This window comes from Armigeres subalbatus, chromosome 2 (assembly GCF_024139115.2).
Source record: "Armigeres subalbatus isolate Guangzhou_Male chromosome 2, GZ_Asu_2, whole genome shotgun sequence".
NCBI lineage: Eukaryota > Metazoa > Arthropoda > Insecta > Diptera > Culicidae > Armigeres > Armigeres subalbatus.
In genome coordinates this window covers 261,486,603-261,630,781 of record NC_085140.1, presented here as the reverse complement: position 1 = coordinate 261,630,781, position 144,179 = coordinate 261,486,603, and the positions used below count along the sequence as shown (strand labels likewise).

Sequence of the window (144,179 nt, the reverse complement as noted above, 5' to 3'; positions counted from 1 at the left end):
TGGGAAAACGGGTAGTTTCGCGAGCGGAGTCTTGGGCACTAAGGCTGCAGCCTTACGACTATAGTATCAACAGAGTTTCTGGAAACGACAACGTGGCTGATACACTTTCTCGGTTGGTGCGACAAACGCAAGATCCGATTCCCTTCGAAGAAGACGATGACGAAAGCCATTTCCTTTATTCTTTGGATGTGGGAAATATGGAAATATCTTGGAGTGATATTGAACTATGTTCCGAAAAAGATAATGAACTTGTCCGTGAAGCTATACAAAATAACGTATGGCCAGACGCATTACGAAAATATGAAGCACAGAAAAAGAATTTGCAATATCTTGGTTGCACCATATTCAAGGATAATCGAGTCGTATTACCGTTGACACTTCGGCTGAAGGCAATGAAAGCTGCTTATAGTGGACACGCTAGAGAGGTTGCGATGAAACGCATAATGTGGTAGACCTGTGCGCCGAAGTATTTGTGAACGGCGGCGGCGTAAGGCCATTTTAAAACCGGCGGCGGCGGCGTCGGCGGCGCCACGCCGTGAGCAATGTTCGGCGGCGGCGGCGGCGGCGTGAACCGGCGTGAACAATTTTGAGCTGAGAAAAAAAATCAGACAGCAAGGCATATTATGCTTTTTATGAATTTTAGGGTTTTTTGTGCAATTGCTAGCTAACGTCAGACTGATGGTGTGAACCTAATAGCTGTAGCTTGTATCTCCACAGTAAAAGTTTACATTACATCATCAACTAGGACATTTCCGCATCACACCACATAAGTTTATTGGAAAGTACTTCGTATAGAAATCCATAAATTCGTTTAGAAATTGCTTAAGATATTCCTCAGACAATCGAAAAAGGAATTCTAAGAATTAATTTAGAATTTCCCTAATGAATTCCTTTAGAACTTTCTCCAAAAATTCCCTTGACAATTTATTTGGGTATTTTTTCGGAAGTTCTTTCTGAAATTTCTCCAAAAGTTCCTTCAGAAATTTCCTTGAATATCGTTTTTGGAATTGCTTCGGAAATTCCTTCATGGAGTTTGGGAGTTTCTTCTTTAGGAATTCCTTTGGAAATTGCTTTAAGAGTTCCTTAGAAAATACCCATGGAAAATCCTCCAAGAACTTCTATAGGAATACCCACGGACACTGTTTTAAGAATACATTCGGAAATCTCTTCAGGAGAAAACCTTCGGAATTTGAAGCAGGATTTTTTTGAAATTCCTTCACGAATTTCTTTTAGGAATATCAAATAAAAATTCTTCCAGTAATTCCTCAAATAATTTCTTCGGAAACTCTACGAAGATGTTTTTGGTATTCTTTCGAAATTTCGATTTCTTTCTCCAGGAATTCTTTCCCAATTTCCGCATATTCCTTCGAAAATTCCTTAAGCAACTCTACCAGAAATTCCTGTGGACCTTTGAAATTTTTTTAAAATTCCTTTAAGAATTCTTTCGGGAATCTGTTCAGAAATTCTTTTAGGAAATCTTCGGAAATTTTGTTTGTATACTCCTTTTTTTTAAACCGTTGTTTAAGTGTTTTTTTCTAATTGAAAATAAGTTTAACATTCAAATACCTTTGGAAATTTCTTCGAAAATTTCTTTAGAAATTCATACAAATTAAAATTATTACCGGAATTATTTCTGCAGAAATGTTGTATGGTTTACTGAAGAAATTTCCTAAGGACTTCCTGGAGGAATCTTCTTTCGAAAATTTCTACATTTTTTCGTAAATACCTTAAATAATTCCCTAGGAAATACATTCAGGAATTAATTTGGTAAGTCACCAAGAAACTCATTCTAGTATCTAGTATACCATCAAAAATTCCGTCAAGAATTCAATAGAGAATTTCTCCAGGAATTCCTTTAAAAAACCTCTACAAATGAAACCAGGTTTTTCTTTGAAATTTCCTCCTGGAATTGCTTCAAAACTTCTTAGAACATTAAAAAAAATCTTAATGAATTCTTCTGGAAATTGCTTCAAATTTTTTTCTAAATTATTTCTGACAATTCCATTGGGAATTCCTTCAGAAATTCTGTTTTCAAATACTTTTAAAAAATTCTTCCTATGTTGATGGGTAATTTTCCCCACAGTTGCAATAGATTTGACGCGCCCTTCGTCAAAAAAGCCATCCCTCGGGAAGCTCAAAAAGAATTGCGAACCTATTTATTGGTCTGCTGGATTACAAAAGGAGGAAACTGGAAAGTAGATTCTCTCTATAAACCGCGGACTTCGCGTAAGTGTCTCTGCTTACGGGTTCGCTACCTCCGTGTTTTGCCCTATATAAGCAGTGCATTGAAAGCAGAATGGTAATTAAATTCGACTATAATTAATTATTAAAACTACTGGGCGGAGCCGTATGTAGACCAAGACTCAAGACAGGATAGTGGATAGGATAGGGTAACTTCGTGCACACATAGGGGAACTGTTCCGATCTCCGTCTCACTGAACATATATCCATCTCATCGCTAAACAAAGAAATACGGCACCAAATTCGTCACTTCTTTTTGTCAACATGCGTGCTCACTGCTGAAAAAAATCACAAAAATAATAAACAAACCAAATTCCTTTCCATTGCTTTGTTTTTGATGGGATAGAAATAGGAGCTATGAGATGAAGTGGCGAACCGTTCCCCTACATACTTTTAAAAAATTCAATAAAATTCGTTCTGAAATTATTTTATTAATTGCACTGAAATTTTTTCAGGTATCCATAAGTATCCAGGTATTCCAATCCCTCGGAGCTTCATCTAGTAATAGACTTCGCCATTTCTTTCCAAAATTCTAGGACGTATTTTTAAATATCTTCGTACGAATTCCTAGAGCAATTCCCAAAGAAACTCCTAAAGGATATATCGACATTCTTAAATTTCCTAAAGAATTTCTTTGGGCATTCCTCCAAGAATTCCTCCGGAATTTCCTCCAGGGGTTCCTTCAGATAATCCTTCAGAAATTCCTACGGAAATAAAATCAAGAAATTTCTCACGATTCTACGAATTATCTTTAGGTATTCCTTCAGAACTTCCTCCAGGATTTTCTTCGGAAATTATTTCAAGGAAATCAAGAAACTTCTCTGCACAGAAAGAAAAATCGTTATTGAAAATAAAAAAACCGTTGGTTAAAATAAAAAGTTGCGTTGGTTCTTTTTCGTAGAGAGTAGCGAATGTTCAAAATAAAAGTCCTTAAACTTTTATTTCAATTAAGAGCTTAATAGTCACCGTTTCTCCAGAATTAAAAGTTTGTACTTTTAAAGAGGGAATTTTTCGAATAAAAATAATTCATTCATACATAAATTTTGAAAAGGTTGTAGGCCTAAAGCGAAAGTATTTCCACTTTCTTTTTCGCCAAGTCGGAAAAGAAAATCGAAAAAAAAAACTTTTTTGGGACCTACGATCTTTCCAAAATTGATGTTTGTATTAGTCTGGCAATCTTACAGAAACAGTAAATATTTATTACACAACACTTCATTTTTATATTTTTTTTTTCATTTTATTCATTTCTCACGGAATTGCCTTGTGGCTGGTGTAGATCGCCTGACCCGAGGCCTTACCCATCAATTCTGCTGATCCGAAGGCACATGCTGCCAACAGCTTGGGCGAGTTCACCAAAAAACTGTCCCTCGGGGTAAATAGTGTCATCTTTGCTGTGATTCCAAATGGCGTAATCTGATCGCAAATAATAAGTTATTAGGCGATTCATTTGGGCGTATAATTTATACTCACCTATATAAATCTATATAAATATTGTTCCGCCAAACAGAAAGGAACTCAATGAAGATGTGTCTGAACTTAATTTACAAGGCCATCATTGACACAGTCGACATCGCCAATGCTGAGATTCTCATAGCTCCACATCATATCTGGGGGAGCTGCAATGGCTGAAATAAAATGCATCACAAGTTTGACGAATCAACTTTGGGAGCGTTTAATAGCAGCTGCAATGTTACTCACCTCATAATCACTGTAATTATGTATATAATTCAACGATAAGCGGGCTGGAATTCATTTTTACTTTCTATGTGAATCAAAAACTAAATATAAAATTGTTCACAAGAGTGCGGGTAAAAGTATGTCAACAAAAATATTTCATTTTCTTTTTCTTCCGATTTCGAATAACCTGTCACGGTGAACGGTGTTTTTTCCACATTGAATGTTTTGAAAATAAAAGTTTAAAAACTTTTTAGTTCATAAGACAAATTTCGAAATTTGGATTCTGACCCGATGAAAAATATGTTTGAATTAAACAGATAACTTTCGATTCCAAAGTTTTAACTTTTATTTTAAAGAAAAAATATCACTTCTTAAAACGAGAGTGCAATATATTTGATAAAATAATGTTTGTTCTTTCTGTGTGGGAATTGCTTATCAAAATAAATTTAAACTTTTTTCAAGAATAATTCTGGAAATTTAACTCACGTGCCCCATCGTGCTCCAGCTCCAGAAGCCAATTTACCATTTTGCATTCATATATCACAATGCTAACATAATGGTACGCCAGGAAATTTAAAAAAATCCTACCAGACTGGAAATCCAAATCCAACATTCATTGTAGCCGCGTATACAAGCACTACCCCAATTAAGATATACCTTTAAAAAGATGATGAACCACCCAATGCGACCAAAATGAGTTTTTTTTTCGCATGAAGTTACATATGAGATTAGAAGTTCATCGCTACGCTCGATGATTTGTAGGTCTGTAGCCAAGAAGTTCTTGGATGACCTAACATTAACACGCCAATGCGGGTAAAAGTGACAAAGATAAAAGCAAACAAATGTGATAAAATATAATAGCAAGTATAATAGCTATTTAATTAATGCCTGATAGGTTGCCTTGGCTCGGCAGATGCAAATGCACCGCACACGGTGATTTTTGTGTTTGGTCAATCATCGGCGTGAAATACGAAATTCGGCGGCGTGGAGCCAACCGGCGTATGGCGCGCCGCCGACACCTCGACCGGCGTCGGCGTACGTTAATAAGTGTCGGCGGCGGCGGCGCACAGGTCTATAATGTGGTAATTTTTGTGGTGCCCCCCCTGACCTTTCGGAGACCAGTAGGACAAAATATCAATTAAATATTTGTAATTCAATCCAATGGTATTCCCGTCTACCGTAACACTGCTTCCCAGGCGGGCCCTGTCGCGCTCGGTTCCGCCCACAAGCATGTACTTTGTCTTTGACGCATTCACCACCAGCCCAACTTTTGTTGCTTCACGTTTCAGGCGGGTGTACAGTTCTGCCACCTTTGCAAATGTTCGGCCGACAATGTCCATGTCATCCGCCTGTTGAAAATCGTACCCCGGCTGTGACACCCGGCTCTCCGCATGACACCTTCTAGCGCAATGTTGAACAACAGCTTGAGCTTGAGCTTGAGCTTGATTGACTGCTCGTAGTTGCTACTCCATTATGACCAGATCAGCTGTTCTTGCACAGGGACCCAACAGATGTTTGCTTGGGACTAGCACACATCTTCAATGTACAAGTACTGGTGATCTCATTTGTTAGGTCATACTGGCGCCTGCCACGTCAGAATGCAAGTCAATGTAGGGAAGGGAGAGGAAATGATGATGCAATCACTCGCCCGCTGCAAGCCGAATATACCTCTGCACTTGCCACGAGTTCATGCGGAATTTGTTGGAATTTCTGGGTTAGGTTGGAGAGGCAGAGGTCCGTCTTGGTTAACGAACTGCCAATGTGATAGATAGGAGAAGGTAACTGATGGAATTTCTAATTGGATTGTAGGAAACGAGCTCTATAGTTCATTTCCAATTCTAGCAGATTACTGTTAGAATACTCAAGTTGAAGGTAAAGGAATAAAAATGGAAACGGTATGAAAGTCCATTTCCAGTTCTAGCGATTGCTAGAACATGAGAAATATAGAGGAAGATACAAAGTAGGAGAATGGAACGGACCTGGGATTGAACCCACGACCTCCTGCGTATGAGGCAGAAGCAGTAGCCATATGACTACCAAGCCCGCTTCCCTTCTAGCGCAATGTCGAACAACAGGCACGAAAGTCCATCACCTTGTCTTAGTCCCCGGCGCGATTCGAACGAACTGGAGTGTTCGCCCGAAATCTTCACACAGTTTTGCACACCATCCACCGTTGCTTTGATCAGTCTGGTAAGCTTCCCAGGGAAGCTGTTCTCGTCCATAATTTTCCATAGCTCTACGCGGTCTATACTGTCGTATGCCGCCTTGAAATCAATGAACAGATGGTGCGATTGTTATCTAACTCGATTTACGGTGACCCCACACTTATGGGACGCACACAAACTGGGACATATTTTATATATTTTAATATAGGTGTCATGGTACTTGAGAACCACTGATACGTAACATGCTTCAAGTCAATAAATCATATACTCAAATTACTTATTTCGATCAATGCACTCCAAAATGCAAGCTATGAAATTGCAACCATATGCGGCGCCCGAGCCACAGTTATAGAATTCTCTTTCTTACCTCTTTCGTTCTAACGTAGGGTCTAGCCCAACACATTACGGGTAAGACCACCGGCCACCAAAATTGTAAGATGAGCACTTTTTACAAGTGTCACTCCAGTTGTCTCTTTTCTACCAAATACAGCATGTAGATTGTGTAAGCTATTTAAGACGTGATCGAGAATACATGAATTCAATTATCGACCAGCAACTAACTGTGTCTCTTCAGTCCCTACTGGTGACTATTTTCATAGCTCACCATAGTAGGGATACTGAACTAAAAGAAAAGTCCTTCTCCATGATTATTACATGACTCGCGGAACAAACCTGCAACATGGCGAACCGTTCAGGTAAAGTCAAGTTACGCGTTTTTTTAAATCGTCAACGGTGAAGTAAACTCGCGCAGTGATTAGTGTAAACTGAAAAATGAAGACCATTCATAGTGTGTTCCTGAAAAATGGCATTGCGATCAATGCATCAAATATTATTGGATTTAGACGAAGCGATCGCTAACAAGCGAACAATCAGTTTTCAAGCAAAACGCAATATAACTAGGTGAATCGACCTACTAGAAAAAGAACGTTTAGTGCGAATAGTGAATCGTAACAAACTAAATGTGACGGTGAAACCATCAATAGAAGCAAACAAATTCGAACCAATTGTCACAGCATCAACAGTGAGAAACAGAGAATTACATACGCATGTGCTAAATTTTATGCCCACGATAACAGGAAGATTATTAGTGACAAACAGTCAGGGCATAATGACACACGTGGAAGCCCAAGAAAAGGGACTAGGTGGACAAATATTCGGTATGGCATACTGAATTTCGTGCTGCAAAAGTGAAACAATTGAGGAAGTGCAGTCAAAATGGGGAACGAAAAATCATCACCGAAAGTGAATAATCATGGTGATCATGATTTAACAATTATAAATAATCAAGAAGTGCATACCGAACTGCACTTAAGCCACGATGTTAAACTTAGTATAATCATCGGTTTAGTGGCAGTGCAACTACTCCTGACAATGTATAAGTTGCTAGTGAAACGTGAGAGGAAAAGAGCTAACAAACTTTCGGCCAAATCACTGGCCAATCTCAACGAAGTTATTACACAGTGAGTCTGATGAAGCGGAATCTGAGACAGCAGCAGCCACATCGACTGTATCCACTCCACGAAGACGACGGAAGCTGCCGTAGGATGCGATTCTAAAAACAACCCAATGGCAACAGTTTTATCTTCATTTGGTGAGTCAAACGAATAAATGTTCTCTTAATATATGGAAATCGAAAATGAATTAGATAAACTTATTGAAAGCCTGATAAAAATTAAAACCAATTTTTCTAAAAATCCTTACCGTCGATACCTACATAAAACACTTATAACCAAACAAAACTGTGCACCATGGTCCACCGGAAATAAGGAGGAATGGTCCTCCGGAAATTTAGGGGGTTTGGTGTCAGGCCAAGCCAGCCTTTAAAAAATCATAAGCAACGAACAATCAACAAGAGAGTACGGACCGGAACCATCGGCGAAGACCACTGCGACGAAAAGGGACTAGCGATTGGAAACTCGGTTCGTGGAACTGCAAATCTCTCAACTTCATCGGGAGCACACGCATACTCGCCGATGTGCTCAAGGACCGTGGATTCGGCATCGTAGCGCTGCAGGAGGTTTGTTGGAAGGGATCAATGGTGCGAACGTTTAGAGGTAATCATACCATCTACCAGAGCTGCGGCAACACACACGAGCTGGGAACAGCTTTCATAGTGATGGGCGACATGCAAAGGCGCGTGATCGGGTGGTGGCCGATCAATGAGAGAATGTGCAGGTTGAGGATCAAAGGCCGGTTCTTCAACTTCAGCATAATCAACGTCCATAGCCCACACTCCGGAAGCACTGATGATGATAAGGACGCATTCTACGCGCAGCTGGAACGTGAGTACGACAGCTGCCCAAGCCACGACGTCAAAATCATCATAGGAGATTTGAACGCTCAGGTTGGCCAAGAGGAGGAGTTTAGACCGACTATTGGAAAGTTCAGCGCTCACCGGCTGACGAACGAAAACGGCCTACGACTAATTGATTTCGCCGCCTCCAAGAATATGGCCATTCGCAGCACCTATTTCCAACACAGCCTCCCGTATCGGTACACCTGGAGATCGCCACTGCAGACAGAATCACAAATCGACCACGTTCTGATTGATGGACGGCACTTCTCCGACATTATCGACGTCAGGACACATCGTGGCGCTAACATCGACTCTGACTACTATCAGGTGATGGTTAAACTGCGCCCAAAACTATCCGTCATCAACAATGTTTGGTACCGACGACCGCCGCGGTACGACCTAGAGCGACTGAAGCAACCTGATGTCGCCACTGCATACGCGCAGCATCTCGAGGCAGCGTTGCCGGAAGAGGGTGAGCTCGATGGGGCCCCTCTTGAGGACTGCTGGAATACAGTCAAAGCAGCCATTAACGACGCAGCGGAGAACAACGTCGGGTATATGGGTCGAAGTCGACGGAACGATTGGTTCGACGAAGAGTGCAGACAGATTCTGGAGGAGAAGGACGCAGCGCGGGCGGTCGCGCTGCAGCAAGGTACCCGGCAGAACGTGGAACGTTATAGACGGAAGCGGAGACAGCAGGCCCGCCTCTTTCAGGAGAAGAAACGCCGCCTGGAAGAAGCGGAGTGCGAGGAGATGGAACAGCTGTGCCGTTCTCAAGACACGCAAGTTCTATCAGAAGCTCAACGCATCCCGCAAAGGCTTCGTGCCGCGAGCCGAAATGTGCCGGGATAAGGATGGGAGCATCTTGACGGACGAACGTGTGGTGATCGAAAGGTGGAAGCAGCACTACGAGGAACATCTGAATGGCGCTGAGAGTACAGGCAATGAAAGTCAAGGCAGCGGAGGAGATGACTACGTCAGTTCAGCGGACGATGGAAGCCAACCAGCCCCCACCTTGAGGGAAGTTAAGGATGCCATTCAACAGCTAAAGACCAATAAAGCAGCTGGTAAGGATGGTATCGGAGCTGAGCTCATCAAGATGGGCCCGGAAAAGCTGGTCACTTGCCTGCACAAACTGATAGTCAGAATCTGGGAAAACGAACAGCTACCGGAGGAGTGGAAGAAAGGGGTTATATGCCCAATCTACAAGAAAGGCGACAAACTGGAGTGTGAGAACTTTCGAGCGATCACCATCCTTAATGCCGCCTACAAAGTGATATCCCAGATCATCTTCCGTCGTCTGTCACCATTAGTGAACGAGTTCGTGGGAAGTTATCAAGCCGGCTTCGTTGACGGGCGCTCGACAACGGACCAGATCTTTACTGTACGGCAAATCCTTCAAAAATGCCGTGAATACCAGGTCCCAACGCACCATCTGTTCGTTGATTTCAAGGCGGCATACGACAGTATAGACCGCGTAGAGCTATGGAAAATTATGGACGAGAACAGCTTCCCTGGAAAGCTTACCAGACTGATCAAAGCAACGGTGGATGGTGTGCAAAACTGTGTGAAGATCTCAGGCGAACACTCCAGTTCGTTCGAATCGCGCCGGGGACTAAGACAAGGTGATGGACTTTCGTGCCTGTTGTTCAACATTGCGCTAGAAGGTGTCATGCGGAGAGCCGGGTGTAACAGCCGGGGTACGATTTTCAACAGATCCAGTCAATTTATTTGCTTCGCGGATGACATGGACATTGTCGGCCGAACATTTGCAAAGGTGGCAGAACTGTACACCCGCCTGAAACGTGAAGCAACAAAAGTTGGACTGGTGGTGAATGCGTCAAAGACAAAGTACATGCTTGTGGGCGGAACCGAGCGCGACAGGGCCCGCCTGGGAAGCAGTGTTACGATAGACGGGGATACCTTCGAGGTGGTCGAGGAATTCGTCTACCTCGGATCCTTGCTAACGGCTGACAACAACGTTAGTCGTGAAATACGAAGGCGCATCATCTGTGGCTCCAGGGGGGCTCCAGAAGAAACTGCGGTCGAAAAAGATTCGCCACCGCACCAAATGTGTCATGTACAAGACGTTAATAAGACCGGTAGTCCTCTACGGACATGAAACATGGACAATGCTCGAGGAGGACTTGCAAGCGCTCGGAGTATTCGAGAGACGGGTGCTTAGGACCATCTTTGGCGGTGTACAAGAAGACGGTGTGTGGCGGCGAAGAATGAACCATGAGCTCGCCCACCTCTACGGCGAACCCAGTATCCAGAAGGTAGCTAAAGCCGGAAGGGTACGATGGGCAGGGCATGTTGCAAGAATGCCGGACAACAACCCTGCAAAGATGGTGTTCGCTTCCGATCCGGCAGGTACGAGACGACGTGGAGCGCAGCGAGCGAGATGGGCAGACCAGGTGCAGAACGACTTGGCGAGCGTGGGGCGCATTCGAGGATGGAGAGATGCGGCCTCGAACCGTGTATTGTGGCGTCAAATTGTTGATTCAGTGTTATCTGTATAGATGTAGACTAAATAAATGAAATGAAATGAACCAAACAAAATATTGTGCGCGACATATATAAAATTATTACCGAATTAATATTGAAATACGAAACTAAAATTAATCCTTCTAAATTTAATTATTATGTTAAAACAAGTAGAAACATATCGCTAGAAATACTTCACGTGATAGATTTGAAATTACATAATTCTAAAAGGGGTCCAACGCTTAAAAATATTGCACAGTCAATAATATTTTGCATTCGATTAAAAAGACAATTTCAAAATTCAAGTTCTAAAATGGCTAGTGTAATAGAAATTATTAAAATTATTACCTCCCTTATCCCTACTTATGATGGCAATGGGGAAAAACTGGAAAGTATAGTAGCAGCTTTGAATGCCTGCAAACCGTTAATTACAGATGGGAATAAGCAAACCGCTCTTAACACAATACTATCGAGATTAGAGGGAAAAGCAAGATCGGCTGTTGGAGATAATCCACAAGCCGTCGACGAAATTATACAAAATTAAACGAAAATGTAAAGGAACTATCGCACCAGAAACTGTTGTGGCAAAATTGAATGCTACAAAACAAAGTGGTGAAGTTACCAAATTCACCCAAGAAATTGAAAAACTTACATTAGAACTCGAACGAGCTTACATTAATGAGCACGTTCCAGTAGACACTGCTTCTAGAATGGCTATTAAAGCCGGAGTAAAAGCCCTTTCTTCGGGTATACGGAATGAAGAAACTAAAATATTGTTGAAAGCAGGACAATTCACTTCTTTGTCGTCTGCTATCGAGAAAATAACAGAAAATGAACCATCAGCATCATGCAAAGTTTTCCAAGTCCGTACAAAGAATTCAGGGAATAATAGGTACCCTAGGTACACAAACAGTCAGTTTAGGGGAAACAGTCGAGGAAATTTCAATAGTCATATGAATTTCCAAGGATATTCCAGAGGTCAAGCATACTCTAGAGGCCGTGGGAATTTCAGAGGTCACAGATACCAACGAAATTTTCACCAACAATCAACGCGAGGAAATAACAGAGGTCACTTTAATAATAACACACCAAGAATTTATTATAATACATCAAATTTACAAGATCAGCAGCACCCTGCTGGACAAGTGACGCCTACAAACCAACAAACTTCATTGGGGTTTCGTCAACCATTTCAGCCCCAACAACGTCAACAGCAACCCAACCAAGTTGCTCTAACACAACTAGTGCCCAGAGCTTAAGCAATATATTTACTGTTCATACAGCGTATAGCAATTTTGTAAATCTACATCTAGAAGCATCTGAAAAATGTAAAACATTTTTAATTGATTCTGGAGCAGAAATATCATTAATCAAATATGGGAACATTAAGTCCTCCGAGCTAGTAAATCTGAATGACAAATGTAACATTACCGGGATCAATTCTAATTCTATTGAAACTTTAGGCTCCATATCTACATACATAGAATTACCAAGTGGATCCAAACTACGACAAAAATTTCAACTGGTGTCAACCGACATACCTTTACCAACAGATGGAATTTTGGGTCGTGATTTTCTTGTTAATTTCAAATGTGTTATTGACTATAACACATGGATACTAACAGGAACCAGTGGTTCAGACACTTTCGAACTAATTATTGAGGATAATCTTCAAGGTGAACTTGTATTACCTGCTCGTTGTGAAGTCTACAGAAAACTTGACGTTAGGAATCTTAAAGGCGAATACTTAGTTACTTCGCACGAGATAAAACCAGGAGTATTTTTTTCAAATGCGATAATTAGTCCAACATTTCCAATAGTTAAACTGGTTAACACAACATGCGATTCTATAAAAATTCCAAACACGATACCAAATAATGTAACTCCGCTACAAGATTATGACATTTATTCATTTAATAAACAATCTCAGGATATGAGAATTGGAAATTTATTCGAGGAATTGAAATTAGACAATGTCAACGTTGATGATGTTGCTAAGGAAAATTGTTAACATTATGTGCAAAATATAACGACATCTTCGCATTACAAACAGATATTTTAACCCATAATAACTTTTTATAAACAAAAATTAATCTCAATGACTACAGTCCAGTCTACATAAAAACTACAGGAGTCCTGAGATACACAAAGAAGAAATAAACAGACAAGTCAATAAATTATTGGATGATGGAATGATTCAACATTCTACATCACCATACAATTCTCCACTTCTTTGGTCCCAAAGAAGTCGAATAATGATAAAAAATGGCGTTTAGTTGTCGATTTTAGACAACTGAACAAGAAAATAATTGCCGATAAATTTCCACTTCCTAGAATAGATGAAATACTTGATCAGCTGGGTAGAGCTAAGTATTTCACTACGCTCGATTTGGCGTCAGGATTCCATCAAATTGAACTGGAAGATGATTCAAAACAATATACAGCGTTTTCGACGACATCTGGTCATTATGAGTTCTGTAGGTTACCATTTGGTCTCAATATATCACCAAATAGCTTCCAGAGGATGATGACTATAGCACTTAGCGGTCTCCCTCCGGAATGCGCTTTTCTTTACATTGACGACATTATCGTCATAGGATGTTCGATAAATCATCATTTATCAAATTTGAAACAGTTTTTCAATCACTTCGAAAATACAATCTCAAACTAAACCCAGGCAAATGCAAATTTTTCTGTCCTGATGTAACATATTTGGGACATCACATCTCAAGCCAAGGAATTCAGCCTGACAAGTCTAAATATTCAACAATATCGAATTTTCCAGAACCACAAAACGCGGACGAAGTTAGAAGATTCGTCGCATTTGCAAATTATTATCGCAGATTCATACCTTACTTCTCAGACATCGCAGCACCTTTGAATGCGCTTTTAAAGAAAAATATTAAATTTCAATGGACCAAGGAATGTAGAAAAGCATTCGAACAACTGAAACAAAAACTTCTATCCCCAGTAATACTTAAATTTCCAGATTTTAGGAAACAATTTGTACTGTATACAGATGCATCCAAAATTGCTTGCGGTGCAGCTCTTACACAAACATACGGAGATATCGACCTTCCAATAGCTTATGCTAGTAAAAGTTTTACGAAAGGAGAGAAAAATAAATCGACTATCGAACAAGAATTAGCAGCTATTCATTGGGCGATTACTTATTTTAGACCATATATATACGGTAGACGGTTTACAGTGAAAACTGATCACCGTCCACTCGTGTATCTATTTTCGATGAAAAATCCTTCATCAAAGCTTACCCGAATGAGACTTGATTTAGAAGAGTACACATTCGACGTAGAGTATGTGAAAGGCAAAGAAAATGTCAGCGCTGATGCTCTTTCACGCATTACTGTCGACTCAGATGAACTCAAAACTCTTTCTTGCCTACCAGTTCAAACACGAGCTATGAAGAAAGAACTAATAAATCCACAAAATATCAATATGACTAAGGATCTATTAGCGACTGAGACTGATCACCTCAAAGCTTATGATTCAGTTAATAACTTAGATGCATTCAAACTTCCTAAGGTAATGTTTGAAGTAGATGACGAATATGTAACTATCAAATTTATGACGAAAAACCTGAAAAGAGTAATTGCACAAGTGAAATTACTTTATAGAAACGGTGAGAATGATTTGAAAACATGTCTGCAGACAATTGAGAATATGGCCAAGAAAATAAAAATAAAAACAGTTGCAATGAAGCACAATGATAAAATATTTAATTTGATACCACAAGAGGTATTCAAAATAGCATGCAATACAACCAGGGACCAGGGGCATTATGAACACCCGGGGCAGATTGGACACCCCCAATATTCTTGTTAATTCAATAATTTTTCTACTTTCAATGCAGCGAACTCTATAATCCTTTCATAAACAACTAATTTATAGCGTAGAAGCCATTGTTTTATTTTCTTAGCGCATAAATTTGACAAAAAAGTTAGAATGTCTTCCGAATGGTTAAAAATTATAAGTTTCACCTCCCATAAAATAAGCTTTACTTTCCCACAGAAGATGATTTCTCAATTATTGGTCATCCCATAGCAAAATTCTGTTATTTACAGTGCTCTGCCAAGCATTTGTGACAAGTTTCCTTGATTTTTACAAAATTTCCAACAGTTTTTAAATTTGTTCACCTGTTGGGGCAAACTGAACACTCTATATGGGGGTAGAACTGACACCTTAAAAATTAAAAACATAACCTCAAACTCATCGAACTTGGCTTTCATATCGTGTTATCATGGTGCGGAATTATAAATCGCTATAAAAGTTCCAGTACATGACATATATACCATAGAAGCATATAGGTATATACCCTAAAAGTCGCTGCAACTGCAACAAAAAAAGGAAGTGTTTTGTATAGATTTGGCAATCTCGTTGACAAGTTGATCGGTACAACCCATTGAAAGGATTGGCGATGCCAGTAGGGTGAATAAGAGTATGCATAGATTATACAATGCTTAGAGAAGAGACGATTGGGAAGGGGTCTTTCAATAAGTGTATTTCCATATAAAAACAATCATATTCTTCATACAAAAAGATCGACATATGAGGCCGGCTGAAAGTGGCATATTTTTGCGTTACGTAATCAATCTTCTTCTATTCACCATGGAATTAATATAGAAAACGACCATACATGACCTCGCTTAAGAAGAGGGAAATAGATTTTCGGATGTTGATGATCCAATCACAATTTTAGCTGTCTCATACAAAATCATGACAGGAAGATGAACAATTGGGTAATATTTATGTTGGATGATCCATAAAATAGGTTACAATGGCATATAATCACAAGTAAGATAATTTTCTTCATATTTTATAAGGGTGTCCATACTGCCCCATGGGGGTGTCCAATCTACCCCGCTACCTTCCCGAGAGTAGTGAAAAATAACTATTACAAAATCGTCCTATTTGCTTGAAATTGGCTTATTTTCAATACGATTTAAAACAGAACTGGTAATTAACGAGTAATAGTATCATGTAATTGTGGGCAGCAGGGACTATGTCCAAGGGCTTGACGATCCCTCCCCAGGCCATCTGCGAGTTGTTGCGCCTGCCTAGGATGTGGTGGGGTTTGACAGTGGGCCCTGTTAAACCTCTATAAAAAGCTGCATGTATCCGCAAGTAGGCTCCGCCAAAGCGACCGTGTGCCGCTCAAAGCGCACAAGCCCAAGTCCTGGTGTTAGGTGGGACACTAAACAGCTCTGACACGACGGTCCTCCGACGAGACAGGAGGTTTGCGCAGGCCCAATAAGCCGCCAATCATTACGAATGACATAAGATATAATACGATACAATTGGCAACGACCTAAGCGTCGAATGAAGGATTGAAACTTGGGACATGGAACTGCAAGTTGCTAGGTTTCGCAGATTGCGAAAGGATAATCTACGATAAATTACATCCCCGCGACTTCGAAGTCGTAGCGCTACAGGAAATCTGCTGGACAGAACAGAAAATGTGGAAAACCGGGGAGCGAGCGGCTACCGTCTACCAAATTTGTGCCACCATCAACGAGCTGGGAATCGGCTTCATAGTGCTGGGCAAGATGCGCCAACGCGTGATTGGGTGGCAGCCAATCAACGCAAGGATGTGCAAGCTGAGGATAAAAGGCCGTTTCTTCAACTATAGCATCATCAACGTGCACTGCCCACACGAAGGGAGATCCGACGACGAGAAAGAAGCGTTCTATGCGCAGCTGGAGCAGACATACGATGGATGCCCACTGAGGGACGTCAAAATCGTCATCGGTGACATGAACGCTCAGGTAGGAAGGGAGGAAATGTATAGACCGGTCATCGGACCGGATAGTCTGCATACCGTATCGAACGACAACGGTCAACGATGCATAAACTTTGCAGCCTCCTGCGGAATAATGGTAGTCCGAAGCACTTTCTTCCCCCAAAGAATATCCACGAGGCCACATGGAAATCACCTAATCAAGTAACGGAAAACCAAATCAACCAAGCTCTAATCGACGGAAAATTCTCCTCCGACATCACGAAGGTACGCAATTACCGCAGTTCGAATAATGAATCCGACCACTATCTCGTTGCAGTATGACTGCGCCCAAAACTCTCGACAGTGTACAACACGCGTCGGAGTCGTCCGCCGCGGCTAAACATTGGGCGGCTACAAGACGGTAGACTAGCCCAAGACTACGCATAGTAGCTGGAAGTGGCACTCCCAACGGAAGAGCAGCTAGGCGCAGCATCTCTTGAAAATGGCTGGAGAGATATTTATTTATTTATTTATTTATTTCGTCAACCGACGTAGACTAGTACATATACAATATACATGTTTTTCTTTATTTTCTTAATGCTATAAATACGGTATTATAGTGTATAAAAATAAAAATAGTTTGGTTAAGTAGTGTTTAATTTTGCGATTTAATGTAAATTTAGATGTGTAGGTTTCGAATTGTGACAAAATATTTTTTAGGTTCTGCCGAGACATTGTAAAGTCAATAGTTTCGCAGTGTTGATTATAGATAGCCATCATCTGATTGAGAGGTCCGAATTTTGCATAATTTGTACGGCAGTGATTAATTAAAAATGTATGTCGATGACGCAGTTGTCGAGATGGTATGTAGAAATTTAATTTCGATAAAATGTTTGTTGAATCAATACGCTGCGAAACTATATCGTGAATAAATGAAACCATTGCAGTTTCACGACGCTCTTTCAAAGATTGAATGTTTATAAGCTTGCAGCGTGCCTCATATGATGGAAGTGGGAATGTTTTCCAACCTAATTTACGAAGAGCAAATATTAGGATTTTTTGTACTGATTCTAATCTTTCTTCGTGTGCTATTGAAAATGGAGACCATACAATGCTGCAATATTCCAGTATCGACCTTACATAAGCAATATATAATGTTTTAATTGTGTATGGGTCATGAAAGTTATAGCAGAAACGTTTTATAAAACCCATCATATTATTTGCTTTATGAATAATGGTGTTGTAATGGTCGATGAATGTTAGTTTGGAGTCTAAGATAATTCCTAAATCCCTAACTCTATCGCATTTCTCTACAACCTGGTTTCCTAATGTAATTGAGAGATTTGATGCTGTTCTTTTTCTGCTGAATGATATAAGGTTACATTTTTTACATTCAGTTGCAATAGGCTTTTATTGCACCATTCGTAGAATGTGCATATTTCGTTCTGGAATATGTTGAGGTCATTTTTATTCCCTATCTCTCCAAGATCGGGTAACCAACCCCGGTGGGAACTATGGTTGTATGCTGACAGGGAAGGGGGGGGGGGTTTGCTCCTCTCCGGAGGTGAAAATCTTATTGAGCGTCTGTTCTCCATGTCAGGATCGGCTCACAACAGCGTCTGTTCTCCATGTTAGGGGCGGCTGATCATCGTCCGAGTGCCAGCGAGGGACTCTAAGTGAAACTGTGCACCATGGTCCACCGGAAATAAGGAGGAATGGTCCTCCGGAAATTTAGGGGGTTTGGTGTCAGGCCCTGCAAGCCAGCCTTTAAAAAATCATAAGCAACGAACAATCAACAAGAGAGTACGGACCGGAATCATCGGCGAAGACCACTGCGACGAAAAGGGACTAGCGATTGGAAACTCGGTTCGTGGAACTGCAAATCTCTCAACTTCATCGGGAGCACACACATACTCGCCGATGTGCTCAAGGACCGTGGATTCGGCATCGTAGCGCTGCAGGAGGTTTGTTGGAAGGGATCAATGGTGCGAACGTTTAGAGGTAATCATACCATCTACCAGAGCTCGACGAAGAGTGCAGACAGATTCTGGAGGAGAAGGACGCAGCGCGGGCGGTCGCGCTGCAGCAAGGTACCCGGCAGAACGTGGAACGTTATAGACGGAAGCGGAGACAGCAGACCCGCCTTTTTCAGGAGAAGAAACACCACCTGGAAGAAGCGGAGTGCGAGGAGATGGAACAGCTGTGCCGTTCTCAAGATACACGCAAGTTCTATCAGAAGCTCAACGCATCCCGCAAAGGCTTCGTGCCGCGAGCCGAAATGTGCCGTGATAAGGATGGGGGCATCTTGACGGACGAACGTGTGGTGATCGAAAGGTGGAAGCAGCACTACGAGGAACATCTGAATGGCGCTGAGAGTACAGGCAGTGAAAGTCAAGGCAGCGGAGGAGATGACTACGTCAGTTCAGCGGACGATGGAAGCCAACCAGCCCCCACCTTGAGGGAAGTTAAGGATGCCATTCAACAGCTAAAGACCAATAAAGCAGCTGGTAAGGATGGTATCGGAGCTGAGCTCATCAAGATGGGCCCGGAAAAGCTGGCCACTTGCCTGCACAAACTGATAGTCAGAATCTGGGAAACCGAACAGCTACCGGAGGAGTGGAAGGAAGGGGTTAAATGCCCCATCTACAAGAAAGGCGACAAACTGGAGTGTGAGAGCTTTCGAGCGATCACCATCCTTAATCCCGCCTACAAAGTGATATCCCAGATCATCTTCCGTCGTCTGTCACCATTAGTGAACGAGTTCGTGGGAAGTTATCAAGCCGGCTTCGTTGACGGCCGCTCGACAACGGACCAGAGCTTTACTGTACGGCAAATCCTTCAAAAATGCCGTGAATACCAGGTCCCAACGCACCATCTGTTCGTTGATTTCAAGGCGGCATGCGACAGTATAGACCGCGTAGAGCTATGGAAAATTATGGACGAGAACAGCTTCCCTGGGAGGCTTACCGGATTGATCAAAGCAACGGTGGATGGTGTGCAAAACTGTGTGAAGGTTTCGGGCGAACACTCCAGTTCGTTCGAATCGCGCCGGGGACTAAGACAAGGTGATGGACTTTCGTGCCTGTTGTTCAACATTGCGCTAGAAGGTGTTATGCGGAGAGCCGGGTGTAACAGCCGGGGTACGATTTTCAACAGATCCAGTCAATTTATTCGCTTCGCGGATGACATGGACATTGTCGGCCGAACATTGGAGATGGGCAGACCAGGTGCAGAACGACTTGGCGAGCGTGGGGCGTATCCGAGGATGGAGAGATGCGGCCTCGAACCGTGCATTGTGGCGTCAAATTGTTGATTCAGTGTTATCTGCTTAGATGTTAACTAAATAAATGAAAATGAATGAATATATACTAACAAAAAAATGATTGAGTTTTAACATAGTTTCAAAGTGTGTCAAATTAGGAACTTCTTTGCGTCAAATAATCAACACGGTAAAATTAGTGCGTCAAGTTGGGCACCTCGAGTACCATATAAAAACAGATTAAAAAACTAAGAAATAAACTTATATTTCGAGGTTTCATTATTTGTACACATTCTATAATAGTAGAAAGCTCGTTATGCAGAATATTAGGCGAATCCATTTAGAAATTGTTTTTGAAGTAATGATTCTTTTTAAAATGTTCTTAACTGCGTCAAATATGGTGCCTCCACGGTATTATCAATTATACTAATTGAATCATTTGTTTGAGAAACTGCATAAGTCCATTTTACACTATTTCGAGGAAACAACAAAAAACCGTTTTTGAACAAATTTGCCCCGAATCTTTCGATTTCTTCGATACAGATCAATAGTTTTTGGCAAAACTCAACATCCTGAGGCACTTTCAGTGCAAAAAATGTAAGCAGTACTCCACAATTGCTTTTCAAAGTACGTGGACATATGTAGTTTCTCAAACAAACGAAAAATTGATCATACATTCCTGAACAAAACATTTTTTTTCGTATTTTTTGCCAGAATATGTATTTTAGAACAAGGATTCAGAATATATAAAAATCTCATTTTGGCCAAAAATGTCACATATGCAGTTTCTCAAACAAACGGTTCAATTGTTAGTCAAAAACTTATTTTTCGCTAAACTATTCTTTTATCATACCTAGGCTGACCAAATAATTTCGGTGAAAAAACGGGACAAATGCGCTTGCAAAACTTGCAAACAACATTGTTATAAAATTTAATAGCTGTGAAAATTTCAAAATTTATGGGCTTAACTTCCATTTTCCGTATATGGAATTAGAAATATTTTAAAGTGAATCATTCACCACCATAACATTTTATTGTATTAAGATAGTTTTGGAAAAATACTAAAATTCAAATATTTCACTCTTCAAAGGGAGGCGAACAAAAACACAAAGGAACGGAAAATTTAAAAAATGTTAACATTTTGAATGTTTTTATCTCTTAAATATGCATTAAGGATTTTATTATTAACCTATTGCAAAAACTTTTCCAATTCTGAACAATTGAAAATAACAAACAATAGTCAAAGTATCCTGCTTAAGACCGGTTTTGGAAAAATCCGTTTTTCATTAATATTAGTGGGAAAAAATCTGTGGATAAGAATAACAAGAATCTAAACAAGGAAAGAACTTTAATAAAAATGTAATTGTAATGATTTCCATGAATATGGTTGCGCATGAGAATAAATGTCAAATTTAATCACAATCACAGTCCTTTTCGTTTGAAATTGATTTAAATGACGGTAAAAGTAGCCTCACACCTCTTGTCCAAATCTTGTCCATTGATTTTGTTCCCACGTGCTCCAAAAAAAGCAAGACTTATGCGATTTCACCCGAAAAGAAAAAAAATCCTGGCCAATTTATGGTCTGTTTTACATCTCTGACTCACAGAGATTTCTGCAGGATTGTATTTTAAATCGGGCCGAATTTATAATTTTTCATAACGGAATATCATCCCGGAATAAATCCCGATCACACACATGAAAGCGAAATATGCAGACAAGCTCCTGGTGTGTAAATTAGCCTGGCCTTAATGATTTAGAAATATTCAGAATTATTCAGAAAGACTTTGAATAATTCTTAATGTTCGAAAAAAAACCAAATGACGAAAAATATATGGTAGAGCAGATAAAAAAAGGAATTTCTAACTTCGGAAGATTCAAAAAGAATAATTGAAAATGATTTTAATCTGAATATTATAATGTCTGTCGCTGCGACCTGATTTTTATAAAATAGGGGAACGGTTCGGTACTTCATCTTATAGCACCTATTTCTATCCCATTAAACACAAAGCAATGAAAAGGAATTTGGTTTGTTTCTAATGTTTTGATTTTTTTTTCACAAGTAAGCACGCGTATTAGCAAAAAGAAGCGTCGAGATTGGTGCTGTATTTCTTTGTTTTGCGATGAGGTGAATATATGTTCAGTGAGATGAAAAACGGAACAGTTCCCCTACTTGCTTACCAAGTTATTAATTCCGTTCAATCCACTGATAAAATTAACTTGTATCAAATCTTGGAAGCGGTACTTCGCGTCATTGAGCATGAGCATCATTGTGATATTCGGTCAGGGAACTACGTAATAGTCGAAAATAAACATAGACTTGTACATACACAGAACACAAATTTATTGTCAATAACACAAAAGGGGTCTTATAACAAACACTGAAAAGCACTTAACATTATGCTGGTTGGAAGTGAACGTCACAGTCTGTCCTAGCCAGAATTTTTGTCTGATCATTACTTAATAATAATAAAAAAAATCAAGTACAATCGTTTTTTGGTCATTGCTTATTACGCTACTTAGTTGACCTTGAGTTCAGCGGCCTGCTCCTTAACCCAGAAGACACCACCGTTCAAGGCGATGGTGCAGGTCATCTTGACGTTTTCGCTAAGACCGCGTGGGGCCACCCAGTTGAAGGAAATGCTGTTCGGTGCGGTAGTAATCTTTTTGTGGGTGACGGCCGACTGGAATTAGAACGAATGGAGAATACAGAATATGTGGTCAATCGATATACTTTAGTAAATAGTATAAGTGTGTTAGTAACAATAATAATGGTATTTTTTATGTCAAAAACCGACCACGGACAAAACGTTTATTATTTTGAAAAAAATCCTTGAAGAAATAGTGTTCCTCGGTGTAATGGCAAATAGGAGAATATTTAAAGCTGTATAGTAAAATGGAAGTTATATAAACGCTTTAACTCGAATATTTATCGGAGGTAACAATCACAAGCTTATCCCTATAGGACTTGGACTCACGACTCCAGTATGCTCAATGTGTGCTGAACTAACTAAATATTACTGAGCCAAGAAAAAAATTTAAAAAAAAATGGATTATTACCGAAGTTTTATGTACCTCTATCTTTTTTTCCACAGAAATAAGTTCAAATAAAAAAATGTTAAAAATGTCATCTAGCGCAATTATCGGAAGATAGAATTGCAGATACATTATTCAACAGAGTTTAGGATAGGTGCTGGATATGAATGATAATTGATGAAAAAATTGTAACTCACGTAAAAAAAAAACAAAAAAGTACTTTTAAAACGCTTGAATTACATAAATTTATCTTTTTTAACATTTTAGATCCGTTTACAATCCGTCTACAAATGTGTATATTTTCTTTTTTGAGGGTTCATTACTATGTCATGATTTATCCATTGCTGAGTTATCAATTGTCTTTTTATACTATATATTGGAGAAGAAAACAATAAAAATAACGTTTTTCAAAAATCGCTGATGAAATATTTTGAAACACTCTTAATGACCTTACTTAACTTTATGTGAAAAAAATCAGAAGAACATGAAACTTCGATAATAATCTATTTTTCACAGCGTGTTAACGCGTACTTATGGATCTGAAATTCAGCCAAACTAAATATTATCGATTATCAATTTTATTTAACTTCAATCGAATTTATTTGTTTTTTTTTTCAAATTCTTTATTAAAGTAATTTTTTATTATAAGAATAAGTTCATCACCATGAATTTATTGGTTGTTGTTTTTAACTCCCCCTTACTTCTGTTAACACCCCATACGTAGAAACATATGACTCCCTTCTATAATGTTCCTTTCTTTAATTATCGCATGATGAACCGGTTCGTGCTGTATGTGATCATTTAAATCATCGGTCGTGAGAGAAACAAACTGATTGTCGTGTCGTTCTTTGATCTTATTTTACGATTAGCAACGTAGAACAGGTTCCATTCGTGGCCATGATTGTTAATATTCCGTGAAGTAATATGGTAATACGAACTTATGTGATAGAATTAAATCGTAGTATACTTTAACAAGACAAAAAATGCACTCACCTTCTTAGAGTTACCACAGTCCAGGGATTGAATGTAGTTGTTATTAGGCGGTACATCGAACGAACCGACTGCGGTCTCTCCAACACGAGCCTGGCAGAGCAGCCCCTTGATGGTGTCCTTCGGGGTGTTGCCTTGCACGGTGATGGTCACGCCTTCGCCGGATTTAATTTGCTTCTTGTCCAGCAGGATCTTGTAAGGGGCCGCGGATTTCTGGGGATCGGTGTGATGCTGAGGAATCATGTCTCCACAGGCGGTGTTAGGAGCACCGGCCGAGAACGACAGGGCTGGTGTGGCGCATAGTGCGACGGTCAAGAACACGCAAGCGTACCGGTAGGCCATTTTAGGACTGCAAAAAAGTAATAGGAAAAAAGAACAATGGTTAGAACATCTTCTCTTCTTTTACTGACATTGAACAGTTGGGTATTAACTACGAGGCACTTTTAGCTTTTGGACATTAGTATATAGCATGTGACTGGCATACTGTCTAGAGAAGTCAAGAAAATTTCGTACACCAGATACAGAACTGAAATCGGCGAAATTTCGCGGTCTACAATTATGAACAACCACAAATTTTGCGGCAATCTTTTTAGATGATAAACATAATATAAACGACCATTTTCACACAAAATATAGTACACCACGCAAAAAAACCGTTTATGGGTCAACATTTAGCGAAATGCTACCCAAAAAAGCTTATAAAATAAGGTGGCACGTGGTGGAGTGAGACGGTTCATTAAGAGAACGAGGTTTAAGAGGTTCATTCATACTTCATTCTTCATCTTCTTCAATGGCTCTACATTTCAACTGGAACTTGGCCTGCTTTTCAAATAAGTATAATATTAGCATTTCCTCAGTTATTAATTGAAAGCTTTTCTATCCCCGCCATTATATGAGTTTGTATCGTGTGTGGCAAGTACAATGGATGATACATACTATGCCCAGGGAGTCGAGAAAGTTTCCAACCCGAAAACTTCCTAGACCGGACCGAGAATCGAACTCGCCATCTCCGGATTGACAATCCTATGCCTTTGTTCGCAAGGCTACTGGAGACCCCATTCTGCAGATGAATTTTGTAATAACCACTTTTAGTCAAGGAATGCAGAATTCGCTCTAATCGATAATGAACGATTATCAACGAGAGGCATAAACTTCGCAACCTGATACAAGAACGAAATTTGGGTATTTTTTTCGGGAATTTTGCCGTACATTAAAAATCCAGCCCGTTATCGAGTGACCGACGAAGCCGGCTCGATAGCTTCCCACGGATGCATTTGCTATAAGCGTGGATGACGGAAGATGATATAAAATATCACTTTGTAGGCTGAATTAAGAACAGTGAGCGCTCGAAACCTCTCACACGCCAACCTTTCTTGTGGATGGGGCATATTATCCATTCCTTCTTTTCCTCTGGCAGCTGTTTCTAAGTTTTGACTATCAGTCTGCATAGACAAATAACCACTCTGTTGTACTTGAGCTGTTGCATTTTGTTGCAGATTTCATAACTTTAATTCCGAAAGACTTATAAAAGTCAGGCTTGACAAAAATCAGGTGGAGCAAAATGCTCCGTTCGCATCCTTACAAATGAGTGGAAGCGTAATAGATAAAGAGACTGATTCACTTAAAACAAAAATCTGACTAATACTCATCATTCGAAATTCACGTGCGAAGAGTTCATGACAAGCCTGGTGCTGTATAAAAATAAGGCAGACTTCAGTGGGCCGGTCACTTCGACACGTGTTCGAAACAGGGAACCGGATAGACCGTTCGAGGAAGCTAGAGACGAAAAAAAGTACAACAAAAAAACGGCAGGCAATCGTTATAATAAACAATTAGATTACACCATTTCTATAACAACTATCTTGATTAGACGTTTGATGAACTTCTCTCCTCTATACTTAGCAAGCAGATAATGATTTCAAAAAACGTGTATTGCGAATCAATCAGCACTGAAATCCACGTCGTTTTTAATTTGCATATCAACTTCACAGAACACCTGATAACCTTGATCATTGGCCTAGATATTTGCAGAGTTCTACGACAGCTGTTTCTAGTGTCGTGAAACTATGCTGCGCTGTTGCCCCGTGCGGCTCATGTGCCGCGCATGAATATGGAACTATATGTACGAAAACTAACGAACTGCAGTCCACCCATCAATAACAGTAGAAGTGGCTTGGGCTTAGAGATGTTAGTATGCAGAATAAAAAATGCTAATCAAGCTTCTTTTGCATCAACGATCGGTTCGTCGCGCGTAAAAAACACACGTTTCCAATGGTGACCGGTTGATTGATCACTTGTGGTTGTTGATAACCGGCTCAAACTAAACCGAAAGTGTTTTCTGGTCATTGCTGTTTCGCATCTTTGGCAGTACATAAGATGTCAAACTCAGGTCAGCTACACTTTTTTGTGGGACTTGTTTGACGATTAATTAATACAACAGTCTTGAATCAGAGATGAACGTTGAGGTGAATGGCGTTTACCCTGCTGCCTGCTGGAACAGAGGTTCTCAAGCTTAATAGTCGTATCAGGTATATCAGCCTATGAGTACTCTTCAACTCTCGGACGTTAAAGTTCGCGCTCAACAGAGTATTAAAGTTACTCGTTTTCCAGCATATAAAGTTACTTGCTGAAAAAATTAGTGATACACGGGTACTTCATTCGGAACTTGCTTGATCAGGCAGATCGCAGGTTTTTATCTCTAGGTTGTTTAAAGGGTCATCCAGAAACCACGTAGTCATATTAAGATTTTAGATACCCCATTTCTCCATGTGATATATCGGGGTCTTTTGAACCTTTTCCCCCTATGACTAGGTGTTTTTTTTTTCAATACAAAAAAAAAACCTTTTAAAACCAAACAAGCATACTTATTTGAATAAATGACATAAAAGTCTACCACAATATTTATGATACTTCTTCTTCTTCTTCATTGGCATTACATCCCCCACTGGGACATTGCCGCCTCGCAGCTTAGTGTTCAATTAGCACTTCCACAGTTATTAACTGCGAGGTTTCTAAGCCAAGTTACCATTTCGGCATTCGTATATTATGAGGCTAACACGATGATACTTTTATGCCCAAAGGAAGTCGAGACAATTTCAATCCGAAAATTGTCTAGACCCGCACTGGGAATCGAACCCAGCCATCCTCAGCCACCCTGGTCTTGCTTTGTAGCTGCGCATCTTACCGCACGGCTAAGGAGGGCCCTACATGATACATTGAGAGTAAAACTCTTTTTGACCAAAACGAAAGAAAGTTGATCGTTTGACGTTTACCAATCTTGATGACAGGTGAAAAAATGTCTTGCAGTTCCATCTAGAGAGACAGCAATTCTAGAAGATTGGGGTATTGTAAACTCGTAGCCCATCTAGTGAAAGACTTTCGTTAAATGGGCTGAGATCAGCGAATACAATAGAAATTCAGAGCTGCCTACTGCAAAAATGAAAAAAAAAACTGCCGTTGATGTCATAATTTGACGTCCACCTTCGTTTTAAGTGGGCTACAGCCCAACTAACGGGCGCCCAACTAAATCGTAGCCCATCTAAAGATAGCCCAACGAGTGAAATTTGACTGTACACGTAATAGTAGTTTGTGCTACTAGTTGCAAAAAGATGATTTTTTCAGCACGAGTTGTACGTTTATCCAACGAGGCTTGCCTAGTTGGATAAATACTACGAGTGCTGAAAAAATCGAGTTTTGCAACGAGTTGCACACGCTATTTTTTGCAATGATGAAAAATGAGCTTAAATGTGATAAAATCTGTACCAAAATGGTACAATTTTATTTACTTAACATGATCATTCTCTACAAAAAATCATTTTGCTGCAGAAAAAACGGATTCCATGTTATCGTGCCCCTTTGTGTGTTCGACAGACCATAAGGCGATAGATAAATCTGCCTTTGGAGAATTTGATGTCACGTCCATCAAATGATTTCATTTATTACGTAACACAGAGAATACCATGGGCGTAGCCAGGATTTCGAGAAGGGGGGGGGGGGCAACTTTGTTGGTCTTCTAAATCGTTTTTAGTAGTAGTTAGTTTCGTTAGTTTTATAGTAGTTTTATAAAAACACATGAATATTAACACATGAAACCAAATCGAAACAATAATGATTAAAACAATAATGGATTTAAAAATGCGTGATTTATTGCTCATCAGATATTTTTAAATAAAGTGAGAAAAATATTAACGAAGTTAGGGATTCTTTAGGAATGCCTCCAGCAACTTCTTCGGCAGTGTCTTCAGGAATTCCACCATAAATTTTGCCGGGAATTGATCCGAAAATTCCACCATTATTTACTCCAAGAAAATCTTCACGAGCTTCTTTATAAGTTCTGCAGAATTCCCTGCAATAATTCAAATAATTTCGTGCTGTTTCCCATAATTTTTAAGAATAAGAATATTCCGTAGAAATTCCGCAGAATTGCCAGTAAACATTCCTGAGAATTTCACGAAAAATCTTCGAATTTCTTGTGTAAATTCCATAAATTTTTCCGTGAATTGTTTCGAATAATTTCTTGTGAAAATTTCAAAGAATTTCTCCAGGAATTCCACCGGAAATTTATACATAAATTATACCGAAAATGAAATCAACAATGGAATTTTCGGAGGAATTCCTAGATTAATTCGCAATGAAATCCTGAAAGAATTCCGGTGGAAACTTCAGGACCTCCAGGTGGAAACCTCCAGGAGTTTCTCCGAAAATTCCTCATGGATTTCTTCCAGGAGTTCCACAGGCATTTCCACCAAGAATTTCTCTAGGATTTCCTTCGAGAATTATTCCGGTAGTTCTATCGGGAGTTCCTCTGAAACATCTTCCGGGAATTTTGGCAGAATTGGAATTTATTTAGGCTTCTTCAGGAATTTATATAGATTTTCCACCAGAAGCTCCTCCGAGGATTTCTCTGCGAGCTCCTCAGGGAATTCTCCGGGAGGTCCTCTGATGATGATGATGGTTCAGCTACAAACCCCAACAAAGGTTTCAGCTAGACGAGATTTGCCTATGAATTCTCTTGTTTCCGAGAATGCTTCTGGTTCCTTTGGAAATTCTCCCGGGAGTTTCTTCAGAAATTCTTCCAGAAGATTCCTTCGAGAGTTCCTCCGGGAATTCCACCAGCAATTCATCCGGGAGTTTCTCCGGAAATTCCTCCGGGAGTTCCACCAGAAGCTATTCCAGGAAATTATTCAGGCTTTTTTCAGGAAATCATTTAGGATTTCTTCAGAAATTAAGCTGGAAATTCCTCCCGAAGTTCTTCCGATAGTGTCTCTGGGAGCTCATCCGGGAGGTCCTCTAGGAATTCCTCCTAAAATTCCTCCGGGAGATCCACCAGCAGCTTCTACAAGAATCCCTCCGGGAGTTTCACCGGCAGTTTCTCCGGGTGTTTCTCTGAAAAGGAACTCCCTAAGGAACTCCCAGGGAATTTTCTATAGGAATTTCCGGAGAAAAAATCCTGGAGGAACTCTCGTAAGAATTCCATGATGAACTCCCAAAGGAACTTCCATAAGAATTCCAGGAGGAACTCTTGGAAGAATTCTTAAAGGACCTCCCGAAGGAATTCCAGAAGGAACTACTAGAGAAATTCTTCGAGGAACTTCTGGAGGAATTTGTAGATAAATGCCTAAAGAAATGCTAAAGAATTCCTGGAAGAAAGCCTGATTGAATTCTCGAAGGAACTACTGGTGGAACTTTGAGGAACATCCGGTGGAATACCCTAGAGGAAGAGAACAATTATTTCTAAAGGAATTTCCGAAATCCAATTTCCCGTGAAATTCCTGCCAAATATCGTCCAGGAATTCCCTGTAAAGTTCCTGGAGGTATTACCGGAGAATTTCTTAGAAAAACTCCTGGAAGAACTCCCGGAGGAACTCCCAAAAGTACTTCCGGAGGAATTCCCACATGGAAGTCCTGAAATAATTCTTAGAGAAGTTCCTAAAGGAATTTCCGAAAAAATAATAGAAGTTCCTAGAAGAATTTCCGAAGGAATTTCTTATAGATTTACAAGTGAAATTATGGAGCTAAATCGGAGAATTTCCGTCATAAATTTTTGAAGAAACTTCTGGTAGAATTTTTGGAAGAAATTCCGTATGTATTCTTGACGGAACTCTCGAATGCATTCCTGAAGGAAATGCCGGATTTTTCCTGAAGAGAGAATAGTCGAAGAAATATCTAGAAGTAAATCTTGGAGAGAAGAAAAGGTATCTTCAAGGAATTTCCTCGTGAATTTCCTAAAAAAAAATAGTGGGGGGTTTCTAGATAAGGAGGAATTACAATTACATGAGAAGGATTTTCGAACGATTTTCAGAGGAATTTGTGGACAACTTTCCGGAGGAATTCAGAAGTTCCAGGGGAGCTTCTATAAGGATTTCAAGGAGAATTTTTGAGTTCGAAATGTTTCGAGTTGTTTTGAACTTTCATATATGATGGGTCCTGGATGCCCTAATAATTTTTGGGAATCTTTTGAATTTCAACCACCTATTTCTGTATATGATTGGATCGTAAAGTGCACATGTTTGAGGGAATTCATTTCAGTACCCGTTCAATCTTTCCACAATTTAGGGGGGGCGACGCCCCCCCCCCCCGCCCCCCCCTTGGCTACGCCCTTGGAGAATACACTATTTGAACACTCACCCAAGCCAATTTAGCTAAATGTGGTCACGTTACTAATGTTCTAATGCTGGTTTTCCATTATAGCATCCAAATGAGTGCTTTAATGGATTTTATGCAACCCATTTGAGTTGCATAATGTTCATTAAAGCACCCATGTCATTGGTATGGAAAAGAAGGCCGTTTTATCACCCAGACGTCAACTGTAAACCAAGTATTATGACCAGGAATTGCAAAAAAAATTAATGTTATATATTATTAAGATTTCTAATACTTTTTTGCCGAAGCAGGCGCTTAATGACATGTATAAGAAAAAAACTTATACATCGCATTAGTCACATACATTCCGAAACTTATACTTTTCATTAACTTATGAATGTTATTAGCTTTTTGATATGGGCTCATTCATTAGGTGGCATAATGAAGAGTATAAGTATTATCGAATGGTTTTTTGCCATAACATATAAGGTTATTTTTTTACGTGTAGATTAAAACCAATGAAAATAAATACTATCTATTCTCATTGGATTAAAACACTACCAAGGCGTATCCCGACCAGTAGATAGTAACAGATTTTTATCAGAACTTGTTATTCTGTTACAGAAGTATTTTTTATAACAGCGGTTGTTATAAAACATGTACCATTAGTAGTTTAAATAACAAAAATTGTAACAAAATATCTTCTAGTTTTAACAAAAATATTACTAAATATGTTATTAATTGAACAAAAATACAACTCGATGTGTTAGATAAAAAGTGGTGAAAATAGCTTATACTCATAGTATGTACAAATTATGTTATAGTATGTACAAATTATGTTATTGAAAAGATTATGATTATCCATAGTTTTCCTTGATTGATGATTATTTCCCTCTTTTGAAGAGGGGGCTCCCATACAAATGAAACACAAATTTATTAACAAAAACCAAATCTGGTATGTGGAGGTTTTGGAAGTCAATCAGGGAATGTAAAACAACAACATTTCCAATGACAACAACATTGCCATCTCTTGTTGGGACAAACTCAATAAGCGCAATAAGCGTTTGTCCCAAACTGCTACACGTAATAAAATAACCTTATATGTTATGGCAAAAAACCATTCGAAAATACTTATACTCTTCATTATACCACCTAATGAATGATCGCATATCAAAAAGCTAATAACATTCATAAGTTAATGAAAAGTATAAGTTTCGGAATGTATGTGACTAATGCGATGTATAAGTTTTTTCTTATACATATCATTAAGCACCTGCTTTGTCAAAAAAGTATTAGAAATCTTAATAATAAATAACATTAATTTTTTTTACGTGTACATAGGGCAATGATCGCCTGCCGCGCATTTAGAGAAGTAGTCGGTTTTGGATGATGTTTTTGGTTAAATAAGTATCAGTTATCAATGTTTAGTCATAAACTAAACCATCTGTTAACATGATTTGTGTTTTACTTCTGAAATATACAAGTTATCGCAGTTTGAAAAGTTCACAACAAATACCTCTCCATGTTTGTTGCAAATAAAATGGTACGCTTTTTTGACTTAAATTCATTTTATTTCATTTTGTAGTATGTAACAATTTTTTACAGTTTAAGTGTTTACCTTGGTGTTTATCCTTTTGGCCCTTCAGCTTTATGAATGATTTTGTTTTAATATTTTGTGAAAGAAAATTGTTTATAGTTTGTCTAATTTATGAAAACCTGAAAATTTGATAACCTAAATGCTACACTAATATATACAAATGAATTTGAAAACCAAAAATTGGAACTAGCGCCCTAATACCATTCTGATCCGAGTGCAAGCAACGGACCCTAAACTTTTCTTCACACTCACTTAAGCGTTCATGTAAGGTTTTTATCCCGGCCAGACAGTGAACCTCGGATGTTCTTGTCCTGGGAGGGGTGTTGAGGATCATCCTCAGGAATTTGCTTTGGACCTGTTGAAGTTTGAGCTGGTGGGTTTTAGCGTAGCTCTCCCAGACCGGCATGCCATGCCATATTCGATCACAGGGAGCAAATGGAACGCAACATTGTCTCTATCTTCTGCAGATGAGGACAAAGACTTATCGCTATTGCCTTTTGTTGCTTTTTTGCATTTTTCAGCGTCAATAAATGTTTCTCTGGTGGTTGGAGACCCCTCCCTCTTCTGGAAAGGGGGCTCTTATACAAAAGAAACAGAAGTTTCTGCATAACTAATCAAGCAAACCGAACCAAATTTGATGTACAGAGGTTTTTCAAGACAACAAAATTGCGAATGTTAAAAATATTTAGAGAATAAATCAATTTTATGCGAGACGAAGTTCGTCGGGGCTGCTAGTTCCTGATAAATTCATCATAACATTGGTTCACAATAGAGCAGCAAATAGGTCAACCTTCACAAAGATGTTGCAGGGGTAAATTGTGAAGTGTTTAGTTTGCATCGTTATAGGAAATGATGAAAGTTGTTCCACTGTGGAGCGGAAGTTCAAGAAACAAACCATAACAAATAACCGAGATAAAACTTTGAAGATCTGAATTTAATTTCAAAATAATTGATATTCCAAAACTTTTTTCTTCTTTTTATTATTTTGATAATCAAGAGCTTTCCATTTTTCACAAAATATACCAGATTTTTTAAAAAGCTCTCGTAATCTTCATTGGTTGTATTTACTATACTAGTTAAACAATAGAAAATGTGTAGTAGAAGTGTGTCACCTGCACTATCTTTGTACATACGAAATTGAGATGCTTCTTATTTAGAGGAAAAACTATACAACACAATGTTTATTAGTGAAAAAAATTGTTTAGTGCAATATGAATATGAGTTAAATTGTTTGACTAAGTGACTAAGGACAGAGATTCAACAAAGAAGTTGGAAACAACTGTTCCCTACATTTACTGTTGCCGATCATCTCACACGTGACACTATCTGCAGTCGCCGCTGCGCTGCAGCACTGCAGTTGTATAAATTATGCAGCTCACCAATCGATCGTCGCTGAGGCTTTGGTGTGTAGCTACCATAGCAGTAGATTTTGGGTCAATGTTACTGCTGACCGCACGCATAATCTATCTTCACAGTGTCAGATTGCAGAGACGTATCTGTTACAGGTCTAGTTTTAATTGATCGCTAACTGGACGCCAAATGGTGAATTGTTTTCCCCCATGCAATGCAACAGGTTAGCTTGCCCCAGGACGGCTTATTTAGCCGTTGCTAATTACTTAATTACAAGCAAAACTGATGACCGGTTGTGCGAAACTTATCTGCATTTAAGTATCCTCGACATCTAACTTCAGCCGGAGAATTGTAAGTCATTCTTCAAACTCCGCTTCTGTATACTAAATGGCAGATAGAGTTATAAAAAGAGTCACCTTGAAATTTAACAAGGAAGGGGGTGTATCTATCATTCATATGCGCAAATCTTGGGTCGTTAACCACTTCGGGAAGTGAATAATAGTGATTCAGCAAGTTTCGTTGATGGTAATTGGAAACGTGTTTTGGGTGAGAAAAGGCCTCTATTTGATAATAGATTACTCATAGTTTTGCTGTAGCAACATTTCTAGTTAATCCAGCTCGTTGATCATAAAGTTGATAGGCACTAACTTACCGGCTGAGAAAAGAAGTTATGGGGTAAGGATTTGCATCGTCATGCCACATAACGTTTTGGGGATTTCGAATTGCAAAGTATATAAAGACACAGTACACAAAAAACTTCAGTTGACCAGTCTTTCAGGTTATGCGGGATTCCCTTTTTTCTCCAGACTGATTTTTTTTTGTCTTTCGTCCTATGCTTGATTGATATAAATCTTCTCTAAAATTGACAAGGTTCCCCGCGTTAGGTTAGTCAAACTTGTTTTTCAATGTGTTCCGTGCATCTCAAAGATTGCGAAAGGCGAAACCGGGTCCAACTTTGGAAGCCGTGTCTGACCTTGGACTTGAATTTATTTTTTTACTCATAGTCTAGCCAACATCGCCATGGATTTCAAAGAACGACCGTATGAAATGCAAATTCATGTCATTAAAGGTGTTTTATGTCTCCAACATGGATTGTTGAAACCCGATAGACGTACTGTAAGCGTCCAGCTGAGATGATGACCTAGGACAGTGGTTTTTAAGCATATCTCATTTGGCACTGCTGAGTTTGAGGGTGTCTTCCGATGGTTTGGTTTCGTTATGGGTTATAGATAATTCAATAATCAAGGTAATTATTCCAAGAAAGAGTCCAGAGAGAAAGAGAGAGAAGCATTTGAATTAGATTAATAAAATATTATGATTTAAGTTGGATTTCTAAGGTTTCGAATTTCCATAATGACTATCGGAACGGAACATCGATACTTATACTAACAAGTAGTCAAAAGTATGAATTGACCTTCAGAGCCTATTTTTTTCTGCAAAATTATTGTTTGGATTGATGCGGGTAAGTTCAAACTCAAAAACCGACGTGGAGCCAAAGATGTTTTAGTTCTACAATTTGTAAAAATCATAAAGTAAAACATAAAGAGTGATATTTCATGGTGTAGAATTTTTTGAACTAGAAGTTGATAATATTATCAGAATGAATGGTGAAATGACTAGAAAGATCTCAACCGGGGTTTAATTTACAACAGCGTGGCACTGTGGTCGGATATCATGAAATCATGGCATTAATAAATAACTCCTTAGGGTTGCCTCATAGAAATTTGATGTCTTCCACAAAGTTGTTGCATGATAAGTAGGCCTTCATATGGTGATAAAAATATAGTTCGGAATTCTACCGCTAGGGCGGCGCTTCAGCTAACTTTTTACATGAGAATGATAGGATGATGGTGTCTTCAGCAAAAATCAAGAATTCAGGATTATAAGCAACTCTTGTGAAAGAAGTTACAATGCATTTTATGTAAAAAATGTGAGTTTATATCCAAAATTTGACAAATTTTAGTTTAAATTTGTATCTATGTAAAATATTTATTTTCGCTAATTTTTGCTGTATCTCGGGGAGTAATATATAGTAGTGTCTGAGCCAATTTGACCATGAAATAACATGGAGAATGCCTAAGTTTTTGTAAAATATTCAAAAATATGATGAAAAATCGATTTATTTTCCTACTCTCTCCACTTCCCACTTAGATTTTATCTCGGATAGAATCTTTGAGTTATAAAGAATGTAACGGACGCGAATTCGGTTGCAGAAATTTGCCGTAAATCTTCCACAGTACCTTAATATTTATTGAGTTTCGCATGTGTTTGACGGAAAGCTGTCACTTATTCAATCAAAGTAGGCTGTAAAATTCATATTATAATGATCACATAAACTTTCTGGGCTTCGTTTTGGTTATTTTCCAGTATTATTTTAAAATATAATTTTAAAATAAATATATCTGGAATTTAGCTTAGAAAATCACTATATGGCACTACAGATTTGGTTCCCTTGAAGTTAAAGTTAGTACACTCTGGACGGATTTCGAAACAAGAAGGTTTGATTTTATCCATACTCTTGACAAGCTTTGACTAGTTCATATAAAAACGTAAATTAATTACCGTTGTCCGTAAATCTATGTCTAATTCAAGGAGTGTGCAAATCATAAAAATTTGAAAATGTGTATTTCATAAGATTCGTCAGAAATACCATCTGGTGTCAGTATATTTGGCGATATTCTATTTTCGTCTTCAAGATCTAAATCGTTGAAAATGGGCTCTCATGAAACATCACCGGAAATTGTGAAACAGCTCCTAGTTCTGAAAAAAGATAATTACGTTCTTAGATGATTAATGTACAAAACATTTTGTATTCATATTATGTTCAGCATAAATAGTTCGTATGCCAACGTTAAATAAATATTGAAATGTTTACAACTATTATTCAAGAAAAATATAGTACCGGCATAACATTTCTATAGCATGGCACTATAAATGGTAGAATGATAGGACTGCATCCAAGAAATTCGTGGCGTATGTTAAATTGAGCGCAAAATAATTCAGTTGAACAAATAAAAGTAGGTCGTTTGAGAGTTACGGCAAGTTTCTGCAACCAAATTCCCCTCCGTTTCATTCTTTACAACCCAAAGATTGTTTCCGAGATAAAATCTCGGTGGGAAGTGGAGGGAGTGGGAAAATAAACCGATTTTTCAATATATTTTAAATATTTTACAATAATTAAGACATTTTTTAGGTTGTTTGTCGGTTAAATCGGGTTAGACCCTACCATATATTACTCTCTGGGATACAGAAAGTTTATGCGAAAATAAATATTGTACATAGATACCAAATTAAACTAAAAACAATCAAATTATGAATAAAAGCACATTTTATACAGAAAAGGCATTGTATCTCAGAATCAAAAGCCTTTTCAAAGATGGTTTCTTTGCAACGTTGCTCATAATACTAAATTCTAAGCAACAACTTTGTAGAAGACACCAAACTTCTATGAGGCAACCCTAAGGAGTTATTTATTAATGCCATGATTTCATGATATCCGACCACAGTGGCGTGGGTTCATTTTTCAACAATTTTCTAAAATACACATTCAGTCGTACAAATATATTTGTACTCAGAAAACACTAAAATGTTTGAAAGTCCCCAAACCCCTGTTCTGGGGACCACCGAGCACCTCCGGCCTATTCCGGACAAAAAAAAATATCGATTAAAAAAATCTCAATGCTGAGCTCAAACGGCTCGGAACTCGACTACTAAGAAAAATTTTGATTTTGTGAAAAAAGAATGACATCAGGATCAGGGGAAGGTGGGTAGACTTGATCCCGAGGAGACTTGATCACCCCCTGTTTTATCGAGAACTAAAGTAGTTTTGTTCTAGCGTATATTTTTTAGTCCAATGAACTTATGTGGGGTGAGTTATTTTTTGGATTGACAACCTTATTTATTTTGCAGGGCGGTTTATATGTTTTGACCTTCCTAAAGATTTTTTTATTGGCCACGCAAAATTTGAACAACTTTTCATAACAATGACCAAATGCTTTCGTTTTTTTCACATATATAGAACCACACATGAATTAAATAATTGCTAATTCGAGACCACACGTATAGTCTATTTGGATATATATTTTATTAGCATTTCGCGTGATGCATGGTTATGTGTGCGCTGATATACATCATAAGTTGATTCTATGGATTTTTGCCAATAAATATGTGTGGATTTCTAGTAGTGTAATTTTATCAAAGCAAGTTCTTGGAAAGGGATCAATTTCCCCACACGGTGTGTCTATGGGGAAATATTATTTTTCAAAAATCAGTATCTCTGAATCACCCACCACGTGAAAGTATATGCTCTCCTCTTTCATATAGTGGGTAAACTAAAATGTTCTATCGGGGGATCTAGAACAATTTTTATTTTTTTCACTATTTTTGGTGCAAACTTCATAGAAATCTCAAATGATAGCTGATTTAACCCCCCCCCCAAAATGTATGGAAAAATGACCCCCGATAGAACATTTTAAAAATGCACCTACGTGAAAGAGGAAAACCTATACTTTCGTGTAGTGAGTGTTTTAGAGATACCTGGGGGGAAGATGATCATTTTTAAGACAAAACATGCAATAACAATGTGTGTTTACATTTTAAATCGAAACAAATATTTTCAAAACATGTACTGCTATACGTTGTAATAATCAACAACTTTAGTTTTCTGAAATGCGTTCGCATTTATTAAAATAAATTAAATTATCACACATTTTTTGAGTAATCTGGTTTGGGGTGAAGTTGATCAAGACAGCTCTACTAAATTCATTATGACCTAGTAGTCAAAATACACTAGGTTATTTGTATGAATGTTGAATTTACTACGTGAAGAAGTCTACGAAGTCAATATTTGAAACGAAAATAGCGTCATTTATGACTATCTCTCTCTTTCTTCCACAAAATATATTTTCATGATTATAATCGAAAAACTCGGATTTATACCTAGCAGTAACATTACTTGAACGGAGAATACTGTTGACTACCGTTTCTTAAAAAAAATTGGCACTTTTGACTGACACTTCAACTGATCATCTTCACCTCAATGATCATCTTCCCCCCAGTTGACGGTACTGATTTTTTGAAAATAAGCCTCTTCGGACAAACACACCGTGCCCCAGAATATTTAAAAAGAAGATTTTTGACAAAAATTGATTGTGTATCAATAACAACAATAATTTGAGGACTGTCATATATCAGTAAAGTTAAATACTATATGTCTTAGAGAGGCTGTGTGGAAATCGCGTATGTTTATTTATTTTTGGCTATACGTCGAAAATCAGAAAAGGGGATCAAGTCTCCCCATTCTCCCCTACTATTACTAAAGAATCACAATGGTCATACAAAGTATTGTAAATCATTTAAAAAATGTCAAACAGTTTCGAATATTATGAAATTTTAATTATATTTCATCGGCTAGAAATTATTTAGTACTTTATTGAAAAAGCCTCAAGGACAGAGGTTCCCAAACTTTTTAAATATAAAAAAAATAAAATTAGGTTTCACAACAAACACTCTCACCCATTATGCGGGAATAACGCTACAACGTCTGCCGGGCCGCTAGTGGTCAATAAAATGGCCACTCAAGTTGACGAATGAGTATCCAAAATTAATTCTCTTCTTTCAGCTTTCATTTGCCACAACATGTTTTTTTCTAATCTCAATGGATTTTTACAAAATATCACTGGAACAGAGTCTATTATGGTGGAGGTGGGGGTAAAATGGACAGGGTGGATAAAACGGACAGTGGTCCCGTTTGAGCTAAATCGTTACACACAAATCGTTACGCACTTCATGAAGTGGATCTTATTGCATGATTAATTATTTTAGAGCGGGAAATGCTACAAGGTTAAAAGACTATTATTCTTCCATTTACTTCCACTATTAACATTAATAGTGGAAGTAAATGGAAGAATAATAGTCTTTTAATCATCTTATTGCATGTTTCAAGAATATTCGAGAAATCTAAAATGTTTCGTGGTTTTAAATATATGACAAAAAGCCTTGAAAGTACAGTAAAACTTGTTTAAAATATATACAAAACTCGTTTAAAGCTAAATATTCTCATTGATTTTATAATCAACATTCACACCGAAAATAAAGAGTTCAGTGCGAGATTTCTCTTGTTTCGGACAGCAGAACGATGGCGCGATCGGACGAAGACGAAATATTGTGTTCTGCTTTGCGCGGCCGGTAATAAAAATCAGTTCAGTGTGAGATTTCTCTTGTTTCGGACAGCAGAACGATGGCGCGATCGGACGAAATATTGTGTTCTGCATTGCGCGCCCGGTAGGCCGGTAGTTAGTTTGTACTACTTTTCGCGCCCGATTCATGGCTAGGTAAAATCACTGTGTATAAAGAATGACACGGTCGTATCGCTTATCAGAGTGAATCCAGATCCAACGATGCCTACCAATTAACTGATAATCCTTCCTGTGGTTTTTGTGGAGACGCAGAGGTAAACACGGTCTTCAAATAGCAAAAACCACCTACTAATATTCCTTCCTTCTTCCTAACTGACTACAAGGACGTGGCCGGCGCCGTTATTGATCATTTGAATTTTAGAGTCACTGAAACTTGCACACTGAGAATGCTTGAACAATCCCAGTCAATCATTCAGTTGATTCTTTGTGCAATTTCACTGATTCTGGTCAATCACGGAGTAGCAACCATAGATATGTGTAGTCAGTCAAAGCTAAGCTAAGCTAAGCTAACATTCACACCGAAAAAATAAACCAACATTTTTTACCGTACATCAAGTGATTTGACGTTTGCGGAACAACTTTCCGACAGTCGACCATCGGACCTCGGCTCAATTTTTTCTATCTTCTCGCAATAGCATTTGCCACATAACGGCTATGTGAATTCGCATATCATATAGGGGAACTGTTCCGTTTTCCATCTCACTGAACATATATTCATCTCATCGCAAAACAAAGAAATCTCGGGTACTTATTCAAAAGGACGTATGTGATTTTGTAAACAAAGATTCAAACGTCGATTTGTCCAATCTGATGGCACACTCACGCAAATCAACACCACCAACAGGTAGCCGAAGCCTCCCCCTATCTGTCTATGGTGATGGTTTGCGTGGGAGGGTTATCAGATCGAACAAATCGACGTTTGATTCTTTGTTTACAAAATCACATACGTCCTTTTGAATAAGTACTCGAGAAATACAGCACCAATCTTGTCGCTTCTTTTTGCTAACATGCGTGCTCACTGTTGAAAAAAATCACAAAAATAAATCACAAATCAAATACCTTTTCATTGTTTTTGAAAGGATGGAAATGGGAGCTATGAGATGAAGTGCCGAACCGTTCCCCTATGTGGAAAAACACATAACCATTAAAGCCTCTCTTCGCATAAGCGTCCGATGTCAGTTTTCTTCAACTTGAAAAATATGCCGTTGAATTTTTTAAACTCGTTTTATATGGAGAAATACAAAAAAAAATCTAATAAACCGATAAAACCAGCAACCTTCTGAAAATTTGGCATAATATTCTTTATATGTATACATTGCTATGGAACTGTTAAATGGACCATAATTATATTTATTTTTTGAGCAAAAGTGTATCAAAATCTGGAATGTGACCGTTATGCGAATAAATAGCAAGATGGGACAACACAAGTGGGTTTAGATTTCCAAATTTCAAGAACAAAGCCTATTATTTTATCAATTGTTCTTAAATATGAATTCGTTTTAAGCTTATTTCTGAATGAAAATCAAAATCATCAAAAATCGACATGGGACTCTTATGCGAATCGCGGCAGTTTATCAACTATTAAACTTTATGTGGATTCTCCTATGGGTGGTTATTAACGCACAAGTGCAATTTATTTGTATATTTCTTTAGATTTTTACCAATAAAACTGTGTAGATTTTTATTAGTGTAGACGATATGCTGTGCATTTCAATAAAAACGAGTTTTGTTATAGAATTCGACAGTGCATACAATCTTAGAATTTGAAGAGACTTGATTGCCTTTTGATGTAGGGGTCCTTGATTCCAGTCTTAGACAAAAAAACAAAAGCGTGAGGATTACTACTCCTGGCCACGCGCATGTTCACCGTAACTAGGAAGAGAAAGGAATTGTTAAAGTGGTACTTACTTAACAAGAGGCCACCAACTTAATAAAAAGATCTCTAGAAGGGATCAAATACACAAACCGTCCTGTGGAATTAGTGTACGGTTGTAAATCCAAAAAATAACTCACTACATAATGATCATTTGTCTAGAGGATATATGCTAAAAATCACGTTAGAATAAAACTACTTTGATTCTCGGTAAAACAGGGGGGATCAAGCGTCACAAGGGATCAAGTCTCCACACCTGCCCCTAAGCACTTCCACAGCTATTAACTGTGAGATTTCTAAGCCAAGTTACTATTGCTGCATTCTTATATCATGATACTATAACACGATGATACATTTATGCCCAGGGAAGTCGAGAGAATTGCCAACCCAAAAATTTCATAGTAAATAACAGGAATTGAACCCAGCGACCCACAGCATGGTCTTGCTTTGTAGCCGCGCACCTGCCAGAAAATAAAAAGTGAACCCACAGTGAGCTTCAGGTTTGAACGTATTTAATTGATTTATAACCTCATCCCTGTGCGATTCCGCTAGTTCTTGTCAATCACGGAGTAGCAACTACGAGTTGTACGGTCATCTCATGCTCATGCTCATTTAATTGATTTATAACCTCATCACTATTCATCTATTGGGTGCAGTTTCAATTTCAAGGTTCCATAATGATCTATCTATCTATCTATCTAAATCATTATAAATTGAAATATAGAAAGCATTTATTTTGCATCGTAAACAAACAGGAAAACGAATAAAACAACCGCGTTATTTCCTCGATCAATGTAGATGGTAGACCTAATATAAAGCATAGATAATACCGCCAGGTCAGTTGACATGTTGAGAGATCGTGAGCCCCCAACAAGGAAAATACTAATCGAATCGTTCATGCTGCTTTACTCCGGTCGGTTCTCGATCGTATGAAGCTATATTCGCTAGTAAAAATCTCAGCAAAAACATTATCCATTGTGCCTTGTTTTCAGTAGAACGTAAACGGCCGGTAGCCACAACTGGACAACCGGAGGGTGTGCATAAATTCATTAGATGAATAATGCCGGATAAATGGTTAGACGCGTCCATTTTCAGTTGAATCATGCTTTCCGCCAAGAGGGTGGCTATGGTTGCCATGCAATATGAGATGCTTATTTTAATTGCTTGCTTCGATTTGCAATGTTCTGAGAGGCGTCTGATTTGCATGTTCCGGTGTTGAAAGTTGTTTTGCATTGTCAGAGCCAACTGTGTTTTCCCATCCAGAGGGATTTAATTTTTACCTCAATCTCACATAATTTAATATAGGCAAATTAATTGCAAATACAATTGATTGTGCGTTGAATTTTATGTCAATTTGAGCATATAAAAATACATTCAAAATATTTTCGCCATATAGTTTTTTATAGGAGGTAATCAACTCAGCTTGATTAATCAGACAGCTTGATTGAAGACATCACTCCAGTCTGTATCAGATTTTTGCCTTTCTCGTATACTAAGTATACGTAAAGGCTATAATTTCACTCCAAAACCAAACTTTTGATAGGAGGCTCGGAGACCCATAGTGTTATATACCAATCGACTCAGCTCGACGAATTGAGGTGATGTCTGTTTGTGTGTATGTATGTATGTGTGTGTGTGTATGTGTGTATGTGTACAAATTTTGTAGACACACTTTTTGGAACTTAGCATTACCTGATTTACTCGCAACAAGTTGCATTCGACGGGGAATGCGGTCCCATTGTTTGCTATTGAAAATTGGCCTGATCGGACATTGCATTTCGGAATTATTGAAAATCATTGTTTTTCCCAAGGGTCCCCCTTGGAAAAAAACTTTCAAAATCTAAAAAAAAAATTTTTTCACGAATGGTGGGAATGCATAGTAATTAATGCAAAAACATGCAAAATGATAGAAAATATGCGATCTATCCCCCTAAAGTGCTTTTTTGACCTTTCCTATGTGATTTTTTCAGTACATTTTACGATGCACTAGAAAGGCATCATCGCCGCTAGGTGGATTAATCTGGGTTTTTTTAACGTAGCATTGATTGATTTATGTACTCTCAACAGGTTGCACTCCACGCCAAATTTGGTTCTCGATATTTCTAATGTTCTTTTCTAATTACCATTTACAATGCACGAAAAGAACTTCATCATGGCTAGGTGAATTGATATGTTTCTTTGTTAATGTGGCTTCCTTACCTATTTTTGGAATATCATTTTGTTTGATTGATGTTCAAACACCACCATAATCACGCCTTCCATTCTATTTCACACTAAACTGAGAAAAATGATAGTTTCGGATGAATAATTTTGCAATCGTTGCTCGTGAGGTAGACTGTGAAAGTATGGCAAAAACTATTGTTTTTTTTCAGTTTATTCAAGTTTTATCATAAATCAAACTGGAATTAGGTCGATCTATCTATCGTGTTAATAAGTAAAAATATCTGAGTTATGAAAGTGAGTGTGAAACAAAATATTGCAACATCTCATACTCTCTAGGACTAGACCATTTGTCTCTGGTTGCTTTTTTTTGTTTTGTCACATTGCGCATCTGGATGGAATGTATCTAACAAATCTGGTCCAGATTTGTACTCCGAATTTCTCCAGCAAGATACCATTTTGAGATCCAGTTTAAGAAATGTACAGAAACAAAAACTAAGCAAAGAATTATTACTATCAGCCTTTGACTCCATATGTACGAAGCCCCACACAAAAGAAGTGGGTTAATAATAATTTCCATCTGAATTGTGCGCAGAAAGTCAAATTCAGGCCCTTCAAGGAAATGTATGTACTCATTCTAAACGCTATGACTTGAGATTTTGATCCTCAAATCTGACCATTTTGTATGACGATCAGTGCTGGCGTTATATTTATATTCGATGGTGTAGTTTCTATAGTTTGGCATCACATGTAGATTGAAAGGTACCAACTTAAATAATCATTTATTGATTATATGAGAAGCATTCTGAATGAACGTTTTATCACGAAATAACGTTTTATCACGAAATAAACTAATTAGGGTTCTTTCACAAATCACGTTACGCTAAATTTGATGATTTTGGAACCCAACCCCCCCCCCCCTCGTAATACTTTTTGTATGTAAGGTTTGATTTTTTTAATGGATCGTAACGCTCGGCCTGACCTACTCCTTCCCCCTAAATCATTACGTAATTTGTGAAAGGTCCCCTACGTATTTGTATAATTGAGATTGATTTCCAACTCTTTGCTTGAGCTCATACAATTATTCAGAACTACCAATAGTCAAATTACAAATTGTAAAATTCTGTACCAAAAAACACCTACAGATGAAATATTTGTATGTACCATCATTGAAGGTAAAAACAGGCCTAGAGAGTTAATCAAGTTTTTATTGCTACTTTGCACGTCGAAAGATCATTTCAAATTGGTATATTAATATGTCCTTTTTTCTTATTCTTACGAACCCTCTCGATCCAATCTCACCCTTCTGACCCATTGTCACTTGCTATTTTTTTTATTACACACAATAGAATAGAACATTGTAGCGTAAGGTACAGTTCACTGACCACTTGGTACCATTGTTTAATTCTATTATCCCAAATGGTTACTCATCTTAACTTTACTCAACACTGTGCTAGGGCTAGAAATTTAATTATCACCGTTAAAAGAATTGAATATCATTTTAGATCTGATCACTTTCGGTTTGACTCACATCACGCACATTTTGTGCTATTTTTACCGGACTACACTAACCGCGCTAATTATTGTGCTCATATTGCTTTATCAGACACCTACCTGTGTTTCGTCTATTAGAATCTATATAGAGAAGAGTTGAGATGATAGGCACCGAACAGACTAGAGCTATGATCACTTCCACACTTTGAATTGATCCTTACGAATCGAACTCACAGCAAGCTTTGAAGCGATCTCCACCGCGCACGCTGTCTTTTGTTTGATTTTGGGAACGGACGGGTGAACGCGCGCGCGCTTATATCAGAGTTCATTTTTGCGAGAGCACGCTGAGGGCTATCCACACAAAAATGTGTGCGTTTTGTGAATGAAATCTTATGCGAATATTAATTAAAAATCAATAATATAAATTGCGTAATATATAAATAAATTGCATAATATATAATATTAATTGCATAATCAATAAATAAGAAATTGCTTAACATTAAGCTATACGAGGCTACCTTGGGCTACCTGGTGGGGGTGTTGGTTTGCGTGGGAGTGCCATCAGATTGGACAAATCAACGTTTGAATCTTTTTTTTTTATAAAATCACATAGGGGAACGGTTCGCCACTTCATCTCATAGCTGCTATTTCCATCCCATCAAAAACAAAGCAAAGGAATTGTGTTTGTCTATTATTTTTGTGATTTTTTTCAGCAGTGAGCACGCATGTTGACAAAAAGAACCGACGAATTTGATGCCGTATTTCTTTGTTTAGCGATGAGATGGATATATGTACAGTGAGATTGAGATCGGTACAGTTCCCCTACATCTTTTTGAATAAATATCCGAGATATGACCAAAAATATCTATGCGATCATAAGACATAAAACAACCGTGTTTTGAATACACGTAACTATTTAACCCTTATGTGAGTGACGGGGTACCCGGGTACCCATTATAATATTGAAACTTAAATAACTTGTTGTAGGTAAGTTCAAACACTATGAAACTTTCTGACATCTCGTAGAATGTAGAGACGAAGCGACGGGCAAAGTTTGAGGTCTAGGTTGCGATTAGATCGCTTAATAGGGGTCAAAAACTATTTATACCCCTTAAACGGGTGACGGGGTATGTACCCGGGTACCCAACCATATAACAGTAGGCCTGTACATTTATATGAGTGAATGATTATATTAATATTTGCGTATGTCACTGAGACAAAGGGTGCTCAAGTGCATGTATGTATTTTTGGAGGTTTGTGTGTTTTAGAGGCCACCGGGTGGCCATCTGGAAGATCCGGAACATCCGTAAAAATGGTCAATTCATAAATTCCATCGTAAAGCGACGGGATTTGTTTAGAACCATTTTCTGCCAAACCCTGAGCATGGAATCTATGCTTTCACCCGCATACGGACCATCGTGTCGTTTGGCTGGTCCCCTGGAAGATCCGGAACATCCATAAAAATGGTCAATTCGTGAATTCCATCGCAAAGCGACGGGATTTTTTAGAACCATTTTCTGCCGAACCCTGGGGATGAAATTAATGCTTTGACCCACATGCGGACCTTGGCAGATCCGGAACATCCGTAAAAATGGTCAACTCGTAAATCCCATCGTAAAGCGACGGGATTTTTTTGAACCATTTTCTGTGGAACCCTGAGCATGGAATCTATGCTTTGACCCGCATACGGACCATCGTATCCATTGGCTGGTCCCCTGGAAGATCCGGAAATCCGTAAAAATGGTCAATTCGAATATTCCATCGTAAAGCGGGGCAGCTATGTCCAAGGGCTTGACGATCCCTCCCCAGGCCATTTGCGAGTGGGTGGGGTTTGACAGTGGGCCCTGTTAAACCTCTATAAAAAGCTGCAAGTATCCGCAAGTAGGCTCCGCCAAAGCGACCGTGTGCCGCTCAAAGCGCACAAGCCCAAGTCCTGGTGTTAGGTGGGACGCTAAACAGCCCTGACACGACGGCCCTCCGACGAGACAGGAGGTTTGCGCAGGCCCAATGAGCCGCCTTTAAAAACAACCATTACGAACGACATAGAAGATAATACGACTCGATACAATCGGCAACGACCTAGGCGACGAATAAAGGATCATAGAACTGCAAGTCGCTAGGCTTCGCAGGTTGCGACAGGATAATTCACGATAAATTACATCCCCGCAACTTCGACGTCGTAGCGTTGCAGGAAATCTGCTGGACAGGACAGGAAATGTGGAAAAGCGGGCTTCGAGCGGGTACCTTCTACCAAAGCTGTGGCACCACAAACGAGCTGGGAACCGGCTTCATAGTGCTGGGGAAGATGCGCCAACGCGTGATTGGGTGGCAGCCAATCAACGTAAGGATGTGCAAGCTGAGGATAAAAGGCCGTGTCTTCAACTATAGCATCATCAACGTGCACTCCCCACACGAAGGGAGACCCGACGACGAGAAAGAAGCGTTCTATGCACAGCTGGAGCAGACATACGATGGATGCCCACTGCGGGACGTCAAAATCGTCATCGGTGACATGAACGCTCAGGTAGGAAGGGAGGAAATGTATAGACCGGTCATCGGACTGGATAGTCTGCATACAGTATCGAACGACAGTATGCCTGCGCTCAAAACTCTCGACGGTGTACTATCCCAAGACAACGCGCAGCAGCTGGAAGTGGCACTCCCTACGGAAGAGCAGCTAGGCGCAGCGTCTCTTGAAGATGGCTGGAGAGATATTCGATCCGCCATTGGTAGCACCGCAACCGCTGCACTTGGCACGGTGCCCCCGGATCAGAGAAACGACTGGTATGACGGCGAATGTGAGCAGTTAGTTGAGGAGAAGAATGCAGCATAGGCGAGATTGCTGCAACACCGCACGAGGGCGAACGAGGCACGATACAAACGGGCGCGGAACAGACAAAACTCGATTTTTCGGAGGAAAAAGCGCCAGCAGGGAGATCGACAACGTGAAGAGACTATACCGCGCTAATAACGCACGAAAGTTCTATTAGAAGTTGAACCGTTCACGTAAGGGCCACGTGCCACAACCTGATATGTGTAAGGACATAAACGGGAACCTTCTTACAAACGAGCGTGAGGTGATCCAAAGGTGGCGGCAGCACTACGAAGGGCACCTGAATGGCGATGTGGCAGACAATGTTGGTGGTATGGAAATGAATCTAAGAGCACGCGCGCAGGAAATGCGACTTCCGGCTCTGAATCTCCAGGAAATCCAGGAGGAGATCGGCCGGCTGAAAAACTACAAAGACTCTGGAATTGACCAACTACTAGTAGAGCTGTGGTGGTGCACGGTGGTGAGGCACGGTGGTGAGGTACTCGCTAGAGCGCTGCACTGGGTGATTACCAAGGTTTGGAAGGATGAGGTTCTGCCGCAGGAGTGAATGGAAGGTGTCGTGTGTCCCATCTACAAAAAGGGCGATAAGCTGGATTGTAGCAACTACCGCGCAATCACATTGCTAAACGCCGCCTACAAGGTACTCTCCCAAATGTTATGCGCCGACTAACACCAATTGCAAAAGAGTGGGTCAGTACCAGGCGGGATTTTTGGGTGAACGCTCTACCACAGACCAGGTGTTCGCCATACGTCAGGTATTGCAGAAATGCCGCGAATACAACGTGCCCACACATCATCTATTTATCGACTTCAAAGCCGCATATGATACAATCGATCGGGAACAGCTATGGCAGCTAATGCACGAAAACGGATTTCCGGAAAAACTGATACGGTTGATCAAAGCGACGATGGATCGGGTGATGTGCGTAGTTCGAGTTTCAGGTGCATTCTCGAGTCCCTTCGAAATGCATAGAGGGTTATGGCAAGGTGATGGTCTTTCGTGTCTGCTATTCAACATCGCGTTGGAGGGAGTAATACGAAGGGCAGGGATTGACACGAGTGGTACGATTTTCACGAAGGCCGTCTAGTTATTTGGTTTCGCCGACGACATTGATATCATGGCACGTATAACTTTCAGAGGATGGAGGAAGTCTACATCAGACTGAAAAGCAAAGCTAAACGGATTGGACTAGTCATCAACACGTCGAAGACGAAGTACATGATAGGAAGAGGCTCAAGAGAGGTCAATGTAAGCCACCCACCACGAGTTTCTATCGGTGGTTGAAGAATTCGTGTACTTGGGCTCACTGGTGACCTCCGATAACGATACCAGCAGAGAAATTCGGAAACGCATAGTGGCTGGAAATCGTTCGTACTTTGAACTCCGCAAGACGCTCCGATCGAATAGAGTTCGCCGCCGTACCAAACTGACTATCTACAAAACGCTTATTAGACTGGGAGTTTTTGAAAGGAAAGTGTTGCGTACCATCTATGGTTGGGTGCAGATGGCGGACGGTACGTGGATGAGGCGAATGAACCACGAGTTGCATCAGCTGTTGGGAGAACCATCCATCGTTCACATCGCGAAAATCGGAAGACTGCGGTGGGCCGGGCACGTAGCCAGAATGTCGGACAGTAATCCGGCGAAAATGGTTCTCGACAACGATCCGACGGGAACAAGAAGGCGAGGTGCACAGCGGACAAGGTGGATCGATCAGGTGGAGGACGATTTGTGGACCCTCCGCAGACTGCGTGGTTGGCGAAGTCAGTCATGGACCGAGCCGAATGGAGATGACTTTTATGTGCAGAACAGGCCGCTGCGGCCTTAGTCTGGTGATAAATAAATAAATAAAAAATAGGCTTACAGATTATGAGCTATTTTTATAGATTCACGTAAAAAAATTGAATTAAAATGTTTCTGTTTTGAGGCATTCGAGGTCCGCTTTAGGCGACATCTTGCCCCATCATACCCTACTTACATTAATATTTTGTAGAATTTATGAAAACTATGCATTAGTATTAAAAATCTATGTTGATAAAAATATGCTGTGAAGAAATTTAATTTCATTATTGGAATATTTCTTAGTGTTTAATAAGGACACCCATAGTTATTTGCGCGGTTACTGTTGTTTAATATTCAATTTAATTTATATAATTATATTTTAAACTTTTCTTAGCTTGAATAGAGCTTCCTAACCTAGTCATAGCTAAGGTACGAAAAGCCCTCAATAATATTCGAAGCACAATTAAAACCAACTGACGTGCACTCCTTTAATTGCGATACATAGGTTTATGATTAATACCCTGGCTAATGCGTAACGATAGGAATTTGATTTTTGGTTCCATGTAATGTGAACTTTTCAAGCACTTATCTTGAACTAATTTGCTCGCAACATGGTTGCATTCGAAGGGAAATTTGGTTTTATTATTTACTATTGAAAATGGGCTCAAATGTTATGGCCAAAATTTAAAAAAACTACATAATTCACGAGAATGATTCGGGAGGCTATTTATATCTCATGATAAATTTATTCTAAAAAGCTCCGCGGGGAGTTTTTCTGCACATCTGTGCGGTTCCCAACATAAAATGAGTGAGAACAAAGCAAGAATCATCACTTCCTTGTGGGGTCTGCCTATCCGGATTCTGTTTTTTTTGCACTTGTATACAAGTTTGATAAATTTGTTATCATGGATTGTTATGATTCGGAACAGTTTTTGCCTTTCTGTTATCGTTGTTCGTTATCTATTGAGAACGATTTCTGCAAACCCTGGGCACAATACTGTTTTTTTAATGCACGAGAAAGGCACCATTGCCGCTAGGGGGATTAATCTGGTTTTTTAAGGGATGGTCATGAAAAAAGATTTTAAAAATACATTTTTATTTTCATACTTTTTATTCATTACACGCTAGGCAGGTTTCTATCATTAAAGAATTAAATTAAATCGGTATCAAACAAACCACATTTGTAATAACGGTAAAATATTAGCAAACTTCCACTATCTGCTCGCTAAAAGAGGATGGTATTCTAGGCATTATAATTTTTCATGTAGTTGGTGAAACAACACAAACACTAGTTTTGTTTTTAGTTTCCTAAATATGGTTCACTTGCCAGGGGATTCACATTTTATTATTCATAAAGTGTTTTCCAGTGCAGTTTGCGCCAACTTATGTCAAACATCATTCGTGGATTTGTAGCTTACACAACTTGATTAAATCTTTGTCGGTTTGTTCTTAAATTAGTTTTTTCGGGCTCAGCCGTTTTTCTCCCCCTATCGCATTTCTAGCGATCCGTAACGTAACATATCAATTATGTTAAGGGTTAGTTGTGACAATGATCAGTTAGGATGTCTCGTGCCGTTGGTGGATCGTTTCCAATTCAGTAGTTGCATGAGCTCGGTTCTCCAGTTTAACAGAACTTCCAACGATGTCCACACTCGTTACACAAGACAAACGTCGTCATAGGTTCATCGGAGCTTCTCGTCTGCAGCTGGTTGTAAGTACAGTTACGTTTCTTACATTTGCCGCACTTGAGAAGATCGGTCTTGGTTCCTTGGTTGGTGGCCAGCTGTGCGTCGTTGATAGCTTCCTTGACAAATCGATCACGAAGGTTTTTCATTTCATCGCTTGCCATCTCCTCAGGAGTCATCTTAGCCAGGCGTTGCGCAGTGATGGCACCGCTCACGAAATTGCTCCGCAAACTCGGGTTTTTTGGATCTTTAAGATTGGCGACTCGAGAGCGGACGCGGTTTTTATACTTCATGTCGGTATTTTTGAATTCCACATAGATGGCTTCCTCCAGTTCATCTGCCAGTTCTTCCGGTGTCTGGCAACCCTCCGGTTGTTCCCCATCTACGCGTAGTGCATTCGACAGCATCTCGCGACACTTCAGGCGGACGGCATCGGTCGTATTACTGGAGTGAGTCGGGAAGCTTGTCTGCGCAGGTTTTTTGACCTCTTTCTCCTTCTCGGATTCCTTTTTGCTGTTGCTTTCGGATTTGCTACTGCTTTTGCTTGATGACTTACTCGATGATTTGGACGACTCTTTAGATGACTCCTTGGATGGTGGGGTCGCCGCTAGGAATCGTTTCCAACTCTTAATGAGCGACTTGGCTAAGCTTATGACTTCGTCGTCTTTGCTGCATTTGCGCAACTCGTTCACGGTCATTCCGATGCGGGTTTTGGTCAGAATATCCAAATCAATGTTTAAGCGTTGCAGCTCCCGAAGCAAATCCATTGCCTGCTCTTGGCCCTGAAATAGAAAGAAGAAACTTATTAGAACGCATTTTTCAACCATTGTATGAATATTTGTATAATCATTTGCAGCATGGTATTGCGAGGTTTTTATTAGACAGATTAATCCACCTAGCGGCGACGATGCCTTTCTCGTGCATTGTAAAATGTATTGAAAAAATCACATATAAAAGGTCAAAAAAAGCAAAAGCAGAGGAATAGATCGCATTTTTTCTATCATTTTGCATGTTTTTGCATTAATTACTATGCATTGCCACCATTCTCGATTTTTTTTTTAATTTGATTTTTTTCAAGTTGGGACCCCTGGAAAACGGGTATACCCCGTTAGGTATAAGTACGTTAGGCATAATGGATGTTAGGCATAACATTTCCCAAAGAATAGCCCATGACATGAAGAAGGCAAAATTATATCAAACGTCCATTATGCCAAACGTCGTGAACCCTGGGAAAACAATGATTTATCAATAATTCCGAAATGCAATGTTCGACCGGGTCAATTTTTAATAGCAAATAATGAGACCGCATTCCCCGTCGAATGCAACTTGTTGCGAGTGAATCGGGTAATGCTAAGTTCCAAAAAGTGTGTCTACAAAAATGGCAAGGCTGTCTTCCGTCCCCTAAAACCGTGGCGGGCCTTGTAGCACGCTGTCCAATCCTGCCACCAAGCTTTACCTGCTGGGTGGGATTAGGCTCTGATGCCCTTTCCTGACTTGCGCTGATCTGGCTCTGAACATGCAATGTCAACCCTTACATAGCCTCCCTGCATGTCGTAAGGTATGCAAGGATAACCATGGGATCATTAAAGGCGACTACTCCAGTAGGATTCGACGGCAGCCACAAGGGGGACCTTATTACAAGGAGTGAAGTTCAAAATCATTCTTTTGACGATGCGTTAGGCATGGAGTTGGTAAACCTCTTTGTCAAGGGGGGTTTGATGAGGTCTCCTCTCAGAAAGGCGGAGAGTAGAGTGACGGAGGCTGCAACTAGCAGCCCCGGAGCAGTGTTGGGAAATGTACATTAAAACACTCTGATTATGCGAATATTTACATTTTATCCAGTCAAATTTCATGCACCAAACAAGCCGAAATAGTTTGCCAAAAAAATGTACGCGACATAGTGACATTTTTTTTGCCGCTGAGGCAAACTGTTTGTTTGCTGCTACGTTAGAGTCGTGCCGGCGTGCGGTAATCATTTGCCTGAGATTTTTTGTTTCGGCTCGTGCGCAGCGCAAACAGCACAGAATCGAGTTTAATTACCTGTGGCGCAAAGCCTAGAAGGAGTGCTATCCGTAGGTACTGATTTATTTGTTCTTATCCCTAAAATAAGCAAGGAGTAATGAAATGAATATTTCCCACCAAAAACGGTTATACGGTGTGAAATTATTGTACGAAAACATTAATTGTGGGGAGAGAAAATAAAAAAAACATGAGCTGACTGTCGTCTGCTTGGCGTGGCTGCTGCTGCGGCTGCCGTGGTTTTGTTTTTATTTTTTTTTGCATGGAAGAATGAATGGTAAAAAGAAATGCCCAAGAGGTAGCACGCAGGTAGCCTACCTTAGGTTATCGGTTGCGGAAGCCAAAAAATAATTGAGCTAGGGAAGTTGAAAATCGGCTGGTCAGGACCCAGACTGTAGCAACCTGTGCCGTCGTTGTGGTGAGGAAGGGCACAAGGCGCAGGAATGCGAGCCTGTGACCACGTTATGGGTGGATCTTCGTGTCCCATCGGAAAGACAAACAAGAAGAAGCCGTGCAAGTAACACAGCTGAATCTTAACCACTGTGCAACTGCCCAGCAACTGCTGTGGCAGTCGGTCTCGTAGTCGAGGACCGATGTCGCCCTCATCCGTACAACGTCCCTGTCGATAACAGCAATTGGGTGGCGGAGGAATCTAGGATGGCGGCTTTTTGCACGACAGGACGTTACCCGACCCAAGAGGCGGTACACTCCTCTGCTGAGGGTTTCGCGATAGCCAAGATCAATGGTGTGTTCTATTGTAGCTGCTATGCCCCATTCAAGGTGGTCATTAGATTTATTTATTTATTTATTCAGACTAAGGCCGAAGTGGCCTGTGCGGTATATAAGAGTCTTCTCCATTCGGCTCGGTCCATGGCTACACGTCGCCAACCACGCAGTCTACGGAGGGTCCGCAAGTCATCTTCCACCTGATCGATCCACCTTGCCCGCTGCGCACCTCGCCTTCTTGTGCCCGTCGGATCGTTGTCGAGAACCATTTTCACCGGGTTACTGTCCGACATTCTGGCTACGTGCCCGGCCCATCGCAGTCGTCCGATTTTCGCGGTGTGAACGATGGATGGTTCTCCCAACAGCTGATGCAATTCGTGGTTCATTCGCCTCCTCCACGTACCGTCCGCCATCTGCACCCCACCATACATGGTACGCAGCACTTTCCTTTCGAAAACTCAAGTGCGCGTTGGTCCTCCACGAGCATCGTCCAGGTCTCGTGTCCGTAGAGGACTACCGGTCTAATGAGCGTTTTGTAGATTGTCAGTTTGGTACGGCGGCGAACTCTATTCGATCGGAGCGTCTTGCGAAGTCCAAAGTACGTACGATTTCCAGCCACTATGCGTCTCCGAATTTCTCTGCTGGTGTCATTTTCGGCAGTCACCAGTGAGCCCAAGTACACAAATTCTTCTACCACCTCGATTTCGTCACCACCGATACAAACTCGCGGTGGGTGGCTCACATTGTCTTCTCTTGAACCTCTTCCTATCATGTACTTCGTCTTCGACGTGTTGATGACTAGTCCGATCCGCTTAGCTTCCCTCTTCAGTCTGATGTAGGTTTCCTCCATCTTCTCAAAGTTACGTGCCATAATATCTATGTCGTCGGCGAAACCAAATAGCTGGACGGACTTATTGAAAATTGTACCACTCGTGTTAATCCCTGCTCTTCGTATTACACCTTCCAAAGCGATGTTGAATAGCAAACACGAAAGACCATCACCTTGCCGTAACCCTCTGCGGGTTTCGAAGGGACTCGAGAATGCCCCTGAAACTCGAACTACGCACATCACCCGATCCATCGTCGCTTTGATCAACCGTGTCAGTTTATCCGGAAAACCGTGTTCGTGCATTAGCTGCCATAGCTGGTCCCGATCGATTGTATCATATGCGGCTTTGAAGTCGATGAATAGATGATGTGTGGGCACGTTGTATTCGCGACATTTCTGCAGTACTTGGCGAATGGCAAACACCTGGTCCGTGGTGGAGCGTTCGCCCATAAAACCCGCCTGGTACTGCCCCCACGAACTCCCTTGCAGTTGGTGCTAGTCGACGGCATAAAATTTGGGAGAGTACCTTGTAGGCGGCGTTCAGCAATGTGATTGCGCGGTAGTTGCTACAATCCAGCTTATCGCCCTTTTGTAGATGGGACACACGACACCTTCCATCCACTCCTGCGGCAAAACTTCCTCCTCCCAAATCTTGGTAATGACCCAGTGCAGCGCTCTAGCCAGTGCCTCACCACCGTGTTTAAATAGCTCTCCTGGTAGTTGGTCAACCCCAGGGGCTTTGTTGTTCTTGAGCCGGCCAATCTCCTCCTGGATTTCCTGGAGATCCGGAGCCGGTAGAATTATGTCCTGCGCGCGTTCTCCCAGGTCCATCACCATACCGCCATCTTCGTCTGCCACATCGCCATTCAGGTGTTCTTCGTAGTGCTGCCGCCACCTTTGGATCACCTCACGCTCGTTCGTAAGAAGGTTCCCGTTTATGTCCTTACACATATCGGGCTGTGGCACGTGGCCCTTACGTGAACGGTTTAACTTCTCATAGAACTTTCGTGTGTTATTAGCGCGGTACAGTTGCTCCGTTTCTTCACGGTCTCGATCTTCCTGCTGGCGCTTTTTCCTCCGGAAAATCGAGTTTTGTCTGTTCCGCGCCTGTTTATATCGTGCCTCGTTCGCCCTCGTGCGGTGTTGCAGCAATCGCAGGTGGTCATTAGAACAGTTCAAATAGATGAACGATAGGCTATCGTCCGACCTAGGGGATCGTAAGCCGGTCTTCATAGCAGGAGATTTTACCGCTTGGGCAGTGAAGTGGGACCCCAGGACACCACCAATCGAAGGAGTCAAGCATTACTAGAGGCGTTGCGAAGCTCGACGCAGTGCTAGTCAAATATGGTTCCGCTAGCACGTTCAGAAGGAACGGGGTCGAATCATGGATTGACGTAACGTTTGTCAGTCCTGGTCTGTCACCAGACATGGACTGGAGGGTGGACGAGACTTACACCCATAGTGATCATCTAGCAATTCGCTTTAAGATCAACTATGGCGTGCAATATGCGAGGTCCGGGGATCCCTTTCAGGCCTGTGGGTGGAGAATCAATTACTTCGACAGCGAAGTTTTCACCACGGCCCTGGGACTGGAAGCCAACACCGAAGGTCTAAGCGGGGATGCGTTGGTAGCTATCCTATCACGCGCGTGCGACGCCACCATGCCGAGGAAAGCCCTGTCGAGAAATGGCGGACGCCTGGTATACTGGTGGAGTGCCGAGATTGCAGCCTTTCGATCAACCTGCCTCAAGGCTAGACAAAGGATGGAAACATGTCCGCACCGAGGGGGGTCGTTCAATAATGATGTCACAGGTTTCAGGGGGGGGGGGCTTCTAAGATTTTGTGACAGTACATGTATTGGGTATACAAAAAAGCGTGACAGAGGGGGGAGAGGGGTCTATAAATCTCAAAAATTAGTGGACGTTATATTTGAATCGCCCCGGGATGAAAGAGCGGACCGCCGTGAAGTGTTTCGAGCTGCCAAATTGGCCATCATGAGCAGTAAGAGATCGCGTTTCGACAATCTATACGAAGGAGTCAACGCGAATCCGTAGGGTGACGCCTACACTGCCGTGAATCGCATATCTGTCCCATCTTTGCTGGGTTTCCTATTCATATGGGACAAATATGCGATTCACGACAGTACAGGACAGTGATGGCCAAGCCCAAAGGGAGCTCTTCACCCCCCGAACGGTCCCCGAATAGGTTGGCGAGGATAGTCGAGGTACCTCCTGCACCGCCAGGCAATATGGGTGCGGCCGAAATGGTGGCTCTGGTGACGAACGAAGAGTTACTCGCGGTGGCCAAATCCCTGGTAACAAACAAAGCTCCAGGGCCTGATGGAGTTCCGAACAGCGCTCTCAAGGCAGCAATCATGACGAACCCGAACATGTTCATGCTAGCTATGCAGAGATGCCTTGATGAGTGTAGATTCCCCAAAAGATGGAAAAGGCAGAAATTGGTGTTGTTGCTGAAGACCGGAAAGCCGCCGTGCGACCCATCAGCGTATAGACCAATCTGTCTTATAAGCACGACAGGCAAGTTTCTTGAGAGGATTATCCGCAACTGGCTGACCCCGTACTCAGAGGGTACGAACTGTCTGTCTAGCAACTAGTTCGGTATTCGAAAGGGTAAGTCCACGTTGGACGCTATTAACCCGGTGGTAAATACCGCCTAGATAGCGATCCAACAGAAAAGGCGAGGTATTCGATACCGTGCGTTAGTGACCCTTGATGTGAAGAACGCATTCAACAGCGCATGCTGGGATGCCACCGCGCTCTCGTTACACCGGAATAGCCAGCCGGTGGACATGTACCGGATTTGATTATGGAAAACTATTTCCAGAACCGTGTACTATTATACGATGCCGGTCAGAGAAGCGTTCCTATTACCGCAGGAGTTCCGCAAGGTTGACGTAATCTTGGAGGTCTACTGGGAGTCAATTCCCGAGGCAGAACGAACTGCAGCATACGCGATCAGCAAGGTGGCGGATTGGATGAGCGCTAGAGGCCTGGAGCTCGCTCAACATAAGACGGAAGAGATTATCGACAACAATCGCAAGTCGGTTCAACATGCAGTGATTCACGTGGGTGAAGTTGTGATCGCATCAAAGCGGAGTTTGAAGCTCCTTGGGGTCGTGATAGATAACAAGCTGACCTTCACCAGCCATGTCGACTATGCGTGCAAGAGGGCTTCGACTGCTGTTGCGGCATTATCGAGGATGATGTTCAACAGTTCCAGGCACGGCAAATGCTGGGTAAAGCGTACCATTGATACTTCGCGTACCTGAAGGAATAAAATAGACCCCATCTCGCGATCCTTAGCCTCTTATCCAACAACTCCTATCCCTACCTCCCCGCGGTGCTTGCCGGGATACGAGCAACCTTAGGGAAGATCAACCCCGGTGGGAACTATGGTCGGATGCTGACAGGGAAGGGGGGGTTTGCTCCTCTCCGTAGGTGCAAATCTTATTGAGCGTCTGTTCTCCATGTTAGGGGCGGCTGATCATCGTCCGAGTGCCAGCGAGGGACTCTAAGTGAAACTGTGGTCCACCGGAAATAAGGAGGAATGGTCCTCCGGAAATTTAGAGGGTTTGGTGTTAGGCCCTGCAAGCTAGCAAGCTCCGAACGAACAATCAACAAGAGAGTACGGACCGGAACCATCGGCGAAGACCACTGCGACGAAAAGGGACTAGCGATTGAAAACTCGGTTCGTGGAACTGCAAATCTCTCAACTTCATCGGGAGCACAGGCATACTCACCGATATGCTCCAGGACCGTGGATTCGGCATCGTAGCGCTGCAGGAGGTTTGTTGGAAGGGATCAATGGTGGTTCAACAGTTCCAAGATGTGTGCCAGTAGACGTAGGCTACTGTTGCAATCAAACACGTGACTTACATCATTAAACGTGCGGCAGCAAATGGTCCATGGCTCATTGTATCCATAGTTTGTACGGTGAATAGGTTGCGCAAGAAGTATGTAATGCCGTAGTTGTTTTCGAGGCACGTTGATGTGTACTTTAGCGAGAAGAAAGCTACAGTCTACATCTCCGGCAAGAATTCCGAACACGAATAGTCTTTGAAGAAGTTTTGTTTCTAGCAGCTAGAGATTGCAAGTTTATTAGCATACACCGTTCTTCGTAGGGAGGCAAGCTTGCCGTATTGTTCCAGGGTAGTGCACGAAGAGCATACCTGATAAAGTTTCGCAGGATCGCTTAAATTCTATTAGTCATTGTTGGATGAGTTTCTCAACTTAAGAGCACCAGAAAATATAGGAGATTTGCCGAGTTCATGTGGAATTTAATTGGAATCTGGTAGTTAGGTTCTCTGGAAAAAGCTCGCCTTAATTACCGGGTTACCGATTTGATAACAGTTATCTGCTGAAGATTAGTCAAGTTGTAGGTAGGTAAACGGTATGAAAGCCTATTTCCAATTTTAGCGATTGCTAGAACATGAAAAATATATGGAAAGATACAAAGTAGTAGAAATGGAACATGCCTGGAATTGAACCCGCGACCTCGTACGTATGAGGCAGAAGTGGTAGTCATATGACGTGATATGACCATCAAGCCCGTTCTACAGGAGGACATACCGAGATTTTCGGCAAAATCTTTTTCAAACATTCATGTCTGTTCTCTGTGCTTAAGTTCTGTCTCATTTGGAGAATTAAACTTAAAAGTGACAGTTCGAAAATTAGCAAATAACCCAGTCATAAGAATGGCTGGTGCTACCTAGCAATTCCAATAAGACATCGATGCAAAATGATTCGATATCTGTCAAAAGTAATCTTGCTCTGCGAGCAGGGTTATTTGATTATTATTGAAATGTCACTTTTAAGTTTAATATCTGTTTAATTCTCCAAATGAGACAGACCCTTATTAGTCTCAGAATAAAAATACGTTAGTTAGTTTTTAATACTATTTTATTACACACTGGTAAAGTTCTTGTATTTGAATTTTATTTATTTTGAACGAATCTCACATGTTGTAATAATAGAACTTTTAGTAATTATCTTAGGATAAGCGCTCAGGATTGCTCTTTAAATTGCCTACAACATAAAAAGCAACAACAATATTGTTAAAATTAAATTCTTTGGTTCTTTATGCCATAGTTACCATTTCAATATGTATTTTGTTTAAGCAAAATAATGAAGAATTTAATGGTTCGGGATTTGATGATAAGATAAGATAAGATAAATATAAGCGAAATATATAAATATAGGTATAGTAGGATGCAGTACATATGACATAACGTTGTTTGGCCTAGCTCGTGAGCAGTAGGAGGTCGTCGTGAGGGTGGCAGCAATCCAGGAAATACGGTGGCCCAAAATCGGAGAAATCGAATTCCGAGCGGTTAACCCCATCATAAACACTCCATTCAAGTACCACATCTACTATTATAGCAGCAGCAACATAGCACTATACTGCCGTACTACGCATAATTGTCCCATGTACATAGGAAATCCCAGCAAACATGGGACAAATATGCGTATGACGGCAGTATAGCAGTACGTGGAATTGGCTTCATGGTGATTGAAAAGCAGATTAAGCGTGTTATCCGGTGTGCCAATTACAGAGAGGAATCACCCTTCTGAACTAGGCGTACAACATTCTGTCGCATATTCTATTTAACAGACTTGAGGAGTTCTTCAGCCTGTGGATGATCCTTGACAAATTCCGGGAGTACAACTTGCAGACACACACACACAATTCAGTGAAAAGAAATGAGCTATGGCAGATAATGTCTGAACTTGGTTTTCCGACGAAACTGATTAGTCTGATACGTGAAACGCTAAGGGGCCCTTCTTAGCCGTGAGGTAAGACGCGTGATTACAAAGCAAGACCATGCTGACGGTGGCTGGGTTCGATTCCCGGTGCCGGTCTAGGTAATTTTCGGATTGGAAATTATCTCGACTTCCCTGGGCATTAGGTATCATCGTGTTAGCCTCATGATATACGAATGCAAAAATGGTAACTTGGCTAAGGAACCTTGCAGTTAATAACTGTGGAAATACTTAATGAACACTAAGGTGCGAGGCGGCTCTGTCCCAGTGTGGGGACGTAATGCCAATAAGAAGAAGTGAAATGCTTGATGGCTCGAAATCAGTATTCGGATTGCAGACGAAGTATCAACCTCGTTTGTGACCTCAGATGGATTGAAGCAAAGTGATCCAATGAAACGTCACTTGACCAAAATGAGTAATTGTCCAAGGTGCTACTATGCCCTTTAGAAGCTCCTGGTAGATTGATTTCGGCACTTTTTTTATGTACAGAGAGGATAATTGTCGACGAAGTAACACAATTTCCAAATTTTTCTTTGATTTACTTCTGCAAAAAGATCTTTGCTTATGATAACGCTGCAGTTCGTTGCAATCGTCAAACGTGCCAAACAATGTTCTCACCAAATGTACCGGGCCTATATATTATCGTCCAGGGATTTATTTCAGAAGAATTTGTAACTTAAAAACTTAAATACCTATTATAACTGTAATAATTGTAAACAAATTATCCATAAATATTTTGATAAAACAAGTACTGGGCTTCTTCATATTCTGTTGATTAAGATATTACCGAGACTTGTCCTACTAGGGATCAACTATTACATACAACGAATACACCGCGCGACATCAGTTGACCTTAAAGAAATATCTGTTGCTCATCCGCGATCGATCCAGCGGACTTAACAGAACTTCCAACGGTGCCCACATTCATTACACAGAACGAAAGTAGTCATGGGTTCATCAGAGCTTCTCGTCTGCAGCTGATTGTAGGTACAATTGCGCTTCTTGCACTTTCCACACTTGAGTAGATCGGTTTTGGTTCCCTGGTTGGTGGCTAGCTGTGCATCGTTGATCGCCTCTTTAACGAACCGATCGCGCAAAGTTTTCATTTCGTCGCTGGCCATCTCCTCCGGCGTCATTTTGGCAAGGCGCTGTGCGGTGATAGCACCGCTGATAAAGTTGCTTCGCAGGCTAGGATTTTTCGGATCCTTCAAATTGGCCACTCGAGAGCGGACGCGGTTTTTATATTTCATATCGGTGTTTTTGAATTCTACGTAGATGGCTTCCTCGAGCTCATCGGCAAGTTCCTCCGGAGTTTGACATCCCTCCGGTGCTTCTCCATCAATGCGCAGAGCATTCGTCAACATCTCCCGACATTTTAGACGCACGGCATCGGTCGTGTTGTTGGGTGGAGCTGGAAAGCTGGTTTGAGTTGGTTTTCTAATGTCTTTCTCCCTGTCGGATTCTTTCTTATTGCCGCTTTCGGATTTGTTGCTCGACGGCTTGCTAGATGATTTAGACGACTCTTTCGAAGTTTCCTTCGAGGGCGGTGTAGCAGCCAGAAAGCGTTTCCAACTTTTAATGAGCGATTTGGCTAAGCTTATGACTTCGTCGTCTTTGCTGCATTTGCGCAATTCGTTTACGGTCATTCCGATACGAGTTTTGGTCAAAATATCCAAATCGATATTCAAGCGTTGCAGCTCGCGAAGCAAGTCTAATGCTTGTTCTTGACCCTGCAAGTGCAATTGATTATTGAAAATATTTAGTTTCAATATCTCAATGCAGTCTACCGATCGAATTGAAATGAACTCGCAAAGAACTTCTTAAATTATAAAATAGTTTCTAAAAGTCTAAAATTATTGATATTAAATTAATTAAATTATGAGATATAAAACTCTAATCATGCACTATGTTCTACCTAAAATTAAATGCTATATATACGTGCTAAGACTGTTTTTTGACTGTGCACAGTTCAAACAGAAACATTAAAATTTTGAAATTTGCTTGCGTTAACAATGGATTTACTTATGTTCTAAGATCTTATTTATCAAACAATTTCAGTGTGTGCATATTTTTTCTTCTGCAGGATACAAAATTTGAAGCAATGTTATGTCTCTCCGGGACTCGCGTGGTCCTGAATCAGTCATCCAGTGTTGCGTGCTCTGTGCATATGAAACTCATACATGCAATTAGGGGTCATTCAAAATTTACGTCACAGGTTTCAGAAGTTAGGGAGTTCCAGATTTCGTGACAGTGCATATAATAGGTATTAGGTATACAAGAAAGCGTGACGTCTAGCGTCTAAAAATTTAAAAAAGTAGTGGACGTCATAATTGAATCACCCCTAACAGACACTATTTCTGCTAGAGACGGATTGATTAACGTAATCAACAAAGGTTCCTCAACTTGCTGCAGATGCAAAATTAATTTGATCAGCATAAAACCTTAATTTTTGCAGAGGCTTTCGAAGGACATCGATCGTAGATAGAGGCACACCGGAAGGTTTCGTGCAAAAGGCAATACTCGGTAGTGTGTCAAGCGTAAAAATTAAAGAAAAAATATGTGATTCGTATAAAATATAGTAGACTTTCGATGGCTGATTACTTTCGACATGGAAGGAAAAGCTGTAAAATAAAAACAATATTCAACACAAAACGGGATAGATATTGACTGGGCCCTCCTTAGCCTAGCGGTGATATGCGCGGCTATAAAGCAAGACCATGCTGATGGTGGCTAGATTCGATTCCCGATGCCGGTCTAGATAATTTTCGGTTTAGAAATTGTCTCGACTTCCCTGGGCATGAAAGTATCCTCGTGCTAGCCTCATGATACACGAATGCAAAAATGGTAACTTGGCTTAGAACTCTCGCAGTTAATAACTGTGTAAATGCTGAATGAACACTAAGCAGCGAGGCGGAAATGTCCCTAGTGGGGGATGTAATGTCAATAAGAAGAAGACTGACTGCGATAGATGTTTTGGGCTGCCTTCGGACCATTTTATGCCTATCGTACATTATGCTGCGGGGTATTCCCTATAAAATATCGAAGTCCATCTTTTGACATTCGCCCTCATTTCAATGTTTCATATATAAACATAGTTAGCCTTGCGAGGAGAGGCGTCGTTTGATAATCCAAGGATGGGGAGTTCGATGAATAGAAGAAATTCATAATTTAGATTTTGACTTTGTGAATTTGATAGAAAAATGTAATCTTGTGAAGACTATTGTATACAGTAATATCCCGATTTGATAACGATAATATTTCATTAGCTACTACATTTTCGTCATCTTATGATAACCATTCACGACATAAAGTCAACAATGGGCTAGTGGCGGATATGAGGCACTGTCCCTCAAGCCAAAAACGCAACAACAACAACAACAATGGGACTTGTTTCGCTGATTTGGAAAACTCATTGAAGGCAATACTTGCGTTTGGTATAGAAAACTTACTGTTTACATTTTCGAATTGGACCTTGCCGGAAAATCAATGTCGAAATCAAAAGCTAGCGAATGCAATGAAATGCATCAACATTTGTTTACCTTTTTATAACCGAGCCGAAAATCATTGCATAAAAATAAAAGCAAAACCGAACCAGTGCATGCATACGAGCGGTTAGAGCAGCAAAAATGATGCTTGCTCTTGTTCCATTCGTCCATTACTGTACAAAAAGAGATGCGCGCCCATCTACCCGGAAAGCTGCTCGCTATTCGGCACTGAAAAACAAACATTTTCCACCTTTACTCACCGTTCCGTCGGAAGAGGTCATCTTTCCCAGCTTCTTCTGGATCTTGAGCACTTCCTCCTCGACGTTCATTCTGGTTCCGTGCAGGATTTCCCGGTCAAAATACGGATACAAAACGTGCTGGCCGCAAACTTCGTAAAACTTTCCGACGCCTTTTCGTGTGCGAGTGAAAAAATCACTGACTTTTCCCGCTGTCACTCCACCCGTCGGCGACCGAGCGCGGGGACTATGTTTCTCGTTCTCGCTACCGTACCTGGATACAGCGGCGGCGAATCACGCTATCTCTTTCGAACGACTTTTGACAAAATTTGGTCGCCTGTCAGGGCTGGACGTGAAACCGATACGATGCATCAGGGCTGTCTTATGCGTTACCAATCATATGCTTATGCTACCCAAGCCAAGTATCAAGTTCGTTACCAAAATCACTATGGGCAAGAAATGTATTTGATTGGAAAATAATTCTCTCTCTACCTGGGTGCTGCGGATAGAGTCGCTTTTCTGCTCTCAAGTGAGTAGAGGGATATTTTGAAATCACTCTCATAAGCGGTTGTATGTCAATGCCCAGAATACCAATCCCCAGAATCAGTTCCCCAGAATGGTATTTCCCAGAATTCCATTTCCCAGAACGACCAATTCACCACAATGATATTCCCCAGAATGCACCATTTCCCCGAAAAGAAATCCCCAGAATGACCTATTCCCCAGAAAAAAAAAAACCCGAATGACCCATTCCCCAGAAACCAAAAACCCAGAATGATCCGTTCCCCAGAAAAATGTATCATTCTAAGAAACTATGTTTTTCGCTGCCATTTATATAAATTAAAATACTAGATAGAATGACGGCTTTGGCAGGTTTTCTTTTATTATTGGCAGGGGCTTTTTTATGACTGACTAGGTTCAAATTTGGCCTAAACATTCTTTGCATATCAAAGAATATTGTGGCCAAACTTCATAAAATTTGGTCGACAAAAACCCCCCTGCCAATAATAGAACAAAACCTGCCAAAGCCGTCTTTCCCCCTACTATATTTCTATGCAAAAATACTTATATGTATTAAAGTACGCATTTGCCCGGAATAAGGCAAAACGACATATGCTGCCTTATTTTAAAGCATGCATTTGCCCGGAATGGAGCCTATTTGATATGTTTGTTAGGGCTCACATAGTCACATATAAATAATACGAAGGAGCATACACCCAAAAAAATCTGCACGTTGTTTCCACCTGAAAAAGTACGTAGATTTTTTCCACCTGAAATTCACGTAACTTTTACCTGATGTTTTGATAGAATTATCATTCTACGTGAAAATCAGGTAAGTTCTACCTGAGTTTTGGATAGAATTCACCGGACACGTAAGTTTCACCTGAATTTTCTGAAGCATTTGTAGCTACGTGTGCACGTAAAATGTACCTGAAAATTCAGGTGGAAACAACGTTTAGATTATTTGGAGTGTATAATCCATTATATACTCGTTGTTCATATTGGGGGAAGCCCATATGGCATAATGCCATTTGGCATAATGCCGTTTGGCATAATGACCATTTGGCATAATCGTTGAAAAGAGTATGAAATGCAATGGGTCGTAAGAATATATGATTTCCATTTTTATAAGTATGTATTTACCTGGAATAAGACAAAAGAGTAGATGATTCCTTCTTTAAAAGTATGCGTTTGCCCGGAAAAAGCCAAACGAGTATATAGCTCCTTCTTCAAATGCATGCATTTGCCCGGAACATTTGCCCGGGATAATGCAAAAGAGTAGATGACTCCTTCTTTAAAAGTACGCATTTGCCCGGGATAATGCAAAAGAGCAGATGACTTCCCCAACAAACAATTTGAGCTGAATAAGCTAGTTTTTCAGCTGAAGAAGACTATTTTTGGTTGAATAAGCGCTATGTGAGCTCCCAATGTTTGTTGGGTTCTTCTTTAAAAGTATGCGTTTGCCCGGAAAAAGGTAAACGAGTAGATAATTACTTCTTCAAAAGTATGCATTTGCCAGGAAAAAAGGCAGAAGAGTAAATTACTTTTTCTTTAAAAGTACGCATTTGCCCGGGATGAAGCAAAAGAGTAGATGACTCCTTCTTTAAAAGTATGCATTTGCCCGGAATAAGGCAAAAGAGTAGATGACTCATTCTTTAAAAGTACGCATTTGCCCGGGATTTTACGAAGTATTTAGTCTATGCTAAGAAATGGTGCATTTTGGGGTATGGTATTCTGGGGATTATGGCATTCTGGGGAATGTCTTTCGGGGATGGGGGCATTCTGGGAAATGTCTTTCGGGGGATAGGGGCATTCTGGGGAATGTCTTTCTGGGGATTGTGGTATTCTGGGGAATGGTTTTCTGGGGAGTAGTGCATTCAGGGGAATTAATTTCTGGGGAATCACTTTCTGGGCAATGGGTTTCTGGGGTATGACATACAATCCTCATAAGCAACATTATTTTGCAGTTACTTGGCTGTCAAACATTTCCCGCTCTTCGAATTTCTCTGTCCATGCTGCATGAGAGCGCACAAATGCGCGAGACTCTGCATGACTTTACGATGGTTTACATACATTCTTGCTCCAACAGTTATAGACAAACTACTAAGGTCTGTCTCATTTGGATAATTAAACTGAAATTAAACTTAAAAGTGACATTTCAATAATTATCAAATAACCCTGCTCGCAGAGCAAGATTTCTTTTGACAGATATATCGAATTGTTTTGCATCGATGGCTTTTTGGAATTGCTGAGTAGCACCAGCCATTCTTATAAACCGGGCTATTTGCTAATTTTCGAACTATCACTTTTAAGTTTAATTTTCCAAATGAGGCAGACCCGATTCGCGACCCAAATGAGGCTTCGGTCCGATTAGCGAATTAAAATCAAATTAAACTTAAAAGTGACAGTTCGGAAATTATAGTGCTGTCCAATGAGAGCTTGAAGTAGCTCGAAGTTTCTCCCTGTCCTGCTCATGCCCATTTGTTGACAAAAAAGAACGAGCAGGACGGTAACAACTTCGAGCTGCTCATTGGACAGCACTTATGAAATCTCCCGCTCATAAGAATGGCTGGTGCTACCCAGCAAGACCAACAAAATATTTATCAAAAATGATTCAACATGTGTCAAAAGTAATCTTGCTCTGGCGAGTAGGGTTATTTGAAAATTTTTGAACTGTTATTTTTAAGTTTAATTTGATTTTAATTCGCGAATCGAAACAAAACCTAAATGATTGAACGCGAATTACTAAATGATTGATAACGTCCTTGAACCTAATCAAAACCAAACACACAATCATGCAACAACGCAGTGTTGTCCTACATTCAAGGCAAAAAATTCTGCTCTTTGATATTACTCCATCCAAACGATTTTATAGTCATAACTAAATAAGTTTAACTAATAGAAAGGATATTTGAATTTTCTAAATGTCATGTCAAACAGTCAAAAAAATGCACGCCAGAGCCACAGGAGCGCGCGCACTGAAAAAAACACTGGACAGAGTTCAATCAAAGTTAATTGCCTATTTCCGGGGATTAAACCACCCGACTTGGACGTTAATTTACAATGTTATGAAAACTCATATGTGAATATGTACGTTATGTGGAAGATATTGATTTGGAAAATGTATTGGATGTAACCACTTTCCCTTCGATGGGACTCGAACCCATGACCCTACAGTACGCTAGACGACCGACTGGCAAATAGCTTACACAACTTCACTTGATCAGTACCGTTGCTGATGAAGAATGTGTATAGCCGCCAGACATTCTAAATACTCACGCTCCTCTAATGTGGACGTGTACAATACACATGTGGAAGTATTGGCTTGATAAATGGATTGCGAGTGATTTGACTATGCGTCCAATTTGGGAATCTCGAGCTCGTTCAGTAGCCGTTCAGTAGCCGTAGGTTGCGAAGGCCGACGGAGGTCCTTCGTAGCTTAGTTGGTTAAAGCACCAGTCTAGCGTACTGTAGGGTCATGGGTTCGAGTCCCATCGAAGGGAAAGTGGTTACCTCCAATACATTTTCCAAATCAATATCTTCCACATAACGTACATATTCACATATGAGTTTTCATAACATTGTAAATTACTGGACAGAGTGTTTTCACTGGAGTGTATCTTCAGCGCGCGCGCTCCTGTGGCTCTGGTGTGCATTTTTTTGACAGTTTGACATGACATTTAGAAAATTCAAATATCCTTCTATAAGTTGAACTTACTTATACTAATGACACACTGGTGGTATTCGTACCATGGTACAAGTTGTACCACTAGTGTGTCACCTTGTACCATGCTGGTACAACGTGGAAAACCATGGTACAATATGTACTAGGGTATATAACCGTGGTACTTGTACCACCAGTGTGTCTTTAGTATTAGTTAAGACTATAAAATCGTTTAGATGGAGTAAAATCAAAGAGCAGAATTTTTGCCCTGAGTGTAGGACAACACTGCAACAACGTAACGATGTGGTTTGCTACCTACTTGATTTCTTCTTCTTATTGGCATTACATCCCCACACTGGAACAGAGCTGCCTCGCAGCTTAGTGTTCATTGAGCACTTCCACAGTTATCAACTGCGAGGTTTCCAAGCCATTTAACATTTTTTCATTCGTATATAATGAGGCTAGCACGATGATACTTTTATGCCCAGGGAAGTCGAGACAATTTCGAGACATTTTCGAATCCAAAAATTGCCTAGACCGTCACCGGGAATCGAACCCAGCCACCCTCAGCATGGTCTTGCTTTGTAGCCGTGCATCTTACCACACGGCGAAGGAGGGCCCCCACCTATTTGACTATAGGACTCGAAAAATAACTTATTTGTAATAACTTACCGAATATAAATATGTTGCGCTTTAATATCGGTTCTAAGCTTCGATGCAGAGTACACGAATTTTTTTTCGCTAATGACAGGCGAACGGCGTTATACGTGGTTATACGTTCAACCGCCGTGAGAAGTTGAGTAATTCTGAAAGTCTGAAAATATTTCCTTATTATTCTGAATTCTATTTTTCTGAACATTTTTTTTTTTCGAAAACAAAATTTTTCTAAATATTTTGTCTTTGGGGTGGGTTTTATGTCCACTGTGTTAAGCTTATACAACACGAAGACTACGGTGGGCTGGACACGTTGTTCGTATGCCGGAAGAACGTCAAGCAAAGATAATAGTTAGTAGAGAACCCGGAAGAGGCCGCAGGCTTCGTGGAAGGTCGCGTACACGATGACTTTTTGCAATTGAAGGGGACCTGAGGGCGCTCAATGTTCAGGGCGACTGGAAGCGATTGGCCCAGGATCGAGTCCAGTGGAGAAGGATACTCCATTCGGCTTAGGTTCATCGATGAGCTGTAGCCCATCAAGTATCAAGTAAGTAAGTAAGTAAGAAATCATTGACCAATAATTCAAATGTGAAATCGCTCTCTTGAAATTGATTGCTCAACCCCGCAATGGATGTACAATGTCGTGAACAATTGAACAAAATAGAATAGAGGTTGCCTAGGCCACAACATTTTCTGTGTTGAATACCGGTCTATGTTTTTGATTATCCTACCCAACTAACACAACTTCTGTTCCGTGTTAATTGTGGATATGCAGAGGTACACTAGCCGTTCGACAACTGCAACGTATTTTATAAGGCAAACGATTGTCAGGTGAGCGTGAGGTGATCCAAAGGTGGCGGCAGCACTACGAAGAGCACCTGAATGGCGATATGGCAGTCAACGGTGGCGGTATGGTAATGAACCTAGGAGCACGCGCGCAGGACATGCGACTACCGGCTCCGAATATCCAGGAAATCCAGGAGGAGATCGGCCGGCTGAAAAACAACAAAGCTCCTGGGGTTGATCAACTACCAGGAGAGCTGTTTAAACACGGTGGTGGGTGAGTCACTGGCTAGAGCGCTGCACTAGGTAATTACCAAGATTTGAGAGGATGAGGTTCTGCCGCAAGAATGGATGAAAGGTGTCGTGTGTCCCATCTACAAAAGGGCGACAAGCTGGAATGTAGCAACTACCGCGCAATAATATTGCTGAACGCCGCCTACGACGTACTCTCCCAAATTTTATGCCGCCGACTAACACCAATTGCAAGAGAGTTCGTGGGGCAGTACCAGGCGGGATTTATGGGTGAACGCTCTATCACAGACCAGGTGTTCGCCATACGTCAGGTATTGCAGAAATTCCGCGAATACAACGTACCCACACGTCATCTATTTATCGACTTCAAAGCCGCATATGATACAATCGATCGGGACCAGTTATGGCAGCTAATGCACGAAAACGGATTTCCGGATAAACTGATACGGTTGATCAAGGCGACGATGGATCGGGTGATGTGCGTAGTTCGAGTTTCAGGGGCATTCTCGAGTCCCTTCGAAACGCGTAGAGGGTTACGTCAAGGTGATGGTCTTTCGTGTCTGCTATTTAACATCGCTTTGGAGGGAGTAATACGAAGGGCAGGGATTGACACGAGTGGTACGATTTTCACGAAGTCCGTCCAGTTATTTGGTTTCGCCGACGACATTGATATCATGGCACGTAACTTTGAGAGGATGGAGGAAGCCTACATCAGACTGAAAAGCGACCATTCAGACCGCATCTTGCTGTGCGGTTCTTTCTCTCTTTGCGGAAGGAAGTTTTTATACTACCCAAAGCTATTTTAATTTCAACAGTGCTTCTCAGCGCTATTTGTACCCACTGATCCCATTACGATCTTTGCAAGGACCCGTGCCTTCGTTTTACGTTGGACCCGTTTGCGGGAGAAAAATTCCGACAAGCGGTGGTAATACTGCAGTGACACCGTTCTGGGAAAAACATTCTTAGAAGGTCACGTCTCCACGCTCAGCATTGAGCATTAATAAAAACAAGAGAAAGGGGGAGTCTCTGAATTCTCCACTTCCTTCTAAGAAACAAGGTTTCAAGACCGTCCTGCCCAAGCGCGGAAAAATAGAAGGAAGCTGGAGAATTCAGATATTCCTTCTAACTCTAATATCGGAAATAATTCTTCTCCTATCGAACTGAGCAATCAGTTCGATTTGATTAATGATGAATTGAGCAAATCGAATCTACCTCTAGCCCAGGTGATTCGATTCATGCGAAAAAGCAAAGGATTCCGCCAATTGTGGTATCTGTTGCCGAGTTTTCTGGCTTCCGGAATGAGATTTTGAGTAACCTTCAGGGATCAAGGTTTCATTTCAGATTGCTAGGAAGGGTGACTGCCGCGTTTTGCCGGGATCCTTTGACGATCGCAAACGTCTTCTTCACTATTTAACTGAGAAGCGCCATAAATTCTTCACATACGACGACAAAACTGAGCGATTGTTCAAAGTCGTCTTGAAAGGTCTCCCCAGTGATGACAAATCACTGGATGAGATTAAAACTGAAATTTCTCAATTACTTGGATTTTCACCAGTCCAAGTAATTAAGATGAAAAAGAAATCCCATTCTGGTACTTCCCAGAGGGCATTTCAAGAATTTTATTTAGTTCATTTTAACAAAAGTGAACTAAATAATATGAAAAGTTTGGAAAAGGCCTGTATTATGTCTCATGTCCGTGTTACATGGGAACATTTCCGCAGGCCTGGGGAAATTTCAAAACCCTACCCAGTGCCGTAAGTGCCAAAAGTGGGGTCATGGAACCAAACATTGTCACATGGATGCTAAATGCATGATTTGTGCTGTAACCTCTCACGCCAAGGACGCATGTCCTGTGAGAGAAGATTCCAATAAATTTAAGTGCGCAAACTGTGGGGGCAATCATAAATCCAATTTCTGGGAATGCCCTTCACGCAAAAGTTTTGAATTCCCGTGCAAAATTGATGACGGAAATTCCAATCGGATCCCAGATTCGACGGGTAGAAATTTTTCAAACGCTCAAATTTCGAAACCGGTTACCGGTCGAGCAATTCATACCCACCACAATTCACAAACAAATTTTGCCGCTCGTCAACGAGTAGCAAGCACTTCAGTAAATTCCAATTTTTCCAATGTACCTACGTATGCAAACATCGCTGCTGGTAGACCAAATTTCTCTTCTCAAAATGAGGTTTATACCCATGTCCAGGCATTGAAAAAAATCAGATCATGAGTAAAAATCAGCTAAATTCATGCCAACTTGATGTTCTCCTGCGGTCTAATCGCTGATGCTTTCTAGATCGTTGAAATTTGGCGTTCGTTGATTCAATGATTAAAGATCTTCATCGCTCACCAATGGGAGACAACTGAGCGAGGCAAATCACTTGGTAACCTAACAATGAGTGTTGTTACCACACGCTGTTAGAAAAATCTTTTCAAACATTAGGAAAATTAAGTCCGCTATGAGAATGGAACTCGGATACACTGCATGGGAGGCTTCGATACTTTCTCTCCTCCATCCCAGCAACTTGAAAGCAGAGTGCATAAAGCAGAACACCTGATGTGTTTTGGTTTTATTCTAGTAGAGCAAGCGTAATACAAATGCTCCAGTCGTAGCTTCCCTGGATACCATACCAAGTTTGGCTTGGCGAACCCTGTTGCTCGTTGTTTACGCAGCAACGATCGCTCATAATCGTTGTTTGGTATCCATCTGAGCAAGGCTGTTCACTCACTGGCATTGGATGCTATGATTGAATTAGATCAATGCTCGTCCGCTTCACTCACGCTTTCAATGCTTGCCCATGTCCCAACGGAAAATAACGGTCATGTTGCCAATTCAGGTAGCATGACTGCTTCCGATTTTGATTTTTTAACTGAACAATTGCATCACATGATTGATGCAATGTTCAAAGCAAATACCATTCCTGAAGCTGTTCAGGTTGGTATGAAGTACACACAAAAAATTGTTATCGGACTCCGTTTCAATGGATCCAAATAATTGTGTGAAAGTTCTAAATTGGAATGCCCACTCTCTAAAGGGTAAGGAAGATGAATTATTCAACTTCCTAACAGTTCATAATGTGCATATTGCCATTATAACTGAAACGTATTAAAAACCAGGACCTACATCTGGTTTTATCTACAGAAATGATCGTCTTGACAGCGCCTGTGGTGGGGTCGCCATTGTCATTAATAGACGTATCAAACATAGATTATTTTCTTCGTTCGAAACCAAAGTTTTTGAAACCTTGGGAGTTTCTGTTGAAACAAATTTTGGACAATTTTCTTTCATAGCAGCCTACTTGCCTTTTCAATGTAATGGGCAGCAAAAGAATTTGTTGAAAGTTGATCTTCAAATTCTGACTCGCAACACATCAAAATTGTTCATAATTGGTGACTCCAATGCCAAACACCGTTCATGGAATAATGCTCAAAGCAATTCCAACGGCAAAATTTTATTTGAAGATTGTTCTGCGGGATATTATACTATTCAATATCCCAATGGACCAACTTGTTTTTCTTCCAGTCGAAATCCTTCTACAATTGATTTAGTTTTAACGGATTCAAGTCAGCTGTGTGGCCAATTGGTAACTCATGCTGACTTTGACTCTGATCACCTTCCTGTGACATTTGAAATCTCACAAGAAGCCATTTATAATCCAATCAGCTCTACTTTTAATTATCATAGAGCTGATTGGGATTTATATAAAACGTATATCGATAGGAATTTTGATGTTGATATTCCTCTCGATACCAAAAGTGATATTGATAATGCTCTCGTATCTTTGACAAATTTAATTGTCGAAGCCAGAGGCATTGCAATTCCGAAATGTGAAGTTAAATTCAACTCCATTATTATTGACGACGATCTTCAGCTACTGATCCGGCTTAAAATGTGAGAAGAAGGCAATACCAAAGAACTCGCGATCCCGGTTGAAAGTTATTTGGCGAGATTTGCAAATGAAATTAAAAAACGTTTCGCTATTCTGAGAAATACCAACTTTGAGAATAATGTCTCGAAGTTGGATCCCAGTTCGAAACCCTTTTGAAATTAACGAAAATTCTTAAAAACCTCAAAAGCCAATTCCAGCGCTTAAACAGGGAAATAAAATTTTATTAACAAATGGCGAAAAGGCTCAAAAACTTGCTCAGCAGTTCGAGAGTGCCCATAATTTTAGTCTAGGTCTCACTAGTCCAATTGAGGATCAGGTTACACGGAGCTTCGAAGACATTCTCAATCAAGAGAATGTTTTTGACCCTTCGTTGGGAACTAATTTGGATGAAGTGAGATCTATTACTAGAAAATTTAAAAATATGAAAGCCCCGGGTGATGATGGTATTTTCTACAACAAAATACTTCCTGAGAGCTCTTTATCCTTTTTGGTTAATATATTTAACAAATGTTTTCAATTGGCATACTTCCTAGATAAATGGAAAAACGCCAAAGTTGTTCCTATTTTGAAGCCGGACAAAAATCCAGCTGAGGCTTCTAGTTATCGCCCAATCAGTTTGCTTTCTTCAATAAGCAAACTGTTTGAAAAGATTATTTTAAATAGAATGATGGTTCATATTAATGACAATTCTATTTTTGCTGATGAGCAATTTGGTTTTCGCCATGGGCATTCAACCACTCATCAGTTATTAAGAGTTACGAACTTAATTCGGCTCAACAAATCTGAAGGATATTCGACTGGAGTTGCTCTTCTTGATATAGAGAAAGCATTTGACAGTGTTTGGCATGAAGGTTTGATTGTAAAATTGATGAATTTTAATTTTCCTCTGTACATCATTGAACTGATCCAAAATTATTTATCAGATCGCTCACTGCAGGTAAACTATCAGAATACTAAATCCGATAGATTACCTGTAAGAGCTGGTGTTCCCCAAGGCAGCATACTGGGGCCCATTTTGTATAACATTTTTACTTCTGACTTACCTGATTTACCACCAGGGTGTCAAAAATCTTTGTTTGCAGATGACACAGGTCTCTCAGCCAAAGGGCGTAGCCTTCGTGTCATTTGTAGTAGATTGCAAAAAAGTTTGGATATTTTCTCCACTTACTTGCAAAAATGGAAAATTTCCCCGAATGCTTCCAAAACTCCGCTTATAATTTTCCCACATAAGCCGAGAGCTTCTTATTTGAAACCTTCTAGCAGACATATTGTCACTATGAATGGGGTTCCAATTAATTGGTCTAGCGAAGCTAAATATTTAGGACTTCTGCTAGATCAAAAATTAACTTTTAAAAATCACATTGAAGGCCTTCAAGCCAAATGTAAACAAAAATAAACAGAAAATCAAAACTTTGTCTTAAGAACAAACTTTTAATTTACAAACAAATTTTTAGACCTGCCATGTTGTATGCTGTGCCAATATGGGCTAGTTGCTGCAATACCAGAAAAAAGGCACTCCAGAGGATTCAAAATAAAATTTTGAAAATGATTCTGAAGTTGCCTCCATGGTATAGTACCAATGAACTTCATAGAATGTCTAATATTGAGACACTGCAACAAAATAATTTCCAATTTCAGACAGAAATCGTTGCAATTTTCTATTGCAACGATCAACTCCTTGTACCCTTATTATAAAATAGGTTAAGTTTAGTTTAAGTTGAAAAGATTTCAATTCCTACATAGTTCAATTCAACCATAGGAAAAATTCTAACTGCCAGAGGCAATTGAAATGTATTAATATTAACTAAAACTGTAACATAGCATGAGATAGTGTTAAGAAAACACGGAACACCTAGTCTAAGAGTTGAATGCATTTATTAGATAATTAGCAAAAAAATTAGTTAAAAAAAAAAAAAAAAAAAAAAGACTGAAAAGCGAAGCTAAACGGATTGGACTAGTCATCAACACGTCGAAGACGAAGTACATGATAGGAAAAGGCTCAAGAGAGGTCAATGTAAGCCACCCACCACGAGTTTCTATCGGTGGTGACGAAATCGAGGTGGTTGAAGAATTCGTGTACTTGGGCTCACTGGTGACCGCCGATAACGATACCAGCAGAGAAATTCGGAGGCGCATAGTGGCTAGAAATAGTACGTACTTTGACTCTGTAAAACGCTCCGATCGAATAGAGTTCGCCACCGTACCAAACTGACTATCTACATAACGCTTATAAGACCGGTAGTTCTCTACGGACACGAGACCTGGACGATGCTCGTGGAGGACCAACACGCACTGGGAGTTTTTGAAAGGAAAGTGCTGCGTACCATCTATGGTGGGTGCAGATGGCGGACGATACGTGGAGGAGGAGAATGAAGTACGAGTTGCATCAGCTCTTGGGAGAGCCATCCATCGTTCACACCGGGAAAATCGGAAGACTGCGGTGGGCCGGGCACGTAGCCAGAATGTCGGACAGTAATCCGGTGAAAATGGTTCTCGACAACGATCCGACGGGAACAAGAAGGCGAGGTGCACAGCGGGCAAGGTGGATCGATCAGGTGGAGGACGATTTGCGGACCCTCCACAGACTGCGTGGTTGGCGAAGTGCAGCCATGGATCGAGCTGAATGGAGAAGACTTTTATGTGCAGCACAGGCCACTCCGGCCTTTGTCTGATAATAAATAAATAAACGATTGTCAGTAGACGTTAGATGCAATAAAAGTGCATCTGATTGTGCGCGCTGCAGTTGTCATAGACTTTGAAATAGCTTTGACGTTCAGCTGTCCGATAACTGCAAAATTGTTGCAACTATCGAATTGCAGTTATGGAGAAGATGCAGACACCCCGTGTCTGAGAAGCTTTGATAAAACTCTTCGTCCTTGCTCATTTGCCGATGCGTTTTTTTTCTAACAGCTGTGTGAATGCATCATGAAAAAATATATTTTAGTTACCAGATAAAGATTGTCGCTGTCGTCGCTGTCCGGAACATCTTTTGCTGGCGAGGATAGGGGATCTAAATGTCAATGAAGGAAAAATACATACGATTTGACATTTTAGTACCACACATGTTTCGGACAGCAGAACAAAGGGAACCGAAGCGACAATCTTTATCTAGTAACTAAAATATCTTTTATCATGGAGTATATCTTACTGAATCAGTACATTATCGTTACAACTTGCGAAAAGCGTCACGATATGCTACAAATCTGGAGTGAGTACAGAGATGATAGGCGAGTATTTTTTTCATTTATTTTCGGATGTAAGACTCTAAGACTAAACTATCAGGTGTGGTTGATAGGGAAGTTTCGGATTATGAAAGATGTAAAAATCTTCGGTTACAGCTTTTTATTGAATACCTTTGCCAGCATCTTTTTATTACACTTATCGAAATAACACCACACATAGTTTCAGCGCATTGTAGGCTTAATTTTCATTCTACAAATTATGTGTGTTTGAACTAATGGGATTGAGTGTGGAAATAATTGCTTGCACGAAACTTGTGTAATATAGTTTCAGGTCTCAAAATACACTTTTATTCTAATATTTTCCCTCATCTTTTTAATGTAAGAGGAAGTACATTTAAAATATTGAACGTTACATTTCTTCTGCGATCTTTGATCTGTTTGTAATTTTGAACATGATATTAAGGTCTCGAAAAGCTTGCAATATATTAAGCCATGCCATATTTGTTAGGGAATTTGTTAAACTTTGTTTTCTTTTCTATTGGAATTTGGTTCCATCTCATCTCTCACAAAATCCGTTAGCAATCCCACGCCTTTTTTAATTTTTGTCTACTTAATATAATCTATATATATATTTCCATTACTCATCTTCAAGAAAAGATTAAAGACTTGAAAAAAAATTCTTGGAGGACCACAAAATGCAACAAGCGCTCAAAGCGTTAGTCTTTCAAGTAATAGAATTGGATTCTTTCCGGCAAGGTATAAATTTAAAAGCTATGTTTATAACAATTTCAAATTATTACATCAACTGTGAAGTTGATCGATTGTTTAAAGCACCAATTGTGAGGGTCTTGGTTCAATAAAATTGTACATTTAGAAAATTTAACGGTGTCAACGTAGCTATGAAATGTTTAAAAATATATTCAAAATGCTAAGAATATTTTTGCCTGTAAGCTCGATGTTCTTATTTTAAAGGAATATAAACATTAATAAATATTATTTGTACCACCATAGACCAATACATTCTACACAGTCCAATTTGGTCATAGTTTGAGAATAAATAATATCACCGATATTACAATTATTATTCAAAGTTACATATTCATGCTCAAATTGGGTAAAGTCAATGATCCGAAAGCAAATTCTGGTCTCGGCATGACGCTGACTTTAATACGTGAACAGCAGCTCATAGTAAACCATCAGAACTTTCAAACATATTTATTTTAGTTGCAAATAATTGTTATTTTATGTAAAGCTCAGTGCGGTTAAACGCGTATCAAAACAAACCATGCTGAATGTGACTAGGTTCGAATCCCGGTACGGTATAGAAAATTTTCATGTGGTATTTTTTTTTTACAAATTTCCATTAGATTTACGAATGCCTAAAATGATAAACTGGCTGAGCAATGAGAATGTAGGACCAGTGATGGAAATGGTAGACATTTCTTCATGCTATTATTTATTTCGTAAAACAATCAAAGAAAAACAGAACCACGGTAGCATCAGCAGCCGGCATCGGAAGCGGATATCCGAGCGGATAGCAACCCTTTAACCTATAACTAGTAGAAGCCGACAGCAGTCAGAGCATTCCCTGGACTGTTTTCTTCCTCCACAACTAATGTTTTCGTCAATAATTCCACCACGTATGACTGATTTTCGGTGGATAATATTCATTTCATTATGTCTCGCTTAACTTAGAGATTAAGAAGACCAATTGAGCTGCAGGTTATTAAATCGATTTTGTACAGTTTTCTCTGCGCACGAGCCGAAACTAGAAGATTTTTGCGAAAAGATACTGTGGAACGCCGACACTTCTTAATGCTGTGCAGAACAACGCTGGATACATATCGCCATATAAGTTTCTGGCAGTATTTGCGGATGCAGACTCTACTACGATTTATTGCGTTGATTCAAGCACCAATAGTTGAGGGCAAGTGTTCGAAATAGGATTCAAACACATAAGGGTAATATAATAATGCTGTATTAACCATCTACTGATTGTATGTTTTACTTTTTGGATAAATTAGATAAAAGTATAGAAATTGTTAAAGTATAAAACTAGATCTACAGAACGGCACCATATATCTGAATACGAGTTTTAGTTTTGTCCCATCACAGAACAGAAAATATATCTTCTACATTTATGCTAACGCTTATTAATCTAATCTCTATTCTGCTTCTTTTGTTCCCAAGCCGTTTGCATTGACCAAATACTGAGTGGTCGCATGTAACCAATTGCCCGATAATGACGCTCGGCGTACAGTGCTTCGGGTGTTTCAAAATTCATGCCAATTTTTTCAGATATCGCCTGATACATTCCGCCAGCAGTTTGAAAAGCTTCGGTGAACATTCCCTCATGGATCATAGTCGACGCTAGGGCGTACGTTACCCCGGTCCACACTTCCTCCCCCTGTATTGTGGACGCATCGGCTCTTCCATCTTTATTGGGTTGGGTGCTTGGCACGTAGCCGTTGACTGCTCCCATGTTTCCCCCACAAAAACCCATCACATTGTTGTCATATATTGTTTTCAGAGCTGTCCTAACATTTTCTTTTGGAACAATATCGTAATCAAACCCACAGCAACGTAAATACCAATGACCGCACAGTTGATCCGACATGATCGAATTCTTCGACACACTCTGGCTGTCGAACCTGTAGTAGGATCCATTCCAAAGCTTCTCCTCGAATGACACCTTACCTTTCTCCAAAAGTTCACGATACCTGATACAATCGTCCGATTGGTCCAGCAAGTTGGCCATCACGGACATGCAGTGCAGGCTGGCCAACCAAAGCCCTCCGCAGTATGCGCTAGGCCCGTCCATGACCCATGTATCGTAGGTCTGATCCGGACACTTGCTATTCTCTATAATACCATCGTTATCCGTATCCCACAACAACGTTTTCTCCAGCACTTGTTTGCAGGCGGGATACATGCTCTTCAGATAGGTCATGGCATCCATCAAGTACACCTTCCCGTTGGTTTCGTTTATGTACATCGAAGCGGATTTCCTGTTTTGTTGTTTCTCCTCCTGAGACACTTTGTTGCGATTGTCTTGGACATACGTTTCGTACATGCTTTCTTTGTCGATGAACTCTATTGAGCTAAATTTACTGGAATTTTCTGCATTCAATTGTGCGTAGTGGTTGAGCGTGTAGTAGTCGCGATAGACTTGGAGGATGAATTTTGTATTCAAATCCCGCCACTCGGAAACATCGTGTATCGGATACGCGTTGATCAGGTTGAATGGATCTTCACCTGGGGGAATGGGAAAGAACAACATTTAATCAAACTGGGAATGTTGAAATATGTATAATTCGTATATTTCCACTGACTGTTTTTTTCAGTGAGGTCTACAACTATTTTAAAAATAGAAGAAATCTGAAAAAGTGCTGCACGTGTTCAACAAACTTTCGTTTTCATTGCTCAATCCCCGGTGCAAAATCTAAACAGCCGAGAGCATCCAGTTAAGTGTTCACTAGTATAAAGACAACTTGAAAAATAGCACTTTTTCGATTACTTGTTTCAATAATTTTTGAATAGTTAAAGGCGTCAGAAAATGTGAATTGTTTTGGAAAGAAGAAGTTTTGAAGTGAAGTTTTGGATATGATTTGGTTTTGGATTGGATTTGGATTAAATTTGGAGTGGATTTGAATTGGATTTGGATTAAATTGGAATTTGATTGGATTTCCATTGAATTTGGATTAAATTTAGATTTAAATTGGAATTAGATTGGATTTATATTGGAATTTAGGTAGGGTTTGGATTTGGATTGGATTTTACTCAGGCATTGCAAACCATCCCATTCGATCTTTTGAGCAAAGATACTAATGAAATGATGGGTAATTGATCTTAGTTATGTATCCACTCAGGAAGCAAAGTACAATGTTCGTCAAGGAGAAACATTTTTCCGCAACTTTTGTTGTAGCAACGCCTTAGCAACGCGAACAAAATCCAAACTGCGGTGGCTATCAGGATCATCATCATATTCTCAAATGATAATATCTTTTCAGAGTGCTCTTTGATTTGGGATAATATCTTTGCAGAAGCAAAGATAAAATCCAGTGCTCAGATGATAATGAATTTGGATTGGATTTGGATTGAGTTTGGATTAGATTTGAAATGGATTTAAATTGGATTTGGATTGAACTTGAATTGGATATGGATTGGATTTGGATTAATTTTGGATTGGATTTGGATTAATTTTGGATTGGTTTTTGATATGGTTGAATTTGGATTGAATGCGACTTGAAATCTGATTTGGTTTCGATTAAAATTTATTTGGTTTAGATTTGGATTTTAGTTGGATTTGGATTAGATTGGATTTTGTTTTGGATTGGATTTGGGTTCGATTTGGATTTGGATTATATTTAGATTGGATTTTAATTGAATTTGGATTTGATTTGAATTTGGAATGGATTGGAATTGGATTGGATTTGGATTGTATTTGGATTGGGTTTGGATTTCCATTAGATTTGGATTACATTTGGAGTGGATTTGAATTAGGATTGGCTATGAATTGAATTTGAATTGGATTTGGATTGGATTTGCATTGGATTTGATTGGATTTGAATTGAAATTTGGATTGGATTTGGATCAAATTGGATTTTGATTGGATTTCCATTGAATTTGGATTAGATTGGATTTGGATTGGATTTGAATTGGATTTAAATTGGATTTGGATTGGATTTGGATCGGATTGGATTTGGATTTGGATTGCATTTAGATTAGATTTGCATTGAATTTGGATTTAAAAAGGATTGGAATCGGATTAGGTTTGGATTGGATTGCATATGAAATAGATTTGGATTAGACTCGAATTGGATTTCCATTGGATATGGATTGATTTTGGATTGAACTTGGATTGAATGCGACTTGAAATCGATGATTTGGTTTCGATTAAAATTTATTTTGGTTAGATTTGGATTTTAGTTGGATTTGGATTCAATTGCATTTAGATTGGATTTTAATTGACTTGGATTCGATTTGGATTGCATTTAGATTGGATTTTAAATGAATTTGGATGGGATTTGAATTTGTAATGGATTGGAATTGGATTGAATTTGGATTTCCATTAGATTTGGATTACATTTGGAGTTGATTTGAATTAGGATTGGCTATGAATTGGATTTGAATTGGATTTGGATTGGATTTGATTGGCTTTGAATTGAAATTTGGCTTGAAAATTGGATTTTGATTGGATTTGAATATGATTTGGATTGGATTTGAATTGGATTTGGATTTGAATTGCTCTTAGATTGGATTTGTATTGAATTTGGATTTGAAATGGATTGGAATTGGATTGGATTTGGATTGCATATGAAATGGATTTGGATTGGACTCGAATTGGCTTTCCATTGGTTATGGATTGGATTTGGATTAATTTTGGATTTGATTTGGATGTGGATTGGATTTGGATTGAACTTGGATTTGGATTAAACCTGAATTAAATGTGACTTGAAATCTGATTTGGTTTGGATTAAACATAATTGGGGTTAGATTTGGATTTTCATTGTATTTGGATTAGATTTCCATTAGATTTGGTTTTGGATTGCATTTAGATTGGGTTTGGATTGAATTTGGATTCAGAATGGACTTCGATTAGATTTGGAATAGATTTAAAATGGATTTAGATTGAATTTAGATTGGACTTGAATTAGATTTCCATTGTATTTGGATTGGATTTGAATTTTTATTGGATTCGGATTAGGAATGGATTGGATTTTGATTGGATTGGGTTTAGATTGGATTTAGACTGCATATGAAATGGATCTAGATTGCAATAGGATAGAATTTGGATTAAATTTGGATTGGATATTTGGATTTTCATTGGATTTGGAATAAATATGGATTAAATTCGGAATGGATTTGAATTGGATATTTGGATTGGATTCGGGTTGAATTAAAAATGTAATTGGATTAGATTTTGATTGAATTTGCGTTTGAATTGTATTGGATTTGAATTCAATTTGAATTGAAATCAGGTTGGCTTTGAATTGAAATTTATTTGGGTTGGATTGGATTGGATTTTGATTGGATATGATTTTGATTTTGATCTGATGTGGATTGGATTTCCATTGGATTTGGGTTAAATTTAGATTGGATTTTAATTTTGAAAGTTTTGAATTGAGTTTGGATTTGGATTGGATTTGAACTGATTTTGAAATAGATTGAAATTCGATTTAAATTGGACTTGAATTGGATTTGGATTGGATTTGATTTAGACTTGAATTGGATTTGGATTGCATTTGGGATAGATTTGGATTGGACTAGAATTGGACTATAATTGGATTTCCATTCAAATTGGATAGGATTTGGATTGAATTTTAATTTCGATTGGGTTTCTGATTGGATTTAGGATGGATTTCAATTAGATTGGGATTGGGCTTGAATTAGATTGGATTTAGATTGAATTTCGAATGGATTTGGAATAGATTTGGATTTGGATTGGATTCGGAGTGTATTTGGAATGGATTTGGATTGGATTTGGATTGAATTTGGATTAGATTTTGGATTGGAAGTTTATGGAATTTGATTGGATTTAGAATAGATTTGGATTCGGATTGGATTTGCATTGGACATGAATTTGATTTCCATTGAATTTCGATTGGATTTGGACTGGAAGCTTTTGAAATTGTATTGGATTCGAGTTGGAATAGATTTGGATTTGGATTGGACATGAACTGAATTTCCATTGGATTTGGCTTGAATTTTGAATGAATTCTAAGTGCATTTGGATTTGGATTGAATTTCCATTGGATTTGGATTGGTTTTAAATTGGTATTGGACTTGAATTGAATTTGGATTGAAAATGTATTTGAATTGAATTTGGATAAGTTTTGGTTGGATTTGGATTTGAATTAGATTTCAATTGAATTTGTATAGGATTTGGATTGATTTGGATTGGGTTAGACTTGGGTTTGCTTTTAGATTGCATTTGGGTTGGGTTTTAATTATATTTGGATTAGACTTGAAATAGACTATACTTAGATTTCCATACGATTTGGATAAAATTTGAAATGGATTAGGATCGGATTTGAATCGGATTTGGATTGGATTTGGATTGGATTTGGGTTGGACTTGAATTTGGATTAGATTTTGGATTGGATTTGAACTGGAAGCCTCTGGAATTGGATTGGATTTGGAATAAATTTGGATTGGAAATGAATTGGATTTGGATTGGATTTCGTTTGGATTTGGATTGGATTTCGTTTGGATTTGGATTGGATTTCGTTTGGATTTGGATTGAGATTGTATTTGGATTAAGTTTTGATTGGATTTGGATTGGATTTCAAATGAATTTGTATTGGATTTGTATTGAATTTGGATTGGGTTAGAATTGGTTTTGGATTTAGTTCGCATTTGGGGTTGGATTTGGATTGGACTTGAATTAGAATATGCTTGGATTTCCACGATTTGGATTTAAATTATATTCGGTTTAAATTTGGATCGGATTTGAATTGGATTTTGATTGGCTGTGGATTGCATTTGAATTGGATTTGGAATAGATTTTGGATTGGATTTGGCTTGGAAGCTTGAGGAATTGTATTGGATTGGATTTGGAATAGATTTGGATTTGAATTGGAATTGGATTGGACATGAATTGGATTTCCATTGGATTTGGAATAAATTCTGAGTAGATTTAGATTTTAAATTATTTTCCATTGTATTTGGATTGCATTTGAATTGAATTTTTATTAGATTTGGATTGGATTGGATAAAGCTATGAAGCAGCTTATCTCTCTCTCTTATCTCTTGCCAAGGAACAACAGCCGTCCCGGTCCATCGTGCTGTTTATTTGTGCGGTGTACATTTATCCACGTTTTGTCTATCTCGTACAACAAAGTTGTACCGAAAGGCTATCATTTTACTCCAAAATCGAACTTTTTATAGAAGTCACGTAGACCCATGATGTTAAATACCAATTGATTCAGCTCGTCAAACTGAACTAATGTCTGTAAGTCCGTGTGTATGTGTTCACACGAAAAACAAAAAAAACTGAGAAGAGGGAGAATGGACTCGCAGTTGTAGGCCTGATATGAACTATAACTAAGAGATGCATTAATATTAATTGAAACAATCATTATGACATGTGACATGTGATGAACCATCAAAAACAGAAGGTCATCAAGAGGTCTCGTTTGCATATTGTCGAAATAAACTCCACAATGATTTAAATGCTTAATTTAATTTCAATTTAGCTTATTACTGTGCTCATTCAAAAAGACCACTCACCTGGATCTCCCAAATCATGTGGCACCGAGTTTTTGATTTTCCTCGGAATAATCTTTCCATCGTAGAGATGCTTCCGCCCTTCGGTTATCTCCTGGTTAATACTGTCTTTGTAGTCGTATTGTAAACTTACCTAAACAACATGTTTTAAAGTGTGAAATTCGGTTACGATAGAAGTGTGATTTGATGTACAACTCACTTGTAGGTTGGGCCAAAGACTGGCTAAAGCGTGAGAAGCATAGAAGTGTACATCATACGTATTGTACATGCGGTATTCGTGCCCTTCCAGATAGGCAAATCTTCCATAAGCCAATCTGTGATGAATGATTCAAATTTAGTTTTTAAATCTCTAGATCACAAGATACAAACATTACTAACCTAGGATCGTCATACGGAAGCTCAGCATCATCTGTGGTCAGCCAGACGCTCCCACCGTCGGCAATAAAATACAGTTCATTGAAAATGGCACTTTTGTACCAGTCCGGAAGGTCACTGGAATGATAGACATTTGAACACTTATTTTCGCTGCTCAAGAAACTACATTCTAAAAATTACCTATCGTCCAGTATAGGCCGCTGCCATTCGTTCACCAATGTTTCCCATTTTCCGTAGTTTTGTAGAGCGTAATCCGATATCGATGGTCCCGCATCACCAGATTTCCCAAAGTATTTGGTATAATATTTGTAGAATTCCTTCGCTTTCTTACCGAAGTGTATCTTTGGCATGTCCCAGACTAGAGAAAACTCCAAATCGGAGCTACTTTCCGACTGTACTAGGATTTGTGCGCTGACTGCCACAGCCACGTCCTTGCCTAGAAAAAGATCATACATGTGGATTGATGTGATTTTAGATTCTAAGTTGAACTTACTCTTCAAATTTTCATCAACGGAAGCCTCCGTCAGCTTTCCATTCTCCTTCAAGTCATTCCACAACTTTTCACCGCTTCCAGTTGGATCGAACTTCAAGCACCTCGTAAGGTTAATTTCCGAAGAAGTCTTACAACTAACGCAGTACGTGCACTGCATGTCCGCTATGGTTTGCTTAATACTGACACCTTTGGCCAAACTCTGATTGAATTCGGCCGTCTCGCTATTTCCTTCCGCGTCCTGCTTCTTGTTACCGGTGCCGTTTTTGAATGTGAACGTTATCGTGACCTGCCGATCCTTGCCACAGACATTTTCCACCGTCCACACAAAAACGGCCGCCGGTAGAGAGCTCTCCTTGTAGTCATGGGGAATGATGGGTGAAATCTGACGCTGAATCAGCTTAATGCCGTACTCACTCAGATCGTACTCAGACCAAGCACGGGGATACAGGGCCGTGTAGTTGCACTTGGAAGAGTTGATGTTGGTTTCCCAGCTGGATAAGGGGCTCTTGGGTCGACTGAAAATAGTTTGAATTGGGAGAAATTATTGGAATATATTGTAAACTAGGTGTAGAAAATTGGTATTTTTTTTGTTGGCGCTTGGTGCGGTTTGGCAGGACCCCGACCATATGAGACACACTTTTTGGTACTTAGCTTTATCTGAAATGCTCGCGAAAAGTTGTATTCGACGGGAAACGTGGCTCAGTTTTCCGCTGTTAAAATTTAGCCCGATCAATCATTGCGTTCCGCAATAATTGACAAAACTATGTTTTTTCCCTTGGAAAGAAAATGGAAAACATTCAAATGAATTCAAATAAATGTGCATTGATGGAAATAATGGGATTTATTTCCGACAAGGACAATGCAACACAATCATATAAAAATTGTAAAAAAGTCAGATATCACAATAACAACTATTGATATAGTTTAGTAATAGCCTTTCGTTTCGAATGAACATGTTATCAAATTTATAACAAAATATGTTTTATTGTTTTTGGTTTGTTATAATTTAAACTTTCGGATTTGTCAATGACTAATATCCTCGACTGTGTGTTATTACACAGTAGAAATAAGAAATTGTTTACGCGATGAATTTGTTTGTGTTTTGGGTTGAGATACAAATATAAATAATTATGCTTTTCTGAAAAATATTATTTATCTCCAACATTTTCCACGTGCGGAATCTCCCCCTGAGGTGTGGCATCTCAACTGGATTTGACTTTTTTTTGTAATATAAATAGTACAGTCCGATTTTTTGCCTTTCTCGTACAACAAAGTTGTACCGAAAGGCTATCATTTCACTACGAAAACGAACTTTTTATAGAAGCCTCGAAGACCCATAGTGTTGTATACCAATCGACTCAGCTTGACGAGCTGAGCAAATGTCTGTCTGTCCGTGCGTATGTATGTGTGTATGTGTGTGTATGTGTGTGCACAAAAGCTCAGAAAAACATCACAACTTTTTATTTAGTAATCATCAACCGATTTTCTCGCAACAAGTTTCATTCGACAGGGGGTTGATCACTATTGAATTTGATAACGATCGGCCGTTGCGTTTTAAAGTTATAAAGAAAATGGTACATAGAACCATATGAGCACCATATAAGATTGGTGTCTTGACTAAATGCGAGAAAGGCAGTATCACTACTGGGTGAATTAAGTTGGGTTTTGTTTTACAAATGACCTCTACACTATGTAGTTGGATCCCTAAACTATCAAAAACAATAATTAGAGTTTTAATTTTGTTACATCTTGTAAGTAATATGTATAATTCACGCCAAAGGTGGTATCCGGAGGAAGATGGCAAGACATTTTATAGAGGATAATACAAACACGTCTGGTTAGGTTTACATGCAAATAACAACAACTTTATTCAACATCATACTTCGCATAGTGCAACAGATTCTCAGTAGCTCAGATCTCTAAATTATTATTAGAGTATATCTCTCGAAATGGAACTGCCAGCAGGGGTTCCCCATCTGGCCACTACAACACCTCCTTCCTCAAGAAGATACTTATTTATCCAATTCACTTCTTAGTGACAACTTACTTATATTTTCGTCCTTTTGTACATATTGTTCTGACTGAAAAACGCTTTCAGTAATGCAATTTTTTTTTCTTACAGGTTTCTTTCCATACAGTCAAACAGCTTCTGAACAGCTACATCAAAAATAAAATTAAAATTAACATAAAGTGTCGTTCTACGTATAAATACCTATCTTTGAATTAATCTTCTGTGCTTATATGTTATTATTGAATTCCAATATACACTACATACATATATGCCTAAAATGCTATATGTTGTATTTGTTATGTGATGCTGATATACGCGTTGAGATTAAAACATGTTTTATATTATGTACTATTACCATATGTAATGTCTAAGTGTTCTCAATACGATCTATATATTATCCGGATACAATTGTGTTCTAATAAAATAAAAATAAACTATGCTATAACCACGGCAAACTGAAATAAAACACAGGCAAACAATGCCTCAAAACAACAGGTAACACTATACACTCACTGATAAAAAAAACAATGTCACCCAAAGATTTAAACTTGATGTGGGGTCGCTGAATGATCCAAAAGTGTCGGATGATAAACCGACCTACTACCGACAATGTTTGAGCTGCCGCCTGTAGATAAGCAATCCACATTTGTGATAAACAATGTTCCTGATAGTACTTAAATAGATGCATGCTTTCACAAATGCAATTAAAAATTGTGCTAATTTTCTACCGCCAAAACACAAATCGAACAACAGTACACTATCACACATATAAAAAGGAATAACAATTCACGCTTCAATCCCTGCTTCAATCGCAGTAAACCATTATTGTACAGCGCAACTGTGATGGGTGTGATGGCGATTTATTGAAGAAACGGTACGAATAAAAATGTGCGAAGAAAAAGTACAATACACTGTACACAAAAGCGGATCAAGGCACTAAGGAAAAATCCCCGTTCTTCGCAAAAATAAAGTCTATTGAAAAGCTAACAAAAATCGTAACAAAAATGAAAAATAAAATATTGCGGTGCACATAAAAAACACGCGAATCATCATCCTGATTCACCAAAAGCACTTCACTTCTAACTTAGCACCAAAAAAATTATTCACGCCAAATGGTGTAACACGAGGTCGTGAAAAACAAATTCTAAAATAAAACACTATTTATCCTCGTCGCCACTGTGACATCTTGTAAGTAAAATGTATAATTCACGCTAAAGGTGGTATCTGGAGGAAGATGGCAAGACATTTGATAGAGGATAAAATAAACACGTCTGGTTAGGTTTACATGCAAATAACAACAACTTTATTCAACATCATACTTCGCATAGTGCAACAGATTCTCAGTAGCTCAGATCTCTAAATTATTATTAGAGTATATCTCTCGAAATGGAACTGCCAGCAGGGGTTCCCCATCTGGCCACTACAACAAATTTAACGAATTGTTTAGAAGAAATATCGATTTTTAAAAAAGGTGTGGCATCTCACACGGATTTACCCTACTTGAAAAGGCTGGTTTAAGACACATTTTTTTTCGAATTTCATTGTTACTCGCTACCGTTAAGAGATAGAGAGTTGGTATATTCTACATAGTTGTTTGTATTTTCATGGTCTATCACTTTTATAGCGGGCATTGTTTTGAACCAAAATTAAATAAAAAATCAATCAAGCTAACGGGCTAATTGTTTAGTCTCCCTAATATTTCAAAAGATAGCTTATATCTCGGTAATTTTTTTCGAACATTTCGAATTTGACCGAAACGTCACTTACACCCCTCTGCATCTAACCCCTTAAAATATAAAATATTTGTCGTTGTCCTTTGTGCTGTACATTGTGATTGTATATGGTTACTGCTCCTGAAATTCATCTCATAGCTCCGCTGTTCATCTCATTATAAACAAAGCAATGAAAGAAATTTAGATATTTTTTTAGTCTTACCTGAAGGTACTGAGTGTTAACTCAGAATCTAAAATTGGGAACCATCACGAAATTATGGAAGATTTTGAACGTTAATAGCGCCTTTATCTTTCGATGGTTTCTGGAGATTTATTAATAAATCGACTCGGAAACTCTCCAGCAATTTGTCAATTTTATCGATTTTTTACGATAAAGTATTGAAAATTCCAATTTTTGTCAAACCCAGTAAAAAATTCAAACTAAGTCTCGGTCATGCATTCCCAACACGGACATCAGAGTGATGTAAGTTACGGTATTTTCGGCCCACCGCTTCATTTACTATGGGCATAAAACGACCCGTGTTTCACGCGATTTCTGGTCAAGAATCTACGATGAGTGGACAGAACGATGGCGTCAGTAGCGGTCCCAACATCGATGACCGTGATTCCTGCATCTGTAGTGTTTCAGCGGAGAACTATAGAATGTGTCTCGTCAGCGTCAACAGCATCCCAGTTTAATTAACTTGTATGGTTCTGGGCCTGGAGTTCGTCAGTTAGTGATTGGGTGGTGTCAGTAGCAGCCCAGTGAGATTTTGATTTTAGTTTTGTTGCTGTTGGCAGCAGAAACAGAAGCGCGCGTCGGAGAGAGACGTTGCGACAATTTATTCGCAATTGACTATAATTTCACCCAAATGTTACTGATGCCATCCATGCTAATTAATTGTTGCAGCGTCTCACATTCGCGCACGCTCGTAATTCTAAAAAAATAGACAGGAACACCGTCTTCGACCAGAGGTCGTACAGACTGAACACTTAACACCTAGACAACGGACAGGACACGTAACACCCAGTTTTCTCCTTACCGGGGCGGGAATCGAAAATTTTCCAAGGGAGGACAGTTCACCCGAATCGTACCGAATAAGGATGACATTTGGTTGAAAAGAAGGACACAAAAAACATCGATCGATTTTTAGTTCTTAATATGATTAAGAATATTATATTTGATAGAATTTTGTGCACTAAAGTCTATTGGAAGAGGTCTTTGTAAGTCGAGGCAAATACGAATACTGTATTAACATAACAGATTACTTTATGATCCCCAGATGGAACGTTTCCAACTCTAATTACAGTCTACAAAAAGCACTTTCTAATTATAAACTAACAGCACCATCTTTATAATGAAAGATTTCAGCTTCAACTAATATTAAAATCAGTAGTGAACAAATGTTTAATATTATGCTGAAAAGATATTTTAGTTACTAGATAAAGATTGTCGCTTCGGTTCCCTTTGTTCTGCTGTCCGAAACATGTGTGGTACATACCTGTCAACAGGGTTGCCACATTTAAATCTGTATTTCTTCTTCCGTAAATCTGCATATCTGTATCTCATGTCAAAAAATCTGTATTAAAAATCTGTATCCATCTAAACCTAATTAAAATGGTTTTTGAACAAACTTTGTTTTGAAAAATATGTAAATTTGATAATTTTTGAATGAAATCTGTCGAGAGTCCGTCTTTAACTATTGTAGCCACTTTAGTGGACCAACCGCTCAGTCACACTAAACCTACTGAGCAGAACTACTGTTTCTGGATATGTGAATAAAGGCTAGATCTGATTCTCTTTTATTATTGCTTGAGCTTTTTCTGAGACCACTTTATTCAAATATAGTCTGGACATTTTACGAACCGCCATCGGGGGTGACAATGGGTCATCGCTCTCACCGGCAGTCTGGAGGTTGTAGAGCAAAATAGTTCAAAAAGGTCTCTTATATTTTAGTCTTCTTGCCCTCAGATGCATTCAATCTATTCTACAAGCATTCTTTAAAATGAAACAGTGACCCATTCTCACCCCCATTTGATCCATTGTTACCCCCGACGACGGGAGCATAATCTGGTTTCATTCATCGTTTATTTGCATAAACTGTCAATCTGTTCTGTCTTTTGGTAATATGATAATGGTCTGTAATAAAATCAGTTTGGCAAAGAATTAAATTTGATAAGCATAAAATATTATTGAAAACAGGTATTCACTGATAACAAATTATTTATATAATTTTTATTATAGTTTTCAGTACTGTACTCTTCAAGAAATCTGTAAAATCTGTAATTTTGTCAAAAATCTGTATATCTGTATATACAGATTCTTGGTCATCCCTCTACCCCAAAAATCTGTAAAATACAGAATAATCTGTATATGTGGCAACCCTGCCTGTCAAATCGTATGGATTTTCCTTCTTTGACATTTAGCTCCCCTATCCTCGCCAGCAAAAGATGTTCCGGACAGCGACGACAGCGACAATCTTTATCTAGTAACTAAAATATCTTTTTTATGCTGGCATTTTCAGCGATATTGCACAGAATTATAACAAGAAAAGTTCATCGTTTACAATTCTGAATATTCTATTGCAAATATGCTAAAAAACTGACCGAACATTACATGGACGTAGCCAGGATTTCGAGTTGGGGGGGTTTGGCGAGCAACTTTTTTAGGGTTTACTGAATCGTATTTTTTAAAAACACATTAATATTAGTGCTTGGTACTATTTCCTTCTAAGTTCCAAAAACTTTGAAACCAAATCCACAACCAACAGTAAAGGCTGGATCACAATAGCACGCTCCGCGTCGCGTCGTGCTGGGCGTTGAAGTCAGCGTTTTGTACTGAATGGATTTAAAAATGCATGATTTATTGCTCATCTGATATTTTCAAATAAAGTGAGAAAATTATTAACGAACTTAGTATTCAGAAATAATATAAAATCGGTTATAGCAATTATAAGTTTTAGAAAACTAGAACCAAACATCTGAATTTCTCTGAAATAATATTTATTATAAAACAGGCAGAAAAAAAAACAATATGCGAGCTTTCTCCAGGAATTCCTTCGACAATTGCTGCAGGCATTCTATCAGGGATTCTTTAGGAATGCCTCCAGCAACTTCTTCGGCAATGTCTTCAGGATATCCAGCATCAATTTTGCCGAGAGTTGATCCGGAATTTGCACAATTAATTACTCCAAGAAATCCTCCACGAACTTATAAGTTCTGCAGGGATTTATTAAGATAATTCTTTCGTGCTGTTTCTCATAAAAAATTAAGAAAAATTGCACCGTGGAATTCCTAAGAATATTCCGTGGAAAATCCGCAGAATTGCCAGTAAACATTCCTGAGAATTTCGCGAAAAGTTTTCGAATTTCTTGTGTAATTTTCCGTGAAAGTTTCGAATAATTTCTTGTAAATATTTCAGAGAATTTCTCCAGGAATTCCACTGAAAATTTATACAGAAATTATACCGAAAATGAAATCAACAATGGAATTTTCGGAGGAATTCCTAGATTAATTCCCAAAGAAATGCTGAAAGAGTTCCGGTGGAAACTTCAAGATTTACACTGGGAAATCCATCAGGAGTTTCTCCGAAAATCCCTCCGGGAGTTCCTCCGGGAATTCTTCCAGGAGTTCCACAGGCAGATCCTCCAAGAATTCCTCCAGGATTTCCTCCGAGAATCATTCCGGTAGTTCTATCGGCAGTTCCTCTGAAAATTCTTCCGGGAATTTCTCCAGAATTTCCTCCGGGAATTCATTCAGGCTTTCTTTCTGGAATTCATTTAGGCTTCTCCAGGAATTTATATAGAAATTCCTCCAGAAGTACTTCCGAGAATTTCTCTGGGAGCTCCTCAGGGAATTCTCCATGAGGTCCTCTGATGATGATGATGGTTCAGCTACATACCCCTACAAAGGTTTCAGCTAGACGAGATTTGTCTATAAGATGAATTCTCCAAGATTTTTTCCGAGAATTCTTCTGGTAGTTTCACTCCGGGGGTTCCTTTGAAAATTCTCCCGAGAGTTTCTTCAGAAATTCCTCCGGAAGTTCCACTAGTAGCTCTTCCAGAAAATCATTCAGGCTTTTATCAGGAAATCATTTGGGCTTTCTTCGGAAATTTAGCTGGAAATTTCTTCTGAAGTTCTTCCGATAGTTTCTCTGCTGGTTCCTCCGAGAGAAACCTAAGAATTCTTCTAGGAGTTCTCCTGAAATTCCTCCGAGAGTTCTTACGGGAGCTCCTCCGGCAGTTCCTTCGGGAATTCCTCCGAGAAATCCACCTGCAGTTTCTATGAGAATTCCTCCGGGAGTTTCACCAGCAGTTCCTCCGGGTGATCCTCTGAGGATGAACTTCCAGAGTAATTTCCGTAGGAACTCCCGGAGGAATTTCTGGAGGAATTCCCGGAGAAATTATCAGAGGAATTCTCGGAGAAACTGCCAGTGAAACTTCTGGAGGAATTTCTTGAAGAACTACAGGAAGAATTTCCTGAGGAAATCCTGGAGGAACTCTCGTTAGACCTCCTGGATGAACTCCCAAATGAACTTCCGTAAGAATTCCAGGAGGAACTCCTGTAAGAATTCTTAAAGGACCTCCCGGAGGAACTCCCAGAGAAATTCTCCGATGAACTTCTGGAGGAATTTGTAGATAAACTCCTAAATAAATTTACAATATTTTGAAAACTTATATGTGAATATGTACTGTCCTAAAGAAAGCCTAAATGAATTCCTGAAAGAAAGCCTGAATGAATTTCCGGAGGAATTTTCAGAGGAACAACCGGTGGAATACCCGGAGTTGAATTTCTAGAGGAACTTCCGAAATACCATTTCCCGTGAAATTCCTGTCAAATATTCTCCAGGAATTCCCTGTGAAGTTGCTGGAGGGATTCCCGGAGGAACTCTTGGAAAAACTCCCGGAGGAACTCCCATACGCAGCACTTCCGGAGGAATTCCCACAAGGAAGTCCTGAAATAATTCTTGGAGAAGTTCCAGAAGGAATTTCCGGAGAAATATCTGAAGGAATTCCCGGAAAAATACCAGGAGGAGTTAATGCAGGAGTTCTCAGATGAAATCCTGAAAGTATTCCCAGATGAATTGCTGAAGAAATTACCGGATGAATTCCCAGGGGTTTGTTCTGAAGAAATTCGTGGAAGAACTCTTGGAAAATATCCTGGTGGGACTCCGGAAAGAATTCTAGGACAATTACACGGAAAAATTCCCAGAGAAATCGCTGAAGGAATTCGTGGAGAAGTACCTGAAGAAATTCCCGGAAAAATACCTGAGAAATTCCTAAAGAAATTTCTAGTGGAATTCTTGAAGCATATCCTGAAGTAATTTCGGAAAGAATTCCAGAATAAAGTCCTAGATGATTTCGCTATTGAATTTATGGAGGTATTCCCGGAAAAAAATCCTGGGAGTTATCCCGGAGGAATTAAAGAAAAAGTTCCTGGAGGCATGCCCGGAGAAGTTCCTAGAAGAATTTCCAAAGGAATTTCTTTTAGATTTACAAGTGAAATTATGGAGCGAAATCGGAGGATTTCCGTCATAAATTTCTGTAGAAACTTCTGGTGGAACTCTCGAATGCATTCCTGAAGGAGTGGTTTCTAGATAAGGAGGAATTACAATAACATGAGATGGATTTTCGAACGATTTCCAGAGGAGCTTGTGGATAACTTTCCGGCGGAATTTAGAAGTTCTCAGGTGAGCTTCTAGAAGGATTTCAAGGAGAATTCTTCAGCCCGAAATGTTTCGAGTAGTTTTGAACTTTTTTATATTATGGACCCTGGATACCCAAATAAATTTTTGGAAATCTTTTGAATTTCAACCATCTATTTCTGAATATGATTGGATCGTCAAGTGCACATGTTTAAAGGAATTAATTTCAGTACCCGTTGAATCTTTCCACCATTTAGGGGAGGGGGGGGGGGTCGCCCGACGCCCTTCAATCTGCCCCCTCTGGCTACGCCCTTGGAACATTAGATTCTATAAGGACCGAACACAAGGTGCTTAGATGTTCAGAGCATTTTTTTTTCTTGAGTGCCATTAAAAATCACAATTTAAGGCATATGAATTAGAATGGTACCTGGAACCGTTAACTGTTTAACCATCAAGCTCTCAATTGCACAAATTATAAATTGTTTAGATTTAGCCTAAAGAAACTCAAAACTGATTAGTTTTAGGTATTTCTATTCCATTTTAGGTGGCATGGCGGCTGATCTTTGCCTCACATATTCAAGAAGCTGACAACCATGTGATGCGTGTAAAAGGTATTTTGATGGGTGTTGAAAATTTTAAGCAGCATTTGCTTTTTTTCCTAATCCATTATCACAATTCCTTTTTGCCTTTCTCGTATACTAAGTATACGGTAAAGGCTATATGATCGCTCCAAAAACAAACTTTTTATAGAAGGCCCGGAGACCCATAGTGTTATATACCGATCGACTCAGCTCGACGAATTGAGGTGATGTCTGTGTGTGTGCGCAAAACTACTCAAAAAATGTCACTCATTTTTCGGGCACTTATCCTCAACCGATTTGCTCGCAACAAGTTGCATTCGACGCAGAATCCTGTCCCATTGTTTCCTATTTGAAATTGGCCAGATCGGACTATGGGATCGAAAGTTATGACCAAAATACAAATTCATACGAAAAAAATCGCGTAAAAATGTCACTCATTTTTCGGGCACATATCCTTAACCGATTTGCTCGCAACAAGTTGCATTCGACGCAGAATCCTGTACCATTGTTTCCTGTTTGAAATTGGCCAGATCGGACTATGTGATCGAAAGTTATGGCCAAAATACAAATTCATACAAAAAACTGCGTAAAAAATGTCACTCATTTTTCGGGCACTTATCCTCAACCGATTTGCTCGCAACAAGTTGCATTCGACGCAGAATCCTGTCCCATTGTTTCCTATATGAAATTGACCAGATCGGACTATGGGATCGAAAGTTATGGCCAAAATACAAATTCATACGAAAAAACCGCGTAAAAAATGTCACTCATTTTTCGGGAACTTATCCTCAACCGATTTGCTCACAACAAGTTGCATTCGACGTAGAATCTGTTGAGAGGGTGCAATGTTCACCTCCCTTATATGCACTCACATTGAGCCTTCATGCACAACCCTATTGAGAGCACCTTCCGTGCTTATACACTTTGTTATGTTTGTATACGTCACAAGTAAAAGTACAGCTACCGTGTGAAAACGTGTTTGATTTAACTCCGCAAATAAAAGTAATATTATCGCTAAAGTTCTCGCGTACGTGTTTCCTCAACTCCTCCGAAAATCCTTGCCGGTATTCCACTGTGTCGTAGTGTACTCTCGCCGACAGGTTATGGTCCCAGCGAGTGGGCCAAAGGAAGAAATTCGGGAAGTTGAAAGATCCGGCCGGGAAGAGCCGGGTAGTGCCATTTTGTTTTTCGCCGCTGCATCGGCAGGGCAAGCGTCGTCTTGCATACCACGAGAAAGATTGGTGTTTGTGAGAGCAAGGCTAGCGAAATCGTGAGAAGTGAGAAGTTTGCCAGTGAGAAGACGGGAAGAGTTGTATTTGTTTACCCCGTGAAAAAGTGCACCGGTGAAGATGGGTGATTCGAAATTTTCGATTGCCAAATTGAACGGCAGCAACTGGCAAACATGGAAAGTGCGGGTCGAGATGTTTCTTGCTCGCGACGATCTCTGGTATGTGATCGAAGAAGACATTCCCGACGAAGACGATCGTACCGACGAATGGCATAAGGACGATCGGAAAGCAAAAGCGACAATAATCCTGCTGCTTGAAGACAGCCAGTTCAGTTGTCGCTTGTGAGAAATTGTGCCTTCGCGCGCGATACGTTCGATGCTCTCAAGCGTTACCATCAAAAGACGACGCGGTCGGTTCGCGTTTCACTTTTGAAAAAGTTATGTGCTTCGAATCTAGTGGAAAACGGGAATATTGAAAATCATGTGCGCGAATTCGACGATCTATTCGATCGGCTTGACGCGGCGGGTACAAGTTTGGATAAAGACACTAAAATTTGTATGCTGCTACGCAGCCTGCCAGCTTCGTACGACGGTTTGGTTACGGCTCTGGATAGTCGATCCGACGACGACATCTCGCTCGACGTAGTGAAGTCCAAGCTCGTCGATGAGTACAATCGTCAGCTAGAGCGAAAAGGATGTGGTTCAGTGAAAAGTGAAAAGGCAATGCGATCCGCGGAAAACAAGTGGGCTAGTGATTCTCGCATTTGCCATTTCTGTAAGAAAGCCGGTCATATCAAACGGAACTGCAGGAAGTTCCAAGCTGGCCAGAAGAAAAACAGTGACACAGCCAACGTCGGTAGCGGTAATGTATCCGTGAAAGCTAAGGCCGCACAAAGTGATTCGCGTGGTGTTGCGTTCACCGTCGGAGAACGGAAATCGTGCGGTTGGGTGATAGACAGTGGCGCCAGTGCGCACATGACCAACGATCGGTCGTTTTTCGAGTCGTTGAAAGAGTTTTCGGGCGGATACATAACGATGGCAGACGGGAAGAAGACCCAAATCTTGGGTGAAGGAAGTGGCATTGTGTACGGTGTCGACGGGTCCGACGAAACGATCAAAATTGATATAAACGAAGTGAAGTTCGTGCCCGGGTTGTCCACAAATTTGATTTCGGTCGGAAAATTGGCGAAGAAAAATTTCCGTGTGATGTTTGACGGTGATGGTTGTGAAATCGTTGATGCTAACGGTGTCGTTGTTGCCACGGGATTCCGGCAGAATGGTTTGTATTACCTGCGTGTAGCAGAAGCGTCGCTGGCGGCAGCAGAAGGCCGACACAGAGTGGACTGCCAGCACCAGTGGCACCGGCGGCTCGGCCACCGCGACTGGGCAGCTGCGGAACGGATCGCGAAGGAAGATTTGGCTACCGGATTTAAGGTGAGTGATTGCGGGTTGCGATTGGTATGCGAGTGTTGTATGGAGGGGAAATCGGCAAGAATGCCCTTCACTCCAGTTGTCGAACGGAAATCGTCCCGAATACTGGACATCGTCCACACGGACCTATGTGGACCGATGGACAACGAAACGCCGAGTGGAAACCGATATGCGATGACCATAATCGATGACTTCAGTCGGTTTACGGTCACATACCTTCTGAAGCATAAGTCCGAAGCTGCTGGAATTATTAAAGAGTATGTTAGCTGGGTCAACAATCACTTCGGTCGCAAGCCGGCCGTTATACGCTCTGATGGAGGGGGAGAGTTCATTAACAATGAGCTGAAGAACTACTACAAGCAGCAAGGAATCCAATCGCAATACACCGCTCCGTATTCGCCGCAACAGAACGGCGTTGCGGAACGCAAAATAGAACACTCACCGAAATGGCAACCTGTATGTTGGTGGATGCGGGGATGGAAAAGCGGTTCTGGGGTGAGGCAATGTTAACTGCCACATACATACAGAACAGATTGCCGACGAGGACCATCAAGAAAACGCCTCACGAACTCTGGTGGGGAAGAAAACCCGATCTCAGCCATTTTCGGATCTTCGGCAGCCAAGCCTATGTACACGTACCGGACAACAAACGCAAGAAGCTAGACAGCAAAGCCAGAAAGCTGACGTTCGTTGGCTATGCGATACAGCAGAAGGCCTATCGCTTTGTGGATCCTGAAACGAATGTAATCACGGTGAGCCGCGACGCTCGCTTCATCGAGTTGGACAACGGATCGACAACGATGGAAGTGTCACCTGCAGAAAAGAAGAAAAGTGAAACTGTGAAGGAGAAGGAAGAAGAAATTGAACTGATCCCCTTCAAAGAAGAGAAGGAAGAAGTGCGTGAAGAGTCAGCCGAAGATGTATCCGACGACTACTACGAAGCCGAAGAACCTGAAGCCCCTCAAGCAAATTCAAGTCCAAACCTACGTCGTTCATCCAGGCCGAACCTTGGCACCCTGCCTCAGCGTCTAGAGGATTATGATGTCGATTTTGCAGTGGGTTTCGCCGCGTGTGCTGTAGAGGGCCCAATCGACTTCAAAGAGGCCCTGAAACATCGCGTATGGCATGACGCTATGCAAGAAGAGATGGAGTCTCATCGGCGGAATCAAACTTGGCGCCTGGTCCCATTACCAGAAGGGAAGAAGCCCATTGGTTCGAAATGGGTCTACAAAGAGAAGCGCAATGAAGAAAACCAAGTCGTGAAACACAAAGCCAGGCTCGTAGCCCAAGGCTTTGCACAGCGCTCCGGAGTCGACGTGGAGGATGTGTACGCACCAGTCACGTGCCAAGCAACGTTCAGAACATTCCTATCGGTGGCGGTAAAGAACAATATGTTGGTTCGTCACCTGGACGTAAAAACGGCCTATCTCTACGGTTCGCTGCAGGAAGAGGTGTACATGCGACAGCCGCCTGGATTCATCGTTGCTGGCAAGGAACACATGGTATGTCATCTACAGCGAAGCATCTACGGACTGCGTCAGTCCGCTCGGTGCTGGAACCGGCGACTTGATGAAGTTTTGGTGCGAATTGGGTTCAAAGCGGCCGTGGCGGACCCGTGCTTGTACGTTGGTGATATCGGAAGCGTGAAAGTGATGTTGATAGTGTACGTTGATGATATGTTGATCGCGTGTGTCAGTGGATCGCAAATTGAGATGGTCACTGCAAAACTGAAAGCCGAATTCGAACTAACACCTCTGGGAGAAGTGCGTCACTTCCTAGGGGTAGAAGTCAAGCGAGAAGACAAAGTGTTCAAGTTAAGCCTACGTAACTACATAGACAAGTTGCTTAAAGTGTTTGGTATGGAACAGTGTAAAACGGCCAAGTCGCCGATGGACGCTGGTTACCTGAAGATTGTGGAAAGTGGTGAACCGCTCAAAGATCCAACTAACTACCGTAGTTTGGTTGGCGGACTTCTATATTTGGCCATTGTCGCTCGGCCGGATATAGCAGCAAGTGCAGCGATCCTGGGAAGAAGATTTACCGCTCCTCGAGACTGTGACTGGATTGCGGCGAAGCGTGTGCTCCGCTATCTGCAAGGTACAAGATGCTATCAGTTACAGTTATGCGGAGAACAACAGCAAGGTCTAATCGGTTTCTCGGACGCCGACTGGGCCGGCGATATTGAGAGTCGGCGATCTACGTCCGGAATATTATTCAAGCTCGATGGAGGTTGTATTATGTGGGCGAGTCGTCGCCAACCGTGCGTAACGTTGTCATCAATGGAGGCTGAATACGTGGCGCTTAGCGCAGCTTGCCAGGAAGCGCTATGGCTCAGACAGCTCCTTCGAGATCTGGGCGAACTTCAGAATCAACCAACCACCGTCATGGAAGACAACCAAGGATGCTTGGCATTCGTTCACTCGGAGCGCGTAAGTAGAAGATCTAAGCACATCGATACCAAGGAACGCTTCGTAGAAGAACTGTGTAGTCGTGGGGAAGTTCGCCTGCAATACTGTCCCACAGACCAAATGCAAGCCGACATCCTGACCAAACCGTTGGGTCCCGTGAAACACCATCAGTTCTGCGAGTTGCTGGGACTTTGCGAAGATCAATCGTGTAAGGAGAATTCACATTGAGGGGGAGTGTTGAGAGGGTGCAATGTTCACCTCCCTTATATGCACTCACATTGAGCCTTCATGCACAACCCTATTGAGAGCACCTTCCGTGCTTATACACTTTGTTATGTTTGTATACGTCACAAGTAAAAGTACAGCTACCGTGTGAAAACGTGTTTGATTTAACTCCGCAAATAAAAGTAATATTATCGCTAAAGTTCTCGCGTACGTGTTTCCTCAACTCCTCCGAAAATCCTTGCCGGTATTCCACTGTGTCGTAGTGTACTCTCGCCGACAGAATCCTGTCCCGTTGTTTTCTATTGAAAATTGGCCATATCGAAAATTATACCATTTTTTATGGAAAAATCGCTAAAAAAAATGTCACTCTTTTTCAGGCACTTTTCCTCAACCGATTTGCTCGCATTAAGGGCCGATGCCCACGTAGCGTTTTTTCAAGCTGCGTGAACGCCGGGTCCACGCAAGGTACCCAGCATCAAATGTAGTCGTGCGCACGTGTACGTGTGCATTACTCCATATGATGCTGGGTACCTTGCGTGAACGCGGCGTCCACGCAGCGTAAATAACTTTCACTACGTGGACATTAACCTAAATTGCATTCGACGCAGAATGTCTCATTGTTTCTTATTGAAAATTGGCCAGATCGGACTATGGGCTTAGAAGTTATGGTAAAATTACTATTTATTGTGAAAAAGAGTTCAAAAAAGTCTAGCTCACTTTTTTAGCACTTAGACTTCATCTATTCCCCAAGCAACAGAAGTTCAACAAATCTGATTCGACGCAGAATCTTGTCCCATTGTTTCCTATAGAAACTTGGCCGGATCGTACAATTGGGTAAAAGTTGTGGCGAAAATACTAATTTTAAAACTACAAAATAAAATGCCATTTTTTGCTCTTATCCTCATCCGATTTGTTTGCAACAAATTGCGTTTGGCGAAAAAAAAATTTTATGCATATAAACAAATATGAAAAATAAAATCAATCCATATATTGGTGTTATTTGAGATTTTTCCAAACCTTTTGAACGAACGAGAAAGGCACCATCACCGCTAGGTGGATTAATCTGGGTTTTTTCTGATATTTTTGACACCTGTATTATTGTAACTCATGCATTTCATTTTCGATATTTACATTTATTTTATGCCAAAACTTGAAAGAAGTTTTTCAGAATTAAAACCAAAAACGCAAACGTGTGCAACGTTTTGTTACAGAATGAACTCTAACAGTAAGAGAACAGTAATCGTTAAACCAAAAAAAAATCAGTAATAGTTATTCATGCAACAGTTTTCCCAAAATAGCATAGCATAGCATAGCATAGTTACGGTGTACTTCGTAGATTGGACACTAGTGATACTCATGTTTTTCTTTTGAAATCCTTATTCAGATTGCTATCAGAAATCAAGGTGGGTGTGGTCCTTGATTTCAATCTTGGATAAAAATCACAAAAGCATGAGGATTACTACTCCTGGCCACGCCCATCTTACCGTAACTTGGGAGGAGAAGGAAGTGTTGGTGTAGTACTTACTTAACGAGAGGCCCCCGACTCAGCGACACCCTCATAAGTACCACGGAGTTGGATATTGGGGAAGGTATTCGTTGGATCAGGATTTGCCTGTAGCTGACAATGTGATCGAGGTAGATCTTACACCGTAACACACCACGCAAAGGTGTCTACCCAGCGTTACGGGGATGCAACAGTTTTCCCAAAATTTCCAAAAAGGAGGATATTTTTGCGCAAACAGAGGACATCTGGTTTTTAATGAAAAAGGAGGACATGCCCTTCTTTAGGATACCATATGGTCACCCTACTTGTACACAACTCTTCTGATTTTTGTTTTTTCAACATTGAGAACGCATTTTAGCAAAATGAAGCAACGAGATTGGTGCTGTGTTTCTTGCTATCGCGATGCGATGAATATATGTTCAGTGAGATGGAAATGGGAACAATTCCTCTGTATTTATATTATATGAAGGTAAAAGCAGTGTGTTGCAGTTTTACTGTCAAAGGATTCTCGTCAATAAAAGAGAGCATTTTTCACAAGTCTATTCGAAGCATTAAACCGGTCTGAAAAGGATCACATCGCAAAGCCGGTAATTATAATGTGTGAAAGAAACGAGACGGCCCATAAAAACGGTATTGTTCACAAATTCGCGACCGCGCCGTCATCGTCGCCTCTGGTTTCTGCACGCAATCCGCATGCTAAATTACTCATGAGGTGGAGGAGTACGGAGGAGGCGAATATGATGTGTGCTCTCATCGTCCTATTTATTTGCTTGCAATCAACGGCATAGTAAGGATTGCGATAAATATGAGGCCAGGAAAATGGGTATTTATGGTGCATTTACTCGGCTGTGTAACAATAATATGGACCGTCTGAGGTACCACAGAAATATGAAGTGTTTGGTGCGATGATTCATGAATCATATGAGCCAAGCTAAACAATCGCTCGACTGTGTACAAAATCTGCTCATTGAAATTAACGATGTGTGTACAAACAGTCTTGTTTGGGTTTTGGCCATAATACCATTAACAGATGTTCTCATCTAAACTGAGATAAATGCAATGAACCTCTTTGATGATTTATGTACGAGAAATGATGACTTCTACAAGTGTTGTGTCATTATTACAAGGATTTTTTTAACATAGATTTAACAATCTGAAAATCTATCACAAGAGACTAACAAAACTTTTAGTATAGAAATTTAGCAATTTTGTAAATGCTTTGTAAATGTGCTTTTCGCATAGATTTTGGCCCAAAGAAAATTGGAAAAATATTTATAAGGCTGCATGAATTGTAATAAATTTGTAAAACGAAGTTGAAAAATGCAGCGTCCCGCGAAACGCAGGATGTCTGGTTACATTACATTAGACGATTCGGACTATTTTCAATGGGACAAATTTAATCGAGTTTTGAATTTTTTCAAGAGCATGGGACAATCAGATGTCTATGGGCATAAATGACAGTTGTAATCATTATTCGACGACGGCAAGAAAACAGGCTCTGATAGGGCCAAACAAGACACGCGCTTGTATTATTTGTATTTGCAAACAAACGATTCAGGTCAAACTTATCCTTTTGATTAGTGTAGAAAATTAGGTTTATAGTTCGTTTAGTGGAATGTCTTCACTTGCCAAAACAAACAGAACATGTACTACATGTGTATTAAATCGACTTATGGCTAGTTATTTCTTTATCTTGTTAAGCGTACTCTCTGCTACAAAAAAACAGAAAACGAGCAAAAATTTTGCGCTTTTCAATTCTTTGTTTTCAAGTTTAATTAAAATAGGTACATGAGCTTTAATCCATATGCAATAACCCTATATGTAAAATAAATCAAAACAAATTGGATTAGATGTCGCATGATAGACGACGACGATGTAAAGCACCGCAAAAATCAAGTTCTGATCCAAATTTCCACGCGAATAAATTACCATACACGCGCTATGTATACACACACATCATCGTCTCTACTGCGATACCGTGTGGCGTCAGCATAACCATATAGACCCACTAATAGCCCTTCCTGCAGAAAACAAAAACATTACCACCTACCTGTAGGAGGAGAGCAAACTCTGGAATATGGTCACGTTGGATTCGTCCTTTATGGTGACGATGAACTGATTCGCGTGCACCGTGTTGTACTCGTACAGGCCCGGTTTGAGCTGAAAGCGACAGAACTCGCCGGCGAATCCACGCCCAATCGTGCCGGCGCCAATGCCCCCGATCGGGGCACCGTAGATCTGCTTCCCGTTCTCGGTGTACCAGTAGTCCATCAGGACCTGGCGGTTTTCGCGTGACACCTTCCAGTAGTAGGGGATGTATCTGCGGGAGGGAAGGATTTAAAAATCCAATTAATTGCCGTTAAATAGTGACGCGGATTGCTACATAGGCACAGACCGCATCGTGCTTTCGTGCTGTGCGGTTCTTTCTCTCTTTGCGGAAGGAAGTTTTTAATACTACCCGAAGCTATTTTAATTTCAACGGTGCTTCTTAGCGCTATTTGTACCCACTGATCCCGTTACGATCTTTGCAAGGACCCGTGCCTTCGTTTTACGTTGGACCCGTTTGCGGAAGTAAAATTTCGACAAGCGGTGGTAATCCTGCAGGGACACCGTTCTGGGAAAAAACCTCTTAGAAGGTCACGTCTCCACGCTCAGCAATGAGTATTAACAAAAACAAGAGGAAGGGGGAGTCTCTGAATTCTCCACTTCCTTCAAAGAAACAAGGTTTCAAGACCGTCCTGCCCAAGCGCGGAAAAAATAGAAGGAAGCTGGAGAATTCAGATATTCCTTCTAACTCTAATATCGGAAATAATTCTTCTCCAATCGAACTGAGCAATCAGTTCGATTTGATTAATGATGATATTGAGCAAATCGAATCTACCTCTAGCCCAGGTGATTCGATTCATGCGAAAAGCAAAGGATTCCACCAATTGTGGTATCTGTTGCCGAGTTTTCTGGCTTCCGGAATGAGATTTTGAGTAACCTTCAGGGGATCAAGGTTTCATTTCAGATTGCTAGGAAGGGTGACTGCCGCGTTTTGCCGGGATCCTTTGACGATCGCAAACGTCTTCTTCACTATTTAACTGAGAAGCGCCATAAATTCTTCACATACGACGACAAAACTGAGCGATTGTTCAAAGTCGTCTTGAAAGGTCTCCCAGTGATGACAAATCACTGGATGAGATTAAAATTGAAATTTCTCAATTACTTACTACTTTTTTTACAATTACTTATTACTTGGATTTTCACCAGTCCAAGTAATTAAGATGAAAAAGAAATCTCACTCTGGTACTTCCCAGAGGGGCATTTCTCAAGAATTTTATTTAGTTCATTTTAACAAAAGTGAACTAAATAATATGAAAAGTTTGGAAAAGGCCTGTATTATGTCTCATGTCCGTGTTGCATGGGAACATTTCCGCAGGCCTGGGGGAAATTTCCAAAACCCTACCCAGTGCCGTAAGTGCCAAAAGTGGGGTCATGGAACCAAACATTGTCACATGGATGCTAAATGCATGATTTGTGGTGGAACCTCTCACGCCAAGGACGCATGTCCTGTGAGAGAAGATTCCAATAAATTTAAGTGCGCAAACTGTGGGGCAATCATAAATCCAATTTCTGGGAATGCCCTTCACGCAAAAGTTTTGAATTCCCGTGCAAAATTGATGACGGAAATTCCAATCGGATCCCAGATTCGACGGGTAGAAATTTTCAAACGCTCAAATTTCGAAACCGGTTACCGGTCGAGCAATTCATACCCACCACAATTCACAAACAAATTTTGCCGCTCGTCAACGGGTAGCAAGCACTTCAGTAAATTCAATTTTTCCAATGTACCTACGTATGCAAACATCGCTGCTGGTAGACCAAATTTCTCTTCTCAAAATGAGGTTTATACCCATGTCCCAACGGAAAATAACGGTCATGTTGCCGATTCAGGTAGCATGACTGCTTCCGATTTTGATTTTTAACTGAACAATTGCATCACATGATTGATGCAATGTTCAAAGCAAATACCATTCCTGAAGCTGTTCAGGTTGGTATAAAGTACACACAAAAATTGTTATCGGACTCCGTTTTAATGGATCTAAATAATTGTGTGAAAGTTCTAAATTGGAATGCCCGCTCTCTAAAGGGTAAGGAAGATGAATTATTCAACTTCCTAACAGTTCATAATGTGCATATTGCCATTATAACTGAAACCTATTTAAAACCAGGACTCTCCATTAAACGAGATCCAAATTATTTTATCTACAGAAATGATCGTCTTGACAGCGCCTGTGGTGGGGTCGCCATTGTCATTAATAGACGTATCAAACATAAATTATTTTCATCGTTTGAAACCAAAGTTTTTGAAACCTTGGGAGTTTCTGTTGAAACAAATTTTGGACAATTTTCCTTCATTGCAGCCTACTTGCCTTTTCAATGCAATGGGCAGCAAAAGAATTTGTTGAAAGCTGATCTTCAAATTCTGACTCGCAACAAATCAAAATTCTTCGTAATTGGTGACTTCAATGCCAAACACCGTTCATGGAATAATGCTCAAAGCAATTCCAATGGTAAAATTTTATTTGAAGATTGTTCTGCGGGATATTATACTATTCAATATCCCAATGGACCAACTTGTTTTTCTTCCAGTCGAAATCCTTCTACAATTGATTTAGTTTTAACGGATTCAAGTCAGCTGTGTGGCCGATTGGTAACTCATGCTGACTTTGACTCTGATCACCTTCCTGTGACGTTTGAAATCTCACAAGAAGCCATTTATAATCCAATCAGCTCTACTTTTAATTATCATAGAGCTGATTGGGATTTATATAAAACATATATCGATAGGAATTTTGATGTTGATATTCCTCTCGATACCAAAGTGATATTGACAATGCGCTCGTATCTTTGACAAATTTAATTGTCGAAGCCAGAGGCATTGCAATTCGAAATGTGAAGTTAAATTCAACTCCATTATTATTGACGACGATCTTCAGCTACTGATCCGTCTTAAAAATGTGAGAAGAAGGCAATACTAAAGAACTCGCGATCCCGCGTTGAAAGTTATTTGGCGAGATGAAATTAAATGAAATTAAAAAACGTTTCGCTATTCTGAGAAATACCAACTTTGAGAATAATGTCTCGAAGTTGGATCCCAGTTCGAAACCCTTTTGGAAATTAACAAAAATTCTTAAAAACCTCAAAAGCCAATTCCAGCGCTTAAAGAGGGAAATAAAATTTTATTAACAAATGGCGAAAAGGCTCAAAAACTTGCTCAGCAGTTCGAGAGTGCCCATAATTTTAGTCTAGGTCTCACTAGTCCAATTGAGGATCAGGTTACACGGAGCTTCGAAGACATTCTCAATCAAGATAATGTTTTGATCCTTCGTTGGGAACTAATTTGGATGAAGTGAGATCTATTACTAGAAAATTTAAAAATATGAAAGCCCTGGGTGATGATGGTATTTTCTACATACTTATCAAAAACTCCCTGAGAGCTCTTTATCCTTTTGGTTAATTTATTTAACAAATGTTTTCAATTGGCATACTTTCCAGATAAATGGAAAAACGCCAAAGTTGTTCCAATTTTGAAGCCGGACAAAATCCAGCTGAGGCTTCTAGTTATCGCCCAATCAGTTTGCTTTCTTCCATAAGCAAACTGTTTGAAAAGATTATTTTAAATAGAATGATGGTTCATATTAATGACAATTCTATTTTTGCTGATGAGCAATTTGGTTTTCGCCATGGGCATTCAACCACTCATCAGTTATTAAGAGTTACGAACTTAATTCAGCTCAACAAATCTGAAGGATATTCGACTGGAGTTGCTCTTCTTGATATAGAGAAAGCATTTGACAGTGTTTGGCATGAAGGTTTGATTGTAAAATTGATGAATTTTAATTTTCCTCTGTACATAATTAAACTGATCCAAAATTATTTATCAGATCGCTCGCTGCAGGTAAACTATCAGAATACTAAATCTGATAGATTACCTGTAAGGGCTGGTGTCCCCAAGGCAGCATACTGGGGCCCATATTGTATAACATTTTTACTTCTGACTTACCTGATTTACCACCAGAGTGTCAAAAATCTTTGTTTGCAGATGACACAGGTCTCTCAGCCAAAGGGCGTAGCCTTCGTGTCATTTGTAGTAGATTGCAAAAAGTTTGGATATTTTCTCCACTTACTTGCAAAAATGGAAAATTTCCCGAATGCTTCCAAAACTCAGCTTATAATTTTCCCACATAAGCCGAGAGCTTCTTATTTGAAACCTTCTAGCAGACATATTGTCACTATGAATGGGGTTCCAATTAATTGGTCTAGCGAAGCTAAATATTTAGGACTTCTGCTAGATCAAAAATTAACTTTTAAAAATCACATTGAAGGCCTTCAAGCCAAATGTAACAAATATATTAAGTGCCTATATCCACTTATAAACAGAAAATCAAAACTTTGTCTTAAGAACAAACTTTTGATTTACAAACAAATTTTAGACCTGCCATGTTGTATGCTGTGCCAATATGGGCTAGTTGCTGCAATACCAGAAAGAAGGCACTCCAGAGGATTCAAAATAAAATTTTGAAAATGATTCTGAAGTTGCCTCCGTGGTATAGTACCAATGAACTTCATAGAATTTCTAATATTGAGACATTGCAACAAATGTCCAACAAAATAATTTCAATTTTAGATAAAATCGTTGCAATCTTCTATTGCAACGATTAACTCCTTGGACCCTTAGTATAAAATAGGTTAAGTTTAGTTTAAGTTGAAAACATTGTAATTCCTACATGGTTCCATTCAACCAGAGGAAAAAATTCCAACTGCCAGAGGCAATTGAAATGTATTAATAATAACTAAAAGCATAACATAGCAAATAAGGATGATAGTGTTAAGAAAACACGGAACACCTAGTCTAAGAGATGAATGCATGTATCAGATAATTAGCAAATAAAATTAGTTAAAAAAAAAAAAAAAAAAAAAAAAATTGCTACATAGGCATGAGGTTGAGGTAATCCCGGTTCAATGCGATCGTTTTCTAAACTCCGCTTTACCGATAAGCGCACTCTTATGCAGTTAGTTGATTTTCGTTAAGCAATTGGGAATCGATTCGATTATTGCATTCTCATCAAATGATTCTATATGATTTGACGACAAATGTTTGGCTGAAATAAAGGTCAGGGATTACCATCGTTATTCCAGAACAAGTTTTTAAATATCACTGTGCATCGCCGAACAAAAAAACATTTTCTTCTCTTCTTGTTACTTCTTATTTTCTTATATATAAAAATGAATTGGCCTGTGTTCGTATTCGCATAACTTGGAAACGGATGGATGGATTTTCTTCATGTCTTCAGCAAATACACATGTTTGTTATAACCTCCAACGGGTTTATAGATCATTTTTCATGTGAAAATCAGGAGTTAAACTGAGGAAATCGTGAAAATAAAAAAAAATAGAAACATTGATGAACAACTTTAGCCTTTCCCTCACATACCTATAGATATATTTACAACCAGCACTAACTTTAAGTTTGAATACTAGCACCTAATCGATTGAATGTTGCAGTGAAATCTTGACATAAATTTGTAACATTATTGAGTCATTGAGAATAAAGGACGACTTTCGTTACCTTGACTTAACATTGTTTGTACAAGTTTTTATACGAACAATCCAACTTAATATCCCAGACTCAGCTTTAAGCAAATTTGCAATATGTCTTCTTACCACAGATTACACGCAATCTTATAAAATATCTATAAAAATAAATCAAAATGTATGTATCTATGTCTATGTTTATAAATAAGCCAAGATAGGATTCAGCCGACTATGCACAAGTGGCTAAGCTGGTTCAAATGCGCCGTGTTGAAAGCCCCTTCTGCGTTGAGCGTGCTGGAATATGACGACTTTGAACTAAATATTAATCTATTATGAGCAGCGCGGTTTTCTGTTTATAATTTCTTTATCTGAGTGGGGTTTAAATCAATATTATAAATGAGATCAAGTGCAACCCATCAGATCGCATGAAACAGCAGGGTTGCTCTGCACGTGCTAGTCGTTTATGAGATATTCACCAGTGGTCTCACTTGAACTGTACGCAAAATTTGCACAGCACAGTTGTGGGACGAGGAATGGGGAATTAACCATTAGGGAGCTGGCAATATTACACCAGACAACCAGAAATGTATTTCAAGGACTTGAGCGTTTTACTCCTCTTTAAAGCTACGTGTTTCAGATATGTTCTTTGCTAATTAATAATAAATTATGTTACATATTGATACAAGCATCAAAATATTCTTGATTGATTTTTCCTTTCTCGTACAACAGTCCCATATTTCCCATAGCACCTCCATACGACGGAATATTATCAACCTTTCCGCAACTTTAGAACAATGCGCGAATTAATCTGTTCTTTATTCAAATCCCCACAGTAGTATTGGCATAAGCAAAAAAATCCCCAAATTCCGAAAATACCATGAGAAGCTGATTGAACTACAAAAAAGAAAAGAAAGAACAAGGGATGTCAGCATCTTGCTATTTTGGCCAAGATGCACACATTATGAAGAATTTCCTAAGTAGTCGATTTTAGCTAGCATATTCATCACTTTTCACTCGTTTACTTTTTCGTCGTTCTTTTTTAAAGGAGATACCTTGGTGATTAGGTTTTATCACAAAAATTGTAGTTCTTATAAAGTGCTTAAAATGAGATACTTTCACAAGACAGAAAATCATATTACCGTTTAGATTCATATTCCGAACACGTAAGCTCATTTTTCTCTTCGGAGGTCTTTATGGCACATGAATAAAAATATTTGAATACATAGATCAATACTTTCCATCAGCTAGCGAAAGAATTGAACTTTCATATAAGTGCTTGATATTCATATTTTTTTGATTGTAACTATTAATGCTGAATGATTTTATTCTGCCGAACTTTGTCTCAGATGCTGAACACCCATAGTAAAAAATGTCTCAAATTCCGAAAACTTTGATTCTAATTCCAAACACCACTTTAAAAGCACTAAAATGCAAAATTTTAACGTTTATCCGATGTAGGACAATTATAATGTCCTTGATCTGTATGTCTGTCGAGAAAATTCGTTTATTTATGCAAAAATAACGAAGTGCTTCAGATAAATCTTCATTTAATTAATGTTCGGAATATGAGTCTGTTTGAGATTTGAGACAAAACGGTATCAAAAACTATTGAGAAACCAAAACACTATGACCATGTTTTCAAAAAATTCAACACGGCAAAGCATTCTTTGATCCAATAATGAAAATTATACTGAACACCAGAAACGCCAGAAAGGAATGAATCCAAGTTTATAGGGTAACACATTTTTCTCTTTATTTTTGTTTATTTGTGCCAACCTAATTTGTAGAGAACAGTGCAAAATGCTCATTCGGGGCAAAATGACCTAACTCATAACATCACTCATATAATCTTTTGTAGGACATTTTGAACGAATATTACCACTAAAATTTAATGTTAATTATTCATTATCGAGCTGCAATAGTAAAAATAGAGCAAAATTCCATTTATATTTATACCTAAAATAAACGATTTGCGATTCTTTCATCTTACTCATAAGATTTCCATTAAATCCGTCCATAAAAAACAAACGCGAGCATGCGTTCACCATTATTTCACATACAATTCAAGCTCTGGTAAAAGGGCGAATGTCGCAAGAGAGGATTCTCTTCGTAGTTGGGTCACCGTGATCTGATGATGGCTGAAAAGCAGTAGGCCGAAACGTTATGCAAAATAATGCAAAGTGTGTGTTTAGTTTTCACCGAAAAATATCAACAAATTAACGATATAAAAGAGGATTCTCTTCGTCGACTTCCCCTCATTTGAATAAAAGTGACAAGCAGAAGATTTCTTTGCAGTTTATCACCTCAGAATGCAAGTTCGCATTGTTTTCTATCGTTCTGAGGTGATAAACCACAGAGGAATCAGCTGCTTGTCACTTTTATTTAAAAGAGGGGAAGTCGACGAAGAGAATCCTCTCTTGCGACATTCGCCTTATTCCAGATAGAGCTTGAATTGAGTCATTTTCAACCACCATTCGGGCGTTTTGTCCCAGGCCTGTTTTTAAAATATAAATATGCATAAAAATGCATTTATTTAATTAACAGTCAAATATATCCTTATTTCATTCTTTTTTGTTTTAAACATTTGATTTACAGGTTGAGTGGTTTAACCCGTACAATAGTTCTGCATCTCTATCTTTTATCTATCTATATAATAAAAATTAAATGGTCTGTGTTCGTATCCGCATAACTCAAAAACGGCTCGACGGATTTTCATCATTCCTTCAGCAGGTATGATGGTTATCGTTTCCGACGGGTTTATATGATATTTCCTCATCCGAAAATCATGAATAAGGTTGAGTAAATTGTGAAAAACTAAAATAGAGAAAGATTTGTATGGGAATTCCGCATGGGCATTTTCGCCTCCTATGCAGGACAACGTCTGGCGGGTCGACTAGTCTTCTATATAATAAAAATGAAATGGTCTGTGTTCGTATCCGCATAACTCAAAAACGGCTGGAAAGATTTTATTCATTCCTTCAGCAGATATGTTCGTTATCGTTTCCGACGGGTTTATATGTCATTTCCCTATGCAAAAATCACGAGTTAGGTTGAGTAAATCGTGAAAACTAAAAATAAGATTCGTATGGAAATTTCGCATGGGCAGTTTACAACGCGCATTTTCGCCTACTATGCAGGACAACGTCTGCCGGGTCGACTAGTCTTTCTTATCTTCTTATATATAAAAATGAAATGGTCTGTGTTCGTATCCGCATAACTCGAAAACGGCTGGATGGATTTTCTTCATTCCTTCAGCAGATATGTTCGTTACAGTTTCCGACGGGTTTATATGATATTTCCTCATGTAAAAATTACGAGTAAGGATGAGAAAACTGAAATTAAGATTTGTATAGGAATTTCGCTTGAGTAGTTCAGAACGCGCATTTTCGCCTACTATGCAGGACAACGTCTGCCGGGTCGACTAGTATTTAATAAAAATGAATTGGCCTGTGTTCGTATCCGCATAACTCGAAATCATTCAGCCGGATTTGCTTCATTCCTTCAGCAGATATGTTCGTTATTGTTTCCGACGGGTTTATATGATATTTTTTCCTACGAAAATCACGACTAAAGTTGAGTAAATCGTGAAAAACTAAAAATTAAGATTCGTATGGACATTTCGCATGGGCATTTTTGCTTACTAGGCAGGGCAACGTCTGCCTGGTCGACTAGTTTATCATATTTTCCAGTATGTGAAAGTGTATTTTGTTGTTTTTTGTGTTTGGAATCATTTAGTTTGAGATTTTCATTTATTAAATTTTATAACCTATCTAGCTTACGTATTTTAACTTAAAAAATCCAAAAATGCTAAGCGGGCGTTTCTTCATTTGGAGCAGTTTAACATCCGTTCTCGATTACAAACATCCCTAGAGTAAGATTCTGGTCGAATCGCGCCATGCAGCCGTGCAAACAATCAATGACGATTGATTCTCCGGATTGGTCGGCGGGCTTCCTAAGCACATTAGCCGAACTGATGAAGCGGATTGGCCACCATCAGGTGTCGAAGCGGGTTGGCCGGACGGAATGCTCTAGAAGCGAATTGGCCGAACAATGGAGCGGGCTGGCCACGATTGGGTCTCGACGTGTGTTGGCCGGACGGAATGCTCTCGAAGCGGGGTGGCCGGTCGATGAAGCGGACTGCCACGATTGGGTCTCGGAGTGAGTTGGTCGGACGGAATGCTCTCGAAGTCGACTGACCGGACGACGAAGCGGGCTGCCCGACCTAACAGCTCTCGAGCCGGATTGGCCACACAATAGCAAGGACGGGCTGATTTCCCAATTGAGGCCAAGAATTTCTGTGCTGGCATACTTCTGTACGCCGGGTTGTCGATGGCCGGGCAGTTGCCTAATTTGGACTATGGCCTCGAAACTCCTGTTGGTTGTTACCGGAAATCTGGAATGAAATCCAGATGACCAAAATATAAAAGAAAGGCCCTGTTATGGACCTGCACGAACCACAATTACACCATTTTACACTCTCTTTTACACCGCACAAATACACCATAACCTCAACCTCTATTTTAATTTATGCAATTACCTTTTCTTTTTCGACTTTCTTTTTTCGTTTTATTTGAAAAACACTATTGTTTCGCAAAAGCTATGAATTAACTATAGAACAGACTAGATACCTTATTAGGATTATTTTATCAATTTTTCTTCCTTTTGTTTCACTAACCGTATACTGATAACACTTGTGTAGATATTTTAATTCGGTCGTGTCTATTTGTATGATTTTACTTTAATATTTTACTAAAAATAAGAAACACAGAAAAACATTATATCCTTTTTTACATTAAATTTTAACGTTTCAATAATTACTTTTTTTTGACGCGATGCGCACTTCTGATCTCACTGGTCAAGGACAGAAAAAGAAACTTTTTGATTTCATTTCTACCCTTTTATAAGCTATTGGTGAAAAAAAATATATGAGAACCCGAAGTTTGACGAATTCAACCCTTTCCATGCGTATCTCCAGTTTGAGTCGGCGGGTTACCTCCGACATTAACCTGAACCGCTCTCAATGAGTGTGAGGCTGTCAGTTTCGTTCAATAGAGTGGGTCTAGGAATTAGGGTCTGTTCTCAAAATTACGTAACGCTTTTGGGGGGAGGGGGGAGGTCTAACTTGCGATATACTTTGTTACACTAAAAGGTGGGAGAGGGGGTGGGTAGTAGCAAATGTTACGCATAACGCGAATAAAAGTTTATCATAGAGGGTTTTTTTAATCACTGATTGAAGTAATTGCTAATACATATGTCTTAATCACGACGATGAATAAGTACCAACCTTTCATCTTTACTACCATACTACGCATAATTGTCCCATGCTAGTCTTTGTAGTTTTTTACTTTTTATCAGTGCAGGCTATTTTGATGTTTTTTTGGGAATCCTAAAATACAGCAAGTTTTGTTCGAATAATTGTTGCTAAATTTCGAGGCATTTTCATTCTAAGCAATTTTGCATCTTAGCTCAACCACATAAACAGTCCCATTTAAAAATGATTTGTCTCGTTATCGTTTTAATCATTACCGAAATCAAGCACATAGCGGGACCGTTATGCGTATAAGAACAAAGCGAATATCGCATTTATCGACAGAACAGTCCCGCTAAACTAAAATTTGAATGGTCATGGTCGCAATTCTATTTAAGTTTTTACTAGCTGCATTCTTGATATCCTTGGTTTTAATCATGTGCCGTTCCTATTCTAACAGTTTTCAATAAATACCACAACCCACATGCTTCAGAGAAAAAAAAAAGGATTTAAAATTTTCTAAGTGGCGCATTATATGGGGAAGGGAGGGGGCGGAAAATGTTACTTTTCGTTACGAGGGGGAGGGATTTTTTCGTTACGTGACCTTCTATGTATAGGCAACTAGTGGAGAAGCCAGCAAGCTTGAAAGTTGGAACCAACGGTTACAATTTAATGTAATGTTTTTGGTTATGTTATTTCTTTGAAATTTATAACGAAATGTTTCTAGAAAATTTCGTTGACCTACTATTTCCCAAGGTTGAATGATTATCTAAATGCTGAACTATTGTAAAACTGATTTTTTTTCTTCTCAGTACCACTTTCCAATGGCTTGAGGCATAAAAGAACCGACTTGTGTAAATCTCAACTTACAAAAGTTTTGAAATTTTCCAACGATAATTTTGGTGTAATAAAAAGTAGGTTACATACATGAAACCGCATAATTTTTTTAATGAATATTCTTTTACTTTAACCAACTTTTTCTTGGCTACCCGCTATGAATTTGAAATGGTTCCAAGTTTTCGTCCAATTGCAATTATATTGCGATGGATTGTTCTCCCAACAGCTGAGATCATAGAAGGATCATTCGCCTCGCTACAAAGGCAACAAATTCAAACTGGTAAAAAACAACTTAGGACACTTTTTGGACGGTTTTGTAAATATTTTGGGGATATTGTTGAAATCAAACATATTTTTCATAATTTTTAAGCTAAAAAGGGGTCATTAACAAAGTGACGATCTTTTAGAAATTTAATACTAAAAGGGCAACGAAGTTGGGAGTAGGGTTTAAAATCGCCAATTTTGCGTGGCATACTTTAGGATCTTCCCAATTAAGATTTTTCGAGACTCCTCCTATAGGGATTTAAAAAATGGAACATAGAGGCAGAATTACCATAGGAATCGAGCCCTGTACTTGATTTTGATGGACATTTTTATTTTATAACTAGCAGGCCCGACGAACTTTGTTTCGCCTAAAATTGAAATCTAATTAGTTCTCGAGTTATGCAAAAGAAGTCTGGTTCATTCGTATGGGGGGAGGGGCTTCAAACTACAACAGAAACATATCTTCCCTTCCAAAACCCCCACGTGCCAGAGTTGGTTCCATTTGCCTGATTAATTCTCGAGTTATGATGAAATTTGTGTTTCATTTATATGGAAGCCCCCCCCCCCCCCACCTTTCTAAAGAGAGGAGGGGCCTCAAACCATCTTAAGACCCTTCCCCGGCCCCAAAAACCAAAAACCAGAAAAGCGTAGGGCGAAAAAAACATTCAGTAGATAATCCGAAAGAGAACGTATGGTAGGTGGCATTGCTTTTGCAATTGAAGAAAATCTGGCTTATTGCAATTGAAGTGAACCTGAGGGTGCTAAACTTCAGGGTGACTTTCAGCATTCGGCTCAGGATCGAGTCCAGCGTCTGAAAAGGAACGTACCCTATCCAATAAGTACGTAAAAGTAAATGATTCCATATCGGAGCGTAAATGGGTAAGCGGAAATAGTGCGATTCTGCCACCAATGGAACCACCTGTACAAAATTTTTTCGGAGGTGAGTGATTTTATAGGTGGAGATACTGCATCCTTTGTCGATTAACCAGCTATCGTGAGCATTCCATCATCAGGTATGATATTCACCGTAAGATTTCTTTGGAGTTTCAAGCCTACAAGTTCAGTCATATAGTCCGTTGTAAATAACTGAACAGGCAGGAATGAACTTTTAATGGATATAAGAACAAGGTAATGGAATTGAAAAGAAAACTAGCCTAACAAGAAGTTATTGGAATGATTGATAGCACTAAGGATGAAATACCAAATGGTTTGAATGCGATTGGAGTCAATAAGTTACAAGACTCAACGCAACAGATGGTCGGGAAACGAAGAACCTCTCTATCGCTCAACCGATTAAAAGGCCGAGTTGACAACAGCCAGAGTACCTATGTGCGATAAGTTTCGCCCGGCAGATGTAGGTGCGAATATCACGGTGTTTGATCCGACTTTAGATTTTCGCTGACTTTCTGAGGTACTAGATAAGATCTTCAAGTCGAGCCAAGTACGAGACACTGAAGACGTCCTTACTGTTGAGGTCGAAATACGTATCTGTCAAGGTACAATCAAGTGGTGGAATTAAATGGGATAGTTCAAAACTTGTCTTATGACAAATGAAAACATGCCACCAAAAAAGCTCAAAATAATTTTCTTAACTAGATAATCAATCGTAATTATAGCTCCGTAGCTTTCTCAACAGCTTTAACAGACTGATCAAACTCAACAAAATATGACTAAAATAAAACCCCCATAAAAAAAATTAAAAAATAAAATTTTCCATGAAAAATTAGGAAATTGCCAATAGTGAAATCAGAGTATGAGCGAGCAACAAATAAATATAAATTTTGCATAAATAATGCAAAATTTCCACAAGCAATTAAGAATTTTTCACAAAACAAAAATAAATTTGCACTTAAAAAAAATGCAATTATAAAAAAAAAGAATTTTCCATAAAGAAATCAAAATATTCCACGAAAAAAATACAAAATTTCTATAAATAAATCAATTACACAATTGTCCACAATACACCCAGGTTTTTTACGCGGTTGAACTTCATTAATTTCTCGGTTAACCTGAACTTTCACAGCTTTTTTGTGATTTTTTTGTGGGGTTAACTTATTGTTTCATTGACGCTGAAGGTTTTTTTTCTTTATTATTGAGACTTTCAGCCCTAGGCTGACTCGTCTCTTCCGCTATAGGTCTTAAATGACTAAAACCAAACCGTGTAAAAAAGCCTGGACGTATAATTTTTTTCCACAAAAAAAAAAAGCTTTTGAAAATTTCCACAAGGAAATATAAAAAAGCGATACAACTGAGCATTTTTCCATAAATGAGCCCTTCTTTGAAAGCGTTTAAAGTTCATGGAAATTTTTTATCAATTTCATTGCATTTTTGTATTTTTTTAAAGGAATTTTTTTATTGTATTTTATTGTTTATTTCGCGGAAAAATTTTAAATTTTTTATGGAAAACAAAATTTATTTTATGGAAAATTTTGTTATTTGCTAATATTGATTTATTTATGGAAATTACCTATGTGTTTTTTCCGTTAAACATTTTGATTTCTTTTCATTGTAATTTTTGCTTTTTAAAGTGCTAATTTATTTTTGTTTCGTGGGAAATTCTCAATTGTTTATGGAAATTTTATATTTATTTATTGCTCATACACTGATTTTTTTATTGGCAATTTCCTATTTTTTATGGAAAATTTCTAATTCTTCATTGAAATTTTATTTTGCTGCTACAGAATATCCTATTTGAATTGAGAGTTTATTCGAATACTATGTGGGATCTCAACGGATTGCTAATTCAGCAAACGCCCACGAAAAGTGGGGATGAATTTTCCTGGGGAATATCCCTTAAAAAAATAATCAGCAACCAACTAGCCCACACAAAATTGACAAGTACACAAGATTCTGTTTTTAAACGATTTTTTTCGCTCGGATTTTTGATCGTGTGATCTTAATTTGCTACCAAAATCTTTACAACACGTTTCAAAAAATCCTAAATAATTCAAAGAAAAATCACGTGGTAATTAATATGATATGCGTTAAACATTTAGGATGAGGGCAAATTTGAGAAAATGTAAATCGTGTATAAACAGAATCCAGTGTATACTTTATTCAAAAATTAAATTTAAGAAAATTCAGAATTCGCGACTTTCACGAAAGTGTAATTAAAAGTCCGCGATCTCTGAGTTTTTCGTGACTGGAAGGGAAATCCTGGACAAATCCGTGAAACTCGCGACTGTTGTTACAGCTTTGTACTTGCGAAGATGAAATTTCAAAAGTTATAAATCAAAAGCATCGCATAATAAGAACGATGATAAACCTACCTATTATACGTAGGAATTCTAAAACCTTCCCATTCAAAAAGATCCTATATAAACCAAAACGAAAATTAAGCTTGACATCTTGCACCTGGAAATCAATCACATTTTCCATAGCTTGGACAGCTACATTGCGCCTGAGACGGTGCAATTAATCATTACCCAATTCTGTGTATCATATTGCTATTCTTTTTTAAATCACAATTCAAATATCAAAGAAGCTTGATAACAGCAGCCTTATCACCAGTTTCCACTCGCATGTGAAACACCTGAACTTTAATGCCTGATAAAAACTGCAGACCATTATGAATCTAATATCTCCTCATTCACTCATGATTGGTATAATCGTCATAGCTGCCTAACTTCCAAGCCGAGAGGCAAGGACTTCGTCTGAGTGACTGACTAAACAAAATATGGAATGCAGCGTGTAAAGAGCTAGCAAAACAAACGTGAGAAGCTGGGTCAGGTATCGTGAGCATAAGCAACAAATGTTTGCGACAGTCGACACAAACAAAAGTTCGTATATCCGTCTGGTCATCACATCTATATAGATAGGTACTCGACATCGAAGAGTAGTCGAATGATAGTTTTGTTTTTTTGTTAACATTCGTTTCGTTTGGCTTACGTCAACTTCATAAAGTGCTACTATACTGGTTCAGAATCACTTATACTTGACGGAGACGCATCCGATTTTATGCCGGCACGATACATAAAAATGATATTTTTGAGAGAGGCTTGTCGCGACGTTGGTAAGTGAGCATAGAAGAGCAAAATAGGATGCCCAAAAATAAGACGAAAATCGATACATTTTTTTTACTCCCGCAATGGTACTAAATGTTTTGTGTTTCTTGTAATAAAATTGTAGTCCCGACCCCGAGTGAGGTCTTATGTTTACAAGTAATATCCAAATTGCCTTTTTGCTTGCTGAATAAAAAAAAATCTAAAACTGGATCATGCTGACTGGGTGGAGAAGTGGGTGGCATTGTAATTTCCTCATATCAATAATCTCGTAGACATTGTGGCTCCAAACTAGGTTTTATTGTGTGTAACAGCACCGGTCTACACAGCTCCCCACAGGCTTATATTTAGACACATCACTATCGGACGAATTTATGATAGGCATCGAAGTGAAAGTTTACTCAGACGTACCTCAAAGCCATCGGAATAATGGGCCATATTTGACGAAGGGAAGGCTTCAAATTCTGATTCCTGGTCTCCGGATAAACGTGATTGAATTTAAGCTTTAGGCCGTACTGAGGTACTGATACCACTTGTTGTTTGAATCCGCAGATTGATTGAGCACTGTCGCCATCCATTTTTACACTGCTAAATAATTAACCTTTGTCACTTTCTTCAATTAAGCACCAGTATCAATATCTATAAATATATGAAGATCTGTTGTTTCGTTACTATTTGATTACACACTCATTTAATATGCTTTTTAACACCTGACATCCACCCAGTTTTATTTCTTTCTGCCTTATCACAGTATTAGCACATCAATATTCACAATTTCAGCGATTTGGCTGCTTCTCTCAAACTTTTTCTCCTGCTGGCTAAGCACTCACACCGACCGCGGAGCAGCGAAATAACACAACCGAACGCAAAAACGCTTCTCCGGAGACTGAGTGCGATTGACTGGCCGCACCGCACAGACCGAATCAGTCTAGCCTGATGGTTGTAGGAGGTTGTAGAGCGTTAGTATGTAGCGTATAAGGGGATGACAGTAGACGCCAATGTGGCCACTATCAACACAACACTCGCAATGTCTGATATCTGGCCTAGTCTGATGGCGACTAGCTACCTACTTGTGTGCAAGCATGCGAATGAATAAGGAATGAAGCGTATGCGCATCAAGCGGGAAGGTTCGTGATGAACCGCATGCTGATAGGGGAACGGTTCCCATCTTCATCAGACTGTGACAAATTTATGTCACATAAAAAATAGATATAAAACACCAATTTCATCGATTTTTTTAATACCATACGTGCATTCTAAAAAAATTAACACAGAGATAATAACAAAGCCAATTTCATTTTATTTATTTGATTATGATAGCATGAACATAGGAGCTACATGGGTGAAGAACCGGAACAGTTACTGTAGCCACGTATACAGTACAGCAAAACCTTTTTTTTAATCTTTATTAAAGAGGCTTTCAGCCCTAGGCTGGCTCACCTCAGAACAGCAAAACCTCTTTTTGCGCCCTAAACTCAAATCGTAAGAAGACTGAGCGTTATTTAGAATTTTGGGCGTAAAAAGAGGGAGCGTTTTTTGAAATTTGGGTCGTCCAAATTGTTTTCGTTATCATGGTCGTCTAATTCTTTGAGTGCTGAGGCCTTGAGATGTCCTTTGTGCGCCAAGAAGTCTTGAAATAGTATTACAGGTCTGGCAACTAAACAACAGGTATTTCAAGATAGTTTACAACGGCTATGAATGCTATATGAATACATAATAAACATATCTTTCCTACTCTCAAGTATTCTGAGTCAACCAAGAAACCCACGGAGTTAGAACCTCAGATCTACCAGCGCACCTGACAGCATTTCCGCCGTATTCACAAGTGCTGCAAATCTATTATGGCGCACAATAAGCAGTTCATCATCATTTTCATGTATTTCAAATTTTTCGATAACCTCCTAGAGCTTGAACCTGTGTTTTCTGATACATAGAATAGAATAAGTTCATGGTATAAGTTCAAGGCCATTTAAGAAAACCCTGGAGTAAGGCCTTAAGATCTACACGCGTAACCAGAGATTTGTCATCCTGTTTGAAAAGTTATGCATGCTCCTTGTGGTACGTACAACAGAATGCATCCATTGCAAATGTTCATGGTCATCCAAGAAAACCCTGGAGTAAGACTTTAAGGTCACTCCTGACGGAATCCAAGTTTTTAAGTGCTCGCGTTTTCGGGGGCACACCTCTCGGTACGGAAGCAACGCACAACTGTCATTTTTATTATTTCACGCATGCTGCGACACAGCAAAACTAAATCAACAAAAATGACAGTTGTGCGCCGCCTCCGTATCGAGTGGTGTGCCCCTGAAAACGCGAGCACTTTGAAACTTGGATTCCATCAGGAGTGACCTTAAGGTCTACACGCGTAATCAAAGATCTATCGGCCTGTTTGAAAAGTTGTACATGCCTTTTGTTGTGCATAGAATAGAATGCGTTCATTGCATATGTTGATGGTCATCCAAGAAATCCCTGGAGTAAAGCATTAGGTTCTACATGCGTAACCAGAGATATATCAGTATGTTTGAAATTCAGTACTTTGTGATGCATAGAATAGAATGCGTCCATAACATTCGCTAATGGTCATCCACGACATTTCTGGAGTAAGAACATTAGGTCTACACGAGTAACTAAAACAGGTTGATAGTTTTTAATGTGGTACATGCGCTTTGCGATATTGGCCTGATTTTGTCTACCCCTCGATGTTTGTTTAACACGTTCTCGGCTGCAGTTGAAGGTTGATTCACATACCTTGACTTTATGGAGTTCGTAAACTACCTAGAATAAATGACAACAACAGGAACTACTTGGAATGCAAACATATGCCATCAAGGGGCCACACAATTTGTTTATTTTGCAATAACTGTCTCCATTACGGAGGTTGATCCGCAGATCTTGACTATATGGAGTCCGTAGATTACCTGGAACCCATGACAACAACAAGAACTACTTGAAATGCAAACATATATCAAAAAGGGGTCACACAATATGTTTGTTTTGCAATAACTACCTCCATTACGAAGGTTGATCCACAGGCCTTGACTCTATGGAGTTCGCAGACTACCTGGAGCCAATAGCAATAACAAGAACTACTTGAAACACAAACATATACCAAGAAGGGGTCTTATAGCTTGTTTATTGCTTTTTATCACGGAGGTTGATCCACAGACTCTATGGAGTTCGTATATTATCTATAACCCATGACAGCAGGTTATTACCACTTCACATGCAAACATAAGTTCTGTTCCTAGAACATCAGAAGGAATTTTATTTTATTTATTATTAGACCGGAGTGGCCTGAACAGTACACAAAAGACTCCTCCATTCAGCTCGGTCCATGACTTCACGTCGCCAACCACGCAGTCTACGGAGGGTCCACAAATCGTCCTCCACATGATCGATCCACCTTGCTCGCTGTGCACCTCGCCTTCTTGTTCCCGTCGAATCGTTGTCGAGAACCATTTTCACCGGATTACTGTCCGACATTCTGGCTACGTGCGCGGCCCACCGCAGTCTTCAGATTTTTGCGGTGTGAACGATGGATGATTCTCCCAGCAGCTCATGCAACTCGTGGTTCATTCGCCTCCTCCACGTACCGTCCGCCATCTGCACCCCACCATATATGGCACGCAGCACTTTTCTTTCGAAAACTTCCAGTGTGCGTTGGTCCTCCACGAGCACTGTCCAGGTCTCGTGTCCGTAGAGAACTACCGGTCTAATAAGCGTTTTGCAGATAGTCAGTTTGGTACAGCGGCGAACTCTATTCGATCGGAGCGTTTTGTGGAGCCAAAAGTACGTATGATTTCCTGCCATGATGCGTCTCCGAATTTCTCTGTTGGTATCGTTATCGGAGGTCATCAGTGAGCCCAAGTACACGAATTCTTCAACCACCTCAATTTCGTCACCATCAATACAAACTCGTGGTGAGTTGCTTACGTTGTCCTCTCTTGAACCTCTTCCTATCATGTACTTTGTCTTTGACGTGTTGATGACTAGTCCAAAGCGAAGCTAGCTTTTCAGTGTGATGTAGGTTTCCTCCATCCTCTCAAAGTTACGTGCCATAATACCAATGTCGTCGGCGAAAGCAAATAACAGGATGGACATCGTGAAAATCGTACCACTCGTGTCAATCCCTGCCCTTCGTATTACTCCCTCCAAAACGATGTTGAATAGCAGACACGAAAGACCATCACCTTGCCGTAACCCTCTGCGCGTTTCGAAGGGACTCGAGAATGCCCCTGAAACTCGAACTACGCACATTACCCGATCCATCGTCGGCTTGATAAACCGTATCAGTTTATCCGGGAATCCGTTTTTGTGCATTAGCTGCCATAGCTGGTCCCGATCGATTGTATCATACGCGGGATTTGAAGTCGATAAATAGATGATGTGTGGGCAAGTTGCATTCGCGGCATTTCTGCAATACCTGACGTACGGCGAACACCTGATCTGTGGTAGAGCGTTCACCCATAAATCCCGCCTGGTACTGCCCCACGAGCTCTCTTGCAATTGGTGTTAGTCGGCGGCATAAGATTTGAGAGATTACCTTGTAGGCGGCGTTCAGCAATGTGATTGCGCAGTAGTTGCTACAATCCAGCTTATCGCCCTTTTGTAGATCGGACACACGACATTTTCCATCCACTCCTGCGGCAGAACCTCATTCTCCCAAACCAAACCCAGTGCAGTGCTCTAGCCAGTGCCCACCGTGTTTAAACAGCTCTCCTGGTAGTTGGTCCACTCCAGGGGCTTTGTTGTTTTCCAGCCAGCTCATCCCCTCTTGGATTTCCTGGAGATTCGGAGCCGGAAGTCGTATGTCCTGCACGCGTGCTCCAAGGTTCATTACCATACCGCCACCGTTGTCTGCCACATCGCCATTCAAGTGCTCTTCGCACCTTTGGATCACCTCACGCTCGTTTGTAAGAAGGTTCACGTTTACGTCCTTACACATATCGGGCTGTTGCACGTGGCCCTTACGTGAACGGTTTAACTTCTCATAGAACTGCGTGCGTTATTAGCGCGGTACAGTTGCTCCGTCTCCGAAGGACTTAGCTCATCTAAAAAACAACCTCTGAAACTAATCCAAATTTGCCTCACATAAATACTTGAAACTTTTTTACGCTCCTATAGGACGTAAAAAGCGTTATTTCGCATTTGGAGCGTAAGAAGAGAAAGCGTTATTTGGAATTTTAAGCGTAAAAAGAGGGAGCGCGAAGAAGGAGCGGCAAAAGAGGTTATACAGTAGGTACATGTTTCTTAGTCTGGATCGGCGTGCATCGCTATGGACTTCTCTACTGCCGCGTTCAGCCTATGGGAAAGTAAGCAGTCAAAGAACTGGTTCTACAAGTGTCAGATAATTGTTGGTGCTGAAACCAAACATACCCAACAACATGATGCAATCAAACGCCACTAGCATTATGGTCCTTATGCGTCTACTTGCCAGACAGGAAGAAAAATATATCACAAAAACTGATAGTATGGGAAATTGCAGTTCATCCAAAATATTCATGAGTAGTTCTTGAAAACTAATTCATATGAAATTCATTCTGCGTACCCCATTGCAATACTCTAGAATTAGGCTCGTAAGGCCTATGCAGCAACGGCCTCCAAAATGTTGTGGGCATCAATCGAAATACTTCTCAATAGATCCTTAGATGCCTGCCAAGAAGGCCATCAAAAACGTTCTCGAATTCAGGTTGACAGATCTATAATAACAAACCTTCGTAATGCGTGCCTCAATTCAAGTTCAGGTCATCCTGCTCAGTTCAATTATATCAGCTGATTTATGATAACATTTTGGCAGTTCTCATAGTGACACTAGAGAATTCGCGAAACGCTACAGAACGTCATTTAGGTCATAAGACATATATGTAATAACGGTCTCCAAAACGTTTTCGGTGACCATCAAAACTCTTTCCAACATCTTTTCCCAAAGTATCAACTCGGCAATGAGCTCTAATGAGACCCGTATACGTGATTAAGTCTCTTTTAGAAGATTCTACAATGCTCTGAGTCATTGTACCTGTGATTAAGATGGTCGCTAATCGTTGAAGTTTTTCTAGCTTCATCTGCGCATTTTTCTCTTTAGTCTTTGGCCACCAGACCAACAAAAATAGCTAATTTTTGGTTTTACTATCGATGAATATCTTAAATGGATCATTTTCGGTATAAGCCCCCATTGCCTACCGAAAGTTCGTTTAATCCATAGGGCATTTGTCATCGCTTTATTAATAGTGTGTTCTAAAAGCTTGTTCCAATTAATTTGCTATCAAGAACTACTCCAAGGTATTTGATTGTATTTCAAAGTTCCAATAGTGTACCTTTCAATATCATGTTGTTTAGTGAGAATTTCTTCCTACGCGTAAAAGGTTTCAAAAGAAAAATATGATTATCAATAGCCGAGCAGGAGCGACGACTTCGATAACAAATTGGTATGAACTAGCCCTGCATAAGAGTTAAATACCAAAAAATAATACCAAAAATTAATATGCAAAATACTTTTGGCATAACATGCTTAGGTATTTCCATACCAAACGAATCACAAATTATTATTCGTTTGGTATTGAAATACCTAAGCATGGTATGCCTAAAGTATTTTGCATATTAATTTTTTGGAATTATTTTTTGGTATTTTACCTCTTATGAAAGGCAGTTCATAACAGAGTATGGAATCAATAACTGAATGAGGTATTATTGAGGTAACTCCTCTTGCTCGGATGTAAGCACACTGATGTAAGATCTGCCAAGGTTACCTGATATATCTCGTTTTGTTAACATTTCTTTAACCCAATCAATAATGCATTTATCGAAGGTAACTTTTTTCAAATGGGCGTAATTGATTCTAACCTTGATTTTTGGAACGGCGATTGTTTTGGTTAATAGTGTCTAAAAAAAGATTGTGAATTTAATATAAATGCTGAAATAGTTTGATTGTTATCCGCTCATCTAAATAACGATAATGTAAGTCCATGCGACAACGATCCGACGGGAACAAGAAGGCGAAGTGCAGAGCGAGCAAGGTGGATCGATCAGGTGGAGGACGATTTGCGGACATGTAGTCATGGACCGAGCTGAATTGAGAAGACATTTATGCACTGCACAGGCCACTCCGGCCTTAGTCTGAAAATAAATAAATAAAGAGCTAAAAATCGAGTCAAAGTGAATTTTTACGCAAGTATGAATATAGCGTAATATAACTAAAATAAGCTTGATACATATGATAAATATCCCTCTACAAAACGAAGTATGATCGCTAAACTAAGAATTATTTGCGTGATAAGCCAACGTTACATTACCTCCCGTGACCCTATGTCTTTTTTTTTGCCTAAAGGAAATCCTGATGGATAGAATTCAACTTTTTTTTCTCCAGTGGCACTCTGATGGGCACATAGCATTTCGCTGAACCTTGGCGTACGAGAAAGGCAAAACAACGATAAGGTCTTTATCCAAAGCGTACACGTTTTCTGAAATGTTTGGCTTATCGTTTTAAGCTGGAATTTTTTGAGTGTGATTATAGTCATTCGCTAAAACTATGCAGTTGTTGGCATTTCCGCTATGGGACACTTTGTTGATATGTAGAATCGTGTGATTGAAATGCTTCTGTTTCATTAGGTGGCAGATAAATGCCATTAAGTTGTGTAATTTATATTCCAAAATGTGCTTTATTGACAGAATAAGTACATATAATATAGACTACTTATTTACTATTTATTATATCTTAGTTTATTGAATTGTTATTTAGATGTTGACTTTTCGGAATATACACTGTGTCATAAAATTGTCCGTACAGCATATGCGCATATAAAAAATAAGTTATTAAAAAACCATATCAGAATTTCTGCACCCTTGATTTATTCGACGTCTAATTAACCCTTCTTTAGTTTGTCAGTACTCGAAATATCAAGAAGTACACCAAATCAATAAATAAAAAATATTTACCTAAAAAGTTGTAAAACCGACGTCTAAAAAGTGATGCATGAATACTATTATTTTTTAAATTTATTTGACGTCACTCAGCACAATACTTATTGCAGCTTATTATATAGTCGTGGTACATCCAGCCATTTCCTGACTTGACTAGAGAAGAACACTTTTTGGGTTTTCAGTATACTAAGGCTATTCGCTCCGAAAACAAAGTTTTTTTATAGGAGGCCCGGAGACCCAAAGTGTAATTTTTGTGCGAAAAAGTCTAGTTCATTTTTTTGGTACTTATCGTTAACCGATTTGCTCATAATAGATTGCTTTTGACGGGTAATCCTGTCCAATTGGGTTGGTCTACGGACGAAAGGAATTGGCTTAAAAGTTATGACCGAAATACTATTTTTATAATGTACGAAAAAGACACCATCATCGTGTTGCGGTTGATTAATCAGGGTTTTCTTAGAGCAGGTTGGCATGACATCATTTTATATTTGAGGCCGTTTCTGTTAGCTTATTTCATGACCATTGATAAAAAATAGACTTATATTTCTAATTCTAAGTGTATCTAAAAGTAGAAATTACGATATGCCAAAATTTCAGTGCTATACACTCTTTATGCGATAATATCGTTTATAAAAGCTATCATTGAGAATTCCCTACGCATTTTGAGTTAATGACAAACACCGTGATTCATAAGAAGTCAATGGTATAAAGATTCTCAGGTAGAGACGTCCTCACAAATTTTCGAAGCATGAAGAGTAAAAAATGTTTCTGAACTGATTCTATGCGGTTCACATATGTTTCTTGATACGGAGCCCAAATGTTACTGCAGTATTCCAAGAGAGGCCTAACATGGGCTACATACAAAGTGTTGATTGTGTAAGGATCATGAAAATTTTAAATCTTTTGATTAAACCACGCATGTTGCTTGCTCTATAAATAATATGATTATAGTAATATCTAAACGACAATTTGAAGTCTAAAATGATACCTAATTCTCTTATTAACTAAACTATTTTCTGGCCTATGGAAATTTGCTCTTATGCCGCATTGATCTTTCTTGATCTTGTCTACGAGATTAAATTACATTTTTCAGTTGTAAAAGATTTTTTGCAATTCCTGATCATAATACCTGGTTTACAGTTGGCGTTTGAGTGATAAAACGGCCTACTTTTCCATACAATGACATGGGTGCTTTAATGAACATTATGCAACTCAAATGGGTTGCATAAAATCCATTAAAGCACTCATTTGGGTGCTATAATGGAAAACCAGCATTAGAACAATAGTTACATGGCCATATTTAGCTAAATTGGCTTGGATGAGTGTTCAAATAGTATATTCTCTGTGTCACGTAATAAATTAAATAATTTGATGGACATGACATCAAATTCTCCTCGGCAAGCCTCGTCGGATAAACGTACAACTCGTGTTGAAAAAATCATCTTTTTGCAACTAGTTGCACAAACTACTATTATTGCACTAAAACTGGTTGTTAATAAATTTTGAAACGCTACCAGATCAGATTGCTCTCATATTTCCAAAAAGAGTTTTATATCATCTGCTTAAATTGATAATAGTCAAATTACTGTGGAATAATTGTCGTCTTATATGTATTCGGTGTAGTTCACAAGAATATGGAGCAAGTTGAGTGAAACCACCTCAGAAATAATAATAATAAGCTCTTCTCACACCGCATGTCGAAGCAGGCGAAGTCATGAAATGTTTCGTTCTAAACTTTCCATGCGAAGCTCCTTCAGCAGTACCGGTTCGTTCATTGTATGCTTCAGTAAAGCACATCGACCTAATGCTTAACGTTGTACTTAAGAGCTTTCGCCTCTCTCGGACGGTGAATCAGCGAGATCAAGGCGAGTTGGCCGTCTATCTATATAGGGGAGAACGGTCCAAAATGCATCCCTTAAGCTTTTTCGATGTTTTCACCAATATAAACAAGAATACCGAACCATTTCAACATGTAGGGTAAATGATGTATCTTGGTTGTCCAAGGACATTCATTAGAAAATATATCGAGATTGAATAGTATAAAACAATTGAAAACCACTAGGTTCATCCAAATACATAACCTATGATTAGTCTTGTGTCTCCATTGCCCAATTTTTGAGTAAATCACGTTTACTAGGTGTAAACTGTGATATACTGCGAACTGAAATATTTTCTTTTTGGACATCAAATATATAATTTCGACATGGAAAATGCATATATTTTGGACAGAGTCATTTTCTCCTAATTTTAAAATGGCCACCTACAGATCTCAATGGTATGACTTACCTACACGTATCCACATTCATTTAAATGCATTTATTTGCTTAACTGACATAGATTAAACCAGAAATTAACATTGTTTCGCAATCTTATCGATATCATTGAAAACAGCCTGAAAGTTGGCAATTAATGGTTCATCCATGTACTGTACATGGGGTGACCAATAAATGTCTGATGCATAAAAACATAACTTCATTTTGGTCACTCCTTTTTCACCCGTCTCAAGTTCATGTTAAGCGATTGGAATATGTTAGTATCTCAATTACAATCAAACTTTGGCCGCAGGACCTCAAGATTGCCGTTTGAACCAATTTAAACGTGTTTCAGGTGCATGTTACGAAGAGTCCTATAATGCATGTTCTCCTGCATACTGGCGTCCAGCAGGAGCTTTGGTAGAAAGCTTTACATTTTAGATAATTTTAAAGATAAATAATAGTTGAATTGTGAATTCTCATCAGGAGCCGCTAGAGTTGAGGTAAAAGTATGCAATGATCATACTTTCGATAAAAAAAATTCTACACATTATCTAAAATTGATCGAAGAAGCGAAGAAGATTTTAAAAATGTTTAAAAAATAGGCATGGGGCAAAACGCCTGAATAGTGGTGTAAAATGACTCATTTGCATGTAAACTAATGGCGAACGCATGGTTGTTTGTTTTTTTTTAGAGGATTGAACTGAACTCTTACGGGTGAGGTGGAAAAATCGCAAATCATTAAATTTGAGTGAATATGAAGGGCTTTTCCTCACTTTTTCCAATTGAGCTCAATAATGGATAACTAGTTATGAATTGCAATGGTAATATTCGTTCATAAATATCCTACAACAGATTATATGAGTGATTTTATAAGTGAGGCCATTTTGACCCAGGGGTTCATTATGCACTGTTCTCCCCTATGTGTATTTTGTTCTAAATTAACGCTGTAGTGGGAATACTCTTCATAGGTCAATACGGATCGTTTGAAAAGACATTATTATTATTTTTTTTATTAACATTAATCATAGAAACTTTAAATCACGTTTAATTGCATATTAACGGCAGCTCGGCCGTATGAAAATCATTTTTTTTTGTTAAATATCTTGGCTGTAATCAGCACACGAAAATAGACAAATTGGTATGAAATTTTCGAAAAAGAATCCACGTGTCTTGGAGGGACTTGAACCCTCAACCTCCTACTCTCTAAATAGGTGTGATAATCTCTACACAACAAGACTACTTAAATATCTCGTTTGTGGAAAAAGCCATCAGAATCAGAGTACCAACCTCCACCGCGGTTGGTCGTCATCAGGCAGCCGTGACGGTAAGGCGCGGATCCGGCGACTGACGACGATTTGGTGGAGGGGCTATGAATCGTACCCATGACCATCTGCTTGTAAGGCGAATGTGTAGCCAACTACGCTACGGAACCCCCATTTTGCATGTTTTTGTATTAATTTATTATTCCTTGGTTTTTTTTTCGATTTTGATTTTTTTTCTGAAGGGGGAGTTTTCAATAATAAGATCCAGTGTTGTCCTACACTCAAGGCAAAAAATTCTGCTCTTTGATATTACTCCATCTAAACGATTTTATAGTCTTAACTATAAATTCAACTAATAGGAGGATATTTGAATTTTCTAAATGTCATGTCAAACTGTCAAAAAATGCACGCCAGAGTCACAGGAGCGCGCGCACTGAAAATACACTGGAGTGTATTTACAACGCGCCCGCTCCTGTGGCTCTGGTGTGCATTTTTTTGACAGTTTGACATGACATTTAGAAAATTCAAATATCATTCTACAAGTTGAACTTACTTAGTTAAAACAATAAAATCGTTTAGATGGAGTAATATCAAAGAGCAGAATTTGTTGCCCTGAGTGTAGGACAACACTGATAAGATTTTTACAATAAAAAATAGGGTTTGCTACAATAAAAAATAGGGTTTGCTAGGGGAAATGACGGCTTTGGCAGGTTTTATTCTATTTTGTCAGGGGAGTTTTCTATAACCAATTATACTCAAATTTGGCCTAAACATTGCATATCAAAGAATATTGTGTCTTAATTTCATAAAAGTTTGTCAACAAAAACCCCCCTGACAATAATAGAACATAACCTGCCAAAGCCGTCATTTCCCCTATGTATACAATAACAATAATAGTTTCCTTAATTTTCCATTCTGAATTCAGAGCAAAACAATTGGTTTTTCGGTTTTTCAATGGGATTGGACGAAACAATAGAAAACATTGTGTTTTAAATTATTTTCTAACTTTTTTATTCTTTACGATAGAAATACAATTGACTTTTATTGTTTATTTTACAATTATTCTATTGTAGTGCAATTCCTAATCATAATACCTACGTACCTACGAGGAGGTCCTTCGTAGCTTTGTAGGGAAAGCATCTGTCTAGCGTACTGGTTTCGTGGGATCAAATCCTACCAAAGGGAGCGGTTACCCTCCAATACCTTTTTTCGAACTAAATCTATCACATGCTGTGCATATATTTGACGTTGGACAACGTCTTACCCGAAGGTACTGGGTGTCAAAACAGTATCTAAAATTGGGGACCGTCACGAAATCATGTAAGATTTTGAACGAGCCTTTATCTTTCGATGGATTTTTGAGATTTATATATCAATCGACTCGGAAACTCTCCAGCAATTTGTCAATTTCATTGAAACTTTTAATTATTTACGATAAACTATTGAATATTTAAATTCTTGTCCTACCTAGCAAAAATATCAGAACCAACCAATCCCGTTCATGCATTGCTGCACGGACATCAGAATGATGTAAGTTACGGGTCTTGCGACCCACCGTTTCATTTCCTCCATGATTTGTGCTCGCACGTCATTCGCATACTGGACGTGGTGACGAACGGGTCGATCTTCAGTGTTAGAAGCCCAGTCTAGGTACGCAATTTTCTACCTTGAACTAAAGGGCTATTACACTGATGGTGAACTGTGCAATTTGAAGTTAATTTAAATAATTTTCTGGATGGGTGCACCTTAAACATTAGACATTTGGACATGTTTTCCAAATAGTACAAAGTTTTCAATTTAATGTGTGGGTTAATGGGTTAATATCCCTCAAAAAAACAAACCAGAAACCAGCTTGCGCGATGATTCACGGTGACTGGTTACGGAGAGCGGGAACGGAGACCGAACAGAACGATGACGTTGGTAGCGGTCCTGACATCGATAGCAGTAGTTTCTGCATCTGTGGCGGTTTAGCGGCAAACTATCGAGTGGCTATCGTCGGCGTCAGCGGCACTCCAGTGAAATTTTCTTGCATGTTTGCAGATCTGGTTTTGTTGCAGGACCAATAATTTGTTTTTTTTTTCAGGACCACCATTTTATACAATGAAAGGTTGTATAGTGAAGAATTTTGTGCAATGTGCAAAATTACCGCTTTACGACGCCAGAAAGTTGCCGTTCGTAGCAGAATCACAAACGCGCGTCGGAGGGAGATGCTAGAAATATTTATTCGCTTGAATGGCATCAGTGGCAGTCAAGTGAAATTTTCTTAAAATTCTGATTTAGTTTTGTTACTGTTTGTGACTGGGAAGGCGAATGATTGAAAATCAATCAGTTCTTTTAGGTATCACAATTTTATTGAAGCGAAGGTTTAGCCGAGACGAATTTTGTTTAAAGTGCAAATCATAATTGCTTGGTGACAGCAGAAAGTTGCCGTCGTCGGAAACTGCTTTCTTCCGCGCACGTGGCATTTCATTTGAAATGTCACGGAAAGCATATAGCGGCATCAGCATCGGCGGAGTTGCTGAAGCATATTTTATTCCAGCCCGTTGGTCGTCGTCGACAGCTGTTAGTGATTCGAAAGATGCATTAGGGGAAAAGCAGGTAAAATGAACAGTTGGCTATATTGAGATTAAAACACTAATTAGGCGTATGTTAACCATGCACAAGTTTTCTTCTAAATAAGATTGTACGACAATTCCCCGAAAACCAATTCCCCGAATGCAATTTCCCCGAATGTAATTTCCCCGAATGTAACAATTCCCCGAATGTAACAATTCCCCGAAAATAAAATACCTCTTGCAAACACATTTTCGCAATCGATTGTATGCGTCCGAAAAAGCAACGTTCAAAGATACGTTCAAGAGTGTTTCATTGGAGATTATCAGCTGAATAGCCAATGGTAGTATTTGATGTTCTTGATACTCCAAGATGTGTTTTTGAGTTATAAAGATATCAGAGTTCAGTGTTTTCTAGGGAAGTTTTTTTTTTCCTAAAATAGTATCAAACTGCAATTCCGATTGAAAGCCTTTTGGTAAATATTTTTCCTATCTTCGGAATTAAACTTCTGTCCTGTATAAACCTTCTTCAAAGATATAAGGTAATGGTAGATGTTAATCCTCGTAAACAAAAAAAATGCGTTTGCCCAGAATGAGGCAATGGTGAATGTGATTCCTTCTTTGAAAAAAATGTATCTGCTCGGAATAATGCAATGGTAAATGTGTCCCTTCTTCAGTGGGTGTTACACCAGATAATGAATGTTATTCGTTATTTAATAACATATATCTGCCCTGAATATGATAGTGGGGGATGTTCTTAAAAAAAAAAGCATTTTTACGAAGTAAGGAAATGGTGGATGTGGTCCTTCAAAAATAGGCGTTAGCTCGAAATAATGCAAAGATGAATAAATTGAGCATGAGAATAAGGGCTAATCTGATCTCTTATTTGGATGCAGGCGAATTCGGCCAGAATAAGGAAAAAAATATATAAGATCCCTTATTACGCATATGTATTGAATGTATTATATTTCACCGAAAAACATTTTGCCGAATTCATTTTCTCAATATAGTGTTAGGCGTACTGTAACTTTCGCGGTATGACTTTTGATGGATTATACCTTTTTCAGAATGACCTTTGGAAGAATCTCGTTTTTCACAATGCTATATTAAACAAATTGGCATATCTTAGATAAGTGTGGTGTAGTATAGCAGCAGGTTTGAAGCATATAATTGCTCCATATCATTCATTTTTTATACCTGGTAAGCGAGCTACTTGCTAAATAAACGAATTATTTCCTCTTCTTGCTTTATTGCAGACAGAATTTCTGTCTCGAGAGGCCTTATACCGGATAGACGAGTTTATTTAAAGAAGGCATTATCTCCTCCATTCTCATTACAGCGGACAGACGCGATCGATTGTACGACAATTCCCCGAATAACAATTACCCGAATGCAATTTCCCCGAATAACAATTCCCCGAATGTAACATTTCCCCGAATGTAACATTTCCCCGAATGTAACAATTCCCCGAATGTAACATTTCCCCGAACGCATCTCCCTTCTTTTTGAGTGAGGCACAAGGCGATGGGTATTAAATAAGCCATGCGAACAAAGTCGTATGATTGCCGATCCGGAGGTTGCGAGTTCGATTCTCAGTGCGGCCTAAGATGCTTCAAGGTGGGAAGCATTTTTGGCTCCTTGTTGCACAGTGTATCCATTGTGCTTGCTACACAAGACATTCATGCAACTGGCAGATACCGAAAAGTTTTCGACATCTGTGGGAAAGTCTTCTTGAAATGAACGCGTTTGTCCGGTATAAGACGACGGTAGGAGATAATTCCTTCTTCAGATGATAGCATCACCCGGTATTAGAGGAAAGAAAGTGATAATGTCTCCCTCAAATGAACACATTTGCCCAGTATAAAGCAAAGAGGATGGATAGCCACCTTCTTCAAATGAACTCGTTTGTCTGGAATAAAGTGAAAGAATGAAACAACGCCTTCTTTAAATGATCGCGTCTTTCCGTTGTAATGAGAATGGAGAAGATGATGCCTTCTTTAAATTAAGGTCTCTCGAGACAGAAATTCTGTCCGCAATATAGCAAAAAGAGGACATAATTTGTTTACTAAGCAAGTACCACGCTTGACAGGTATAATAAATGATTGATATGAAGCAATTATATGCTTCAAAACTGCTGTTATATTACACCACACTTATCTAAGAAAATGCTTATTTGTTTAATATAACATTCTGAAAAACGGCATTCTTCCAAAGGTCATTCTGAAAAAGGAAGAATCCCTCAAAAGTCACACCGCGAAAGTTACAGACCGCCTAATGCTATGTTGAGAAAATGAATTCGGCAAAATGTTTTTCGGTGAAATATAATACATTTAATACAAATTGCGTAATAAGGGATCTTATATTTTTTTCCTTATTCTGGCCAAATTCGCCTACATCAAAATAAGAGATCAGATTGTCCTTGTTCTTATTCTCAATTCATACATCTTTGGACTATTTCGAGCTAACGCCTATTTTTGAAGGACCACATCTACCATTTTCTTACTTTGTAAAAATGCCTTCTTTTAAAGAATGCATCACATCCCCCATTATCCCCCATATTCAGGACAGATACATAAGGCTTGTACGCGACAAAATCTGGACACCTTTAAACACGTATAACTTTTGAAATAGAACATCAACAAGTGAAATATTTCGTAGATTGATGAATGTATGTGTGTACTTTCTGAAAATATATTTCTTATAAGTGTTACAAGTTCGTAGTGAAAAATGGCGTCGAAGAAATTGTAGGTTCGGAAAGAATTGTGTGCAGTCGCCATTGAAATTAGGGTCTCTCGATCCAGAAACTGACTAAAAACATTTTGTTTTCATGTGAACACTGCTCAAAGCGTTTTAAAATATGTCGATGCTTGTTTAAGAATATCTGAAACATTCGAGAGTGGATTAAAAACGGATTTTATGAGCCACCAGAAGGATACGAGCTCGAAACAGATTCTACTGAGGATGTCAAATCATTCGGCACGTATTATTTCTTAGAAAATTCAAATGTCACCAAGTTTCGTGCATACATCGAAGCATCGATAAGGAATGAAGCCATTTGAAGTGAAAACGTACCGAAATAAACCAACAGCAGTTTATTTTTATTCTTAAAGTTATGTGTCCAGATTTTGTCGCGATCAAGCCTTATATGTTATTAAAGAACGAATCATAACATTTATTATCTGGTGAAACACCTACTGAAGAAGGGACACATTTACCATTGCATTATTCCGAGCAGATGCATTCTTTTTAGAGAAGGAATCACATTCACCATTGCCTCTTTCCGAGAAAACGCATTATTTTTGTTTACAAGGATTCACATCCACCATTGCCTTATTTATTTGAAGAAGGTATATGCAGGACAGAAGTATGATTCCGAAGATAGGAAAAATATTTACCAAAAGGCTTTCAATCGGAATTGCAGTTTGATACTATTTTAGGAAAAAAAACTACCTTAGAAAACACTGTACTCTGATATCTTTATAATTCAACGATTTTATTTATTTATAATTCTTGGAGAATCAAGAACTACAAATACTACCAATTCAGCTGATAATCTCCAATAAGACACTCTTGAATGTATCTTTAAACACTGTTTTTCGAACGCATACAGTCGATTGGGAAGATGTGTTTGCAGGTGCAGTGTGCACCTATATATTTTATTTTCGGGGAATTGTTCCATTCGGGGAAATGTTACATTCGGGGAATTGTTACATTCGGGGAAATTGCATTCGGGGAATTGTTACATTCGGGGAAATTACATTCGGGGAAATTGCATTCGGGGAATTGGTTTTCTGGGAATTGTCGTACAATCGACGCGATCATTTAAAGAAGGCATTGTATCATTCTTTCACTTTATTCCAGACAAACGAATTCATTTAAAGAAGGGGCAATCCATCATCTTTGCCTTATACCGGGCAAATGTGTTCATTTGAGGAAGACATTATCACTTCCTTTCCCCTAATACCGGGTGATGCTATCATCTAAAGAAGGCATTATCTCCTACCGTCTTATACTGGACAGACGCGTTATTTAAGAAGACATTCCCTTGGCTTCAAACCGGGCAGATGCGTTCATCATACCGAGCAAACTTATTAATTTATAGAAAGCATTATCTCCTCACTTCGTCTTATACAGACCAAATGCGTTCATTCATAGAAAGCATTGCCTTCTTTCAGTGCATTGTCTTCATCTTAAATGGCTCTAAATTCTACCTGAAACTTAGCCTGTTTTCAACTTAGTGTTCTATTATTAATTACACAGTTATTGAAAGCTTTCCCGTATCTTCCTACCCTGAAGCATCTTAGGCCGAACCGAGAATCGAACTCGCAACCTCCGGATCGGCAATCATACCCATCGCCTTATGCCGCACTCAAAAAGAATTCGGGGAAATGTTACATTCGGGGAATTGGTACATTCAGAATTGTTATTCGGGAAATTGCATTCAGGAAAATTGCATTCGGGAAAATTGCATTCGGGGAATTGTCGTACAATCCTAAATAACATAAGGTACCTGAGCTAATATTTTGGTTTTGAGACCGAGCGAATGGCTATTAATATCCAAAATATCAAACGAAGCCGTGAAAATTGGGTCTGATGTTATTTTCAACCATTTTTCCGTAAGCTTTGATTCTTAATAAATTCATCATGAAATTGGTTTAAACTACGGCGGCAAATAGGACAATCTTCACAAAGATGTTGCAGGAGTGAATAGTTAAATTTTTGGTTTGCATCGTTATAAGAAGAGCTATTCATCACATGGCATGTATGCAGGTAAAATGAACACTTGTATCAAACTTATACAAATTTATGATAAAAGTTGTGCAATTGTGAAGCGGAAGTTCAAGAAACAAACCATATCAAATAATCAAGATCAAACTTTGAATTTCTAAATTTAATTTCAAAGTAGATGATTTTCCAAAACTTTTTTTCTTCTTTTTATTATTTTGATAATTGAGAGCTTTTCAAAAGATATACCAGATTTTTCATAACGCTCTCGTAATCTTAATTAATTATATTTACGGCGCTGGAGTTGAAAAAATAAAAATTAAATGTTATAAAAAGGTTTTAGAATCGATGTTCATTTTACCACCAGGAAGTGTTCATTTTACCCGCACTATTTTTGTACATACGAAATTTCGATGTTTTTTATTTCGAGGAAAAACTATGAAAAACGATGTTTTTAGCGAAAACAATGTTCAGTGCAATAAGAATATGAGTTAAATTGTTGGTCTAAGTGGTTAAACGAGCAAGTTATTCTCGTTTTAAGATTGAAATCAACGCAGGTCCTTAACGTGTTCATTTTACCACCTTTTCCCCTATTAGAAATTAATCGTTTCTTCTCAGAGCCACCATTCTATACAAAGGAATATTGGGCGAGACGAATTTGTTCAAAGTACGACGTCAGAAAGTTGCCGTCCGTAGCAGAATCACGAGCACGCATCGTAGGGAGGTGCTACAAATATGGATTGCGTAAGTGGCAGCTAAGTGAAAGCGTTTCATCGGCAAATTTTCGAGTGGATGATGTTGGCATCAATAGCAACTAAGTGCTCAGTTAAATCGAGATTGATACTCTGCGTATTTGTTTGTACTTGGTTGCTTACCCAACACAAATGTTCTGATTTAGGAAAATCTCTCTCAATATCGATTGCGGTATCCCAAATTGCTGTCGGAGAAAGTCATTTCACGTGAAGCTTTCTGGTTTCAGTGTTACGGTGTTGTATTATTGTATATTCGATGTCCAGTTGGCCCTACATACATCACATCATTAACAAATAATGAAAATAGAAGTGGCCCTAAGTTACTACCCGAGGGAACGACGAAACTGTCCGAACTTGACCAGCCTATTCTTACTTTCATTGACCTTCCGGATAGATAAGATCTCAATCAGCGAACGATCGCGGAAGACACTCCTAACCTTTCGAGCTTGTTTACAAGAATGTCATGATTGACACGATCAAAAGCAGCCTTGAAGTCTATGTATATAGCATCGAATTGCAAGCCGGCGTTCATTGATTCAACTAACATTTTATCGAAAATAAATTTCTACATACCATCTCGACAACTGGTTCATCGACATACATTTTCAATTAATCACAGTCGTACAAATTATGCACAATCGGATCTCTCAATAAGATGGTGGCCATCTATAATCAACACCGCGAAACTATTGACTTTACAATGTCTCGTCAGAACCTAAAAAAATATGTTGCCACAATTCGAAACCTACACATCTAAAATTACATTAAATAGCAAAATTAAACACTACTCAACAAATCTATTTTTTTTTATACACTCTAATACCGTATTTATAGCATTAAGAAAATAAAGAAAAACTTGTATATTGTATATGACCTATTCTACGACTTCTTCTTCTTCTTCTTCTTCTTGTTGGCATTACATCCCAACACTGGGACAGAGCCGCCTCGCAGCCTCGCAGCTATTCTACGACGGTTGACGAAATAAATAAATTTACAAAACTATGATGTTTTAGGATCTCCGAATTGTCCTGGAGATTGAATCAACCAAAACTTCCCTGATGTCCTCTGCCGCATGACTTCCATGATGCTCCCAGCCGCGGTATCAATCCAACCATGTCCTCCAAGTATTTGTCTTACATTTGCATCTAAAGTTTAGGCATGTGAGATGTTGTAGGATGTCCAAATTGTCATGAAGTTTGAATGAAATGGTGATTCACACCGAATTTCGTTGTTTTTATATTTGAAGGAGCAATAAATGTTGTATCGTTTCAAACTCCAAACATTGATTCCCTACCTTCGAAAAACACTCATCGCAGTCACACTATGCTTTGATGCAGCTATTTCTTTATGAGTTTCCATCGAACCATTGGTTCTGCATTCGATATTGATTACCACGATCACTAGTTTTCTACTAGTGTATACCACCTACTGTATACCACCCCTGTATACCACCCCTAATTAAAAACCCAAGCAGCATGTCTCACACAGAATCACGTTGTTTACGTCTGCTATCAGCTGTACTCGCCGGTACCGGCAGAAGCAAACGTAAAGAGCGAGAGCGGTTTGCCGTGAGCGCAGAGAGTGATCTCACCCGATCGACAGGAGAAGATCATATGATCGAATGCATTGACCGGTTCTCTCGCTGCACTGATGCATGCATAGTGCTGAGGATGCTGCGTATTTCATCCTGTCTCCGTGTGCAGTGCATTTTGTCGTATAGAGCAGACGGACCGCGCTCGAAGCGAATGGTAGGCAAGATCAATCAGCACCGGAGACTCGCCTACGATCAGTTTTCGCCGGGATTTCAAACAGTTCGGACGCTGTTTTCGCGTGAATGGTGCGTATCGTGGAGACTCATTGCGGTGTTTGTGGTTTCTGAGCTGAATGGGATTTTCTGGATTACTTTGGCGCGGTTTTTTGTACCTTGGTTTTCTGGCTGAGTGAAGTGGCGTTGAGATGGATACGGTTTTGTTGTCCTTTTTGGACGGGCTGCCTTGAATTATCTCGTACGTTCGTGACTGAAGGAAAGTGTGGTGAAACCCGTAGACTTGTTACGATAAATTGCTTGGCGGTGTAGTATTTAAATAGATTGCGCGTTTTGGTGCACGTTCAAAGAGTCATACGCGTTGTTTTTCTCTTCACTTACCTTCGCAAGTGGTGCGTATTTTGTTCCTTTTTCGACGCCCAAACGGACCGAAATAATACGCTGTTAATATGTCATCGGCTTTTTTGTACTGTCGACAACCGCAAGTGACAATGTGCTTCGGTTCGTTTAGAGTTGGTGCCAATCAGTGAATCGCCTATAGATTGGTTGAAATAAAAATAAATGAAAATATTCCCACCGCTGTTCTCGTTGGCGTTGGAACGGCAAGTGCTAAAACGTATCGATGATTTCGTGGAAAATAATCCTTCCCTCGTCCCTGGTGGGTAACGTAAGAAAATAATTGTGAGATCAGACCTTATGAGCGACCTTTTTCTCGGTTTGGAATCTGAAAAGGTGCAATAAAATAAAACGCAGGAGAAACAACAGAAGGAGTGAAAGAAAAGTGCAAATTGGTATCCCGAGAAGAAATAATTTGGAAGTGTGCTTGTGAGTGAAGTGCAGATCACACAAGTGCCAAAGGTAACACGTGGGAATCTTCAAAAATGCAATTTCATTGAGTGGTGTTCCCATCCGGCAATCAGTGTCGGGTCAGTTTACATCGTGCGTACTTTTTTTTTTGGATGTTGCTGCGGCGCACCGAATGCCGATCAATAGTGTTTGCTATCTGTGACCCTTGGATGTAATGAAGCGACGCGACGGAAGCGCAATTGAGTTCGGTGTCCTGTCCAGTCGATGAGTTGTCGTACGAAGCTTTCTTTCTTGTCGGTCGGTGGTGACCATTTCGAAGTGAGTAATTATAGTTTGCCGTCTTATCAATGTAAGACCATTATTATTCGTTTTTTTATTATGGTCCATACGATCACTCTCACAGTCAATTCAGAGCGGGGCGTTTGCTGATGGTGCACTGCTGGATCAGTTCTGAATTGTGTAATGGGTTTAGTTTTAACTAAAAAACGATTTTATTCACTTAGGGAGGGCGATGCCCTTAGACTTTTCAACTTTGCAATCATTGAAGCCGAAACTGATTAAGAGCGCGTCTTTGAGTGGGTTTCTCTATCGGTTTTATAAAAAGCAAATCTATTATGGCTTGTAATGATATGAGTACATAACATAAAGGAAGAAATAATTTCAAAGGTGTTGAAAAGGGAACAACTTTCTTTGGAATCGGTTTCTACCAAAACATATTAATTGAAAAATTGATCTGTTAATATTTCTTCGTTGTATGGCAATTTGAGACGAAAGTTTGACGACTTTATTAAAAAAAAACAAGCGCTGTTGAATTGATGTCGAGTTCATTTGAGTAGTTCGTTAGATCGTTTAGATAGGTCCAAAACAATGTATTTCCAGTTTTTTCTGACAACCTTTTCGCAAATGTAAATCCGAATTTGTTGCAATCGTA

The 144,179-nt window shown here is 39.4% G+C and overlaps 4 protein-coding genes and 1 long non-coding RNA gene across 10 annotated transcripts in view; 1 reads left to right on the top strand and 4 right to left on the bottom strand.

Moving 5' to 3' along the window:
• Positions 1-3,417: 3,417 nt before the first annotated feature.
• On the bottom strand, positions 3,418-4,282 carry LOC134216256 (uncharacterized). The gene is made up of 3 exons (XR_009980576.1): positions 3,940-4,282; positions 3,712-3,866; positions 3,418-3,654 (listed from the first exon to the last, which is right to left on the bottom strand). It is a non-coding gene; the product is annotated as an uncharacterized LOC134216256 (long non-coding RNA).
• A 17,905-nt stretch (positions 4,283-22,187) lies between these two features.
• On the bottom strand, positions 22,188-45,419 carry LOC134212152 (putative defense protein Hdd11-like). Its single transcript, XM_062689760.1, has 3 exons — positions 45,260-45,419; positions 23,890-24,235; positions 22,188-22,544 (listed from the first exon to the last, which is right to left on the bottom strand). The coding sequence occupies exons 2-3, from the start codon at positions 24,226-24,228 to the stop codon at positions 22,380-22,382; spliced, it is 504 nt and encodes a 167-aa protein (XP_062545744.1). The 5' UTR covers positions 24,229-24,235; positions 45,260-45,419; the 3' UTR covers positions 22,188-22,379.
• Positions 45,420-50,847: 5,428 nt separating this feature from the next.
• Positions 50,848-64,833, bottom strand: LOC134212151 (transcription elongation factor S-II). 2 transcript variants are annotated; one of them, XM_062689758.1, is made up of 2 exons: positions 64,540-64,737; positions 50,848-52,222 (listed from the first exon to the last, which is right to left on the bottom strand). In XM_062689758.1, the coding sequence occupies exons 1-2, from the start codon at positions 64,606-64,608 to the stop codon at positions 51,380-51,382; spliced, it is 912 nt and encodes a 303-aa protein (XP_062545742.1). In that variant the 5' UTR covers positions 64,609-64,737; the 3' UTR covers positions 50,848-51,379. The 2 variants fall into 2 exon arrangements, with proteins under 2 accessions (XP_062545742.1, XP_062545743.1); XM_062689759.1 differs by lacking the exon at positions 50,848-52,222 and adding an exon at positions 59,916-62,524 and having other exon boundaries at positions 64,540-64,833.
• Positions 64,834-77,586: 12,753 nt separating this feature from the next.
• On the bottom strand, positions 77,587-122,229 carry LOC134212150 (non-lysosomal glucosylceramidase). 3 transcript variants are annotated; one of them, XM_062689754.1, is made up of 9 exons: positions 121,924-122,229; positions 121,625-121,870; positions 105,333-105,602; positions 86,539-87,053; positions 86,226-86,481; positions 86,049-86,162; positions 85,870-85,984; positions 85,674-85,803; positions 77,587-80,696 (listed from the first exon to the last, which is right to left on the bottom strand). In XM_062689754.1, the coding sequence occupies exons 2-9, from the start codon at positions 121,789-121,791 to the stop codon at positions 79,600-79,602; spliced, it is 2,664 nt and encodes an 887-aa protein (XP_062545738.1). In that variant the 5' UTR covers positions 121,792-121,870; positions 121,924-122,229; the 3' UTR covers positions 77,587-79,599. The 3 variants fall into 3 exon arrangements, with proteins under 3 accessions (XP_062545738.1, XP_062545740.1, XP_062545741.1); XM_062689756.1 differs by having other exon boundaries at positions 121,986-122,229; XM_062689757.1 differs by having other exon boundaries at positions 121,625-121,852; positions 121,986-122,229.
• A 20,226-nt stretch (positions 122,230-142,455) lies between these two features.
• The window catches only part of LOC134212149 (laminin subunit alpha lam-3), a 536,022-nt gene continuing 534,298 nt past the window's right edge, over positions 142,456-144,179 (top strand). For 2 of the 3 annotated variants that reach the window (XM_062689752.1, XM_062689751.1), the window contains exon 1: positions 142,458-143,566. The gene's annotated coding sequence lies outside the window, so the exon portion shown is untranslated. Of the gene's footprint in view, positions 143,567-144,179 lie in introns of all 3 variants that reach the window. The other variant, XM_062689753.1, reaches the window with a different exon arrangement.

What these genes read in the sequence shown, in the direction of transcription:
- LOC134212150 (XM_062689754.1), bottom strand. Translation starts at nt 121,791, where the DNA reads ATGGATGGCGACAGTGCTCAATCAATCTGCGGATTCAAACAACAAGTG. An exon ending in AGTTTGCTCTCCTCCTACAG is followed by an intron (nt 87,054 to 105,332) that starts GTAGGTGGTAAT and finishes AACTATTTTCAG; the next exon opens with TCGACCCAAGAGCCCCTTAT. An exon ending in ACATGATTTGGGAGATCCAG is followed by an intron (nt 80,697 to 85,673) that starts GTGAGTGGTCTT and finishes CCATTCCCCCAG; the next exon opens with GTGAAGATCCATTCAACCTG.
- LOC134212152 (XM_062689760.1), bottom strand. Translation starts at nt 24,228, where the DNA reads ATGGCCTACCGGTACGCTTGCGTGTTCTTGACCGTCGCACTATGCGCC. An exon ending in ACTGTGGTAACTCTAAGAAG is followed by an intron (nt 22,545 to 23,889) that starts GTGAGTGCATTT and finishes TTCTAATTCCAG; the next exon opens with TCGGCCGTCACCCACAAAAA.
- LOC134212151 (XM_062689758.1), bottom strand. Translation starts at nt 64,608, where the DNA reads ATGAACGTCGAGGAGGAAGTGCTCAAGATCCAGAAGAAGCTGGGAAAG. An exon ending in TGACCTCTTCCGACGGAACG is followed by an intron (nt 52,223 to 64,539) that starts GTGAGTAAAGGT and finishes TTTCTATTTCAG; the next exon opens with GGCCAAGAGCAGGCAATGGA.